Genomic DNA, 136,538 nt, shown 5'->3' with positions numbered 1-136,538 from the left:
CAGGCCCCTTCTTCAGGCAAGATGTAATGTATCAGTGAGTGAATATTAAGCAACGGCTATAGTTCAGTAATCAGTACTGTGGGGATTAACATGATTAACTTCCTAACCAACCCCCAAACTAGGCAGACATTTTCGATCCCCATCCCGCTAAAACAACTAGCCCGCCCGCGCCAGCGCGAAGTCAGGTGAAAAGATGCGAAGGTTTATCTCTACACTAACGAGCGCTGATTTAATCTGCAAATAGTACGTATTCTACTCTCCTCATACCCTGCGGGAAAAAGTAGCCCGTTGCCCAAAGACAGTTTGATTTTGGTTTTACTTATAAAGAACTTTGGCCGTAAGCTCGCGATTTTCTCCAAAACAGTCTTTTGCAGCTTTTTTATCTTCTCAGTTGCTATAGCTAGTTTTTATATTAGCATGTTTTCAGTGGAAATGGACCAGTGGATTTACGGAACCAGTAAAATCTGGGACATAATCAGAAATTTCCTTGTTTTTGATAGAAACTGATACCCGTTTATCAAGGTACCATTAAATTGATTTAAAATACAGTTAAGCCATTACTAGTGTTGCTAATAATTATTATTATATCATTTTTAATTAATAATTCTTATATGATAGCAAAGCCCCATTTTCAACAACCATTCCTTCAGCATACTAATGGTAAACTCCTTTAATTATTCCTGGTTAGTGTTTAAATGTTAATTTGTTATCAGAGAAAGCTTTATTGTCCCTGTGATCTTCACTGCTCTAACTGGGTACAGGGAAGACATGTTTAGTTAAGTGCTGTACGTGAGTTGTCTGCTGTGACTGTGACTCAGTAGCATTAACCAGTGGACCACTGTGTCATCTTGTTTTACCATCCTTATACTGTACTATGATTATTACTATTTTTGGGCAGAGTATGTAATATAGCACTGCTGCTTTCTAACAAAGAGACTGGGGTTGAGGTCCTGGTGCTCCCTGCATATAGTTTGCACGTGTTCTTCATCTCTACATGGGTTTTCTCCAGATGTTCTGTTGTTTTCCCTGCAGTCCAAACACGTGCAGGGTATAAGTGTACAGGCAATGCTAAATTGGCCCTTGATGTGTGTGAGTATGTGTGTTGAGTTAACCCTGCCATGGGTTGGCACCCATTGCTTGTGCCCATTGCTTGTTAGGATAGACTCCAGCTTCCTCCTAACCCCTCAGAAAAAGTGGCTTTAGAAAATGGATGCATGGCTTGATTATTATTCTTCAAACTGATGTATCAGGTCCATACAACACCACCCAGTGCAGTTGGTTTTGCATTTTCTAGCCATACTATATTTGTAATTATTATACAGAGTGCAGTGCTGTCGAGCAGAAGTGTGTTTATTGAGCATGGAATGAACCGACTGCTTATATTCGTACAACTAGAGCACTAGCAGGAGGCACAATGGGTACTGTGCTCTACAGCTTCTGGGGTTCAGGTTCACATTTCATCCCCATCACTACTAGTATGAAGTTTCTGCTCATGTCGGCTTTGCTCCAGGTACTGTGGTTGCCTTCCAGTCATAAAGATGTGCTTCTTATAAGGATTGGTGCCTATAAATTGGCCTAGTTAACAACATTACCACACTTTACTTGCACTTCAGAAAAGGTAAATCACCTAAAGCTAAGCCTGTTTGGGCCTGGCCAGTTGTTGAATGGGAGACCAGCTAGGAAAAGCTTGTTTTGCTGCTGTGGTCTGAATGACCCAGTGCAGGGATGGGGACACTGTGCTGCAAATATGGTGATGTCCTTTGGATGAGACATAAAATGAAGGCCCTGACTCTCTGTGGTCATTAAAGATCCCTGGGTATCCTTTGTAGAGAGCACGGTGTTTCCCAATGTCCTGGCTAAATTGCACACTGGTCATTCTTTTCTCCATAATTATCCCCTACCTCTAATTGGCTAACTATCTCTCGCCCCTTCACCATCGCACTGGCACAAAATGTCTGCTGTTGCATCATCCAGGTGGGAGCTAAAGAATAGTGACACTCACCTACCCTTTAATTTCCTTTAACCAGCAAATAACTCAAGAATGAAAAATATACATGTAGGAGGAGAAAAAAATAAATCAGACTTTCTTCTCACAAGATGAATAAAAGTTTATATATGCATTGTGACAAAAGCAAGTGGTTTACATTTTTTTGGTTCAGTCAACATCAAGTCAACTGTGATTGTTCTTTTTCACCCTGTTTCTTTAGGTCATACCAGGCTGCTTTATTCTCCAGCTCAGTGACATTAATTGAATTCGGTGAAGGTTATTCTTCACTCTATAAACTGTTGATAGGAAGTTGGGGGATCTGCTGGTGTTTGAGCCAGTTTATCCTGCCATACAGGAATGTCAGGCTGAGCAAAACACTTGACACTGCACATTGCATTTTGAGTGGCCTGAAAAAGGCAAAGAGCTGGAAAAGCCAGAAGTGCAGTAGCTGATGGCCTTTTAAAGTGTCATCTTTGAATACGTGCCAAGAATGTGTAGAGACCACAAGCACAGACAGATCAATTCCTCTATGGATTTTTAAATTTTTTTCCTCAATGTGTCATTATTAAATTACATTTACAATATTACAAATTTTATGAGTAAATAAATAAACTGTTACAGCTATTAGCCATCACACACATTTTTAGATAGATAGATAGATAGATAGATAGATAGATAGATAGATAGATAGATAGATAGATAGATAGATAGATAGATTCCATTCCAAGATAGGTCCCTGCCTACCATACTGCTTGAATGCACTATATACCCCAAAAGTATGTGGACCAGCCCACCTCCAAATTATTGGTTCTAGGTGTTTCAGCCACAGCCATTGCTAATAGATGCATAAAGTCAAACACATAGCCATGCAGTATCCATTGCCTATAGAATATGTTGTACTGAAGAGCTCAGTGACATTAACAATGTCATAGGATTGACATCCCTGCCAAAGTTAGAATGTGAAGTTTCTACTCTGCTAGATCTGTAACTGCTATTATTGTGAAGTGGAAATGTATGGCTACCATGAAGTGATAGATCATGCAAGCTCAGAGAGCAGGGTTGTTGAGTACTGAACCAAATATTGTGTAAACCTGCCCATCTGCGGTATCAATCACAACTGAGTTCTAAACTGACTGGCTTCATGGAATGGGTTTCCTTGGCCAAGCAGCTGCACACAAGTCTAAGGTAACTATTGACAGTGCTAAGTGCCGGCTGGAATGATGTAAAGCATGTTACCATTGAAAACGTGTTCTCTCGAGGGATGAATCACACTTCACTATCTGGCAGTATAATGGACAAATCTGGGTTTGGAGGTTGTTAGGAGAACATGGCTTTCTGGACTGCATAGTGCCTGCTTTAAACTTTAGTGGAGGAGGAATAATGGTTTCGGGCTGTCGATCAGGGCTTGGGCTAGTCCCCTTGATTACAGTGAAGGGTACTATTAATGCTACAGCATACAAAGACACTTTATTTATTTTATTTACTAGGGGGCTTTGCCCCCTGCTTGCTCTCCCCACCAAAGGAGTGCGGTCTCGGCAACTCACGTTGTGAAGAGGGGGGCTGAAAACATGCTAAGGAGATTCGCTCCTCCGAAACCCCCTCTTAAATGGTGATACAATGGGAAAGAAATACATTTTTTTACCTCCTCTATGCTTGATCATCTGGCTTGCCGCTGCTGCTTGTGCCATGGTGCGTGACCTGCATGTCACGCAGCACTTCGAACATTTAAAAGCCTATACAGCAGCTGTCCTTTTGTCTCATTGCCTTGTCTCGCGGGACGTTAAATTGTCTCCAAGAAAATCATGTCTCGTCTCCTTCCAAGCCTTCCAAGATTTTTTTTTATAATAGAAAGATTTATTTTAAAATTTTATTTGAAGAAAATAACATTCCACACAATCAAGTCTAACTTACACAATGAAGATAACATTACATATAATTAAGTCGAACTTAACAAAGCAGAATTTAACCCCAACCTGAGAGAAAGAGAGGATAGTCAACAGCAACAGCAAATCTTTAAAAACAACAAATAAGGGAGCAATGTTCTTTTCCCTGATATACAGTAAGTGCTTATTCTAAAATTTTATTAATTAGACCTTGCCATATTTTAAGTATTTTAGACAACTGTGCAATTCCAACTTGTGAGGGTGGCGGGGGGTGGTGTTTAGGTGTTGAGAGTTATGATGATTTCATAGACCTAATGGGTGTTACATTTTATTTATTTTTTGGCGAGTGTGCCAGTGTGTCTCAATATTCTCCAAAACGTCTACCCCTCCAATATATATAACTGTGTAACTATAAAGAAAGAAAAGCAACCACCAAGTGGCCAATATAGACAATAAAAGTGACCTTCAAACAGTCTATGTAGATAACACTGTATTACCCAATATGCTGACATGGAAAAAAGTAACTTCAAACATTAAGGAAAACTAGAAAGAAGCAAAAGATAAAACATCCAAAAGTACATTCATAGTATAATTTAATACAATATGGAATGGTGCAGTGAGTGAGCCTCTGTATTGAATCATGCATCTGCTAGACTCAGAGAATGTTATGCGTTATGGTATGAAAAATACAATATTATAGTCTCAAACACACTTATCTCTGCAGCATTGGGCTCAAGGCACAAAATACCCCTGCCTAGGATGCCAGGTCTATACTATTACTGTGTTCCATTTGAAGTGGGAAGTCATAATTTTTGAGTTCCTAGTTGGAATTTTCAACTGAAATGCCCTCTTAGGTTGGATTATCAAGTTGCAACCTTGGAGCTGGTCTGTCAATTCCAAGTTATTCTGACTTCATATCACTGAGGATGACAATCCAAAATAGCGGCATACTCTGCAAACTTTAGCAAAAGCCATAGTATTAACTGTTTATTAGCACTTCTGTCTATTTGTGTCTCATTAAATAAGTCATACACATAGTACTGTCCAACCTCTATCCGTGGACATGTTGCTACTATGTTTGGATACACAAAATACCGCATAATGCTTTGTTATCTACTGCTATCTATTCAGCTGCTGCAAGAACAACAAAGGTTTTCCCGGACACGTCCATATTAGTTTTATGAATGTTTTACTGGAATGCAGTCAACTTGAGTATTACTTCATCCCCAGCTCCGACATCCAACTTCTAAGGTAAATGGATTGCAGCATATATACACTCTATAATGGGGTGGTATGGTAGAGTAGTTATTAGCACTGGGTTGAGCATTCAAACCCCACTCTGAATCACAGTGTTTGTGGAGTTTGTACATTGTCCCTGTGTCTTTGTGTATTTTCCTAAACATGTGCAACCACGTTAGCATAAGTGGAAATTTTAAATGATCCCAGTATGTGTGAATGCATCCATGAGTAGGCCCAGCAGTAGATTTGTGCCCAGCATATGGATGATACCTGCTTTGTGCAGCCATTAAGTATGTTTAAAACTATTACGCAGTAATAAAATCAAACTATTTTCTAGCCCATTTACTCAGTTAAGAATTGCAGGAAGCCTTTGCTTGTCCATGTAGTGTCAGACTGAAGACAGGAGCAAGTGTTGGATGGGACACCAATTTAGCTCTTTGCCAGTCTCACTCATGCACACCACACTTCCACTCACGCAGAGCCAATTTAAAGCCACTGGCTAAGCTAACTGTCACATCCACCCTTGTCTAGATATGCCCCATTCTGATGGCTGCAGAGAGGGGTACATGAAATTGAAAACCAGAATTCCCAGAGGAAAAACCATGCAGAGTCATGGGGAATAAATACAAACTTCACATGGATAGCAGTCAGGTGCATGATCTAAATTAAATGCGATGTATATACAGGTATAAGGTAGAAGTTCTTACCACTATGCTACCATATGCAGCTCCATATTCCTTTTTAAATATCCATTTACCTGAGTTTGATAACAAGTCTAGTAACTGACTCTGTGGACATCCCAAAAACATACACAGTAGGTTAATTGTTGTTTCTAAATTTGTCTAAAACCAGTGACTTTAGTTTTCTCTGAGTGTGCCCTTCAGTTGACTGATATCCCAGAAACAGAAGAGATTTTAACTCGCTGCAATGCTGTAATGGTAAACAAAAGGTCCACATGATGAACAGATACAGTGGATATCTAATATAATGTAATACAAGTTATCCATCCACCCACTATCTCAGTCTGATTAACCCAGTTATAGGACTAAAAGGCCCGTAGAATGGATAATATAATGCAGTGAATGCAGACAAGGGAGACACACACAGAGTTATCAGTTTAGCCCTGCACAAATGTGTTTAGTGCTTAACCAAAAACAAAGAACCTGAGTGGGCCTAAATAAACGTCCCTACTGTTAAGGCGAAGGAGAATGCCTTGAAAACAACCAATACACAATGAGTCATGTCACGCTTGCCTAGCACCCCTCTCCTCACAGTTTTCCTCTGACCTACACATTGTCCTTTCTTATATCCGACAGACCCCTCATCTAGACCTAGCACAGTGACATTGTGGAGCTGACTGAAGCCTGAAATATCCTTCAAGAAAAGTGCATGAAAAAATATGTCATTCTAAAATAATTGCTAAAACTCCAGGTAGCAAGTCCCACTCTGTCTGTAAAGTGCTTCCAATATTTCAAAACTAAACAAGGAAATCTCCCAAGTATCTCAAATCTTTAGCTATACACACAGGTTCACTACTACCTGAAAACCTGGTAAAGTGCACACAAGGATGCCATCTATTCAGGATACTCACTGGCTACACTCATTACCACTAATTGCTGTAACACTATTGCCAGTCATCAGTTTCCTCTCCGCATCACAGCCCCGTACCATGTTGCACTGATAATCTACAAACTGATCAGTAGGTGCCAGATTCAGCCTGTGAGAAAGAGAAACTCCTTCTCCACCTACCACTTCCCTTAACATGCGCCAGATGGACTGCTCTTTTGTATGGTGTGGGTCAGGGTCAGTTGTTTAGGGTAATGACGCTATGTGGTCGGGTGCCTGACTGGAAATCACACCTTGTTCAGATTATTTGCTGCTTCACGGGCTGCATGCAACATACCCACATTCACTCACACACAGTCAGTTTAAAACTGCAAATAGCCAAATAGGACAGAATTGGGATGTGAGGGAAAATGAGCGGAGCTGAAGAAAAATGGCTTTGGAAAACATGCATATTCTACTCAGGGATTTGATTTAAGGTCCCTGGCACTGAAAGGTCACCATTGAGTCAAACACACACACACACACACACACACACATCTTTCTTGATGTGGTGGGAAATTAGAGTCAAAGCAGAGAGAGTTGAAGTTACTGAAACAAGCCGTTGAATCCATGCACATCACTCTAAAAAATGCAAGGACGTTGAAGTGTTAACTCTGGCAGACACTGTCTATTGTCAGTGGGATTCATGTTAAGTGCTACTGATATGTTAAAAATTCATTTCATAGAACATTCCTGACTCTTATCAGCCCATCTCAGAGAATGAAATTCTTAACCGTACTTCCACATCCTTTCAGCCTCAGTTAAATTGCTGCCATTCTTCTACTGGTGGCTTTCTTGTGAAAACACTGTAACATTGACCATTTCAGCTGTCACAGTAGTGTCACTACTAGTGTCATGGCACTAGTAAACACCAGAAAGGGAGATCCTGTGAATGTTCTATTTCTTTCCTTCCCTATATAGAAACAGACCAGGAATTCATGCTATATACAGGTGACTGACTAAATAGAGGAAATAAGTGAGTAAATTAAGGGTGCAAGTTTTGTTAAAGGCAGGTTTTATCATTAAAGTAATTATGTTTGACATCACAGCTCTGAACAAGCGATCTCAGTGACTTTATGTGAAGGTTAATTTTAGGGAAGTTCTGCATAACTTACTGACATTTCAGGAGAAACAGTGGCTAAGAGGATATTGGCATGGAAGTCAGTTTGGAACAATAGGCAATGAAAGCCAGCATTCCTTGAGTGTGATATTGGTGCTTTGATTGGAAATGCAAAATAAAATAGGCAAGGAACCTTGGATCATTGGACTGCAAACATCAGTCTAAAATGGGAGCATCACATTTCAGGAAGAACTGACTTCAAAGACGGGGTACTACAAGTATGCGTAGGTTAAAGCACATAACCCATAAAACTAAAAGTTAATGTTTGTAGGTAAACTGGGGAAAACAACACAAGTGATTGTCCTGTGAGCTTAGAGGATTCATTCTTCAGCCTTTTTCTCAAGTAGAAGTGAGTCACATACCTAAAGATGTTAATGAGCCAGAAGGCTTGTATACAACAATGATCTCCAAAACTTGCATATGCACAAAAAAAGGCTGTATGTATGCAACTTTCCATGCAACATTTGGAATTTATGAAAGAAAAAAACTTGTTGGGAGAACTTAACAGCAACTCTGACCAATCCATTTGAAACATTTTAGAGAAACAGGGAAATGATGATACCCTCGATTAAACAGTAAAATGCAGCCAGTCCAGCTAAATAATGACCCGTGTAGAATAACTCATTTCACAAGCTGAGATCATAATGTGCATTGATGTGACAAAGATATTAACTCTCAAAAGTAATGAATATGATGTGTAGGCTCTATTTAAGAGCCCTTTTGAGAAGGCCAATGTTGTGTATTTGCACTGTAGATCTATTTTTGATTTTTCACAATTTATATAGACTACCTGTTTTCACTTCTCAGGATTAGAAATCAAACCACAGTAAAAACACAGGCGTGATTCACTCACTGCAAATGGAAGACTAAATATCATATGTCCTAGAGCCTGATCATATCCTAATGATTTGACACAATATGGCTCTTAGGGGCCAGCAGGATTTTTAGTTTTGCCTATAATGATGGCTAGCATATGAGCGAATTAGGCTCTCAAGAGCTATTAGGTTTACCCAACATAGTTGAAAGCACTCAAAGTAAGGGCACCTAGTGAGAATGATGCTGCTTTTGTTAACTGTGAGCAGTGACTTTCCATTAACACACTAGTCATGAGTGATGGCAAAATTAGACTGATAAACACCGTGGCTCGGTGGTCTGAGTCAACCTATGATTAATTTGTTTTGCAGCAAAGTAGCTTTGGCAGACAACTTCCTCCCGGGACTGCTGTACATGGTGGCTAGCTTGTTGGTAAGGTAAATGACTGAACCTGCATTTTATCAAATGGGCTATACTATAAATTGTACCAGCAACCATGTCATTACATGTGCCAGGTGATAGTGGTTACCTGCTCAAATACTGGTGCCTTACACCATTCCTCAACCCCGCGTTTCAGGGCTGTTTCTGAGCACACCATACACGCAAGTGGCAATGTGCCATGTGAGAGGTTGCTCTACCAGCCAATGAATATCTGCAGAATTGTGATTGTGCATATATGAGGTTGATTAACATAGTACATTGTGGATGCGGCCTGGGCACAGACAGGCAGACATGTTAGTTTTCCACCACCACTCGTTTATTTACTATGTCTATTATTTACAAAGTCCTAGTGCACACAAACCCCCAAGTCCTGGCCAACACACAATGCCTCTCTTCGGGCCGCCTCCACTCTCTCTTCTTCTGCCTTGTCCTGCCTCCACCTGACTCCAGCCTCGAATGAAGGGAGATGGCCCCTTTTATTCCACCCCGGATGGGCTCCAGGTGTGTCCCAGCACTCCTCCTTGGACACGCCCCTGTGTGGCGGAAGTGCCGGCTGTACTCCCGGAAGCTCTCCGGGTGTCCCCTCTTCTCTTCCCTCCAGCACTTCCTGGTTTGGCGGAAGTGCTGAGGTCCAGGGCTCCAAAGGCATCGGGGCGCCCCCTGGTGGTGACCACGGGCCCCTACAGGGTTGGGCTTCCAAGCCCTCAACCTGTGGCCCCCAAAGCAACCAGAGTGGCGGCCCCCACGTGATCCCAAATGGCCGCACACCCACTTCCGGTCCCTCAAGGCGTCCCGGCCGGGTCGTCGCCCCTGACATCCCTGACAGCATATATAGTTGTATCCAGATGGCAACTAGTCAGGGTCCTAGGCATGTTCACGCACACACAATACAATTGCATAGGCCAGGTTTTGGAAATCTGATTTTTTTTTTGGTGTACGCATATTTTTTTATGTTTGAATCCACACAAAGTTTTCTAAATGAGACCGCTGGTGATTCTGTTATAGTCTGGGGCACTATCCTGCCATGATTTATTTCTGCTTATACAAACCAGTTCATGTTCATCTAGTAGTGAAGCATTTTCATTTTAATAGTAAAGGTAATGGTCAAATCTTGGTGTAGGATAAAAAGATACAGGTTTATGGGGCATTGTTACTTCTTTTGAACAGTAGGGACCTGTTCCATCGTAATGGGTTACATCTGAACCGAAGGTGCCCCAATATTTTGAGGAAGCTAATGTGTAGGGTACTCAAGGATTGTTAAAAGTAGGGAATGAGAGACAGTGAGTTTAGAGAAATCCGGGCTTAGAATTGTACTTGAGGAGGCAAACAGTGGTATGAAAGCAAATGTGCATAGTAATGTAAATTCTAACCCAAATTTTAAGTGCAAAAGTAAAATGAGTAACCTGTTAAAAATAACTTGCCTTAATCTTGGAAGTATAATAAATAAGTCAAGTGAGCTGGAGTTGTATGTAACTGATCATAATTACAGTATGATAATAAAGCAATAACAGAAAACTGGCTAAAAAGCAAAGATGGGGATGAGTATAACATGGAGGGCTGAACATTTTTAGGAAGGATAGACGGAAAAGAAAAGGAGGGGAGGATTGCTGTATATATCAAACAGAACTTAAACAGAGGTCTTTTTCAGTTAGATGATGAGCCCCATCTTAATGAGGAGGTCTGGATTAATCTGGAAAGCATTAGGGAATGAGGCCTTATTTTAGGTATTTGTTGTAGAACCCCAATGAAGACAGCAATTTCAATGCAATTTCAGCCTTTTTAGTAATACTGTATTAAAAATGCATGTTTACTTTTACAATCAACTCAAGGTTCTTTCCACAGATTAATCTACAAAAATAAAAATACGCCACAGGTTTATTATCATTAATACTGTGATCATTTCTAATAAGTGTAAGTATACCAAACAACCCTTCATTGTTATCAGAAAAAAGGTTTTCACATTAAAATATTTATACATTAAGGTTGACAATAGAACAACCAGATCTAATTAATGTATACTGTATATAAAAATAAATATACAGTGTACAGTGTATCATTTTACCTAGACAACCATTTAGTAAAAACAGTTTGATGTTACTAAAGTTAATGAAAAGATGCAAAAGCAAATAAAATATTCCATAGCCATTTCAGTTGATTTAGGATGTAGATGAAGTTGTTGATTTCAGAATGTGAATGTCTGACCATCTTACACGGAGGAGAGGAAAACAAAAAACTCCAATAGTCATGAGGGTTTTAACTACCCAAATATTAACTAGGATAACCTTGCAAATAGTGGAGTACAAGAGCAGGAGTTTTTATATGTAATCAGTGGCTGTTTTTTACACAGTATGTTAAAGCATCAGTATGGGGGGAAGCCTGTATAGATTTAATATTTTATAATCAGGATTGAATTGTGGGTGAGGACTGAACCAATGGAAATACCAAAAACTGTTAAGATTGACAGATAATCTAGAATACATTGAATCATTAAATTGGGTGTTTGGCAGCATACAGGCTCGGGCAGATTTGTGGCAGATAAAATTTGATGTAAGTAAATGTAAAGTATTACAATTAGGAATTAAAAATGTTAAGTTTGAATACACATTTAGGAGTTCACCTTATGAAAATCAAAAGTACCCCTTATGAAAATTATTTAGGATTAAGAAGGATAACAGAATGTCAGGTCATATAGCGCCCTGATGTGTGGAGTACAAGTCACAGGAGGTTCTGCTCAAACTTTACAACAAACTGGTGAGGCCTCATCTGGAGTTCTGCATGCAGTTTTGGTCTCCAGGCTACAATAAGGACATAGAAGTGCTGGAAAAAGTCCAGAGAAATTTGACTAAGCTGATTCCATGGCTAAAGGGGATAAATTATGAGAAAATATTTAAAGAGCTGAACCTTTTTAATTTAAGCAAAAGTAGATTAAGGGGAGACATGATTAAACTGGGGCAGCACGGTGGCGCAGTGGGTAGCGCTGCTGCCTCGCAGTTAGGAGATCCGGGTTCCCTTCCTGGCTCCTCCCTGCATGGAGTTTGTATGTTCTCTCCGTGTTTGCGTGGGTTTCCTTCGGGTGCTTTGGTTTCCTCCCACAGTCCAAAGGCATGCAGGTTAGGAGCATTGGCGATTCTAAATTGTCCCTAGTCTGTGCTTGGTGTGTGTGTGGTCTGGTGCCCTGCCCAGGGTTTGTTTCCTGCCTTGCGCCCTGTTTTGGCTGGGATTGGCTCCAGCAGACCCCCGTGACCCTGTAGTTAGGATATAGCAGGTTGGATAATGGATGGATGGATGATTCAACTGTTTAAAATTATGAAGGGAATTAGTACAATACTGTTACTTTCAAATGAGTTCAGCAAGAACACAAGGAAGCAATCTGAAACTTGTTAAGGGTAAATTTTGCACAAACATTAGGAGGTTTTTCTTCACACAGAAAATCATAGCCACATGGCATACGTTATCAAGTAGTATGGTAGACAGTAGAACTTTGGAGACCTTCAAAACTAGACTTGATGTGTATGAGGATGTGAAACAGAGAGGGACATCATTCTGATTTCTCGCTAGTGAGAGCCACTTGCTAAGTCAAGGTGAGCTCTTGTTTGAGATTCTATAGTGTTGCCCCCATCAGATTGCCAAATGAAGAAATTTCTCATGAGACAATGGTGCCACAACCCCTCCAATACATTGAGTCAATACCAATGCACACTGAAGATATTCTGGTGGCTTGTCAAGAGAATTTATGTAGGCATGTACTTTATTTTGTCACTTATCTGTGTATCTTTCTCATATCTTACTTGGGAGGTGCAGTCATGTTCCTATTATTAGCTTATATTTAAGGGAGCTTGCTGGCTGTGTTTCCAGCCTTGGCTTTGAGCTCTGTTAAACTAATTAAGCCTAGAAAAGTTAACACATTAATTTTTGCAATTAATGTGGCCAGCTTAATGCTTTAAAAAATATTTGTCGCATCCAGGGCAGCCAACAAGGCGATTGCCTCAAACTGGTGTTCATTGTCTTGATTGATACATTGATGCAGGGGAGCAGGAGGAAATGGGGGTGGCAGGGGGAGTTTGTGGCAGTCCTGGTGCAAAGCTATTAAAAAATCTCAAAGATAAAAATTGCAGTTTTTTTTTTTTCATTTCATGTTTTAGTAAGAACATTGAATCAATGTCATACCACCTAAATGCAAAATAACTTATCTTTGGGTGGCACTAAAACCAAAATAAGTCTTTAGTTCTTCTTGATTTAACCCACCAGTCTGTCAGGTAGCTTGTAGTCCTGAGTGCTCTAATATAATGACAAAATTCTACAAAACAGTAATATAATGATTATCCCTACCCATTATTCCATTTTGCATTATCATCGCTAATTTATGCAAAAAACGCAACATAACCACCCAAGTAACACACCGTATCAGTTGTTAGCTGCTACGGAGAACTTTTTGCATGCTAGAAGCAATGGTGTACAACAGTGTTTTTAAATCTTTTTTCAGTGGTGGCACACTTTCTGTAACCCAAAAAATCCCAAGACACTCCACAATTCTACCAACTTCAAAAACATTAAAAGTCATACACGTGCTAAACTGTCCCAACAGTCTTGACCCCCAGAGACTCTGTCTAAAAAGTCAGTTTGGAGATGGGTGCTCGCAGACACAGCACTTATTGAGCACTCGTATGTGCACTGTAGGCTCCCTCTGCGAGGGTCGTTGGCGAACACACAGTTGGTTCCTGGCAGCTGGAACCCCCGACACTTCTCCCGGCTGCTACAGTGCACTCTAAGTGCTATGTCTGCAAAGCAGGGATTGTGGAGCAGCTTTTATGTCAGCTTCTCCAGGTAGTCCTGTCCTTCTCAGACAGATCTCAACCACCAGAGGAGTGTGTTTCTCTCAGGTCAGGACCAAGAGACACTACACTGTAATTTTTCACAGTGCACCAATTTTCAAGTCGTTGATGTTGATGAACAATTGATGATGGTATCTGTGCAGTTTTAACACAGTTTTAATGTATGCCCATTTAGGTGATGCTTATGCTTTCAGTGAAATCAGTCTTTAGCAGTGCATTTAAAATCTGAAGTCGTTATGATCATTAACTTTTTACTTTGATATGTGTGTGTTTTATATACTACTAGCAAAATACCCGCGCTTCTTAGCGGCGAAGTACTGCATTAAAATTTTTATTAAGAAGAAAATTAAACCTTTTTAAACTGAGGGAAAATATGCCAATAATTATTTGTTAAGGATCTCTTTGTGTGCCACGTTGTCAGTTCGGCCCTCCGGTTGTAACATGACCAAGCTGTGTGCTGAGCTTACTCTTGAGCATGCAACTTACAGTTGGCCATGTGAACAGTAATCTTGTCTCAAATCTCACAGCTTGGATTGCTGCTGTCATAATCGGTTTGAGTTTCATGGTTTGTTTCAATTACGACATTATTTGCAGGATTTGTTGTGTTGAAGTGACATTCGGCATCTGTCAAGCGTTGTAAGCACACAACCAGTTTCATCATAAAATCACATCACTTTTGAGAGTTTAAACATTCATAAACATCAAAGTGTCCACTACTGAAATCGTCACCTGTGAATCTAAGATGTTTAAGAGGCAGTGGCGGTTGTCGAAAGGTGTAAAATATTTGACTATTTCGGTACACTTGAAAGCGACAACCGAACAATTCAGCAGCAGCCATCAACTCACATGCAGAACCATAGGTGAAGGGCTTAAGCATTTCACTCTTCTAGTGCTCCTGTGTAGTATAATTATCTCCTGTACCGTCATCAGTCCAGACCTTGAACCTGTCCCAGTCATTTAATACATAAGACACAATGTTCCTCCGGATATCAAGAGTGAGCCTGATATGGCCGTGCAATATGTAACAAAGAGAATGAAAAGGTAGGTGGTATCTCCGGGCATGGAAACCACTTGGTAAGTGACAGTTCTTTGATCGATAGAATTTCTTGAAGATGGGCCCATAAGTAACAAAGACTGTTGAAAAGTTCAATATGGTGGCCGACAGTGGCATCATACCACCGAAATAAGTACGTACATTGGTTTCAGTTAGTGCAGGGAAGCCACCAACCAAATTTCGAGAAGATGGGGCCATAAATAAGAAAGTTCAACATGGCAGACGTTGTTGACCGTTATGACCATTACGCGTAGAATTTCGAAATGAAACCTGCTTAACTTTTGTAAGTAAGCTGTAAGGAATGAGCCTTGCAAATTTCAGCCTTCTACCTATACGGGAAGTTGGAGAATTAGTGATGTTGGAAAATTCAATATGGCGGCTGACAGTGGCGTCATACCACCGAAATAAGTATGTACATTGGTTTCGGTTAGCTAAGGAAGCCACCTACCAAATTTCGTGAAGATGGGGCGTAAATAAGAAAGTTCAACATGGCGGACGTTGTTGAACGTTATGACCGTTACGCGTAGAATTTCGAAATGAAACCTGCTTAACTTTTGTAAGTAAACTGTAAGGAATGGGCATGCCAAATTTCAGCCTTCTACCTACACGGGAAGTTGAAAAATTAGTGACATGTGGAAAATTCAATATGGCGGCCGACAATGGCGTCATACCACCGAAATAAGTACGTACATCGGTTTTGGTTAGCGCAGGAAAGCCGCCTACCAAATTTCGTGAAGATGGGGCCATAAATAAGAAAGTTCAACATGGCGGAGGTTGTCGACCGTTATCGACCGTTATGACCGTTACTTGTAGAATTTCGAAATGAAACCTGCTTAACTTTTGTAAGTAAGCTGTAAGGAATGAGCCTGCCAAATTTCAGCCTTCTACCTACACGGGAAGTTGGAGAATTAGTGATAAGTGAGTCAGTGAGTGAGTGAGTCAGTCAGTCAGTGAGTCAGTGAGGGCTTTGCCTTTTATTAGTATAGATACCAAGCTGAGAATTGACACAAGAGTTTTTTGTTGTTACTTTTATAGGTGCTTATAATAAATTGGCCTCGTTTTCTTAATACCTTCTTTTCAACTTACCTTTTAGGAGGTCTTTCAAATTCAGGTTGTACTTACTCAAGTAGTATTTTGTTAAAAGTTCAGATTTAAGGTCATTTTTTAAGTTTAGGCTATGCCATTACAATTTTTAACATCCTTCATTTTATTCTACATTTTTTTTGTGATTCAGTGTTTATTTATTTCATGATTTAAGTACTTATTTAATGATTATATGTTTTAATGTTAGATTAATCATGAATAATTGCATAGAATATTGTGATTAATTTCTTTTTTTTTTAATTGATTCCCAGCCCTAAAACTAATTTTTCAACTTCATAGTTCCACTGGTGGAAACGCATTTAAGATGCAATCCAGTATACATACTGTATCATTGCACAAAGGGTTATGAGAGTCTAGAATACATTGCAGAGACATTTAGATGAAGTGGAAGCCTTGATGCCTTTTGGCACATTGCAATTACCTATTATGTGACAAAGCAAGCCTGAAGAACAAAACGGTCTCTGTGCGTTCTTCAGACTTCCGTTCATATGTAAAATCAGGGTTTTGACCTTTGTCTAATTTATCAACCAAGATTTTTGTTAATCCATAGAAAAGCAAATCTATAATGCACCAAGCTTCCCTGTCCAGTCATAATTCCTGGTTGGGCTGGAATGTCAGTCTCTAAATTTGATCCAAGAAAATCCCCAGACAGCTGTAATCCAACAGCGATATGTTTCAAGATATCACAAATATATTTTCAGATATTTCAAGTTGACCCACTCCTTATTTAAAGCAATCTGAAATAAAATATTAGTATTGCTAAATCATTTTATATTAAACTCTCTTTTTCTTCAAGAGAAATTTCTGTCTGTTTTAAGATATTCCAAAATGTATTCTGAATCTTGAAATAATAAAGAAGTCATTTTGAGAGTTCAGAAGTGTATTTGGGGTATCATTAACTGGCATTTTAGAGATACCTTCAACTTTGTTTCCTATTTCTTGAAATGAGTTTTTATGTCATTTTAGGTAAGTTCAGATATCAATATCACTGAAGCTCGTAAAACACACCTCAGCATTCAAACCTCTTGTTAAATCAATACATTTGAAAGAATGATGGACAACAAGCCATTTCTGCCATTGTCAATTAAGTGGCAAGAAACAACCAAAGACTGAACAATGTGAACATATCTGCCCTCACTCCTGACATGGATATGTTTGGGATCGGAAGGGAAGGTAAAGAAAAGCCACACAGGCAGAGAGAGAATATGAAATACCCATACTGGCAGTGACCACACCAGGAATTGAAGCCTGGACCATGAAGTTGTGAGGCAGCCGTGCTAATCCCTGTTAAAACTCTCAATCCCAAGTAATGAAGGCTTTAACCTCTCTGAAACAGAGTCTCTTTATAAGGTGCATGGCATACAGTATCATTTTCTTGGAAGTTACCCCAAGATTGTTAAACTTGTATTTTCATAAAACAAAAACGTAAATTTGTCAGGCATCAGTGTAATGGAAAATATGACTGTGCAGACTCTGATGAGACCTGCTTCCAGCATTTAGCAGTGACTCACTGCACAGAGTAATAATCACTGTGTCTACACACAACTATCATTTTATGAACTTGACTGCTTTTTTGTAAGGTCATATTTTTTTTTACTATATTTAATTTTTTAACTCATGTGTTGGAAGATATTACCATTTACCAGAGAAAATTCTAAAGAATACTTTGTGTAATTAAGTGAAGAACATATGGCACAAACGTCTGCCAAAAATGATGTTCTTGTTATGGCATGATGAATAAGAATGTGCTAGAAAATCCAGGAACTCTCATTTTGTGTCAGCACAATAAGAAAATTGGAATGAATTTTATTGGGTGCATAAAGGAGTATGTCATGCAGATTTTATGTAAGTGCTTCTCAAACCCACTTGGAGTCAGTGCCTATCCTGAGTGCACTGGATGAAAGGCAGGAAACAAGAACATTTATTTATATAGCACATTTGTTGTACAAAGAATGGAGCTCACATTACTTGAGAAAAAAAAACAAATCAAATGAGAATAGGAATGAATGATATATCAAAAACAGCATATAAAAATAAATTAATACAAACTTACATAAAACAAATTTACAAATAAAAGAAAATTTAGAGCCCTTATATACAGATCACTTGTTAGGTCTCTAATGATAACTCTGATTCTATCTATGATCAGATAGCCAGACAGTACAGAAAAAATAACTCCAGGGGCAAGAAGTGGGAGAAGAACACCAAACCTGCAGGTGCTGAAATCCAGAAACAGGCTTAGATGTGGCACCAGTTTTCTGTGTACCAATTTGGATTCACAGAGCAAGTTTAGAGTTGCCAGTTCACCTAACACACACTTCTGTGGGGATAGGAAGGAAAATAGAAATATTTTGAGGAAAGCTTACATAGACACATGGAGAATGTGTAAATCCCATACACACAAGTGGTGTGGTATGGTATCATTACTGGATAGATATTTAAGATTGCAGCATTGGATTTTGGATCATGCTAAAAAGCAAATTAATTTTGTGACTATAGTTAGGGCAAAGAATTAATGGAATACAGAACTTTGTGTGTGCTCCTCAGCTTTGATTTGGTTATCATGTTAGGCTTTGATGGTTCAGTTAAGATTGTCTTCCTGGCTGTTGACAACTGCCCATTTCTGACTATGATTTTATCTTTCTATTTCCTGATCATTTCACTACCAAAATGGTAGAAGCTTATTTAGCAATGCATATGTCATCTGCTAACAAAATGGTGTGACAGCGATGAGCAAAATTGCAGTAAACTATCAAATAAAGATCAATAAAAATAATCATTTTATGAAAAGGATTGAATGTAATATAAAAATGTTCAAAAACCAAAACTAGACCACACAAAACTCTCAAAAACATTGCAGTCCCCCAGATGTTTCCTAATAGTTGAGAGAGCCTTCTGAAGCCCCTTACTCCTGTAATGTTCTGTAGTCATATATGTGCAGACAATGTGTGCCATGACACATCAGGCTGATCCCCAGCGTCAAAAGGACCAACAACTTCACACTTACTATCAAATGCCTTAATACTGACAAAGACATTATCAAATATTTATGATTTGCTATGTAAAAAATCATGAGGTCACCATGGTCCATGCTATCCAGTTTTCACTTCCTTTAGGTTAGTGATACTCAAAGTATTTTGGTCTGAGGACAACTTTGCTAACATCAAATTTAACACTGGGCCACTTGAGTCTGACAGTCACTTATTAGCATAATTGTTACATGACAGATTTATTTATAATGAGGATTTATTTTACAAAAGACATTTATGTGAAAAATACTCAGATTCAAATCCAATGTTGCTGCATTTACATTTCAAACTTCCAGATTTCAGCCTGCAATTCATAATCAACATTGATGGGTGTGTCACTGACAGCATGGACCACTTTGACCAGACATGGCCTCTCCAGACTGACATCAAAGTGAGTTAAGTAGAGAGATTTGAATAGTGACTGAGCTCGGCAGGACTGAAATGAGACTGAGATTAAAGAAGTGTAGAAAACTGGAGAGAGAGAGCGAGAGAGAGAGAGAGAGAGAGAGAGAGGCGAACACAAGAAACAAACAGGTGCAGAACAGAAAGGTTCCTGTTTACTCCTATGAAGCAAAAGTTGTTATTCTCTGAAAGAATGTTAGAAGGTATGCACCATTTTAGCAGTTTTAGACCCAGTTCTAATGTACAGTGGATTCAGTATTCAAATTTCTTCACATTGTATTGTGTTGTAGATTTAATGTTAAATTAATAAATTTGCCATTTTTGTTCATCAGGCTACACTCAACAACCCATAATGACAAGTAAAAACATGTCTTTAGAAAGACCTGCAAATTAGTTAAAAATCAAAAAATCAAATCTCTCATTCACAGAAGTATTGAGACCCTTTGCGGTGGCACTCTTGATTGTGGTCAAGTGCATTCTGTTTGCTTTAATGCTCCTTGAGATGTATTTTGCACTTGATTGAAGTCCAGCTGTACCAAATTAAACTGATTGGACACCATCTAGAAAGACACACACCTGTGTATATGAAGTCCCTCAATTCACAATGCATGTTAGGACAAAAACCAAGCCATGAAGTCCAAGAAACTCTGAGTAGACCTCCACCATCAATAGTGTTGTAAGGCATAGATAAGGACAAGGGGACAAAACCATTTCTAAAGCTTTGAATGTTCCCAGGAGTACTTTGGCCTCAATAATTATGAAATGGAAAATGTTTGGAATCACCAGGGGCCTCATGTATAATGCTGTTCGCAGAACTCACACTATAACATGGCGTAAGCACAAAAGCGGGAATGTGCGCACGCACAGAAAAATCCAGATGCAGGAATCTGTGCGTAAGCAAACTTCCACGTAAATCTCGATCATTGTGAAAAGTAACGCACGTGCACACGCCTGCTGTCCTGCCCCAGCTCCTCCCAGAATTACGAATATGAATATGCAAATCAATATAAATAGCCCTTAAGCTCAGCCTTCTGTGAAAAGACAATGGGAAAAACACGGGGGAAAATATAAGAATTTCAGCGAATACCAAGTGGAGGCAAGGAAAAACATACTATTTGTTGGTTTAAACAGTGGTATAAACAAGAAAAGGAAGCTGATCGAGTGACATAGAGTGTCTGAGAAACTCAAAAGCTCAAGTTTACAAAGTCACACAGTGCCTGAAATAAAAAAGAAGTCACATATCAAAGTCGCCGTGAAAAGGCGAGTCGTAGCCTACCGTCTAAGTGTCATATGAAAGCTTATTAGGGTACAGACAAAAAAAATAATAGGCACACAGTGGGAGAAAAGCACAAAACTTTAATCTCGAAATTTCCACTTTAATCACATAGTTTATTTTGTCATTAAAGTAGAACATCATAAACTTCATCTTAAAATCATTTAATTTACTAGTTTCTCAAATCCCATCGTTACTAAAGTAGCACGTTAAATGCTTTGTTTTGTATTTGATCTTCTATGTGCTCTATGTGTGCGAATCACTACGTGCTTCCGTGCTTTCTCTTCCTCCGACAGGACACAGAGTCCATTACATTCGTAATATTACAGCTCTCTGAATAATTAAAATACTGAGATGTATATGTGATATCTTTTTCATGATGATAGGAATGAAAGCATGTTATTAAACATAGGAACACGGTGGCGCAGTGATTGTTCATGTCTCACGCAAGATGCTTGCTGCACCATGCGCGACCTTCGATGAAATAATTTACTGCAGCAATACTGTCTCTTTCAAATGAACTAACCCCCAATTCCTGTCCTTACTTTTCTTTCTCCAAATACCTAATTGCCACACAATCAGCTCTGTAATAGACGTTAAGCCATCTGTAATCTGGCTTAATCATCTGTAACGATTCTTCAAACATTTTAAGGAACATTGAAATATCTTCTTAGTAGGTGTTTATTTATTCTATCCATCTTTTCCTTCCAGTGTCGTGCCAGCCCAGCAAGAATACAGCAAGAGGGAAGAACAATACGTGAACTAGCTAGCGCTGTGGCACCGTGTCCTCACATGTTTAATTATTAACAATACAGATTATTTAAATGAAGTTAAAGTTTTATTCTCTATAAGATAATCAACATATTTTGCTGAATTTCATCTTAAAAGTGATTTTGTCATCATATGTAAATGCATGCTTTATAAAGTGGCGCAGGTTGTGTAATATTATAACTGTAGTGCAAGTTTACAGTAAGGTAATTGTACTTATAAGTACAAACAGTTCTACAAGGAGCACTTGATGGACTGATTGTGTTTAAAGTTCTTGGGATGAAACTCCTTTTGAACCGCGAGGTCCGTGCAGGAAAGGCTCTGAAGCGTTTTGCTGTGGCTGAGGCAGCGTGTGCTTGATGCTGTATACCGATAATTCTCTTTCCGATCAGCTGCTGCTGTGACTTCACACTCAGATACAAGTTATATAAATACTCCAAGTGGTGCAGTGAGAGTAATATGGAAAAAGATGATCCCCTGTGGCAATCAATAACGGGAGCAACGGAAAAAAAAAAAAAGGTGCAGTGAGAGTAACAACGCTAAAGCAGTTATGGTATTTGGAATACTATGGCTATTCCCTGGACCATTATATTGTTACAGGTTAATTGCAATCAGATGCATTACACTAATAAACAATATGCAGTTAGTTTCAGTGTATTTATAACGCCGCGTCAGGAATGTTGTTCTAAGAAATAAAGGGTAACCCACAAAACATAATATGCAAAATAAATATGTTTAAATAGCATAAAAAGTCAAATAAACAAAACTACATTTAAGCCATAGTTGACACCTGACTGAAAATCAGGACACAACCTTTGAAGTCCTGCCACGAGATAAGTAAACTCTGTTCTTGTGGCCTTTTATGTTAGCCCCTGACAGTCACAATACTGTGTTCAGGGGTGGCTTTTTGTGTAAGACAACCTCTGTCTTGTTCCCTTACTAAAAAAGGCTGCTTTCTGTCTCCCATTTAGTATGTCATCTAGTGGTTTGGAGGTTTTCTGGCCTCCTGTTAGATATCCGTGGTGCCTGTTGTTCTTCTATAGGGGAAGGTTGGTCCCTTTGTTTTCTTGTGATAAACGCCTTGTTGCCACTCCTCAACAGCTTCACTCTCTCTGTACATTGAGGGTCGAGTTCCTCTGGCTTGTAGAGTAATGGGTGAGTCTCTTGAGGTTCTTCATCATGCGCTGCTGTCCTTAAAGGTTATACAACCAGGGTACTACATGGCATGGCCCACTTCCCCTTAGAAGCCACTGCCTGCACTGGCATTAAATGATCTTTCTTTTTACTAGTGTGGTTCTTTCTCTTAACAGGTCTTTTTGTGGCTTTACGATGACTTGCACCACCCTGATGCAGCTTCTTGCCAAACATACGTCTTCATGTATTTCAAAGCTTAGCCTGTAAATTTTAAGTAACACTGAATAAATGTACCATGCTGCTTTTAGCTCTGATTAGCTAGCATGGTTGAGTAGTTTTTACAGTATTAATGTCTTACATCTTTGGTCAACTGTGACCACTCATAACAACCTCTAAACCAGATGGCCACACCTGCTTGTGGAGGCAGGATGAGTAAAGGGCTTGAAAATGTAAGGCTTAGATACCAGGACCCTGCATGACTGTGAGGGCCATGGCTTTGACTTCTTTAAATTCTTTCTTGGGGAATTTTTTGGTACAGAAAGCTGCTTTAGACACTGAGAAAAAAATTTTGTCTCTTTATGTTGTGCATATTCAGCCACTATTCAAACCAAACTTTTCTTGTTCTGACAGAGACTCTCCCAAATAATTTCCTTCACCTACACGAGTCCTGGTAAATATTAGATCACAAAACCACAAAATTCCTCAAAATTATATAGAAGATAGTTAAAACCATGCAGAAAAGTAATGGCTCACATCTTACTTCTTTCTATGGGGTTTGTTTCCAGGTGAGAGGGGCGTCTGCGTGTCCACTTTTCCCATTTGTGTGAAATGTACACTTTAACAACATAATGTCCATGACCCTTGTTCTTGGTGGACAATTATTTTTAAACTAACAGATGGGATTCACCCTACAAGTTATCTTCTTACTTTTAAACGTTTCAGTTATGTCACCTCTTAAGCTCTGTTTATTCAAACTGAAAACATTTAACATCTTTAGTTTTAATTGTAACTTATACCTTACAGTACCAGGATTATTCTAGTCGCTTGTCTCTGGACTTTTTCTAGTGCTGTTACTGTATATGAGTATTCTTATTATACAGAGACCAAAACTGAATGCAATATTGCAGATAAAGCCTCATCATCTTGTTTGGATATGGCTAGACCCCCCTCGCCCCTCAGTTAATCCCCCTCATTGAGTCTAATATAGTAGTGTCTAGATCCCTAACTGTTTTTCCTTTCATTACCATAAAAGTTTATTTATTTATTTAATTTTAAAAACAACATCAAGGCTGACCAAAGTGCTGTACAATAAAAAAAGAAAACCCAACACATCAGACACACAAAACCAAAGGGTAAATGAAACAGAAACACATAAACACATAAGAACTGAAGAGATTCTTAATAAAAAGTATACAGAAAGCCAACATATCATATTGGGTTAAAAGCCAGAGAGTAAAAATGTATTTTTAAATAGGATTTAAAGACAGCTAGCAAAGGAGCCTGCCTAACGTGCAACGGCAAATTGTTCCAGAGTTTTGGGGCTGCAACTGAAAAAGCTCAATCACCTCGGAGTTTGCATTGTGCCTTGGGAACATGTAAAAGCATCTGGTCTGCTGACCTGAGAGAGAGAGACGGTACGTAAGGGTGCAGCATTTCTGACAAATAAAGTGGGGCACAACCATTAAAAGATTTAAAAACAAATACAAAGATCTTAAAATGGATTCCAAAACGAATTGGAAGCCAGTGAAGGGAAGCCAAAATCGGGGTAACATGCTCATGCTTTCTTGTGCCAGTTAAAAATCGAGCAGCAGCGTTTTTTGCACCAGCTCTAGGCAGGCAATGGAGGCCTGGCTAATTCCAAAAAGAAGCGCATTGCAGTAATCTAGACAAGATGTTATAAATGCATGTTATAAAAGCATGTTGCCGCCTCAACTGGAAAAAGCAAGATTTTACCACTGCGTTCACATGGCTATCACGTTTTAAAGTGGAATCCATTTTCACACCTAAACTTGTGATCATGGATTTCTCAAATTGAGCCACAGTGGAAAGATTGATGCAGGGGTTCCCGCTGGTGTTATTGGGTCTAAATAGCATGACTTCTGTCTTGTTCTCATTAAAATTTAGATAGTTTAATGCCATCTAACTCCTTATGTCAATAAGGCAATCAAGCAGGGGCTGGACAGAACATGGACCTTGGCGCTTTAGAGGGAAATAAACCTGACAGTCATCTGCATAAAGATTAAAGGAAATACTGAAAAATAGCGCCGAGTAGCAGCAGGTACAAGGAGAACAGAAAAGGTCCCAGGATGGAGCCTTGTGGTACCCCAAGTAAAATCATCAATGCTGACACAAAAACTTCTATCTGAGAGATAGGTCCTAAACCATTGGAGAGCTAAACCTGTGATGCCCACCCACTGCTTCAGCCTGGAGATGAGGATCTCATGGTCTATCATGTCAAAGGCAGCTGTTAAATCCAGAAGCATAAGTAGTACACAGTCACCAGAGTCCACTGCTAAAACAATATCATTAAACACCCTTAACAGAGAGGACTCAGTGCTGTGGTGAGTTTTAAACCCAGACTGGAACTCTTCCAGAATTGCATGTTCGTTTTAGAAGTACGTAGCAGAATTTAACAGTAGATGATATCACATAATAAGATTTGGATATTTTTAGAGTTCTGAAGACCTCATCCATCAAGCTGCCTCCCCATTTGGCCATTCCACGGCTTAAACGTTGCTCCGATGAAAGGACCCCTCTTTCCCATGATTCCTGTGATCCTCCATCAGGGATGACTTTACCATAGAGCAGGCAAACAACTTGGCAGGTGGGCGTGGCACCAATGCCACATTTGGGTACCGAGAAAGAAACAGAATAGGTGAGGGTTAGTATTCAAATATAATTATCATGTTACTTATGTTTTAGTGCTAATGACTAACAACAGAGATGCAGTATGTACAGTTAATCAGCAGCTCTAGTCAGGATATGCTAAACTGAAGTAGTGAGTCTTCAGCCGGGATTTAAAGGCTGAGACTGAAGGGGCATCTCTTATGGAAGCAGGAAGACCATTCCACAGTTTAGGGGCCCTGTAACTAAAAGCTCGACCTCCCACTGTTATTTTATTAATCCTTGGAATCCTAAGCAGACCGGCATCTTGAGATCTTAATGTGCGCTCAGGTTTGTAAGTCATGATAAGTTCAGACAAGTAAGCCGGACCTTTGCCATTTAATGCTTTATATGTTAAAAGGAGGATTTTGAAATCTGCCCTAAACTTAACTGGGAGCCAGTGTAAAGATTTAAGAACTGGGGTTATGTGTTCATATTTTCTTGTTCTTGTAATAATTCTTGCAGCGCATTTTGGATTAACTGGAGGCTGTATAGAGAACAGTTTGAACAGCCAGTGAACACCGCATTGCAGTAGTCAATCCTACTAGAGATAAATGCATGAATTAATTTCTCACAATCCTGTTTATTTAGAAAGCGCCTTAATTTCCTAACATTTTTAAGATGGAAAAAACATGTTTTGGACAACTTTGTAATATGTGCTTTAAATGACATGCTAGAGTCAAAGATAACTCCTAGATTGCGGGCTGATTCAGTAAAATTAATTGGGATTCCAAGTGAGTTAAATGACACAAAATATTGCTGTGATCAGCGTCATTCCCTCCAACAATTAACATCTCTGTTTTATCTGTATTTAAAGACAAGTAGTTCTCATTCATCCATTCCTTTAATTCACTAACACAACTAATTAAAGACAACATCGGAGAAACTTCATTTGATTTAAATGAAAGGTATAACTGGGTGTCATCTGCATACGAGTGAAAATTAACATTATGTTTCCTAATGAGAGATCCCAGTGGAAGCATGTAAAGTGAAAACAGTAAAGGTCCCAGTACTGAGCCCTGCGAGACACCATATTGAACTTCTGTGTATAATGATGGAGTACTGTCAGCACATTTCTGTACATATTGGAATCGATTTGATAAATAAGAACTGAACCAAGCAGCACGGGCCTGTAAGCCCAACATCGTTTTCTAGCCTGTGCAGTAAAATAGAATGGTCAATGGTGTCAAATGCTGCACTTAAGTCCAACAACATAATTACAGTGGAGTTTCCTTCATCAGAGGATATCAGAATGTCATTTACAACCCGTGTTAGTGCGTTTCTGTACTATGACCAGTGCGAAAGCCAGACTGGAATTTCTCAAATAAATTGTAATGCGTAAGGTGTGACTGAAGCTGACTGGCGACTACTTTTCTAGTATTTTAGAGAGAAATGGTAAATTTGAAATAGGCCTATAGTTATTTAGTATGTGTGGGTCTAGGTCTGACTTTTTAAGTAAAGGTTTAATGACTGACACTTTTAGCGCATCAGGTACTGTGCCATGCAATAATGAACTATTGATAATGGTTAGAATAGGCACTGCAAGAACATCCATTGCACTTTTACTAGTTTTGTTGGCACTGGATCTAGGGAACAAGTAGTGGGCTTCATTTTAGTAATTAAAGTTAAGACTTCCTGGTCAGTTACAGGATTAAAATTACTAAAGTGCTGAATGCAATGTGGCAGGGTCTGCTAAGCTAGTATTTGGTTTGCACTGTGATGCTGAGATCTGGGATCTTATATTTTTAATTTTCTCATTGAAGAAGTTCATAAAGTCTGTACTGCTAATATCTGTTGGTATTTTGCACTGTTGATCTGAATTCCCATTTGTTAATTTAGCCACTGCTCTAAAAGTACCCTAGGACTTTTATTATTGCTATCTATTAATGTAGAATAGTATTCTGAGCGAGCTTTAAAGAGGGCTTTTTTATATTTATTAACACTCTCTGTCCATGCAATTTGAAAGACATGTAGCTTTGTTGTTCTCCATCTGCGCTCCAGTTTTCGACACTCTAATTTAAGAGCTCGAGTATTTTCATTAAACCAGGGAGAGTTTCTATGTGCTTTGATCACTTTTGTTTTTAGGGGAGCCACTGTGTCCAGAGCATCTCTCAAGGTCACATTATAATGCGATATTAGCTGATCTAAATTGTTTTCCACGTTTACATTTGATGTTAACTGATCTAAATGGTTTTCCACAATTACACTCGACTTACTCAAGGTATCTATAAATTTTGAAGCAGAATTACAATCTAGATGTCGCACTGTCTTTGTTTTAATCTGTGAGTGCTTGGCATGGGCAGAACTAAATCAAATGTAATTAAGAAGTGATCGGAAATAACTACATTTAATGGAGTAATATTTAAATTTTGAATTTCAACTTTGTAAGTTATAATTAAATCTAATGTATGGTTATGATTATGAGTTGGACCTTTGACAATCTGACAAAATCCTACTGAATTTAACAAATAAGTAAAACATTTGCTAAAAGTGTCAGTTTCCACATCAATGTGTACATTAAAACCCCCATCAGAACTACGTGATCATAATTTATAGCCAAATCAGACAGAAGGTTGCTAAATTCAGTCATGAACAATGAATATGGCCCTGGTGGTCTGTAGACTAGCACTATAATTGTGTTGGAATCTGTTTTAATATTTAAAATGAATGCCTCAAAGGATGTAAAGTTGCCTAAATTTTTAGGAGTGATTTGCATTTTGTTACAATGAATTATTCCAAGGCCTCCTCCTCGACCAGAATCTCTAGACTTATGAAGGAACAGTATCCATCTGGTGACGCCTCAGCTAGGGAACAGTGTCACATTTACTAAGCCAGGTTTCAGTAAGAAGACACAGATCAGATTTTGTACTTAATATATATCATTTACCAAAACAGCTTTAGTGCCAAGAGAGCGAATGTTCAATAAACAGCATTTAAAACTGCATGGTTCTTTCTGAACTGCCGATATATTTTTGTTTTAATTCGAATTAAATTTCTATTACAGATGCCCCTGGTGGAGAGTCTGGCTTTATCCCTTGGTCTAATTATACACCTTATTTTTTGGTTATCAATTAATTTATGGTTTGTATCAAGACTAAATTTACTGGATGCCCCACAACAGGGATTATGGGTAACAGCTTCAGGAAAATAACAGGTGGGATAAACAACAGCCTGTGATTTAAGATCACATGACTGCGGCCTGGATGGTGCTCTAATCAGTCAACCAGGCAGTTTTGCTGCCATATTTTGGGATAATACATAAGATCCCTCCAGTTAGGATGAAGACCATCTCTTCTGAAAAATCCAGGCCTTTCCCAAAAATCATCCCAATTGTTCACAAATGCTATGCTTTTATTTGCACACCAGGTTTCTAGCCAGCAGTGAAAGGAATGCAATCTGCTATAAATCACATCCCTCTATATAATCTTGGTAAGGGACCAGATACAATTAAATTCCGACATTTTGTTTTAGCTTTGGTGCATAGAGATGAAGTTCGCTTTAATACCTCAGATTGCTGTAAATAAATATCATTAGTGCCGACATGCAGCAATAAGGTAGATACTTCATCGTCGGCAACACGGTCCAATGCGCCTTTATGCCAGAAATCTTGGCCCCTGCAAGGCACTTAACATTAACTGCTGGTTTAACATAGTTTGGAATTCTAACATTCCGCACTATGAAATCGCCAATTATGAGCACTTTATTATTCTCAGTTTCCACAGGCGCTGCGGAGAGCTGAGAATTTGTTCTGGGTCCGAATTGGTGACGTGGGTGCTGGGGGACTAAATTTTGGATTCTTAGACACCCGTCTTACTGTTACCCACTCGCCCTGTGGCTGAATTGGTGCTGCTGATTTCGCCGCACTGACTACAGTGGGACCTGGAGAGACTGAAGCGAATCAGAAGTAGCCGAATTGTCTAAACAAACCGAGTCGATCCAATTTTCGGTTTGCCTAATTGCTATCAGATTCCTAACGCGGTCCTCCAATTTGCGTATTTTCCCGACCAACTCTAAATTAACTAAACATTTTTGGCAGGTGAAGCTATCTGCACTGTCGGCCGGAAAACCTGAGCTGTACATACTGCAGGACACACAACATATAAACGTGCCCTCGATTGGCAGAGAGCAGATAGAACTTACATTAAGTGTTGAAGTCATCTTTGCCGTTTTTATAGGTGCTTCGGCGCTTTCCGTGTTCAGCTGAATCACCGTCGCTTTAAGTTTCCACCACCCGCTGAGCAATCGACTTTAATTTCTCACTACCGGTTATTTTTACTGGTCAGCTGCCGGCTTTACCTCAGGTGAACTTGCTTGGGCATTTGCGAAGGGCTACGTGCCTGTGGGAGACGCTGCTGCTCTGTGCTTCCGCTTGCTAATCCGCTCTCTGCTTCTGCTTGCTGATCCGCTCTCTGCTTCCACTCGCTGAGTGCACCTTGGATCCATCAGGGTATTCTGACTGTCAAGGATTTTTATGATGTCTCCAGGCTCCGGACTTTACAGTCATTGAGGACCAGTTTTAATGTCCCCACCTACTCTTTTTGCTTTTACTTACAACTATGGTCTATTCTTAAGGTGACTGATGTACCACTGTCATTTCCACTTTCTTCTCATCTTCTTCATAAATTTTGCTGCTTCCTTTCCCCTTCCATAAAGCCGGTGCCAGCGCTGTGTGTGTCTCTGTGTAAAGTATCCTACAGGACCCTACCACTATTCTCAACCTGACAGATCACGTTTTCCTGTGTTCCCCTATCTAATCGAAAGCAGAACCTAAATTTTCAACAACCCAGTCAAATATATTGACCGTTTATATCTCACTCCCAGGAAGCATTTTGTCATTGGTCTGACTGTGGGTCCTAACTGTCATCATTGCATGATCAATGCTCCAGGCACATTTTTACACATTCTTAGAATGCCCACCACTTCAAGCTTTCTGGTCTTTTATGTCTATTTTTTGTGTTCCATTCTTTGTACTAATATACCTGTACTGCCTCAAATATTTATTCTGTTAGACCATTCTATTCTCCCTTTTGACTGCTACCCAGCAGAGGTTATTCTGTTTAGGTACAACCACTGTAAAAGCTGCATTAACCTCCTGCTGTAAATCCCCTAAATTCTCCTACTTTTACATTACGGAAATCTTCTTTTTGTAATTTCAACTTGAACTTTCTGCAGCACGGATTAATGGGCCATCATGCTCCAATATTTTTGTTCTTCTTCTTCTTTCAGCTGCTCCCATTAGGGGTTGCCACAGTGGATCATCTTTTTAAATATCTTCCTGTCCTCCTCATTTTGCTCTTTTACCCCCACCACCTTGATGTCTTCTCTCACCACATCCATAAACCTCCTCTTAGGCCTTCATCCTTTCCTATTGCCTGGCAGCTCTATCCTTAACATCCTTTTCCCAATATACCCAGCATCTCTCCTCTGCACATGTCCAAACCAACTCAATCACGCCTCGCTGAGCTGACCCTCTAATGTCCTCATTTCTAATCCTGTCCATCCTTGTCACACATAATTCAAATCTTAGCATCTTTAACTCTGCTACCTCCAGCTGTGTCTCCTGCTTTCTGGTCAGTGCCACCGTCTCCAACCCATATAACATAGCTGGTCTCACTACCATCCTGTAGACCTTCCCTTTCACTTTTGCTGATAACCGTTTGTCACAAATCACTCCTGACACTCTTCTCCACCCATTCCACCCTGCCTGCAATCTCTTTTTCACCTCTCTTCCACAATCCTCATTACTGTTGATCCCAAGTATTTAAACTCCTCCACCTTTGCTAACTCTACTTCCTGCATCCTCACCATTCCACTGACCTCCCTCTCATTTACACACATGTATTCTGTCTTGTTCCTACTGACCTTCATTCCTCTCCTCTCTAGAGCATATCTCCACCTCTCCAGGATCTCCTCAACCTGCTCCCTACTCTCGCTACAGATCACAATGTCATCAGCAAACATCATAGATCATGGGGACTCCTGTCTAATCTCATCTTTCAACCTGTCCATCACCATTGTAAATAAGAAAGGGTTCAGAGCCGTAATGATATAATCCGACCTCCACGTTGAATGCATCTGTCATTCCTACCGTCGACTTTACCTGACTTCCTCATACAATACCACAACTCCTCTCCAGGCACCCTGTCATATGCTTTTTCCAGGTCCACAAAGATACAATGCAACTCTTTCTGGCCTTCTCTATACTTCTCCATCAACATCCTCAGAGCAAACATTGCATCAGTGGTGCTCTTTCTTGGCATGAAACCATACTGCTGCTCACTAATCATCACCTCCCTTCTTAACCTAGCTTCCACTACTCTTTCCCATAACTTCATGCTGTGGTTCATCAGTTTTATCCACCTGTAGTTACTACAGCTCTGAACATACCTGTTATTCTTAAAAATCGATACCAGTACATTTCTTCTCCATTCCTAAGGCATTCTCTCACTTTCCAAAATTCCATTAAACAATCTGGTTAAAAACTCCACTGCCATCTCTCCTAAAAACCTCCATGTTTCCACAGGTGTGTCATCTGGACCAACGGCCTTTCCGTTCTGCATCCTCTTATGGTGATGCAGGTTCGCTTCATGCTCCCATCTGCCTTTTGGGAGCTCTTGAAACTGACACCGTCGGTAATGTCACCGATGAGCTGGACAGTTAGGCACAAACAATGAAGCAATGGGATGGTGCAAAAAGTGGCAAGTGCTTTTATTTTAAAATCAACAAAAATCAAAGTGTCCAAATAAATAAGTGCAGTGCTTTAAAAATCTTGAAATAAATAATCCAATAAAAAGCTGTGAATTGTGGAGGTTAAAAACACGCTAGAGACAAATCCTTTAAAAACAACGAGGTTAAAGGAATGGCTGGAAGCAGTCTTTTTTTAAAACAAATCCTGGTGCCTTTCTACTGGTGACTCCCCTGCTTTTCCCGTCCAGGCTATGCACCAGGGGAGCCACCCTACCTGCAGCTGACCTAATTACTGCCTTCTATCGCTGGTCTGTTCGCCTCGCCAATCAACGGCTCCGGTGGGATTCACCTGACCGTGGTCCCCACTGGGCTCCCCATTGACCAGGGCGCTCACGCTGGGGCTTTTACATCCCAAGTCCTGAATCTCGCTGCCTTCCCAGCCTTATGTGGCGAGCCATCCTCCTTCTGGTCACTCAATAATGCTCAGTGGGAGCGACCACTACCGCCTGCTCCCGGGGTGCCGGCCAAACACCCAGGCTCACTGTTCAGCTGCAGGTGTTCTCTACTACGAGCACCTTCGCTCGTTCATGCACTGGCCTTCATCTCCCTGCTTCCTGCCTTCTCTTCTTCTTAACCTCCATAGTTTTTTTTTCTCTCATTTCTTTTCTTCTTTCTCCTAGCCGCCTCGCACTTCTATTTATTACGGGGACGTGGATTAGGTGTGGCAATTAGCAGCTCCTGGTCCTGGCAACAATTACGGATGGGGACGACTCCTCACCTGTGCACATAAGTCAGGACCGTCCGCATCACGAATCACGCGGGAACCGCTCCGACCACACATACCACGCCCCCTCTCTAAGATGCGAGCATTGCAATTATTTATTTTAAAAGTGGCCTTTTTGACTTGTGGACCCGCAACACCACACCTCTTCATAGCTGTCCTTACTTTCTACTTGCTAATCCATTGCACTTCTTGATTTACTATTTCCACATCATCCAACCTTCTCTCTCTCTCATTCTCTTCATTCATCAGCCTGTCAAAGTACTCTTCCCATCTGCTCAACACTCCTTCCTCGCTTGTGAGTATGTTTCCATCTTTATCCTTTATCACCCTAACCTGCTGCACATTTTTCCCAGCTCGGTCCCTCTGTCTAGCCAATCGGTACAGGTCCTTTTCTCCATCCTTAGTGTCCAACCTCTCATAAAACTCATCATACACCTTTTTTTTAGCCTTCACCACCTCTCTCTTCACCTTGCGCCTTATTTCCTTGTACTCTTGTCTACTTTCTGCATCTCTCTGACCATCCCACTTCTTCTTCGCCATCCTCTTCCTCTGTATACTCTCCTATACTTCCTCATTCCACCACCAGGTTTCCCTTTCCTTCTTCTTCCTCTGTCCAGATGTCTCACCAAGCACCCTTCTTGCTGTCACCCTTACTACTTCTGCTGTAGTTGCCCAGCTGTCTGGTAATTTTCCACTACCACCCAGTGTCTGTCTCACCTTCTCCCTAAACTCAACCTTGCAATGTTCCTTTTTCAATTTCCACCATTTGATCCTTGGCTCTGTCCTCAATCTCCTCCTCTTCTTGATCTCCAACGTCATTCTACAGTCCACCATCCTATGCTGTCTAACTACACTTTCCCCAGCCACCACTTTGCAGTCTTTAATCTCCTTCAGATTGACTCTTCTGCATAGAATATAATCTACCTGTGTGCATCTTCCTCCACTCTTGTAAGTCACACATTGTTCCTCCCTCTTCTTAAAATATGTATTCACCACAGCCATGCCCATCCTTTTCACAAAATCCACTATCATCTGACCTTCCTCATTCCTCTCCTTGACACTATACCTACTCATTGCCTGTTTGTCTCCTCTGTTCCCTTTACCAACATGTCCACTGAAATCCACTCCAATCACCACTTTGTCCCTTGGGTACACTGTCCATCACTTCATCTAACTCACTCCAGAAATCTTCTTTCTCATACATTGCACATCCAACTTGCGGGACATACAGTGGTGTGAAAAACTATTTGCCCCCTTCCTTTATTTCTTATTCTTTTGCATGTTTGTCACACAAAATGTTTCTGATCATCAAACACATTTAACCATTAGTCAAATATAACACAAGTAAACACAAAATGCAGTTTTTAAATGATGATTTTTATTATTTAGGGAGAAAAAAAATCCAAATCTACATGGCCCTGTGTGAAAAAGTAATTGCCCCCTTGTTAAAAATAACCTAACTGTGGTGTATCACACCTGAGTTCAATTTCGTAGCCACCCCCAGGCCTGATTACTGCCACACCTGTTTCAATCAAGAAATCACTTAAATAGGAGCTGCCTGACACAGAGAAGTAGACCAAAAGCACCTCAAAAGCTAGACATCATGCCAAGATCCAAAGAAATTCAGGAACAAATGAGAACAGAAGTAATTGAGATCTATCAGTCTGGTAAAGGTTATAAAGCCATTTCTAAAGCTTTGGGACTCCAGCGAACCACAGTGAGAGCCATTATCCACAAATGGCAAAAACATGGAACAGTGGTGAACCTTCCCAGGAGTGGCCGGCCGACCAAAATTACCCCAAGAGCGCAGAGACGACTCATCCGAGAGGTCACAAAAGACCCCAGGACAACGTCTAAAGAACTGCAGGCCTCACTTGCCTCAAGTAAGGTCAGTGTTCACGACTCCACCATAAGAAAGAGACTGGGCAAAAACGGCCTGCATGGCAGATTTCCAAGACGCAAACCACTGTTAAGCAAAAAGAACATTAGGGCTCGTCTCAATTTTGCTAAGAAACATCTCAATGATTGCCAAGACTTTTGGGAAAATACCTTGTGTACCGATGAGACAAAAGTTGAACGTTTTGGAAGGCAAATGTCCTGTTACATCTGCCGTAAAAGAAACACAGCATTTCAGAAAAAGAACATCATACCAACAGTAAAATATGGTGGTGGTAGTGTGATGGTCTGGGGTTGTTTTGCTGCTTCAGGACCTGGAAGGCTTGCTGTGATAGATGGAACCATGAATTCTACTGTCTACCAAAAAATCCTGAAGGAGAATGTCCGCCATCTGTTCGTCAACTCAAGCTGAAGCGATCTTGGGTGCTGCAACAGGACAATGACCCAAAACACACCAGCAAATCCACCTCTGAATGGCTGAAGAATTACAAAATGAAGACTTTGGAGTGGCCTAGTCAAAGTCCTGACCTGAATCCAATTGAGATGCTATGGCATGACCTTAAAAAGGCGGTTCATGCTAGAAAACCCTCAAATAAAGCTGAATTACAACAATTTTGCAAAGATGAGTGGGCCAAAATTCCTCCAGAGAGCTGTAAAAGACTCATTGCAAGTTATCACAAACACTTGATTGCAGTTATTGCTGCTAAGGGTGGCCCAACCAGTTATTAGGTTCAGGGGGCAATTACTTTTTCACACAGGGCCATGTAGGTTTGGATTTTTTCTCCCTAAATAATAAAACCATCATTTAAAAACTGCATTTTGTGTTTACTTGTGTTATATTTGACTAATGGTTAAATGTGTTTGATGATCAGAAACATTTTGTGTGACAAACATGCAAAAGAATAAGAAATCAGGAAGGGGGCAAATAGTTTTTCACACCACTGTATGCACTGTGGAGCCGACCCGGACACAGACATGCAGACATGTTGTTTTTCAACCACCCAGCACAGCTCGTTGTCTGGACTGAGGCACCGACCTTTTACAGCCCCTGACCCGGAGGTGTTCCTGTTCCAACAGTCCACAGTTCCTTATTTCTTCCGGGTCAGGGCAATCAGTCCTTTACTTCAACCCGGGAGCACGCGTCTCCTTCCGCCACATGACCATGACGTACTCCGGGTCATAAGGCACAAAGAGCCCATAAGCCCCCACAGCGACTCCTGGTGGCCCCCAAGGTATCCAGCAGGGCTGTGTAAAAACACTACATAGTCCATAAGGCCCTGCTGGAACTCGGGGCACGATCTTGCTGTCGGGAGAGCTCCTCCTGGCGGCCTGGGAGTGAGGGCCAGAGCACGAAGCCGGCAGTCCTCCACAGCACTAACAACATTCATCATCACATCTCCAATTTCCAACTTCATAATCATTACTCTGTCTGACACTCTTTTCAATTCCAAAACACTCTTGATATATTGTTCCTTCAGAATAATCCCTACTCCATTTCATTTTTTAGGAGTTTTAAGTGTTCAACAGTATTAGTACGGCATCTCTCTATCAGTAAAATAGTCCAAATTTTGGTGTATAACGCTAAAAGGCCATCTCACAACTTCTTTTATGCTTAGTGCTTGGAATAATAAGCACACCACTATTAAAGAATCTTAAGTTTAATACTATTAGGGCGACATTTGCAAGTTACCATTTTTTAGAAATTTCTCCAGTGTGTGGTATTTCTGAAAAATGCATGTTAATACTTTATATACAGTACGTAATGATTAACTTGCTTAAGCACTCTAGGATAAGTGTTATCTGGTCCTGGCAATCCAGCCGTTTTAATCTTAGATGCACTTCTCTCTGTCTCCCTTCGGTTTCTTTATGATTTACTTCTTAATAATCCCTCTAGCTTCAGTAGGTTATCAACTTCTTCACATGTGAAAACTCCAGTAAACTATGAATTTAGAGAATTTGCTGTTTCTTCCTATATATTTTTTATTTCACTCTTACTGTTTCTAATAAACATTCTTGATTATTTGACAGGTCTTTTCTTTTTTAAATAGTAAAAGAACCTCTTAGGGCCGACTTAGGCATTTCCAGTTTTATTCTGTCATTTTATTCTGCCACCATTTTTACTAGCAGTCCATTGCTTCCCTTGACATGCACTAGGTATTTCCGTTTTTTAACTTTCATTTAAATTGATGATGGGGTCAAAAATTTACTATTATTCTATGATTCTACAGTACAGTGCCAAATCAGAAAAAGCTGGGACAGTATGGAAAATGCAAATTAAAAAAAAGTGATTCTTAAATTTACTTTGACTTTTATTTAATTGCAGAAAGTATGAACCCAAGATATTTCATGTTTTGTCTGGTCAACTTCATTTCATTTTTTAATATACATCCATTCCTGCATTTCATTCATAAAGAATGCTAGCAGTCGCCTCCAGTTCGCCCTCTGGTGGTCGTTCTGAGTATCAACTGGATGATAACATGCACACAACACTGCAAGATCATCCCCCATCCTACCCAGAAGGGGGTGGGTTAGGGCTGATTTCACCCAACAGTATTTTTAGTCGACCAATGAGAAATATGTGTACCAAGTTTCATAAAAATTGCTCCAGCCGTTTGGAAGTGATGCTGGCACATACATACACACACACACATTGACTTTTATATATATAACTAGCAAAATACCCGCGATTCGCAGCGGCAAAGTACTGCCTTAAAATTTTTATTAAGAAGAAAATTAAACCTTTTTAAACTGAGGGAAAATATACCAATAATTATTTGTTGAGCATCTCTTTGTATACCACATTGTGAGTTTGGCCCTCCGGTTGTAATATGACCAAGCTGTGTGCTGAGCTTACTCTTGAGCATGCAACGTACAGCTGGCCATGTGAAAAGTAATCTTGTCTGAAATCTCACAGCTTGGATTGCTGCTGTCATAATCGGTTTGAGTTTCATGGTTTGTTTCAATTACGACAGTATTTGCAGGACTTGTGTTGAAGTGACATTCGGCATCTGTCAAGCGTTGTAAGCATACAACCGGTTTCATCGATAACTTCACATCCAGCTTTTGAGAGTTTAAACATTCATAAACATCAAAGTGTCCACTACTGAAATTGTCACCTGTGAATCTAAGATGTTTAAGAGGCATTGGCGGTTGTCGAAAGGTTTAAAATATTTGGCAATTTCGGTACACTTGAAAGCGACAACCGAACAATTCAACGGGAGCCATTAACTCACATGCAGATGCATAGGTGAAGGGCTTAAGCATGTCACTCTTCTAGTGCTCCTGTGTAGTACAATTATCTCCTGTACCGTCATCAGTCCACACCTTGAACCTGTCCCAGTCATTCAATACATAAGACACAAAGTTCCTCCGGATATCAAGAGTGAGCCTGATATGGCGGTGCAATATATAACAAAGAGAATGGAAAAGGCAGGTGCCATCTCCGGGCATGGAAACCACTCGGTAAGTGACAGGTCTTTGATCGATGGTGATCACCTCGATAGACATGTTAAGGGTAGTACGGCTGGAATGATAAAGGAAATGGGTACCTAAACAATGTAAAGTAAGTCTAAAATACCTACACGATAACTATAATCGTAATAAATGAACAATAATACAGCTGAGAAGCTGTGGATTAAATAAAAAGGCTGTAGTTATCAGCAGGGAGACGTAAATCCTGTGGCGAAGCAAGGAAGGGAATGTAGAGACTGGAGCGACGGACGGCCTTATATAGGCAGGCAGCCAACAACGTGGGAAGCGTTGGGATGGCGGACCCAATGCCGCCTCACACGGTTTCCGAGCTGCAGGCTATGGACGTATATATGTACGTAAGTAGGATTCAGTTAGCGTTGGGAACCTGCGTAGCAAATTTCTTGAAGATGGGCCCATAAGTAACAAAGACCGTTGAAAAGTTCAATATGGCGGCCGACAGTGGCATCATACCACCGAAATAAGTATGTACATTGGTTTCGGTTAGCACAGGGAAGCTGCCTACCAAATTTCGTGAAGATGGGGCCATAAATAAGAAAGTTCAACATGGCGGACGTTGTCGACCGTTATGCATAGAATTTCAAAATGAAACCTGCTTAACTGTTGTAAGTAAGCTGTAAGGAATGAGCCTGCCAAATTTCAGCCTTCTACCTACACATGGAAGTTGGAGAATTAGTGATGAGTCAGTGAGTGAGTTAGTCAGTCAGTGAGGGCTTTGCCTTTTATTAGTATAGATAAATAGATAGATTTTCTTAAACCTTCATGTTTTGTGGTTTTCTTAATGTTTGTTTACTAAATTGCCATTTTGTTTGTGTTTTTTGTCATGACCTTTTGATTCTTTCTGTTGGGAGTACTTTGTGCCTTTTTAGGACTTCTTATTGACAGCACCAAAGGGACACAGCTAATAAATCCTTGTAACCGCTCCTTGTTCATAAGCACACACTGTGTCTTAGCCTAAATGCTTCTGAAAAACCATCTTATTTTTGTAATTATTTTTCCAAATCCACAATCATACACATTCTCCATGAAAAACATGTTTTATTGTAATACCTATCTGTATTGCTTCTCTTAACAGTAGTGCAAAATTCATGAAAATATTTCACATAAATATGTAGGCTTAATTTACATATACAGTAAAGAAATGCCACAATTCACATGTAATAACAGAAACAGACTGCAACTCAGGAAAATGACATTTACTTACAGTTAACAACAAGCAAGATTCCATTTCTTGTTTTATTTATAGATATATATATATATATATATATTAATTCTGTGCAGATAAAGGCCAAAGTTCTGTTACACTACATTCCCCTGCGGTGTTAGAAGAAACTGAATAATAAATAAATAAATAATGTCATATGTAGTGTGTCAGAAAAATAAATTAAATTACAAAGAGCAGCTACAAAAAGATTTTCTGCTTTTCCTGTTGGATTCCTTGTTTCTGCAGGCATCTGTGCAAGACAAGCAAAATCCTTAAAAAAAGGAAAACACAACTTCTTAGAAGTTTTCTTTCATTCAAAATATTGTATTTTTTTTCTACTGTATTACCTTGGAGGTTTTTCATTCAAACTGCGATGCCTGGCCACCCCATACATGCATTGCTAAATAACGAGATGACCTTTGTCGATAGGGTAACATAAAGTTGGTAGGGTCAAACTTCAAAAAACAATACATGGTAACTCACTCAGATAGAATTGGGAATGCTTTATAGTAAGTATTGTAAAAACACTGATTTTCTTTTCTTGAAAATTTGCTTCAAAAAAAAGCAAATTTGCGCAAAACATTCATTTGTGTTATTGGCATTCCAAAACACCTAATTTTAACCTTCACTCAAGTAGATACTAAACTTTTCCTAATAGATGGTGGTACACATCCTTTGGGACATTTGACGGATTGCCCAGATTATTTTCGGGATTGACAATTTTTCTGATGACTGTTAACCCATTAAAAACAAACAAATGAAATCTAAAAACCGTTCTTCACAACTTCCTAGCCAATAATCGGCCATCACCACCATGTCTGTAAAAGCGGAGGTCAGCATGGAGGGATTCTGTATTTGTTTATACCTGTTAGCACCAGAAACAATGTTGTGGTCAAAACATGATAGTCACCTTCCGTGTGTTCACCACTGTTTGCTTTTATCAGGTTAATCGAGTGTAACCACTTCCTCGCTTGTTTTTTTTTCATTACCCTGTCAGGAGGAAGATTCACTTGAATCTGATTGCTACATTGGCAGTGAGTGAGAACAGAGTGTTTGCTATGTTACATTTGATTCAAATATTAAAATCAAAATATCTGAGTTTGAATCTCTAGATCACATATTCAGTTTTTACAGATTAGGGGAAGAAAGCTTAAAGAGGCTGACAGTCCATCAACATGCACACTGACGGGGGGCAGTTTAGAGTTGCCAGTTATCAAATTATGTACAAATTTTGGGCTGTGGGAGTTAGATTTAAGTACCTGAAGGACAATACATGTAGACATGATAGAATGTGCAAGCTCCACACAAGCAACAGTCATGTGTCAGATTCAATTCTGGGACACTAGACTAACAACTGTACAGCCCTTGTCCATGTTCAGAACAGCCTGATCATTTTGATACTTTATGTTCCCACTCTGTTTATGCTTTCTGTATTTTTTTAAGAGTAAAATGTGCATTTTGATACTATTGTAGGAGGCACACTCCTATTTGTATTCAGCAAAGAATCTTTAATTATGTAATCTTTAATTACACTTTTTTATAGCGTCCAGTCCATGTCAGGCTTAACGTTCTTCCTGTTTTGCTGATGTTCTTTTAACCTGGACATTCTTATATTTGGCTGGTGACCCTGTATTACATGTTAGTCAAGATGTGGTCCCTGGCTTATGTTTGTTTTTCTTTTTTTGGATACTTCTGTTGTATTTGAATTATTATTTTCCATTTGTTTTTTTGTTTTTATGCATTTTTTTGTTAATATTGTTATGTTTATTTAATAGATTATTACTTAATGTATTGTGCATTTATGCTGTTTACTGTTGTTCCTTATGTTCTGTGAGTGGAACCCCAAAATGGTCACCATTACATCACTGTTAAAGAATTGCCCTCACCCTTTATATTTCAGGTTGAGGTGTAGGCCTCTCAGAGGATAATTTTTTTTATTAATACAACACAAAATGGCGCAAAGAATTGGACAGGCCTTAAAATAAATGAAAACCTGACCAGGATGTGACTGATCAGCCTCAAACTATAACAGACAGGCTTCAAGGGCCCCACAGGCCCAAAATCGGGCCTAGGATTTTAAACGTTCACAGTACTCAAAATATACAAAAATGAACGTCAATGAAGATGTTAACTATAAACCTCTAGCTAAATCATAAAAAGGGAAAAAATAATCTTTATTAATAAATGATTTATTTATATTAAACAAAGGGAGATCAAAACTGGCAAAAAGAGGTTAAAACTGGCAAATAAGACAAAAAGATACGCCTAAAAAGATAATGCAAAGCAAACAAGCGAAAACCACTAAATCAAAGGCAAAATCCAATAATCAAGAACAAAAATCCACAGTAACCAGAAAATCCAATCCAATATTCATGATATATCTTCATTCCACTCCACTACTGAACCTCTGAGAGACCTACACTTGGTGGCAACTCCTCCACAGAGTGGTGGCCCTTTTGGCGTTCCACCCACAGAACACAAGGAGCATGGCCAAACAGCATAAATACACAATAAATAAATAATAAACAAAAAATAGACATAAATCAAACCACATAAATATAAAATACCTGAAAAAGAATAATTCAAAAACAAAGGAAATAACCAACAAGACAAAAAGCAAACATAAATCAGGGAACAAATCCTGGATGAAACATAAGCCTGCTTTTTGTGCTGAGCTATCTTAATGTGGCCCATCTCATTCACTTCATGAACTACTTCTATGGACATTCAGTGCAGTTTATAATACATCTTTAATGCCACTTGCTTATTTTTAAATGTTTGTTAAAGTAGAAGATGACTGACTGAAAGCCTACCCAAAATTCATATCAGTATATAGACACAGGTCTTTCATTAAAAGAGTAGGAATGCAGTCATCCCATAAGGCTCACAGTGATAACTTGTTTATGTTCTTACAAAATGGCAATCGAGATGAAGGAGATCTCATCAGTGCCCAGTTGACACTGTCCACACCCTCTTTTACAGTGCTCTAGACATGAAAATAAGCTACAGTAATAAATCATTGATTTATCACTTTACTAAAAAGTGCTTGATTAAATAAAATAAATGCTGCATATGCTTAATTGCTTAAAATAGGGTACAGGCCTTGGGAGAGTTAGCTGGGAAGGTCATGGAATCTAGTCTCTGTTTTGAGTTACTTGAACTCCTATTACTTTGGTCTTCTACATTTAAAACTATCTGAAGAGGAGGATGCGATATAAGGCAAAATAAGATATAGAGGGGAATGAGGAGTTACACATCCTGGGCCTGCCAGGCATCAATAAACATCCATTCAATCAAAATATCAGTGAAAGCATATACCGCCTGAAATCACTAGTGTCCAAACCGGTCACACGTGTGCAGCTACATATTGGTTTTTATAGAAATAAATTAGTGATTAAGAAGGACTTCTAGATCTTCGGACCAAGCAGTCACTTTAGTGGTGCACCAATCATAAAATAACATAACACAATAATATACCATGTGCAAATTAAAGTCGTATTAGCTTCAAAGGCTGGCTTGTTTGGTACCCACCCATATTAGCCATAATCGCTAATAAAATGCAGTAGACGATAAATGGAAAAGATTGAAAATCTGTTTTCTCTTTCTTTAACTAGTGGCGTGCATCACACAATACAGTACTTAGATTAAAAAACAAATTCACAAACAAAAAAACATGAAAACGTGAACTGTGTATCAACCCAAAATAAGCTGCTCTTATTTTCCTGAATTAGAGTAAAATGAATGATTTCATTAAATACTGCTGTACCCACACTGCACACTGGTGCTTTTTTCTTTTGTTTGGGTTCATCATTTTATTTGACTTTTTATTAGAAGTCTTAATGTAGACAGAAACTCATCAGGAGCTGCCTAAATGTAATAAAGTCAAATTTCTGGAAATAAAATTTGGTTTGCTTTGCATATCGGTATGCTGAAATGGCAAATTCCACCACAGGAGTAGCGCAGATGGCAGGAGTGAGCATTTAGAAATAGGCAGTATAATGGTCATCGCTCCTGACCTTACACTAACGATGAGCCTTCTGATGTTTTGCCTTCAATAAATTCCTGCAATGACTAAACATTTATTATTTATTTAGTGCTTGGCAGGATATTGGCTATGTTAAAAAAGGCCTATTTAATATTTCCTTCAATGATTGAGCTTATTTAGTGGCACCATCTGTTATTCTTGAATTTAGGAAACACTATCACATTTACAATCATTCACGTATTTAACTTTACAAATATATAAACAGTTTCATTTCTGAATGGAATATCAAAGGGTACAATATCAAATAAATGGGTTTTTGTAGTAGATATACCTTTGTAATAAATGATTAAGTAATCAAGGGGAATTACAATCTTTTTTCATTTTTACTGCTTTTAACTTGTATTTGTGTGTGTGGATTTTTTTCACCATTATTTCAACTTCAGGGTAAAAATTGCAGCACTAGTTTGTCAAGGTTACTGGAGGTTCTTCCAGAATGGGAGGTAGCCCCACCTGCTGGAGAAAAGAAGTACTGCAAAAGTAAATGTGTGCCTAAATGACCAAATGACAGCAAGCATGCAGTGCAGAACCAGTCCAAAGTGACATTCCCAAGCCAACCATTCTTTAACTTAGGCTAAAACTAAGTAAATCTGAACTAGTGTACACATAACTATGATACACATTATGACAAACAGTCTAATGTCTGTGTGAATCTGGGCACCTCTTGCAGTTGTCTCCAGGATTTTGCTTTCCAGAAGCTGGCTTAAATTGTGAGCACATGTTTATACAGAGCAATTCCTTCTTTTTGCCAAACACTGGAATCCAGCAGAGGTAAGGTGAAATATCATTCTTTGTCAAAGGCTGGTTGAAGACACAGAAAGGGTTGGAGATGAGGGAGGAGGAAAGTTTAAAAGTTCAAGAATGGCTACTCCAACGCTGCTCCTCCGGGTAAACATGCAAGAAGCAGCAACCCACTTGTTGGTGCGAGGGTTATATTTTTCAATGGAGTTGAGGCTGGAGCTTCCGTCATTGCCTCCCACGGCATAAAGCCACCCATCCATTGCCACAAGATCGTGTGTACTTCTGCAAAGGAAAGATTAAGATTGTAAATATAAATTGAAATATTAAAAGATTTCTGGATTTAATAGTTAACATATTTTTTGCACAATGCAGACAGGCTTTTGTTTGTTTCTGGGGAGTCAGAATTCCTGGGTTTAGTAACTGACAGGCTAAGTAGGTGTTAAGGAAAAGATCACCAGAGAGTGACAGACAGGAGCAAACAGTAAATGGGTGAGGCAATACCAAGATCTGAAAACAGGCTAGGGTCAAAAGGCCAGGAGAAGAAAGCCAAAAACACAACATCAAAATCATGGAGTCCAAAAACAGGTTGGAAATCATAACATTCTAACACTAACTTGGGTTTCTTTCCCCTAACTAACATTACAAAAGATTTTTGTTTTAAATTTACCGCTCAGATGTCAGGAGCTATGTGCGAGGTTCAGTGAGGAAGGGTTGCACAGCACATTTTACATGGGTCCGTCAGAGATTGCTGTGTGTGTTTTACAGTTTCCTTGTCATATTTCATGTTTTTTTTTCTCTTTTTTTTAACACTTTCATCATCATATAATAGCCTATATATTTACATGGTTTTTATTCACATCACCGTCTTGTCTATTTATTTCTTTGTAAGTCGCCTTGGGTAAAGGAATTGGCTAAATAAGGAATATTAATGAAGGAGCTTTTTTACACAAGGTGAGGTTATAATTATTTGGTTCATGGATGCAAGCAAACAAACAAACAAAAGAATTCCAGCTATACATCAGGTTAGGACAGTACAACTGAGTTGTTGTAGCGTGAGCTTATTCTTTTACAGGTAAGAGTGTACAAATGTCCCAGAGACTATTCTTTTAGTGTGCTGAAGCAGAGTTTACTGTTAAATCGATGGAGCTGGTGGGCAGTTTGTTGGTTACCAAGAGATGAGCTTCCAGGAATATCACCCATTTGTAAAACATGTATCAATGTGTAGACCTCTGATTTAGACCATTGGCATTGTAATGTGTGGAAAATTACAGCTGGATTTGTGCAACTTGAATGAAAGGAATTTAGATATCTTATTTGTATTAGCTTTTCTTAGTAACTATAGCAAAACAACAAACAAGAAAAGTCATAAAAAGTAATAATGTCATCAAACCTTCGTATGTTCATTGGAGCAACACTTTCCCAAGTATTTGTTTTTGGGTTATATCTCTCCACTGAGTTCAGACAGCTTGTCCCATCATTCCCTCCGGCCACATAAAGCATGCCTTCCAAAACGGCTACTCCTGCACTGCTTCTGCGGCTGAGCATGTTAGCAATCGGACTCCATGCATTTGCCTACAGAAGAAAAAGTTAACAAGTTTACTAAAGCCATGAAAATGATGTGGACAATGCTTCTGTATTATTATATTATTTTACTTCAGTCTTAACACTTTAAATTGAAGTAACACAGTTGCATGGTGGTTTTTGTTGTTGGCTCATACTATAGAGTCCTGCATTTGAAACTCTTCCATGCTCTGCCTATTCTCCCAATATCTGTATGTTTTTTCCCTAGATACTCCAGTTTTCCTCACACATCCCAAAGACTCACACCCACAAAACCAACACCATGTGAGCGACTGTGCATGTGAAAATGAAGGACTGGCCTATTGTCCAGGGTTGGTTCCAGTCTTGCCAAAACAGACCAAGATAGAGGATACAGGTTAGAAAATGAAACACTAAGCAGTAAGAAAGAACCAACCCTTGATGAGATGGTGGCATGTTATCATAAAGCATATACACTTGCTTCTTTTACAGTCTAGTTGTTTGTTTTTGTGTGCATCAGGCTTTAAAACTACCAGAAAATAAGGACTACTAGTAAATAAGATTTAATAATTAATTAGAAATAATTGTTTAATCTTATTAAAGTACAAATTTAATGAAGTGCAAGGTTTAAAGGAATACAGAAAATGCATTCATATAACACAGAGCTTTTGAAATGAAAACATGACTGGTGACCAGTAAATAACGAGGAAAGGCATTTCTTCAATTCATAATTTTAGTATTATGTGAATGCATTTCCTGTTTATGATTGCATCAATTTTTACAGAAGTATCTATTTGACAATATTTTGATAAAAGTGTTTTGCATGTTTTGAGGAATGACTTGATAATGGACATCTGAATTATGCAACACAAGTAACGTGACATTTTTTTTTTCATGGACCTTTTTCATATCGTTTGCTGTTGTACAGTATTGGTCCCCATTGGCTTGGATTATTTCATAAATGTATTTCATCTTTGTTCTCAATGAAAACATGAGATTAAAAATTTTTTTTTGTCCTCACTGCAAAACACGTGTGGTAAGTAACGTATAAAAATATATATAACTTTTTGAGCGGAGTATTCCTTTTATTAATGTTAAAAATGACAGAAAGCAAGTGTTGCTAGAGATATCTTCTGATGTCAGCGTTTGTGTTGGACAATAATAAAATATTTAAATTTAAAACACAGTGAAACTGAAAATTTTACCTTATTCATTAAAACTTGATTGTACGACTAAGTTTAATTTACCTGTGGATCATATTTCTCTACTGTTGCAAGGTGGGAAGAGCTATCATATCCTCCAACAGCATAGAGATTTCCATCTGCATAATATTAAAAAAAAAGTGTTAAAATAATCTGTAGGTTTCCCTTCCATTTACTTACAGAAAACACTAGCTAAGTTGACAAATTCTGGTACTCTTCCTCCATAACACTCCGCCCGCGTAGTAGTGAAACAGGACAAACTCCCCTTGGCCTGCTGCATCTCTCTTGGATTTGCGTAAATAAATCAGTACTGCAAGCGAACTATGATACTTAGCGTGATGAGAAAGGTTGCAAAATCAAGCGGAAAGTTCAAGCAAATTGTAGAAAAAAACTCAATCTAAATCCGGTCAGTAGTTGTCTTGTGGAAAGTAGACAGACAGACAGACGTTGGATTTTATATATATGTAGAGATGAAACCCCTCAGTATGTTTCTGATTTTTTCAAGCCTAGTTAGCAATCCAGGTTTAATGTTAGCATTTTAATATTTGGTTTAATTTTCCAAAGCCAGGTTAGTGGCCTAATTTAATTAATGGATTTTAAAAATGTCACTTAAATATACATATTGGTCTTGAGGCATGCACATTTGTTATTGCTACATTTCAGAATTTTAATACTTCTCCATATTGTACATTTCACAGAGTGACATCTTCTCATATATTAAAACGCCTAACGGAAGCACATGACTTGCCAACAACAGCATCTGCTTTATGTAACTTGCATTGGAAGCACGCTGGGCAGCTGGAAGGATAAAGAATTTAGTTGATGTACTAAAGAATGATAAAACAGGATTCACTTCTTTCCTGATAAAAGTAAGTCAACCTTTCTCATCTGAATAAGAACAATATGTACAAAATACTTTCGCTTTTCAGTTAATAAAACTTGTGGTTAAACATATACCTTGTTTACATCAGCAAGGGAACAGGGTAAAATTCAAAAGCTGGCCTCACTGGGGTGATGAATTCTTATATTACATCCATTAAAAATTGTACATCTCTTATTCTATTTAAAGAAAAGTAGCAAATCAGCCAAAAGAATAGCTTTTGAAGTGTCCTGATTTTTTTTGTTTGTTTTACATTTACTGATATTTTATCCCATTCACATGAATAATGTGGTGCAATGACATTTCTTTTATTTGTATTTACAAGCTTGGCTTGCCTGCTGTTTGTCACTTTTAGTCAATAGGTCTTAGTTAAACTTAGTTTACACATTTACACATTATTTATAAAAACACAGGTAAATACAAAATTACAAAATGGCCTTTTTTACTCAATTTGCTAATTCACAGGTCTATTTATAATACTTGCCTAAAGTGGCTACCCGAACATATCTCCTTCTTGTGCTCATGGCTGCTATAGATGTCCAGGTACCTGTTAGAGGATCAAATCTTTCTGCACTGCAAAGACAGAGGGACACAATGCAAGCTGAATTATGAATATAGGCAGCCTAAGAAGCTATTAAAACATCTTTTATGCCCGTTCTCACTGCCATCTACTAATGTTTGGGGGAATCTGTACAAGAGGGTGTGTAACACTCCATAACGTCATTTGACCACCTGTCTTGTTCTGAGGAAAACCTGGACTGAATTTCAGCGGGGACAGCGAGGGCAGTAAGCCTGTATTCACACAGTCTCTCAGTAGTTAGAGAATTAAATGAATCACATCCCACTTGCAGAATTCCGTGGGGTTTCATGAGTATGATGCTTACAAAATAAGCAATGAAAATGGAGGGATGGATACCTGTTTAGGCAGGAGGCTCCATCATAGCCTCCAGCTGCATAGAGGAGGCCATGTAACACTGCCACACCCAAACAGCTGCGTCGAGTTCCCATGGAAACCTCTGGCTGCCACGAATTGGTGACAGGATCATAGGACTCCACAGTAGCCAAATCAGAAGTGCCATCATACCTGAAAATAATTTAAAAAAATAATGACATAACAGCTCTGTTTTCAATTGAATAATGAAACCCCCATGCTACTAATAAAGGGAAAGATGAATAGGGTGAAGAAATATATTTTCTGACACAGCTGCTTTAAACATCTAACTTTAAATAATCTGAACCTGCTGTATTCATTATGGGAGCTTACTTCGGTAGCATCAGGAGAAAGGATTACAGGGACAGGTTGCCAACCCATTGCAAGACCCAACTTTATTCATTTTAAACTTGTAGATCCAAACAAATATGTGAGAATACCTCATATTTTTATGTATTATCTCTCTTATTTGTTTGATTGAGCCTGTTTGTATCTCTCTATTATAAAAAAAAAATCCTGGGAGGGAGACTAGGGAGACAAGACGTGATGTTCTCGGAAGACAATTTGACGTCCCACGAGAGACACTTTAACATCACGCGAGACAAGGCAGTGAGACCACATTTAAAACAAGTTCACGGACATCTTATCAAGCAGTTGTTGGAATGCTTTTGGCAGACAGATATCATGTGCTCCCAGCTCTTAAAAGAACGACAAGCGACAAGCAGAGCATGCAGCTTGCCAGCAGGAAGCCAGCAGATGATCCGAATGCTTCTCCTTGGCATGCGTTCAGCCACATCCCCCTCACCCCCCTCCTTTCACAACGCGAGCGGCAGAGACACGAAGTGGCAAAAGGACAGCTGCTGTACAGGCTTTGAAATGATCGACGCAAAGCACGACAAACAGATCACGCAGAAAGACAGCAGATGATCTGACAGCATATCCTCAGCGTGCGCTCATCCTCCCCGAACCAACAACAACACGAGCAGCATTATACGTCCTGCAAGAAGGATTTAACCACGCCCGGGGCTGAAAATAAAGGACAAGTATTGTTTTTACAAAAGTTTTAAGTTAAAAGTGAAAATAATGCATATTTAACAACGGGATGTGATTGTTCCCGGTTTTACAAACACTCAGTGGCTGGAGAACTTTCGAGTGTCTGAAGAAACATTCATCCACTTATGCAACAAACTGCGTCCAGCGATGGAGAGACGGGACACAAACTTCCGCGTGTGTGTACCTTTAAAGAAAAGAATAACCAGTGACGCAGTAATGACGATTTTCTCCGGCCAATCAGTGACCAGCAGAGTTTACACGTCACGTTTTGGTAACGGTTCGGCGCGCTTGGAACCTCGACTGAGGTGGTGCTAAAAAAAGGTCCAGGTACCAGGTACTGTTCCCAGTGGAAAACCCCCCAAAAGTGAGCTGAACTGAACCGTGTCGTGCTGTACTATGCAGTGGAAAAGCGCCAATAATATGTTTTCACTTTTTTTTGTGGTGGCACCAAAAAAGTACTGTTTTGCTACTCACCTTAGTGAGTTCTCGTACAACTTTATATAGCTTAGTGCCTCACCAAGTCACCAAATCTAGCACTGCAAAATGTTGACTTGCAACTCATTTAATGCTATAAAATAAAAATTCATAACATTTGCAGCATGTTTAATGGGTTTAGTCTGCTTTTTGTTTTCACAAAAAAAAATACTACAAAAATTATTTTTACAGTTTTTTGTGTTGAACAAGAAGAAAAATCAACAGTAACCTCATGTTTCTTTCAAAACACTCATTTGAAGTTCACATGAAAACAATGAAATTGGACAGTTAGATGTCACAAGTGATAGCTCCAAAAATTGCTGTAACATAGAGACACAGCATTAGGAGCAACTGACAATTACATAAGCCCAGAAAAAATGGTAAATGAAAATAAATTAATACAAATGCTTAATAGTTAGTTTGAAGCAATACAGTGTGATACAGTGGTTGATTACTGGACTAAAGAAATGAGGACTATACAATGATATATTGTTTTAGAATGACTGCAGCAACTTCACTTGTATCACTTCATTTCTCTGGAAGTGCTATTCCTGTCAAAAGACAATGTTGTATGGAGCACCTATCGCGGACACAGAGAGACATGCTACTGTGTGGTGAATATGAAACACTGCTGTGAAAATGGGGTTAAAATGTATATCTTTGAGAAATGCCATCACATCATCAAGGCTGAGAATTACACTACAGCAGAGAAGATCAGTGAGATTAGTAATGAAGCAATCTGTGACTATATAATAAAACTATATAATAAAATGCCATCCTTGGCAAACTACAAGACATATACTGCCATTATTTGAAAAAAATAAAGATAATAATATAAGTTACTTCATAATGTTTAGTGAAGTGGGCATTATTACCTATACAGTAGGCATGTTTTATACTTTGATTGTTCAACTCATTGTCTGCGTAATCAGTACATTTTTATGTATTGTTATAAATGTACTTTTAGGTTTTGATCTAGAAATAGAGAAATAGTTAGCCATGTTTTTAGTGTTTATTCCCTCCATTTTAGGTTAGCTAGACTAATTTAGAAATATAAGCTATTTTTGTATTGGCATAATTATTCAAAAATAGTGATTGTACTTGGTCCATTTTGCAAAGGAAAATACTAAAGTAGTTATCATTGATCCAGTTTCAAACATCAGCATATTCCTATATAATTCAGGCATATATACAGTATAATAATCTTTCAATTGTAGAATGGAAGAAAATCAGCTATATTGATAAGTTTAATAGGTTAACAATTCTTGTCACACATAATTATAAAGTTTTGTTCAGACCAGCATTACTTGTTGAAGGTAACATTTAAAAATTGAACTCTTCTTTGGGAGAAAAAAAACAAACCTTTGTCAGTTATGATGGCAAAAGAAATGTCCTTATATTCATCAGGTCATTAGTGACAAAGGTAGTATAAAACTTTTGTATATCAAAAATCAAAAAAGACTTAGAGAAGCAAAAAAATAAAAACTCCTTAATATCACCTTTAATCCACAAATGTGTTTCTTAACAAGTCTTACCCTCCAACAGCATACAGTTTGTTTCCGATGGCAGCTACACCAACCCGAGCTCGCCTTGTAGACATGGATGCCACCATATGCCATCTGTCTGTCCTGGTATCATATGCCTCACAGTCGCCATGAATTGCAAACAGGCTCCCACCACCTGTACAGCAGAATTAGTTTTAAACTGCATGCTTAAGCAGTTAATTGTAAATTCATGAAAGAAGAACAATATAAAAAAGGGCCCATATTACATATTTAAACCTGTAATTTTTTATCATTGTGTTAAAATATAAAAATGCACTGTCCTTACCTACTGCAAATAGCACAGGACTTGCTCCTTCGCACCTCCTGGGCCTGGTACGACTGTTACTCAACACTCCTCTCTGCTCAGGCATCAAATGGTATTTCAGCGCCTCAATTAGCAAGTCTTTGCATTCTGAATGGTGCCGCACAAGTAGCTCAGTGTCCACATTACTCATAAGGAAATCTCTGGTCAGCAAGGGCAACCTTACACACTTCATCAGCTGTGGTAACAAAAGGGCACACCTTGAGTTCAACCTTTTTAAAAAACTTGGTATTTGGTTGGCTTGTTTGTCAACCAGTCACGGCCTGTGATTAGTGGGCAAAGTAAAAAAAAAAATCACACAAACATCAAGCACAGAAAGTAATAGAAGAGAGGGAAAGATCAAATGCAGACTCAAAAGAAGTAAATAAATTTAACCCTGCTTGGCTAATTGTCTGCATTTTACTCATCAAGCAACAGTTAAAAATTAACTGAATAGTAACTTTCTCCAATTAGTGATCCCTTTTGCTTTTGGTATTGAGCAGCTCCAAAATAGATGATTTTTAAGTTCACTGTGGTTTGTTGATTTGTTTGAAAATGTGCAAGCAGTCTGTCATACTTCATTGTTATAATAGAAATTGTTAATAACTACTCTAAAATATTTTCAACAACAAATAAAAGCATGTAGGCAGTCTCTTCTGAAAATATATAGTTTGTTGGGATTACCTGCAAGACCCATCACAGTTTCTGGAGTTACCTTAAAAAGTTATATATGGTAGCTCTGCAAACAATGACCTAGTCAGCTACAGGGAAAGAGGCATCACAGTTTAAAAAAAAGTCAAAATTAGATTAAGGGATAAGGGGTTGATGTTAAAATCCTTATTTTTACATGTAAAGCTTTAAATGACCTGGACCCTATTTACCAATCTTAACTTTTTCATACATACAAACTAGATTATGCCTTAACATTTCAATATGCTGGTCTACTAAAAATTCCAAGGACTAATAACAGAGATGGGTTGAGGTTTTAGCTACATGGACAGACAACAATGGAATGATCTGCCTTCTTGTGTAAGAAATGCCCTTTTGATCTTATCTTTCAAATCTAGGCTGCATACTGTTTTATACTAGTATACTGTACCCCAATTAGAGCTGCCGATTAGCTGTTCTGATTGCATCTGTTTGTTAGCCACTGTATGAAAAAATACTGGAACTATTACACAGTTACTAACCCTTTTGCATACTGTTTCTCTTCTCCATACATTGCTGTGGCACTTGGTGTGCTCTACTGTTGCTTTACTTTCAAGCTGTTTTCTGTGTTTGCATAACGTCACTTGTAATATTTATAGTAATACTTTACCTGTATACATGTAACAGTACCATGAGCCTAGATTCATCGGAAAGCACTATAGAAAAACATAATTCAATTCAATTCAATTTGTCTCAGTTGTCCAATATTTCAAGTTAAGTTTCCAAGCTTGACTCATCAGATAACTGCAAAGACTTTTAAGCTGTCATACTGTGGAGATGGAGGTTCTTGGTCATTCACTCATGATTGAAATCCAAACCAGTGAGCTTCCCTGTACAGTGTTAGAAAGGTCAGCACGAAATGTAGGATTTGTGCACCTTATTTACACAGTAACACCATTTGTACAAGTTTTGGTATTTGTACTCAAAGCTGTCAGATCTATTATAAATGATCTCTACTCAGGTACCTGATTTTTTTATATAGCTTAATATTGTTTGGGCGTGCAACAAGAAGACGCACACTAAGGCATTTCTTCACACCTTGAATAATTCCAAGAAGGGAAAACATATCAAAAATACTGTATGTGTTTATTAATAACAAAGCAACACAGGGAGGGTGAGAGATATGGTGACAATTATTTTTTGTCACACTTTGGGCCTCCTTTTTTCCTGGGATCCTCCAGTTCTTTTTAATCACTAGTCCTTTAATGCTGTATATTTTATTATTCAGGTGTTCTTTTTATTTTATGAGTGTTTTGTATCATTAAATATCTGAGATATCATGCCCATCTCTAAAGACAAAATGTTACTCATTGCTGAAACCCTTCATTGAACCACAATGATATCTATTTTAACATGTCACAGAGCAGCTGCTGCTAAAGACTCCCAAGTTGTTGAAAAAGCTTGGCAGTCATAAGTAATGGAAGCATAACCAGTGTCATATCTGGTGACTGTGGAGGCCACTGCTTTGAGCTGATGTAGCAACTTACTCCTGAAACTGTTCATGTACTATACAAAAAAAAAAAATCCAAATTGATATATTTTCAGAAATATGTATAAAATCAAATGGAATAATTTCAGCAATAATAAGTACATGGGATTTACAGTGTCATGTAACAGGTTAAACTCATTTTTCTGTTCTCTGTCAGTTTGTAGTTTGCAAAATGTTTGTTAGTACAAACCTGATAGTAACAAACAATGCTATCTAGTTTGCTTAAATTTGAATGAAACATGGAAAGATGTTTTGACTTTAAGATCCCCCCCATCACCCTGCTTCATTTCCATTGATATGAGTATTTAGGTGAATAAAGACATTGGTTAATTATATTGTCATCATTTCTCTTACAAGCTTACTTGAAGTTTACCCATCCATCCATTATCAAATTTACGTGACCAAGTTCATGAGCAAGGAGTCTAAAGCCTCTCTGGGGCAAACTGGACACAGCACTAGATGGGTGAGCTTAAGTTTATTTTTTGTTTGAATTAGTCTGGTTAGTCACCTGCAGTGATCCATTCAATAATTAATGTTTGCAGTTTGTTTCATACTATCACTGATACGATTACTATTGCTGCATAACAATAATCCTAACCGTAATCCTGTACTCCACTTGACATTGCATTTTCATTGCTTTAATATTCTTGATATTGGTGATCAATACTAAAGATACTAAAAGACTAATTGAATTCAATACCTGAGTGGTGCCATGTTCTGCAAAATTGTGCTCATTGTCATTTATACTGTAAGTGTTTAAGTATGCACACTGTAAACTGTAAGAAAGTTAAAATGTATTATTCTTTGGTTATAGGATTTGGATCATGTCTGACACAGTAGTAAATAATGAATAATTCCAAAAGAAAACAAGCCCTATGCATAACAAGCTTGGATAGGGTTTAAATCACACCCTCTGGTCACTTCACTAAAAGAACTGGATAGTTTACTGTAGAAGTGACAGTCCTAATAGCACTGAACTCTGTTATCTGTGTACCAACTGCTGTGTTTTACAAACCAAAAAATGACATTAGGACACTAACCCTGGGGACATGCTGCCTCCGGCTGTCAATGTCATGTTTCACCCAGCTCAGCACAGCACGGTACACTTCCTCCTCTGAGGGAACATTGAGGTTGTCACTAGAAATGAGATCAAGTACCTGGAAAACAAGAAAAAATCACTATCATGGACAGCCTGATTGACTGATATTTTATAAAGCATTAGGAAGAAACAGATGTTGTTGACAAGATGCTGAATTTAAACATTTTTGGGACCTAGTGATGTGTAAGCAAAAAGACACTAAGCTTCTTAATACAATAAAGTATAAATAAACATGCAGGTTAAAGGAGGACAAAGTGGAAAACTTCTTGTAACCTTTGTGAGTGTTTTAACAATCCAAGATAAGTCTGAAATGAGACAGCTTAAGGCTGTTACTGGAAAGTGGACGGAAGTGGGAAGAATCTTTGATTCATACAGAATAAGTAATAAAGAATAATTTTGGTATTTTATCAATGTTTGTAAGCATGTATACTTAACCAAATAGATATATTTTGAAACAGAGGATTTCAAAGAATCGCACATTCCCTTGGAGAATTAGAATCCTGGCAACAACAGAGAGTTAAGAACCTTGGTAGTGTCTCCTTATCTTTATCTCATTCTGTTACACACCACTCCCTGATTACAGAATCTGTTCCTTTGTGCATCAGCATAAAATAGAGCATAAATGTCCTTGCTATTGTCAACTATTTTTAAATGAGCTTGTTTCACCTGTTCTTACTGGCAAGTGTATGGTCAACAAAAAAAAATTAAGTGCAGTCCTTTCTTTGGCTTTATGCAGCAATATCTGTTTGCCACAGCGGAGTTTTCTAGTTAACTCTTAGTTGCTGTTTCAGAAACAACCTAATTCCAAAGGAGTCAGTGCTTCCTGTTGGTTGCAAAGGACCAGTCATAAAGTCTAAAAGTGAGAAACTCACTGTTTTCTAGTTTTAGTGTCCCTAAAGGTTACATATAAATACCCCATATAAAAAACTTTTTCAGTGCCAAGAAATACAGCTAATGAAAACTCCCACCACTACATCTCACTATACATACATAAAGGAATTACAGTAATTCTAGACGACATCTCCACAGACCTACCATACAACCTGAGGTTAATTTACTCGTTCAAATCGATATATAATTATATAATTATTAATAAATGTCCTCTTCTAAATTAGCAAAGCCAATCAGTATTATTCCACCCCATACCATCCTGCTTCTCTTACATTCTTCACTCTGAACAAGATTTGTGAGAAAGGTTCTAAAATAAAGTAGTTCATGAGTTTTCCAGAATATGGATTTTCAGTTCTATCTATCTTTCAAAGGTGCTTTAAGATTGTTGATGTTTTATTTTACACCACTCTTAAACTATCATTGAATCACGGTAAACCAAACCCAAAGCAAGCCTCCACCCCTAGTATCAAATTAAATAAATAATGAAGGCTACACTTGTAGCATGTTGACTTCGTTTAGTCTTGGACATAACCTTTAATTGACAAGGGTAAGAGGATGGACAGTCACTTTGTGACAAAGCCTATGTGATGTCAGTTGTAATGGCTGAAAAAAGATCATTGAACAATGAATGTTGTCATCATTTATCAGGAAAAGGTCAAAGTCTTCTAAAACCTTTTCTAGGGAAAAAAGCAAATAAAGCAGAAGACAGAGGTATGTCAAATTATAACGTCATCATAAATATTTGGATTTGCAATGGTAATCGTAAATGAGGACAGGACCAGTAGATAACATTACCTAGTGTTTTAGACCTGATTACATATAATACAACTGAATGTATTCTTAAAATGTTATCAAACTGTAGCAAAAGGCTAATCTATAAGTTAGTAGATTTGTTTTTTTCCAGTTTTATTACAATTGATTCAGAAGGTGGTATTCTACGTTTTTACTAGATGTCTAAATGTTTACAGGGTCTTTATGGTCACGTGTACGTGATAATCAATACACAACAGGTCTCTCCTATCTGGCACTATAATTAGTGAATATAACAACTTTACCTCATAACTATTATCTTTCATATTTGCAAAAATCTCAGAACTCATCTCTTTTTCTTTTACTTTCCATGCATATATCATAGGTACTATATATCTTTGGGCAAATATAAATGAAAGACCTGTGTGTGTATGTGTATGGAGCAATCCACTCTGCTCACGCTCAACCACAGCGACAGGAGTTGGTGTGAATTCTATGGAAGATGTAGAAACTTATACAAGTGTGACTTGCACTTGGTGAGATCGTGTATGCATGCACTTTTACATTTTTTCGGCACTTACATGCACCTCACTTCTCATTCAACCCAAGCAGACAAACTCAGCTTTGTGGTTTGTCAGCGTTTAAGAGGGGGTTTCAGAGGAGCGTCTGCATCTCCTTGGGGTGCGTTCAGCCCCCCTCTTCGCAAAACTAGTGGCAGAGATGTGAAGAGGCTGGTGCGTAGCGCTGGCCCGGGTTGGCAAGTGAAGCGAGCAGGGGGCAAAGCCCCCTAGTGTAATCGTAAATTAAACTCTGGACTCTTGTCAAGTCAAAGTGCTTTCTAAGACTACATAGGATTTAAATGATAAAAACCAAGATGCTAAGACAATAAAAAAATAAAAATAAAAGCATTTATGTCTTCTTCTCCTGGCCTACTACATGCGCAGACAAAGGTGTTTAACAATGTAGTTATTTGTTACCTGCCAAGCAGTCATACTTCAGTGTTTTTAATTTCTCCTCATAAAGGTTATAGCACTAAGGCTTTTGGCCCTCATAGCAACTCTCCTACCCTCTAAAGATGGCTCAACATACTTTACAATATGCATAGGTCATTTTCACCATTCACCATTTTCATTTTGTTGAGCCATATTAAAAATTCTAAGATGCTACCTGGCAAAATGGTCAGTTCTTTGGAAATAACTGCATCTCAACCTGGTCTTCTTTTCTCCTTGCGAGAAATCTGATCCAATTAAATACCACCTATATTTAGAAATGAGTTTCTCATCCGAGAGCCATCTTAAATCAGTCTCTCTTATGTTTAATAAACATTATAGCAAGGACACTGCTTGTAAAGGACAGGTCCTAAGAGAAGAAACAGGCAGTATCATTTGGCAGTGGTTGCTAGGATACCAGTTTCTCCAGCAGCAATGGGGCTGGCCAATTACAGTGGTACAGCTATGAAATAAAAAAATGAAAATACAGCCAAGGAAAAAATATATATAGTTATTTAGCAAATTAGATAAAATACAATGAGGTAAATGTGAGAGACACAAAAAATTGATTTTATATTGTTGGGTATTTTGCTTTATGAATAGCAATATTATATATTCAGTGTTTGTTGAAACCTACAAAGCTTGACAAGATGGCCCAACATCACCTCCCCTACTGAAATTAGAGCATGTCACTACAACTCAATAAGCAAAAGTGTTGATAGAAGGTACTCTTCATGCTAAACTGTGGTTAATTGGAAATTCCTAATTGGTATATTAACTGTACCTTACAATGGAATGGCATCTTGTGCAGGGATGTTTCTTTACCTTATGATCATGATAGGCTCTTACCCCACACAACTCACATTTGGGTGAAGTGATTTGACAACATTTGGTTATGTTACATTAAGATAGATAATTCCTGCATTGGATTACATTGACATATTTTAATTTTTAATTGACCTGGTACAGGTCATGTTTGAAACATGCAGGGGTGACCAGAGCCTCACATCCCCATAGAAGTGGTTCTAACGTCTCTTCTAAAATTCTCTTTTATTCCCAGGCTAGCTGAATGGGTAATCAATCCCACCAATGTGTTTTGGTCCTGTGGGACATACCTTGTACATCCTCTGAGGTAGGCACCTAGGAGACATCCTCACTAGATGCCCAAATCATCTCAACAGCAGTTGTCATTTAACTCCAGTGTCCTCCTAGTAGAATGGAGAGTGAGCCACATAATCCTGGTATTTGTACCAGCAAACTCTTTCCTTTAGTTACTGTCCATAGCTCATAAAAGAGGTTGTTTTTTGCTTGTCTAAGTTCATCTTTGAGAATGCCATGTAATGTCATACTTTCCTTTTTATCCTGGCTTCAGTTTATCAATGATAACAAATTTCACTTGCTGCTGCTGCTATCACTACCACCATTACACATCCACTGCCAGCCTCATGGTTTCCACCATATCTTTGTACTCATATTAGCAGGCAAAAAATAAATTAAGCCAGCAGTTTGTTAAAAAGGAAAATCTGCTACTGGCTAAAAATTGATTTAAGGGAAAACTAAGGACAGATATAGGGAATGTATAGTATTAATCTGAAATTTACTAATATAGTACATAAATCTCTCATCAGAAATATAATGTGGCTGGAAACTTTTTGAAGAATAACACTTTATACAATGCAACATCTAAAGAATGTGAAGGGATGCTTTCACTATTTTTACTTCAGCTTTCTTTTATAATCCACCAAAAACACAAAGTATTAATTCATCCCTATTGTAAGCCCAATTAAATTTCCAGTTCAAAATCTATCATCTGGCAAACAGACTTGAACACCCATCCTTATTTTTATTACTCATTAACCTTATTTTATAACTCATTAACAAATGACTAAAAAGTAATCCAAACAGGGATCCAGATGTTATTTAAATAACAATGCAATTCTACACTGAACACCCCAAAGAGGCTGAGTTATAAATTACATCAATACTAAGAACACCGTGGAGTACTGTATTTTGTATTGTTTAGAAATTGAACAATAAAAAGTGGTAAAGAACAGAAGAGACCATTGAACGGAAACATGAAAAGTTGTGTTTTTTGTGTTTAGAGAGAAAGAAAAAATGACAAGGCATTGGCAAAGCAGGAAGAAACTGCTAGTCTTTCAACAACAAAGGGAAAACTCACTTTTTACTCCATGTGGTGTGTGACATGCTGACTTTGAAGAAGTCATTTTTATGGCTGAAGAAATTTCTTCATTACAAAATGACACAAATCATGTCAGAAATGTAAAAAATGGAAAAAAAAGGAAAGGGGTGTGAATATGCTTACAAATACATATTGAACCTTATATGGATCTGTTTCTACAGGCCATAAAGGCTGTACACTCAACTTGTACACTACATACAAAATGTCTTTTCTCATTAAAAAATGGTGCTGGATTTACAAGCGTGGCCCTAAACTTAATTTTTCTGTTGTTATTTAGTGCACTGGTTTAATGCAGGGTCATTTAATTACAATTCAGTTGGGCAAGACTTTCAAACTAAGAAATTTGGTTGCGCCAGTCATTTTCAATGGCTGGTAAGCAGCAGGTGATCATTTTTAAACCAACATTTTTATTTATTAATTAAGTTTATTTATTAATTGTATACCTTTTAAATCTGGTCACGTCTGACACCAGCACATCAACAAGTATACAAAAAAAATAAATAAAAAAGCTATACCTGAACATAATCTGAGGTAGTAGCAATACTTTTTTCCCACTTTTACAATAAAAAAAAAAATTAAACATTTTAGTCATATCTGAACTAGCTACATCTCAAAGTGCATAAAAAGAAAATAGTGCCTAGTATTAGCAATAATATTTGTTTCCCTTTGAAATAAAATTAAAATTTTGGTCACATATGACCCAGACACATCATGAAGTACTTTTGACAGAATAAAAAAGAACTATCAATGCTATCAAAGCTATCAGTGCACAAACTCATAACAAGTGACAACAGTGACTAACAAACATGAATACAACATCACTGTCCACTGGGGGAATATAGGTTTGTTTTAAATCACCACATGTGTGATTAGCAGTGCCTCTTTTTGTAAACAAAAAGGTGGCAGTACACATACGTTGCGTCTGGATCAAATCTGAGGTACTATGAAGATATATAGAGGCAGAGAATCCAAACGCCACATGTTTTGTTCATTTGGTGAGAAAACATAATGTTTAAAATTTGAAATTGACAAATAGTCAAGTTTTAAAAAATAATAGTAATAATTCTTTATATAGCGCTTTACTCACTACTCATACTGCTTTGCAAACTCAGTGCAGGGAGGACCCAGGACATGAACCCATGATCACTTTACTGCAAGGCAGTGGCACTGTCATTACGCTACCTGTGTAGGCGTATTGTACTGCATAATATTGTGCTTGATATCTTAAAATTACAAACTATAATTTCCAAAATCAAAGAACATTAATTAATTTGATTGAGTTTTAAAGAGAATTCCAAACTTTTTGTGTGCAAAGTCTTTATCAAATGCATTCTGTTTAATTTATTCTTTGTTGTGAGTGTCAATGACTAATCATCGTCCTTGTAATAGCCACAAATTCCCTGTATTGAAGCATGAGAGTGGAGGGTCAACCAAGAGTATAAAGAGAAGTGCAGAGACAGTACTTATTACTAATGAGGCTCTCATTGGAGTAACAATTAGATTCATCTGCGAAAAACCATATTTGCACTTACTTGAAACTGGAATATAACTAAGACTCAGTACACAATTGATTATAGAATCGTTTAATATGTAGTTGATGTAACAACCAAGTATTGCGACCGAGGTACTACCACAAAAAAAAAAAATCACTATATCATAGACTACTATAACCATTTCCAGACACACAATAATGTGCTGCATTGTGGGTGGAATTTTGCTAGGCTACGAGAAGTGTTACATTCATAGTCTGTACTGCTGTAGGAATTTATGTAAGAATTTCTGAAGGCTCACAAAATGTGTTTTTATCGCTTTTTCTGATGGGACCACGGGCTGGGCAAGTGGGCCACCCAGAAGTTGATTCTGGGCCACATGTGGCCTGTGGACTGCCATTTGAATAGGCTGGGTTTAAGGTTTTGTAAATAATATCATAATTTTATGCAATTGTCCCTAAGAATCACAATAATAATAAACAGTTGCAAACACAATGCAATATAGTATAAATAATATAAATAATTTATGATAGGTATCATGCACTGGATGACCTTGTATTTTATGCTATTAGGTTGGACATAAAATATGGGCTGAGTAGATTGGTTTGATTGATTGATAGATGGGACTTCTGTCTACTGCGAATGGCCACAAGATGCCAGGACCCTTAACTGACCAGCCGCCTTGCTACACCTATCTCCATTAGTGTATATGACGGCCATTCTTCGACACCAACTACAGTGTTCTACACACTCTTTAAGGACATTTCCTGCCTGAAAGGCAATGACCACAGGACAATTGCTTTACTAAATGTTTAAATAAAACAGGCAAATAATCATACTCAGACTATATTGGTCCTGATCATGTTTCAGAAACACAGAGGACTCCAACACAAAAAGGTAAGAGTTATGGTGATGGGAACCTTTTAAAAATTAGTTAATGATTAAAGTTGTGTTTCTCAGGAGTCAGTACTGGAGCTGCTCCTCTTTTTTGATATACATACATTATCTAGATAAGAATATAAAAACAAGCTGGATAAGTCTGCAGATGATACCAGACAAGGTGTTAGAGCAGATTAAGCTGTTGAATCAGCTAAATTGGTACAGATGGGCTTGGACAGCATTATAGGTTTGGGCACATTTTTTGGCAGATAACATTTAATTAAGTGAATGCAAAGTATTACACATATTAAGTAGAAATATTATATTTGAATATACAGTGGAGGGTTTGAAACTTGAGACTACACTTAATGGCAGGGGTTCCCCAACGAAAGAGGAAGGCAGCATTGAGATTTGCCAGAACTGAGCAAGGTAAATTTTCTGACTTTATCGTTTTGCAATTGGTATCTTGCAATATGCTGTCATTTGTAAGGTATTTATTAGTTAGTGTTCTATGTTTTGAAAAGAATCAAGCATTGTGCACACAATTGTCCTTTGTGAATGAGCCACAGACATGCACATTCTCGAGGGTTCCTTGCTACTGAACAAAGTGTAAAGACAAAGAACTTTTTTAAGAGAATGGAATTTTGGACTTTTCATTGATCTGTAGAGAAGGACAAGGTCTAGTATTGATTTCCTTGTAAGCCCTGATCAGGAAACATCACTGCTATCAAGGTTTGATAAGGGGGACCGAACTGGATGCAATACCTGCTGCTTACACTCAGCCTATCTCTTCTGTTGTTGCTCCTTGCAGTAGTGCAGCAAATTTAACTGTGCAACATATCTGTTTTTGTACTGCAGTGCAGGTTTTTACGGGGAACAAATTTTGTAGACTGTGTTTCATTGCTCAGTGGAGTACTAGCACCCATTGTAACACGGGAGTTTCCAATTCCTCACCCTCTTTGATTGTTGATCATGTGTCATTTCCTCATGGCACTTCGCGGGATACCCCAACCCCTGGATTGTCAATCAAATGTCTAAGTTTCATGGGGGACACATTTACAAGAGTATGAGATTTATAAAGGTAAATTGCTCAATTTATATTTAAATTTTATGCACTGAGTTAAAAGCTTATTTGTTCACCCGCATTCCTGTATGTGGTTGAATTTGTGGTTCATCATCTTCAAATGTGATATTACTTTTGTAGGGGGTGCAAACATATATCAAACATTTTCTAGGGATGCGGGGATAGAAAAGGTTGGGAACCACTGATTTATGAGAAGGACCTAGGAGTCATGCACTTATCACTGTCTACATCCAGACAGTTTACAAAAGCAATCAAGATAGTTGTGAAGGAAGTCAAGTCAATGGAGGTTATGCTTAAGTTATGCAACACTATAGTGAGGCCTCACCTTGAGAAGTGCGTGTTTTTTGGTCTCCATATTACAAAAAAACAAAAAAAAAAACAGCAGCATTAGAGAAAGACTACAGAAGAGCGACTATGCCGGTTCTGGTACTGAAAGGTATGTGCTATGAGGAGATATTGAAGGAGTGATTAACAGGTGACATTACTAAAGTTTTTAAAATTATAAGAGAAATAAATACAGTGGATTCAGTATGTTACTTTAAAATAAATTCAAGAACACTGGGACACAGCTGGAAACTTGTTAAGGGCAGATTTCACAAAAAAGTATTAGAAAGATTTTCTTTTATGCAAAAAACCGCAGACAAATGGAATAAATTGCCAAGTAGTGTAGTGGATAGCAGGACTTTGGGTACCTTCAGATCTTGACTTATTTATTTATTTATTTATTTTAGACAATATAAGTGACTAGGATGGACAAGCTTGCTGGACTCAATGGCCTGTTCACATCACAATTGTTTTAATGTACAGATGACATATTATACCATACATCCACACATCAGTTCATTTGACAATTTTTATTCTCTCATGATCAGGTCAGTGCCACTAAATTGCTATTTAAAGATCAGTGTTATGGATTTTTGAAAAGTGTAAGATGTGTGCATAACAGTTTATATTAAATTGGTTTATTATTTAACCAAGAAAACAGAAAACATTAAATTTGAGTAACATGTAACAGCAACCCCGTGAAAGCAATTTGCATTAATTAGATTCCAATAACAAAAGAATTGGTCTGCATTTTGTGTATCCAATAATTTTTTATTCAATAAAACGTCTGCAGATTAAAAATATCTAACTCCATCAGAAATCAAAATAACTAATCCAAAAATATAAAAAAGCACTGAAATGTCTGCATTAAACCTGGCATACTGTCTCAAACACATATTCACACACACTCAAACATACTGCACAACTGATCAATTAAAGGCACTGAGCCTCTGACCTCAATGTCAGGCTGTCCGACAATGAGAAATGTTTCTTCTTGTTTAAAGGGTTTGGCTTTTCATTTCTGTTGTGTGCTGCAGTTTCTTTATTAGATTCTCTTGTGCATGAAAAAGCCAAGTGATAAATGTAAAACTGACTAAAGCATGAAAGCGCACTGATGACATATTTAGATAATCTTATAAAAAAAAGAGACAATACCACAAACCATAACTGAATGTTTAGTCAGACGATCAATGCACAAGGCTAAGCCTTATATTTTAACTGAATAAAGATAAAGACATTGCAGCTAAGAAGAAAAGATTCTATAAGGCTTTAAAGTAACTAAAGCTACTTTGCAAAAGCACGCAGTGGAAGTGTTTGCTCTAAAAAGTACAATCTAATTTACTTGCTGATCTCATAGAAAATCACTCACAACTGCAATAAATTCCCTCTTGCCTGTTTCAGAGGTAGCAGCATGAACTCTTCCGTCTTGGAGACTTCCACAAAATGCTGAAGGACGTATTTGTGTGCTGACTTCAGCAAATCACTGCAGGAATGGGTGTCTGCAAATCCCCGGATACCAAGGCAGTTAGATGGATCAAGCTGGCTGAGCAGAAACTTGCAGCAAGCATCCCGAACCCCATTGAGCTGCAGTAAGCTGGCTGCAGGTAGGAGAGTCTGTAGAGAACGAATACTGTCATACACATTGTTAGTGCACATCATTTAGGCATGGTACAAAACATTTAAACATTTTTGAATGGGGGTGGGTAGTGCAGGGATCGGAGCCTATTCTGGCAGCATCAGGCAAAAAAATGTGTCAAAAACAAACACTGTAAAAGTAAAATAGTGTACCATTTGGTTAATAGTGTGTAGTAAAGTTTTCATACAGTGACCATACAGAGCTTTAAAGTGACTTAAGTTATGGAAAGTTTGGCAACACATATATGTACAATGAGTGAACATGTTCCCTTGTGTGAGAAATAAGGCATCTGCAATGGCTCTTATTTATGTATTTCATCTGCAAAGCACATAACGTTTTTACTAAAAGTTTAATACTTGTTATCATGTTCCATATTCTTTCCATAACATGTGTATGTGATTTGCATTTCCGATTAAAACTGGCTACCTTTTGTGTATATATAAGTATTTGGCCAAATAGGCTTGGCTGAGTCAGGATATGACAAGAATTTTGGCCCACAAGAAATGTATTAGTACTGGTAAAGGAAAAAAAAAATAGTAACCGGTATGGGAAAATGAAAATCACAAACAGATTGACAAAATATGGCTCACCATTTCATCCCTAGCCCTCATGAGGTCCAGTATCCCTTAGCCAAGAAAAAAATCTCTGCTCTAAGTTTCATCATGTCTGCTGTTAATCATGACCTTCTCATGAAGACAAACATAAAAATTCTGTGTTATTTAATTCAAAAGTCATTCTTATATTAGCTTACTAAAAGGCAGAAAGAAATAAGACACACGAGGTATTTTAATGGCAATAGAGAAACTCACCTCCCAGCACTTTGTCCAACAGGCACAGACAGGGGTAGATGACATTATAATCAACATGATCCACAAAGCCTGCTCTCACCAAAACAGAACTGGCAATATAGGCTCTAGGACTTTGTGTGAGAGATGATGGTCAAGAACACAAGGGCAACGCAGGGAACTTCCCTGTCTCCCTTCCATGTAATTTTTTTGTACAGAAGAAAGGTCAGAGCTGACTATACTTCCTTAGAAGGTTGGCGTCCTTCAACATCTGCAATAAGATGCTGCAGATGTTCTACCAGATGGTTGTGGTGAGTGCCCTCTTTTACGTGTGCTGGGGAGGCAGCATAAAGATGAAGGACGCCTCACACCTGGACAAACTTTTTAGGAAGGCAGGCTCTATTGTAGGAATGAAGCTGGACCGTTTAACATCTGTGGCAGAGCGACGGGCATTAAGCAAACTCCTGTCAATCATGGAGAATCCACTGCATCCACTGAACAGTGTCATCTCCAGGCAGAGGAGTAGCTTCAGTGACAGACTTTTGTCACTGTCCTGCTCCACTGACAGACTGAGGAGATCGTTCCTCCCCCACACTATGTGACTCCTTAATTCCACTTGGGGTAAACACTAACATTATTTAAAGTTATTGTCTGTTTTTACATGCATTTTTATTACTCTTTAATTTAATTTTTTTTTATATCAATATTCTGCTGGTAGATTATGTGAATTTCCCCTTGGGATTAATAAAGTATGTATGTATGTATGTATTTATGTATGTTTCTATCTATCTATCTATCTTATCTACCTCAAATAAAACTCCTATTTATGCAAGCTTCAGAAGTTCTCAAACATCTTCACCATTGTAGCCATCATTGACAATGGAGTTGAGAAGTAGTACAGAAATCTGACTGAATGTTTTGCAATGGAGTGATGGGGCAACAATTTTCATCTAAAATTGCTAAGAGAAAGGAACTGGCGGTACATCTTTAGTGCTCCATGGAGCCCATGAGATCAATCACCATGATGGGGAAGGAGGTGGAGGTGAAGCAGCTCAATAAATACTTGTGGGTTTATCTGAACAGTAGACTGGACAGGACAGAGAACACAGACACATGTTAACATGTTCTTCTATTTGACAGAGCTCAGAAGCTCACATCCCTTAATGTATTTGACAAGGTACTGAAGATGTGCTATTAGCCGATAGAGGCAACTGCTAGAGCAGCACCAGCTGTGGAGTTTTGGTCACCTGTATACACAGGAAAGCCAGCTGTATTATTATATCTGGATGTTATTATAAATGTCCTGTAATTTTGAATATTATTAGGGAGGTACCATGGCACAGTGAATAGTGTTGCACATGGACAGTATGATCCAGTTGGGGTATTTCCTATATGGAGTTTACAATGCCCTTCCTGTGTTTTTGTAGTTTTTCTCTATGGGATCTTGTTTCACTCCACGATGCTATTAGAAAGCCAACACTAAATCTGCTCAGTGAAAGTTACTTTGTGATTGTGCCCTGTGATGCACTGGTTGCCTGTTTCCAGGTGGTTCTTGCCTTGCATATGTTGCTGTCAAAATGGGCTCTCATCCCACACTAAAAACAGCAGGTTCTGAATATATGTACAGGTTTAAAGGAGATGAAAAATGCACTATGAAAGAGAAGAGAACTTGACTAACATGTTTTAGTTCAGCACACTAATTCATTGGCATAGCTTCAGTTTTGAGGCCCATAGGTATATTAAAATTCAACAGACCTGGACGTTTCCCTCTCCAACTACAATTTCTGCAGTGTAGGCATATTGCACCAACTGTTCCAAGGCCTGAGGGTCGATATCATGCAAAGTCACATGTGTCTGTCGACTTTCTGACATTTCATCTGTATAGTAAAAAAATGAAAGTGTAAACATCATAGCACTAATGTCATTTTACAAGATCAGATCATAAACTGATAGTAAGCCCTTCTTTGGCTAAAACAAAATTGCATTTTTTCACTTTATATTTGAAAGTGATTTTTTTGTAAATTGGTATAAGGATTTCATGATACTTTATAAAATGTTGCTCAGTTATGTTACACATCTTTGTATGTACATTCTGACAGACAATTCCAAGTTGGGGTGGAAAAAGGGGACAAAAAGTATTATCAAGATTAACAAAATTATTTTGGACAATAACAATAATGACTGAAATATGCAGTAAATAACACTTTATGTACATTTGAAAGAAAGTTTTCAATTAAAACACAATGCAAAAGAGTGCACAAAGAAATATATGTTTAACCAAGGCATGATGTTTCATTTTAAAGAATAAATGAAAATAAATACACTAAGTGACTGGACTGGACATACTTTAATGGTGGTACATTTCAGTGTCGATTGATAACCTTTGGTACAGGCCTGTGGAGGTCTGAGCACCATGATGCGCTTAACATTCGATTGACAGGTGTAGGGAGGTTGAATAATTGTAGAGCTGCTGGCAGGCTTGAAAACACTACCTGTATGGAAACTATAAAAATTGAGATGTGCTGGTACTTCATACTGGTGTGTACCAGTTCACTTCAAGCATTGAATACTGATATGATTAAATAAGGTAATATCAAAAGTTTTGTGATATGTATATGTTTGCATCTTTATTCACATCAAAGTTTAAATTAACATTTCCTGTAAACATCTTCCATGTGCCATTTGGATGGTTACTAATAAAATGTCATATATTTAGTAGATGGTCACTACCGGTGGCGCCATGACAAGGTGCTCAAGGCAGTTGCTGAAAGCTTGGCTTCAGCTATCAACACAAGCAAACTCCTCCATGGCTCAAAGAAGGCAGTTACCTTTGTTAAAGCGGGAGAGCAATCCCAGGCAAAGGCAGTAATAACAGGCCTCTTCCACACAGCCTCTGACTGGCAGCTGCAGGCTGACTTGGGAAAGCAACAAATTGTAACAACATCATTCCAGCCAGACATGATCATTACCTTTGAGGCCTCAAAACAGCTGATCGTGCTGGAACTGACAGTGCCCTGGGAAGAGCATATTGAGGAAGCTAACGAGAGGAAATGTGCCAAGTACCAGGAGCTGGTCGAGAAGTCCAGGGACAGAGGCTTGAGGGTACTCTATGAGCCCATAGAAGCTGGCTGCAGAGGATGTCCAGGATGCTCACTCTGCAGAGTCCTCACACGGCTGGGCATAACAGGAGCAGCCAGAAAGAGGGCCATTAAATTCCCAACTGAAGCCGCAGAGAAAGCCTGAAGGTGGCTTTGGATAAAGAGGGCTGATCTGTGGATTGCTACTGGGATGCAAGTTGGGGATTGATCAACCGCGGCTGGGTCGCCTGAGTGAGGGTGTATGATGTTGCAAGACCCGAAACACCCAATGACCTCAGGATACATCACTGATGATGTGTTCCAGTGCATCCAAGTGATGTTTCTTATATAGTAGACAGACAGATAGCTACATAGATATAAATCAATGCAAAATCTACTTTGCCCATTTTCAGAACTACTATAGGTAAAACCAAATGATTTTAACAAGCAGAAGAATAAGCTGCATGACTTAAATAATTTTAAGCTTTGAATATGTACGCTTTTGAGTCTTTAAGAATATTTTTACCAGTTTCTGCCTAAACCTGTTCTAGTGATTTGTATGAGTAAATTATTACTTTGAAATGCTCTGTGCGAATGACCTAATGTGTTCCCTAAGTTATTGTATAAAGATTTGTGTGCTGGTTAACTTTGTAGCATATACTCTAAGGCAGTGCTTCTCAAGTTTCATTGCAGGTTTTTGTTCCAGTCAGTTTCACATTTAATAAGTTAATTGATCTCCAGTAGATCATAGTAGTGTTAGATTAACATTAATTAAAAAAAATTGGAAATGTTTTTATTTTGCAATAACTTTAAATGCTTAACTCTCCTTTGTTGTATTTGTTTTAATTTACCTATTTGCTATTGACATTGATCACTTAAATGTATCCTAATATAATAACAATGAATAAGGAGTGGAGCAGACAGATCATAACACCAAGGATATTCCACCTGTGTTATTTTTATAAAGCTACAGCTCAACCTTTATGTGATCAAAGTCAACACAAATATTTTGTAACCTGTACATTGATTAGTAGGACACTATGCAATGGTAGAATCATCTAAAAAGAGCATCATTGAAAGGAAAAAGGTTGTAGAAAAACCACAACTTTAAATTAATTTAAATATTGGGATTATTTTCAATTGTTAACATTGAGAGATGCTGTTTGCTTGCTGCAGTATCTGTTTATAAGTAAAATCATTAGCCATTTGGATTTCTGTTTTTTTTTTTGCTAATCACTCAAAATGGTTGATTTTCAGAAAATTTTGCATTTGCCTTGCAATTGTTACAACTTAAATATAGGCTTTATGGTGAATCGGGGAAAGGGCCTCCAAAAACCAGCATTGATGGTGTGGACTACAATTCCTATCAGACAGTAGGAGTATGCTATGGCTGATGGAGGATATTGTTGCCACCATATAGAATATTCTGTTGGCCAAAGTGTGATCTTAAAGACTACAGGTATGTACTCCATTTTAATCTCAACTACTCTGGATAAAAGTGTTATTGTCTTGATGGATTAGAGCTTTTGTTTAAGAGGATGTCTTTTTGTCCCATTGTAGGTTGTGTCTGGCCATGCATAATTTCAGAAAGTTTTACCCTGTTCATTTATACAAGTAGGTACTTCGACTAGTAAACTATAAGTTAGGAAACTCAGGTCTCTAAAGCATCACTTTTGCACTACTGTCAAAGGGCAAACTATGCTGCCATTCATAACAGACACAAAAGTGAAAAGTGTCCTAACATATTTTTAAAACTTTTGGATTATTTTTTTTTTTTGCATCAGGATATTTGAGCATATAAAATGTCTTCTGGGAAGGGTGCTACTGAACTTATGTAGAACCAGGATATTTGAGCATATAAAATGTCTTCTGGGAAGGGTGCTACTGGACTTATGTAGAACCTTGTTTAGACTTACAGGCACATACACCAATAGGAGTCCTGCAGAACCTCACTTAATATTTTAAAGTGCAGAGATTAATTTTGTTGCTGCAGGAGGGAGTTAAGTGCAGTCTGTGCTTAAGTGGGCAGGTCGAAATCTTCATAATACTAGCAAAAGTGGAATAAAAAAAAAACAGTCCTTTGGAGCACCCTAAAACAATGGTCCCCTAAAAGACTTTGCTAAAAATGACCCACCAGATGTTTATAGTAATCAAGAAGTTTAAAATTCAAACAACTATTGACCATTGACAGATAACTATTGTTATTGCCTGGTTTTATTAACAGTTTTATTGTTGCAGTATTAAATCCTTTTCATGTCATAAATTTTTCATTGTGCACAAATATTAAGGGTCATGCAAAATTGTAATATGTATTTTATGTATTTGATAAACTCTGCTGCAATTGTTAATATATACACCTAGATTAGACACACATCTGAATCTAAACACATTTTAAGTGAATCAAATAATTAAGAATGCATTACTGATTACTTGATTAATGTGATAATTCAATCACGTACTGAAATGCTACTTTTGCAATATCCGCTGTAAAGGTGGTAGAGAGTAAAATACTGTAGTGTACATAACAAAAAATAACCAAAATGGACAAGTCAAACAAGACAGTCATTTGGTAATGAGTGATAACAATAATATAATATTCTTACCTTACAAAGTGCATATAATATATAGGTAGCACTGAAAAGTGTATGGCCTCTTAATTTCACACTACCATTACCTGAGACAATTAGGTGAAAAGTGAACAACTGGCAATAGTGCTGGGCGGTATGGCCAAAATTCTATATCACGGTATTTTTCAAAATTATAACGGTTTCACGGTATTCTACAGTATTTTTTTCCCATGCATGAGTGGATGTTAACCACATTTACCACTGCAAATTCTGCAGTAGACTGGCTAAGAGTAACCTATTCCACTGTCATGAGAATTGTACATTGTACAAAAAAACATTTTAATGTGCACACAAGTGTAAATACAGGTTTGCATGGCCCCATAAAGTGATAGTTTTCAAGGGGGTGGCACTAATGAAGAGAAGTAATCACATTGCATGAAAATTGCAGTCAAAATATAGAACCTATTTATTGAACAAATTTTGCAAACAACTTAAACTATAATTTTGACAAGATATTGTCAACCATTCAAATATGTTGTCAAAATTATAGTTAATGGGGAGGGTTACGTCAGGAAGGGCATCCGGTGTAAAATTTTGCCAAATCTATATGCAGACAATAATACAAATTTCCATACCGGATTGGTCGAGCCCCAGGTTAACAACGACCGCCACCAGTACTGTTGGTCAAGAGGGTGCTGGCGGAAATTGGGCTAATGTTGCCCGAAGAAGAAGAAGGAGAAGAAGAGGGGGGAGACGTGTCCAAAGGCAGGAGGAGAGGAGGAAAGTAAAGCGAGTGGAACTGACGGTAGGAACTTTGAATGTGGACAGTATGACTGGTAAGGGAAGAGAGTTAGCCGATATGATGGAGAGAAGGAAGGTTGATATATTGTGTGTGCAAGAGACTAAATGGAAGGGGAGTAAGGCCAGGTGGATCGGAGGTGGATTCAAATTGTTCTATCATGGTATGGATGGGAGGAGAAATGGAGTAGGGGTTATTCTGAAGGAACAGCACGTCAAGAGTGTTTTGGAGGTGAAAAGAGTGTCAGACGGAGTAATGATTATGAAGCTGGAAATTGGAGGTATGATGATGAATGTTGTTAGTGCATATGCCCCGCAAGTTGAGTGTGTAATGGGTGAGAAAGAAGATTTTTGGAGGGAGTTGGATGAAGGGCTGAACAGTGTACACAAGGGACAGAAAGTAGTGATTGGAGCGGATTTCAATGGACATGTTGGCGAAGGGAACAGATGAAATGAGGAGGCGATGGGTAGGTATTGTGTCAAGGAGAGGAATGAAGAAGGTCAGAGGATAGTGGATTTTGCCAAAAGGATGGACATGGCTCTGGTGAATACGTATTTTAAGAAGAGGGAGGAATATAGGGTGACGTACAAGAGTGGAGGAAGATTCACACAGGTAGATTACATCCTATGCAGAAGAGTCAATCTGAAGGAGATTGAAGACTGCAAAGTGGTGGCAGGGGAAAGTGTAGTTAAGCAGCATAGGATGGTGGTCTGTAGGATGACGCTGGAGATCAAGAAGAGGAAGAGAGTGAGGGCAGAGCCAAGGATCAAATGGTGGAATTTGAAAAAGGAAGGTTGAGTTTAGGGAGGAGGTGAGACAGGCACTGGGTGGCAGTAAAGAGTTACCAGACAGCTGGGCAACTACAGCAGATGTAGTAAGGGTGACAGCAAGAAGGGTGCTTGGCCTGATATCTGGAAAGAGGAAGGAGGAAAAGGAAACATGGTGGTGGAATGAGGAAATACAGGAGAGTATACAGAGGAAGAGGATGACAAAAAAGAAGTGGGATAGTCAGAGAGATGCAGAAAGTAGACTAGAGTACAAGGAGATAAGGCGCAAGGTAAAGAGAGAGGTGTCAAAGTCTAAAGAAAAGGTGTATGAGAGGTTGGACACTAAGGAGGGAGAAAAGGACCTGTACCGATTGGCTAGACAGAGGGACCTAGCTGGGAAAGATGTGTAGCAGGTTAGGGTGATAAAGGATAAAGATGGAAATGTACTCACAAGCGAGGAGAGTGTGTTAAGCAGATGGAAAGAGTACTTTGAGAGGCTGCTGATGAATGAAGAGAACGAGAGAGAGAAGAAGTTGGATGATGTGGAGATATTGAATGAGGAAGTGCAATGGATTAGCAAGGAGGAAGTAAGGACAGCTATGAAGAGGATGAAAAATGGAAAGGCCGTTGGTCCAGATGACATACCTATGGAAGCATGGAGGTGTTTAGGAGAGATGGCAGTGGAGTTTTTAACCAGATTGTGTAATTGAATCTTGGAAAGTGAGAGGATGCCTGAGGAGTGGAGAAGAAGTGTACTGGTGCCGATATTTAAGAATAAGGGGGATGTGCAGGACTGCAGTAACTACAGGAGAATAAAATTGATGAGCCACAGCATGAAGTTATGGGAAATAGTAGTGAAAGCTAAGTTAAAAAGTGAGGTGATGATTAGTGAGCAGCAGTATGGTTTCATGCCAAGAAAGAGCACCATCTGAGGATGTTTATGTAGATGTTTAGAGAAGGCCAGAAGGAGTTGCATTGTATCTTTGTGGACCTGGAGAAAGCATATGACAGGGTGCCTCGAGAGGAACTATGGTATTGTATGAGGAAGTCGGGAGTGGCAGAAAAGTACGTAAGAGTTGTGCAGGATATGTACGAGGGAAGTGTGACAGTGGTGAGGTCTGGGTAGGAGTGACGGATGCATTCATGTTGGAGGTGGGATTACATCAGGGATCAGCTCTAAACCTTTTCTTATTTGCAGTGGTGATGGACAGGTTGACAGACGAGATTAGAGAGGAGTCCCCGTGGACTATGATGTTTGCTGATGACATTGTGATCTGTAGCGATAGTACGGAGCAGGTTGAGGAGACCCTGGAGAGGTGGAGATATGCTCTAGAGAGGAGAGGAATGAAGGTCAGTAGGAACAAGACAGAATACATGTGTGTAAATGAGAGGGAGGTCAGTGGAATGGTGAGGATTCAGGGAGTAGAGTTGGTGAAGGTGGATGAGTTTAAATACTTGGGATCAACAGTACAGAGTAATGGGGATTGTGGAAGAGAGGTGAAGAAGAGAGTGCAGGCAGGGTGGAATGGGGGAAGAAGAGTGTCAGGAGTAATTTGTGACAGACGGGTATCAGCAGGAGTGAAAGGGATGGTCTACAAGACGGTAGTGAGACCACCTGTGTTATATGGGTTGGAGACGGTGGCACTGACCAGAAAGCAGGAGACACAGCTGGAGGTGGCAGAGTTAAAGATGCTAAGATTTGCATTGGGTGTGCCGAGGATGAATAGGATTGGAAATGAGTACATTAGAGGGTCAGCTCAAATTGGACATTTGGGAGACAAAGTCAGAGAGGTGAGATTACGTTGGTTTGGACATGTGCAGAGAAGAGATACTGGGTATATTGGGAGAAGGATGCTAAGGATGGAGCTGCCAGGGAAGAGGAAAGGAGGAAGGCCTAAGCGAAGGTTTATGGATGTGCTGAGAGAGGACATGCAGGTGATGGGTGTAACAGAACAAGATGCAGAGGACAGAAAGATATGGAAGATGATCCGCTGTGGCAACCCATAATGGGAGTAGCCGAAAGAAGAAGAAGAAGATTGTCAACCATCCAAAAAGGCATTTCGACTTAGTAAAATATCCAGAGGTGCACAACTTTAGCTCGACAGCATTTGTAGTAAATAGTTGTTTGGTCCACATCCGACCTTTTAAAACCAAAATATCTCCAGACAACAGACACGGCTCCTTTTTTCAGCAAAAGTTCTTCTGTGTCATCATGTTCAACTTTATCATCTGCTACAGCTTCAGTTTCAGAATGTTCTCTGTCCATTTTCACCACACAATACCTCCACTAACACATGTACTCTGTTGCATGCATGTTTAGCGGTGTAGCAGTGAAAAAGGTCCCCTCTTAAACAGTTTCCCGCTGCGTCACGTTCTGAATATTGTTTAGGCTATTTAAACCAGTATTGCAGTATAAGAAAAATCCATATCACAACAAAAATAAAAAACGTTTTTTGGTATGAAACGGTATACTTCCCAGCACTAACTGGCACTGCTTGTTTTTAGGCCTTACAATGAGAAACAAATAAAAAAGTAACATATCTAAAATGAAATCTAAATACGTACTTGTAAACATTGCATGGAAGTAAGGACTGCAGGATGCCAGCACCACTTTGTGAGCCTTAATCTCTTTGGTTCCCACGTGGAGAACAATATCACATAGCAGTCCACGTTGCCTCATTCTGTTCATGGACACAAATGAGTCATGGTAATGCCGCTTGGAATTATGAGAGATACTGTGGCCATCCCTGTTGAGGAGCTGCATTCCACCCTCCATCATAGGAGACCACTCTGGAACTTTGTCTTTGCCAGCTCTTGCTCTCTGTAGCTGTAAAATTAACAAATATAAAAGTTATCAGTGAAGAGAATACCCATCAGAAGAATAAATAGAAAAATATAAAGACTATACTATAATATAGGCAAGAATAGTAAATAAACCATTTTTTATACTCTCAATTATCTCTTTACCATAGAATCTAAATTACTTAAATAAAAAATTAAGCTCTTATGTACAAAATAGTCCAGATTTTTAACTCAACCTGTCTCTAGAATTATGTGTCTTTGCAGTATGGAAATTGGCTGCAACGAGAGTACAATGCCAACATTACTAGAAGGAAGGAGAAATTACTTAAAGTTTAAAAAATTACACAAATGCTCTATTATGACACTATACAAATATAATTTGTTTTTGTTTTTAACCTTTGCTGAAAAAGTGCTTAGCACCTAGTCAGAAACTTGAAATTTAGCAAGGCTTTAAAATCGAGGGATTTCAACCCCAGCTCCTGGAGGGCCACAGCGACTGCACAGTTTTAGTCCAGCCAAATGTTTTAATAGAAGACAATTTTTGTTGCAAATAAAATGTTTGTTTGATTGAATTTTAGTCCAGAGTTTATTTTCTTATGAGAGCTAAATTAAAAACCACAGAGAGTTGCTACTGGACAGTGTTATTTTTTTGATAGAGATTTAAAATTATGTCAGAAATCAAGCAATTAATAGGTATTTTGTATTTTTGGTGACATAAATTGAAGAAAAGTCTTGGAACTAAAGAAAAACACAGTTACAAGTAAAATACCATCAAGAAAAACTATCTTTAAAATATTTGTGGCTGATTAGTTAGTAAACCCGTCTCAGAGTTCAAAAGTCTAAGGTTCAAGTTGCAGGCTGTTCACTGTTCATTTTGTTACTTGGCTTTACTCCCAAATGTGCATTTTAGATTGACTGGAGAATACAAAGTGGTCAGGTCTGAGTAAGTATGCCTTAGGGTGGACTTGGGCGCCATTCAGGCTTGATTTTTGCCTTGTACCCAGCTCTGATCACTCACAGCTCTGTATTAGAATAAACAGGTTCAAAAAATAAATAAATAACCTCTGGCAATGGCTACAATATTCATTTTCATTGTAATGGGTTAAGTAACAATATAAGCTTAAATGATAGCAAAATTAAAAACTTCATACATCATAAAAAGTATTAATTATTAGTATAATGAAAAATCAATTTTAATTCCTGTACAGGAACTTTCATTATGGAATTTTCCCAATGGCAATATGAAGTCATCATGAATGATATTAGAAATACACAAGACAAAAAGCAATAGTAAAATGAGAGGGCGCACATGTGGGGAATGATGCCAAGTACTAGAAATGGTGTGTTTATTAAAAAGGAGGGAGGGAAGCATGAGAGAAAAAAAAGACAAACAGAAACCCGCAGCTTCTATGGGTCTACCTGAACAGGATTTGAACCTCTCTGTACCAGGTGTGGTGGAACACCTACTTGTTCACTGTGGAAGACTGTGTAGCACCCTGCATCCCAGGTTAATTTCTTGATACCAAATGCCCATTGGGCATGCCCACAGAAACACTCATCAGGAGGAATGGTAAACAGAGGATCCTGCCTGTTCACCTGACTTTTTTTTTTTTCATATTGGCCTTTGGTATTTTGATTTTCTGCTCTTTTTGGTTTTAGAACCCTGCCTGTCCCTGACTTCACTACTTTCTTATTTCCTCGTCTGCTTGTTGTTTTATTCTGTCTTTTTCAATCACTGGCAGAGCTTTCTGCAGGGAAACCCATGTGCTAAACACACTGGATGTTTATGTTTTAAACCAATAACAGATGTCCATAAGTTTTATGCCTTGGAATGCAGCTTATTTTAATGTAAAAATGATCAAATTTTAATTTTTTTGGTAGTCTCTAGTAAGAAGAAAAATCTTGAGCACTTTGAACTCTCCTGAGTAGGCCTTCAGTAATGATAGGCACCTGCCATTCAGATACAGTAGTGAAGGTTTTTTGGGAGAGGAAGATTTTCTATTATATAATATAGTATTCTCATCATTCAATCATAGTCTCCATCTTCTCCAGTGGAATTTCCAGCTGCACCCATGACAAAGATATAAGCCTTTCAAAGTAGTTATAATTGGTTACCTATCACTGTATGCCCAACCCACCTAATCTGGTTGCCATAGACCCAGAACAGCAGTGGCTGTGCTCCAAGGTATTCTTGGACTGTAGATCTCCTCCTATTACCAACAGCGACTAGATGTTGAAAGGCTGACTAACCAATGATATTTTGATTTGTAATGCATGATATTTTCAGCACTTTTCTCACTTTTACTTTTGCATTGTAAAACATGTCAAATGTTGCTGCTTTTCCATAGTGAACACAAATGTTGAGAATGTTGCAACACAATCACTTAAATCTATGTTATCAAAATAAGAGGTCTCCATAACTAAACTTTTGTTGATAACTTCTCAATATTTCCATTTTCAAAACTTTATTTTAATAAAATGTTATACAGTACAACAGAGGCAGCTATCTGAGGCATTATGGGGACTAGGTAAGTGTTTTCAAAGGCTAGCCATTACAGCCGCTATAAAATAAGGCTAACTTTAAGTCAAAAAGCATTATTATTGGAACTGTCTTTTTCAGTGTTGATGATACAAATGTGCATTTTAATGTAGTCAGCATTATAGCCGAAAAGTCAAAAATGTGAAAAATGCACTTGCATGTATAAACTATAAAAGGCATCCCAACCAACCACACTGCCACAAGTCACCTAACGAAACATTAAGCCACTCTTATGGTCGACAGGAAAAAGCAAACCAAAAAGGCTATTAAGAAAATTATTTCATGGTTGGCAGAGTAAGTCAAGGATTTTCCATAATCAGAGTTCACTGCCAGGTGTTGGACAAAATACCAAAATAACAAAGATAAAACCAAGCAAACCTGCATGAAATGAGAGGTCAAAAAATATTTCTGAAAAAAACAAAAAAATAAGAAAGTCTGAAACCTGGTCTAAAGACTTGTCCCTGCCTTTCTATCTAGAATTTTAGAATCAAATCCAAAAGTTTGGATACATAACAATACAGGGCGCCATCTTGGTGATTACATTATATGTATTACCCTCATGACTCACGCCCCAAGCCCACATGACCTGCAACTAATGTCATTATTATAAACAACATGGCAGTGTCCTGACTCAGAATTCAATTTAGAACTTCAAACCCTCTTTCTCTGCCCCATCTTAACCTTAATATTTAACCATTTGGTGAAGGGTGGAGAGACGCTAGGGCTACTATCCTCAATGGTACATTTATATGTTAATTTTTGGTAGCTCTTCTATTTAAGGAACTGGACTGAGCAAGGCATTGTCGTTATTCAATATATTTTTGAAGAGACTGGCTTTTGGATGTTTCGTTTTATAAGATCATGTTGTGATGCTACTGCCTATTTCTTTTTTTTCTCTATTTCTACTCAGAGTTTCTGTAATTACCTTGTTCCCAACACTTTCCCTGCATCCACATTTTAAAGTATAGAAATTAATTACTTCTTTCAAAAACCCTGTTGCCTTAGTCCTTAAGCTCTTGTGAAGGATACCTTTCAACATCCAGGCTTTTCCCATATAACCAGTTTGGAACAAGAATCTAGCCTTGACTCCCACTTTGCAATCATCTAGTTTTTTTAGAAATATTTCAGTCTCCTGCCTAAATCCAAACTGATGGGTTATACAATTTAAATTTGTTCACACTACTTGCAAATGTGCTATTATTGGCCAGCTTAAGCCCAGATCCTCACTGTTGCCTTTGTCAAACTGGAGCAGTAGGCATCTTTTCACACACGTTTGGAATGCTTGATTGCAGCAGATTTCTGGTCTACTGTTGCCTACTTACTTTCTTCACATGTTCCTTTTAACATTCCTTTATTCCCACAAATGTTTTTGTTATTTTGTTCCTTTCATATATAACTCTACACATATTTTAAAGTCCTTTGTATTTCTTAGGACTTGAATATCACTATTTGGATATTATTTGAATTTATCTTAAAATATTATTAAAAGGCAAATGCTGTCATTAGATTGGTAAAATAACTGTCATTTATTTTACCTTACACTGATTTTGGTACTGTTTTACACCAGATACTGTATGCTGCATACTTCTTTATTTTGCATGCATTTTGCACATTAGTTTAATGATGTTTTTAGAATTTTTAACTGTTAGTTGCTATGCTCAGTTATAAAATAAAAAGATTTTTCTTATACACAGCTCTGCCTTTCTGGTAAACTAACAATACATTTTAAATCTTCTACAGCACTCTATAAATATTGTTTTGCTCCTGATCCTGTTCCATTTCATTCTTGAAGCTGAGATCCCTGATTTGCTACCATTTTATATTCAAAATGTTATTTTAGCAAATACAAGCTATCTCATTAAACATAATGGGAAAAGCTGCCATGTTTTTGATTTTCCTTTTATTATTATAATTGCTTTTAAAACCAATTTTAAAGAGCATTTTAAATTTCAGGAAAACATAGCACTTTCAGCCAACATACTGTATGTGCTTTGGAGGCTGCTGCCTTGACACAAAATTCAGAAAATACAGGTTAGGTCAGGTCAGGTTGGGAAGCATATACTGGTACAGTGTGTTGCCACACCCATCACATGACAAAACAGCTCGGGGTCCCTGTCGGCAACCCCCCCCAAGGCAAACAAGCAGTCCAGTCACCCCCTGTAAATTACCGCAACTAGGTGTTAAGTAAGCATCCCCTTGGCCTGGTCCACCTGCTTGAGTCCTCAACAATGAGGATCCTGTGAGCCAGATCACACTCTGGGAATCATGCCACATGGCCGTAGTGCCATAACTGATGCTCCCTCACAATGCAGGTAATGTGTCTCATTCGGGACTCCGTGAGCAACCATTCATTCAACACAAAGTCAAATCAGCGGTACCCAAAGATTCACAGTACCAAAGGAGTCTAGTCTTCGTCTCAGGTCACTGGATAGCGTCCAGGTCTCGCAACCATATAGCAAAACAGGAAGTACCAGGACTCTAAAGACTTGGACCTTTGATATTTTGCAAAGATATCGGGAGCACCAAACACTCCTTTCCAGCGACCACATGACCCCCCATGCTCTCCCAGTTCGTCTACTGAATTCATAGAAAGAGTCACCAGAGACATGAATGTCACTGCCGAGAAGTCATTAGAGGCCTAGATCTTGGTTTTCACCCAGGACACCTGCAAGTCCAGAGACTCAGACTCCTTGCTCAGTCTCTCGAGAGCTCCAGTCAGAGCCTCCATTGACTCTGCGAAGATCACAGCATCGTCGGCAAAGTCAAGATAAGTGAATCTTTCTTCACTAACGGATGCCTCACAGCCATTGGACCCCACAACCCTGCCCAACACCCAATCCATGAAAGCACTGAACAGAGTCAACTGGGAGAAACGCAGAGGTTCTGCCTCTGCTGTCACTGCATTCACAGTACCAGTTTACAGGCCGGCCGTGATTTCCAGCAGCTTTGGGAGGATCCTGCAGTGTCTCAAGATGTTACACAGGGTACCTTGATGAACTGAATTGAACGTTTTATGAAAATCGACAAAGGCTGCAAAGAAACTTTGCTGGTATTCGTGTTTGTGTTCCATAACAACCCTCAGTGCCATTAATATAGTCAAAGGTAGACTACTTAGGCGGAACCTATTGAGGATGAACCTAGCAAGGACCTTACCCGGCACTGATAGCAGTGTTATCTCCCAGTAGTTGCCGCAATCCAGGAGATCACCCTTCCCTTTCCAGTTAGCGACTACAAGTCCTGTTTTCCAGTCATCTGGGATGACGCCTGTCTCCCAACTGGAAGCAAAGACAGGCTGCAATGCAAGGAGCCAGCCTTACCACCAGCTTGGAGAAGTTCACCCTGGACACTACAGATCCCTGTAGCCTTCCCTACCTTCATCTGGTTCACCACTTGTGCAATCTCAGTGAGACTGGGTAGTTCACAGCTAATTGGAGGATCAGCCTGAAGAACCATGGGGCCAAAGATGCCCAATGTCCTTGCTAGATGATCATCTTTAAACAGCTGCTCAAAGTAGCCAGTCCAGCAGGTTATTCAAAAGGACCGTTCCATCACCTGCCTTGACTGAGACTCTCCAAGGAACAGATTCGGATGTGCATAATGCTTCAATTCATGCATAAGTGGGACGTGGGTCACTAGACCGTAGATGGTGTGTCATCTGCTCACAGATTCCTTTAACAAACAACACCTTATCTGCCCTCCGTGTACTCACAGCTGTCCTTCTCAGTTCCCAGTTCAGACTGGTGTTGCCATCAAGCTGTGTGCTGCCACTCCTCTCAATGATATCCAGGGTGTCCTGCGAAACTAAACACCTCCTTCTGAGCACACTGGTAACATCAACACAACACAAAAAGTGTTGTTACAGAAGGTCTACCACATCACATTAGGATCTGCAGTCTCACCCAAGTCTGTAAATTTCTCACACAAACTGCATGCAGACTCATTAGAAACAGCCTGATCTTCGAGTCTGGCCAGGTCTAGGCTTATTCTCCTAGTAGCAACAACAAGTCTGTGGTCAGAATTCAGAAACTGGGCACTTCTGTAGACCCTGCAGTTTTGTAACAGCCTCCGTCTGCCCATGAGGATGTGATCAATCTCCTTCACTACACCACCAGTGCTGGAGTACCAAGTCCAAAGATGCGGTTCATTGTGCTGGAAACAGGATCCAGCGATTTGCAGCCCCTGACCTTTTGCAAAGTTAAGGAACATAGACCCACTTTCACTGCGGTCGCCAGACCCATGGGGACCTACAGAATCCTCATAGCTAGCTTTGTCAATGCCAGTGCTCATACTGAAATCACCCATGACCACAGGAGTGTCACCTCACAGGCACCAATCAACCACTGAGAAAATCTGCAAATAAAATGTCTCCCTCACTATGGACGGAGCATACACTGAGACAAGAGACAAGGCACAAAAAAAGTGCCTTAATCTGAGTCTCATAATACGCTCATTGAAAGAAGTGACATTGGACACCATTGGAAGTGGCCAAGCTGCCACAGCAACAGCTACTCCCTGAGTATGACAGCCATCAGAGCGACTAGACCAATAAAAGATACAGTATATCCACCTACAGAGGTCTGGCCAATCCCAGATCTGTACACCTCAGAGAGTGCCACCACTGCAATGCAGAATTTACAAAGCTTCTCTGATGGCAGAGGAAGATGATAATCATGCCGAAGACATTAGACTTTCCACGTGCCTAGCAGGATGAACCGCTTCACACCAGTTCCGATCTCCAACAGGCCTGACCCCATTGGCTCTTTTGACACCTAAGGTCATTCCCCCATCCCTTTCATAATACAGGTAGCTTTCCTATGGGCAGCTGCAGCACAGCTACTCCTCCAGGGAGCAGAAAGGAGTCCTGTCTGTCGTTTTGGACCTGTGTGGATTTTTTTTTACGGTGGCTGGAGTGCTAATCCTGCCACCAACCCTTAAGCTTTCCCTGCAAGTTGGAAGACCATTTGCAGAGCGAATACAGTTTAACGTCATACCCAGGACAAAAATGCAGGTGTAATGAAAAATAAATATTAATGTTACATGTGTTGAATTTTTGCTGAATTTATAAAGGGGGAAAAGAATCCTATTTAGTTTTTTAAATTATAACCCATGCCTCTTATAAATTGTTTTAATATTGTGTTGCATATTATTTGTTTACTTAGTAGAAGAATATTTAAATGCTGTTAATGAAAGTTTTTGCCAAATAAAAATAAAAGGAAGAAATACTTAAAGGTAGTTACAATGTCACATTTAGTAGAATAAGTGGATAGGAGTGGCGAGCTTTGTTGGGCTGAATGGCCTGTTCTCGTCTAGAGTGTTCTAATGTTCTAAAGATTCAGTAACTCTATTTGTGAAACACAAATAGATTTTCTGTGCCTTGACTTGTATAAAACATAGATGGGCACTGGCTTCACGTCTTTTGCACCCAAGGACTGGAAAGTGTGAAAGAAAAATTAACTGCTTGCAAGCTACTTAGGGTTAATAGCTGACAAAGCCATTTTGCTATAACTGCAGGTTATTCATACAGGCGTCTGTCATAAGACTGGATGCAGTAGGCGGACCGAGGACAATTTCCAGTTTCTTTAGGAATGTGTCTATTGGACACAGGAAAGATGACCTTTCCTTCTTTAGGGTCTATCTGACAAGTGATAAAAAATAAAAACAGATGGCCCATTAGTGTAATAAAATAAAATGCTTAAGTTAATGATATTATGTTTTTTGATAAATAAGGAGAAGGGGGAGGAAGGGTAAATTATAAAAAGGCAACTGAAAAATGGAACTATGCTCCTCTGCCTTGTAATGTAGAATCCATGTACTCATCTGTGACTGAATAAATTTCCTGTCTTCCTCGGGGGGTTTCTTCCACAAAAGTCACATGGCAGGCTAAAGCAACTAATGTGTTTAAGTAATCCAGAGCCATTTTGTATTGGTTTCATATATGCATTACAGGTATGTAAAGCGTCCTAGTTTCACTTTTGTCTTTGATTTTGTCACTTTTCATGCGTAGAAACACCAAGGCAAAACATTACAAAATGGCCATGAGTCAAAAATGTACTGAGAAAGTTTAAAAAATAAATTATAAACAATTACATTTCAAAACTTGCTTGAATTAATAGATAATAACTAAAATCAAATCTAATTCTTTACACAGGCATGCATTCTTGACAAACTCCTCCATTCATGTGTTGCATGAGGGAGAATATGTTGACCCCAGCACAGACTAACCTGCCATTGGGAGTAGCGTCCAGTCACAGCAGGCATAGTGTCACAGGGATGACTGTCTGTGTGCGTTGACAGTGGAGGAGAAGCATGTGGTCAGCTCTGTAGAGCCAAGAATGGAAGTGCAAAGGGTAACTACCAGCAGACATAAACAAACCCTGCTAAGCTGCTGGCCATTTATTAAGAGTGGCAAATTTCTGACAAAGAAAGTCATAGCTAATGTTTCATCATAACTGGCAATGTACAGTGGCAGCTACCAGTCCCAGCAAATGACTGTTGGGCGGAACAGTACTTTGGTAGTATGAAGGTGACAGAGAGTTAGCTGAAAGTGAATAGGTGCAGAAAAACGGCTGCAATGAAATTCTTGTGCTCTGGTCACAGTTGTGTCTCATCTATATAGTGGAAGCTGTATGGGAAGGAAGGTAGCTGGAATTGTCAACCCCAGGTTTAACAATGGCACACTAACAATTGGCAGTTTGTTTTGACAGTACTGTATAAGGGAAGTAAAAATGGTTAGCACTGTAGAGCCAAGGGTCGGGGCAAGTTTCACAGGATTTCTCTTCTTGATGCTGTATTAAAGCTGGTGAATAAATTTATGTTACCCATATGTAAGATTAACGGAAAACAATAGTTAGAAGCAAATACACTCATCTGACCCTAAATTACATGCTTGCTCGCTGTTCTATAGTGACCTGTAAGCAATACTAAAATAATTGAAGCTATTTTTAACACTCTAACCTCATGAACATATTAACAGCATTTACATGCTTCAGTCAAAACATTTTTCACTGATATCTCTATTAATTGACGGTGACATCTGCTCATTAGACATTCAACCAAAAGTTTAAAACAAATATTAGTGTATGACAATAAAAATGTGCAGTAACAAAAAACTCCACTTCCACTCATGTCCACCTGTTTCATTTTGACTAAGATAATCTGAATCTATGAAAATTAACAAAGAACTTACTACTAAAACTTAGAACACTAAAATCAAATGCTCTGGAGAATTCAACTGCATTCCATGCTGAATTAAAACCTATAATGTGTTAAGACCTTCTGATGTCAGTCTCCTAACCACCCCCATGTCCCACTGGACAGAAACCATTGTCCAATTATTTGCATTTCTCTACTTTTTTACTGATATTGCATTAAATTGCCATCGGAGTTGGTATTTGATAAAGCTGTGTTTTTTGATAAAGTTTTTGGATAAAATTACTATTTTACAATGAAAAGAATTAACATCCTAACATCTTTTCAAAATATTTGTATTAACTATTAACTTTACATCCTCTGAGAGAACACATCAAAATAATATAACAAGACTGAGAAATTACATTTTGAGTTGGACTGGGTTTGGAACATTCTGAGAGTGCTGAAATATATAGTCCTTTATCTAAAAACAACTCACAGATCACTATTTTGTTGTACAGAGAACATTGTGTTCTATCTGAACCCCTACACAATCTTGTCCTTCAGTACCCATTTTCACCAAAAACTGATTAAAAAGGTTACAAAAAATCTGTACAGAGCTCCCACAGCCTTGGATAATAGACTGTTGCTTGCCATAGTGTTTTTCTATAATCAATTTGTAAAATGAACTCTCAGCACTACGTTCTTAGTCTCAGAATGTGTGTTGAGGGCAGGCAAGCATGTACTCTTTGTGTCACGTGGAACAAACAACCTTTATTACTGATTATTGTATTAGACTATTGCCCCTTTACTATTGGGTATTATTGCATCAAAAACTACACAGTTCCTGAGAGAAGAAACTTTACATGTTCATTATATAAACAGTGTGTATGAATGTTTCCATGTGTGCATATTTATGTATTTACTTATTTATTTGTGTGTATACAGTATGTTTGTTTGCCCTTTTTCTTTATTTTCATTAATCAAAAATGGATTTTCATCACATAGGTGACCCAAACCTTTATTTTGTCCTGTTCCTTATTCTTACAATATATACAGTACAGAGTATATAGGTATACAACTATTAAAAAAATAACCAAATGGCCAAACTTGCCACTCCTGTTAACTTTCCATACAGTACCGGCTCAATCAGGAAGCACACTGTCACAAAAACGGAGGTGAGCTTGTCTGTACTAGAAAGTCATTTTGTCAATTTTCACGGTAACAAAACTTTTTGTGTTTTCTTTTTGACTCCTATTTTTGATTTACGATTTTGCTTTGTCATTTAGTGAATTCTTTTTTTTTTTCCATTTTATTGATTTTATTGAAATCGCACAACATTCCATACAAATAGATCAATTTTACAAGAATAGGATTGAGAACAAATCAACCCCCACCCCTGAGAAAGAGAGCATGGGCAGCAGAATAAAACTTAAACCTAGTAAAAATAGGTAAATAGATAAATTAATCTATACTAATAAAAGGCAAAGCCCTCACTGACTCACTCACTCACTGACTCACTTATCACTAATTCTCCAACTTCCCGTGTAGGTAGAAGGCTGAAATTTGGCAGGCTCATTCCTTACAGCTTACTTACAAAAGTTGGGCAGATTTCATTTAGAAATTCTACGCCTAATGGTCATAACTGGAAGCTATTTTTCTGCATACGGTGTAATGGAGTTCAGCTGGAAAGCCGTGGGGGGGCGGAGTTTCTTCTGACATCATCACGCCTCCCACGTAATCACGTGAACTGACTGTCAACGCACTATGTAGAAAACCAGGAAGAGCTCCAAAATGCGCTGAAGAAAACATGCAGTATATAATTGAGAAGGCAGCGAAACAATAAGAAGCGAGCGAGTGACATATACACTGAATCCTCCAGGCACTACTTACAAAAGGTTACATTGACAATCGCACAGATGAGAAGCTTCGATGCATGTGCTCCTTAACGCATTAAAAAAAGGTTACATTGGGGAACCTGTGTCAATGCATGATTTCCTGGTACACTGATTACATTGATCAGCGCTTCCCAAAACCTGACGGTCATAACTAGAACCTTCTTTCCTATACAGTACTGTATACGGCCATAGCGGGCAGCTCGCTCACCGTGGGAGGCGTGGCGGCTGAAGGAATGTGCTTAGCATATTCATAAGTAAGGCTACTGCGCAACTCAGCACGCCTCGACAATCGCACAGATGAGAAGCTTCGATGCATGTGCTCCATAACGCATTAAAAAAAATAATGCATTTAATCACAGTTTTAATTCCAAGCAAAGGGGAACTTGTGTCAATGCATGATTTCCTGGTACACCGATTACATTAATCAGCGCTTCCCAAAACCTGAGTATATAAAGACGGTGTTGGAATATTTCGGAATATATAATATAAGTGCTGGATAGTCAAAACTTAAATATATAAAGTCAGCGTCGGAATATATAAAGTCAGCGCTGGAATATATAAAGTCAAATCTTCAATATATAAAGTCAGCGTCGGAATATATTGTCATGCTTGGGTCACAGATTTGCACAGAGACACAGGAGATCGTAGAAACAAGAAGGATTTTTATTCACAGACTGCAAACACATCAGCTTAAACGTGCTCCATGACAAGTCAGAGATGACAGTTCCGCTAGGAGCAGAGAGAGACAGATAAAAGCAAGCAAACCATCAATTTTCAACTGACAGGCGCTGCACAAGGCTTTTAAGTTAGCGGAGTATCACGCGAGGTTTGCATTACGCGTTATAGCGCAAGTGAGAAAGTAAGGAGCAAGCGCTGGAATAAAATCCACAAATTAATACACAAGCTGTCTCTACAGTTTCTCCACACTGAATCCTCCAGGCACTACTTACAAAGGGTTACATTGACAATCGCACAGATGAGAAGCTTCGATGCATGTGCTCCTTAACGCATTAAAAAAAATTATGCATTTAATCACAGTTTCAATTCCAAGCAAAGAGGAACTTGTGTCAATGCATGATTTCCTGGTACACTGATTACATCGATCAGCGCTTCCCAAAACCTGAGTACTGTATATAAAGACGGTCTTGGAATATTTCGGAATATATAATGTAAGCGCTGGATAGTCAAAACTTTATGCAAAGATGCCTACATTTAACTTACATTCCTACCAAAGACATTTCTATCGACTAAATAAAAATTCCTTCTATTTAAAATTTAAATAGAACTTGGAACAGATGTTCATAATATCCACGCAGACTTGCACGTGAGAGCGGGAGTCATCCGTTTTAAATAAATTAAGATTTTGTACAAATAATGTTTTTCATTTTTCTTCTTTGTTGGATTCTGGCACCCCCAGCAACAGTTGCTCATATAGCAAAGTGTAAAATGTTATATATAATTTTATTTTTTTTTGTTATGGACTTCCCCAAAACTGTTGATCCCTGTAAATAGTTTATAGTATAACAACACTATAATCTGTTGTAGCACGAGCGTTAATTAGCGTCACACCTCATAACCTGCGTGTACCACGTTTTTGGCTCTAACGCTAGAAGTGCGGTGGATGCTGTGGGGGTAAGTTCTGGTTTCTGTTTCTTTCCCGATATTTTTTTTTTCATTTACTTTGTGTTAATAATTTATAATCGATTTAATTTATTACTTAATAGGCAGGGGAAAGAAGACATGTATGTGACGCTCTATTTCTTTCTTTTTGTTTTGCAAAGATATGCTATATAAATATATATATATTTTTTCTTTTCATTTGTTAAGAATAGATATGACAACAACACTCATATCAATGACAAAACAATTACATTAACAATCATGTTATGTTTTTTTTTTAATTTTTCCTTTTCTGTTTCATAACTTCTTTTACACACTACTTCTCTGCTGCGAAGCGCGGGTATTCTGCTAGTAAGTGAATATAGATAAATGGAGAAGAAAAAAAAGGAATAGGGGAATCTGCTTCCTCAGTGCTTTAAAAGCGTATTCTAAAATGTTATTGATTAGATCCTGCCAGGTTTTGAAAAACTTCCGCATAGATCCTCTATGTAAGAATTAGATTTTTTCCAATTTCAAATAGTATATAATATCAGTTACCCACTGACTTAAAAGGGGAGAGTTAGGATTCTTCCAGTTGAACAAGATAAGTCTGCATGCCAATAATGTAGTAAAGGCAATCCCAGTTTGTTTGTCCTTCTCCACTTTAAGCTCATCTGGAAGTACACCAAACACAGCTGTTAATGGGTTGGAGGGATTGTGACACCAAGGCTGTCTGAAAGGCATTTAAAAATTTGGGTTCAGAATGATGTCAATTTGATACAGGCCCAAAACATGTGACCCAGTGAAGCTGGAACTTGATTGCAGCGTTTGCAGGTTGGATCTTACCCTGGAAACATTTTGGACAATTTTAAGTGAGACAGATGTGCTCGATATATAATTTTGAATTGAATAATTGTATGCTTTGCGCATATGGAGTGCGAATGAATTCTCTGCATTGCTACCTTCCACTCCTTTTCTGATATGTTGAGGGAGAGATCCTTTTCCCATTGTCCTCTTGGATCTTTGAAAGGAAGGGACTGTAAAATGGTTTTATATTTTGCAGAGATGCTGTCTAAGTCCTTGAAACTGATCGATATTTTTTCCAGCATAGAGGGAGGTGGGAGGTGAAGAAAATTGGGCAGGTTCTGTTTAACAAAGTTTCCAATTTGAAGATAGTGCAAGAAATGTGTTGCTGGAAAGTTAAATTTAGAATATAATTGTTCGTAGGATGCAAAGACGTTGTCTATGTACAGATCTCCAAGTGATTTAATCCCCAATGTTTTCTAGACATTAAAAACTGCATTTGTTTGCGAGGGTTGAAAAAGGTGGTTCAAGTGCAGAGGTGCCACTGATAAAAGATTTTCTATCTTAAAATGCTTCCTACACTGGTTCCATATTCTGAGTGAGTGAAGCACAATTAGGTTATTACTACTGTATATTGGTGATAATTTGCATTTATTGGTGCCCAAAGCAAGGAATATAAAGAGGAACTGCAGGATTTTATTTCCATTGCAGTCCAAGCCTGTATATGTTCATCTATTTGTGTCAATGTCCAGGTTTTTATATGTTGTATGTTTGCTGCCCAGTAGTAAAATTGAAAGTTAGGTAGAGCCATGCCACCTTCTGCCTTTGGCCTTTGTAGGGCCGCTCTTTGGATATGTGGATGTTTTGAATTCCAAATAAATGTGGTTATGGTTGAATCTAATTTCTTAAAGAACAATTTATTGATGTATATTGGTCATTTAGTGAACTCTGTCTTTCTTGTTCAGACCTTTGTTTATGACTTTGTTTTTGGTTTTTATCTTCTAATTTATCAATTTTGCTCTCTATTTTGTCTCTGCAATTAAGAGGCAGTAGAGATTTAAATCTTTTTCATGGTCCACATGTATTTAATATATCATAGGATGCCTTAGAGGAGAGAAAAGGCAAGTAGACCTAGGATATCAGAACTGATACTTATTGTTGGATTTGTGACAATTATAACTGACCATGGACCCCAAGAGGTTTATTTTACCCAATAATACTGCTGAATAAGCTTTTTTTGTCTTTCTTTGTTGTCAAGTGGCCATCATGTCTGTTATAATGTTGTTTTATTTAAAATTGTCATTCTCTGTTTTAATATGTGTTGAATGCAAATTGTGCGTTGACGTACGTAGCCACTGATAATACTACTGCTGCTACTACTGGTTGGTTTAGCAACTGGGAATGTGCTGGATATGTGGATTTGTGTAGATACGCTGAGCCTTGACTCAGTGAACAGCATTATAAAAAATAAATTTAACTGAATAAAAGGAACAAGACAGAATACATGTGTGTAAATGAGAGGGAGGTCAGTGGAATGGTGAGGAGACAAAGAGTAGAGTTGGTGAAGGTGGATGAGTTTAAATACTTTGGATCAACAGTACAGAGTAATGGGGATTGTGGAAGAGAGTTGAAGAAGAGAGTGCAGGTAGAGTGGAATGGGTGGAGAAGAGTGTCAGGAGTTATTTGTGACAGACGGGTATCAGCAAGAGTGAAAGGGAAGGTCTACAGGACGGTAGTGAGACCAGCTATGTTATATGGATTGTAGACGGTGGCAATGACCAGAAAGCAGGAGACACAGCTGGAGGTGACAGAGTTACAGATGCTAAGATTTGCACCGAGTGTGACGAAGATGGATAGGATTACAAATGAGGACATAAGAGGGTCAGCTCAAGTTGGATGGTTGGGAGACAAATTCAGAGAGGCAAGATTGTGTTGGTTTGGATATGTGCAGAGGAGAGATGCTGAGTATATTGGGAGAAGGATGTTAAGGATAGAGCTGCCAGGCAAGAGGAAAAGAGGAAGGTCTAAAAGGAGGTGTATGGATGTGGTGACAGAGGACATGCAGGTGATGGGTGTAACAGAGCAAGATGACAAGGACAGAAAGATATGGAAGAAGATGATCCACTGTGGCAACCCCTAACGGGAGTAGCTGTTAGAAGAACAAAAAGAAGAAGAAGAAGAAATTTAACTGAATAAATAACAAGGTCCATATTTGTGCACCAGGTTTTACAATCAAACCTGACAGCAATTAAAAATTGACCATTTTATCCACTTATTTAATTACTAAACTTGACTGCTTCTCTGTCATGTTTACAGACAGTTAGAGTATATCCCAAGAGCAATGGATGCAATGCAAAACCTTACCCTATATGGAATGTAAGAACATCACACATGACACTTACATTCACAAAGCCACAATCAAGCTGACAGCATGTCCCAGAAATGTAAGAGAAAAATAAGAACAAAAGAGGAACATGCAAAATTCATACAGAAGACAAGTCCATGTCACCAGTTCATTGTGATATAAGCACCCATCAACCCATTTTCTAACTTTTGTTATCATATTCAGGGTCAATGAATTGGGAGTGTAATGTGGAAATCATATCTGGACGGGGAACCACTAGTCAGTGAAAGAGGTTTACAGCAGCAGACACATACATTTAGAAACAATAACAGAAGGCCAGGATAATGATATAAATAATACACAGGAAAACAACACAGTTTTGTTGAAAGGAAAATTAGTGAAAATACGAGAGACTTGTCAACAGATAAATACAAATACATACTGTAACTATAACTGCCAGATAAAGAAAGGCAAGAATAAGTTTAGCTAGCTTCCCAAAAGCCATGGTCAACTGCAGGCTACATGTGGGAAGAGGGGCCGAAAAGGTGCAAAATATGAATAGAGATGCAGGAAAACAGTTTTTAAAGGGCAATCGTGACACCTGCCATGGGCCCAAGAGCAAATTATTTAAACGGCCTATACCACCACAAGCACAAAATAACACAGATTACCCTGTAGATGTGTTGTTGGAAAGCACCATGGGATGGAGCAGAATAGAAATGCACTACATAAAAAGGAGCATACTTGTTTGTGATGGGGGAATTGAGGCTGAGATCAGATTATTAGATTTTTGGGGTTCTTCTGCTTTAATACCCTCCCTTTTTCTTAAACTGACATTTTTATTCCTGTTATATCAGCTGGTGAGCAATCAAGGTATTACACCAGGCATTTACTATACATAAATAAATACATCATCATGCAAGGATCTATTAAACTGAAATTGCATTTAATGTCAAAACCAGTGAAACTCTGAAATATAAATTCCTAAGGGAAATTCTAGCTTATGTGAAAGCATTTGCTGATGTTACTGCCTGCTAAAAATGAACATTTTAAGAGCTTTCAGTACACTTTGAGGATTAAGAAGTTCAAAACAGAAGATCATCTTATTTGCTATTTTTATCAAGTCTGTTTTGTTTTGACATTGTCACAGTATTTCACTCTCTTAATGGTAGCTTGCACAGACAGTAAGCACTCACCAGCTGTTTCGAGCTGTTGATAAGTTTTCCATTAATCTGCTTTAATGTGTGCTGTGTAGCATACAGGCACCCCTCCCTGCTCCTCGTTGACATGCCGCACTAATTCAGACTCACAGCTGATTTTTATGTTCCCATGGACTGAAAAGATAAGACATATCAAACAATATCCATAACTATCAAAAATACTGTTGACATGTGTTATTTTACTGCTAACTGACTTTAAATGAGAATTCTAGTACAAAAGAAATCCCTGAAAACTGAGACTGTTTTATGTTATAATTTTGTGTTATGAGTTGTGATGAGTTTAAAATACAATATGATGAACAGTAAATTTGAATTTCACAGCACAAGGTACCAAAATCCAAAAAAACAAACTCTTTGCAACTCTTTCATCCTTTAAAATGAAAAAAAGAAAAATTACATTTGGTAACAAAGCAGTTTTTACAGAAATATTCACTAAATTACAGTCACTAACTACTTTATGCTGCAATTTGTTTTGCAAGCCATATAATCGGAATCAATTATCAATGTTACATAATTAACACAATTTCATTAGTCACTGTTTCATACAGAACCAAAGTCTGAAACTACAGCCTTTGGGTAGAAGGAAAAAATCAGTCTTGAATGGGACACTACTCCATTGATACAGTGATATTGATGGGAATTGAATAAGATTGTTACGGGACAATACAGAGGAATATGCCCAGTAATAGGTAAGTGTCAGAAACCAGTAAAGCAAACAAGAAAGTTCTCGAAGGTTTGCCAAAATTAATTTTTTTCCTTCCTTTCTTCATTTTCCTTACGATCTAACTATTATAAAATGTGTACAGTATGGTGGTGTCTCACAGTTCCAGGAGAAAGAGTTGGAATCCTAACTGTCTCACTGTCAGCACTCTAAAAAATAAAGGTGCCAAAGTGGTTCACAAGAGCAGGGCCACAGATAGATAGATAGATAGATAGATAGATAGATAGATAGATAGATAGATAGATAGATAGATAGATAGATAGATAGATAGATAGATAGATAGATAGATAGATAGATAGATAGATAGATAGATAGATAGATAGATAGATAGATAGATAGATAGATAGATAGATAGATACTTTATTAATCCCAAGGGGAAATTCACATAATCCAGCAGCAGTATACTGATACAAAAAACAATATTAGGCGAACCATTTGTGGTTTCCAAAATAATGGTCCATATGAAGGTTCCAGAAAGAACCTTCATATATTTAGATATATAACATGTTCCATAAATAGCCATTAATAGATGGCAAAATAATTGTGTAAATCCAATGGCTTCCTTATTTTAAAAGGACAATTGCTTCGAACAATAGCACAGGCTATGTTTAGTTTTTTTATGTTAGTATCCTACTAGGTACACTAATATAAAGATTTTTGCTTTGTCCACATATTAGGAACCTTTTTCAAAGCAGAAAGGACCATTTTTATTGCAAAGAATTATTTACCAAATCGAGAAAGTTCTTGGTCAAGCTGAGGTTCTATGAGGAGCCACACCACCAAGTAAAGTGTTGTTTTACAACCAATATTATGTGTATGGAGCCTGCTAATTTTCACCATGGGTCTTGCTCCAAATATGCTGCTTTTCCTCTATAAGTCTACTGTAATGAAGGATAATAATTCCTAATAAGTGATTATGGTAGTGTGCAGTACTGTGCCACGTCATAGGTAGAAACTATTCCCGGTTGGAGTGCCAGTCAGATTCAGTCAAAGTAGATTCATGTACCCTGTAATCTGTAATAAACTCACTGCTTTTTTATAATAGATTCAAAAATGGAAAGACATATTGACATAGACATATTAATGACAGTTAATCTTAATCGAGATGAGAAGAGAAAATGATTGATAATGGTTTAAACATTAGTTGTCAAAATATATATTGTGATGGGAGAACCACTGTGTGACACCATCACCTGGAACAAAGCACCAAAAACAAAGTTCTTTATCAAAATACAGGGCTATTAAACACTAAGCATGGATGATTAGAAGGAGTTTATACAATAACTCTCCTTAATACCTTTAACCTCTTTGTCAAGATACCTGATCACACTACCTTCCTGCGAATCACCAGACCTCCAAGCTCAAAGGCTTTCTGGCCAAGAATTGCCATATGCATCCATCTGAGCCAATTCCAGGGTGAGAAATGATTCCCAAAAAGTCGTATGTCCTTCCTTATAGAGTGCACTCCTGCAACACCAGGTCTTCTTGCACTGATCATTCCTATTAAACAGGTAGGCCCCATTTCTACAGGACTATCTCTGCATTGCTATCTAAGCATATGGGCCTTTTCTCACCATCTTCCATATAATTCACTATCTACAGAATAATAATTTCTATGGTATATCAAGGAAACAATATCCATTAATGGAGTCCACTCCTTGCTATATTTATATTGCCCATGGCATCTTTTTAAATTGTACTTAGTGCTCTTTTTTCCTTGGCACTGTCTTCCCATCACCTAGTTGCAAATGTGCATTTTGTGGTATACAGTTACTCAAAATCACAAATATTTAAGGGTACATTTACTGTTTTATAAGCATAATACTGTAAGACTACCATTTGTTGGTTATCATCTCTGAAGAATTAGTTGTGTGTTGCCTCACCTGGGTTGGCAAATGAAAGCAGATTTTATTGGGAGAAGAACAGAACATAAAAAGAAACCCATTTTGTGCAGAGAGAGGAGGCTTCTACCCATGGCGGGGCTATACAGTTTTGATCTTTTGCAGATTCTTTTTATATAATACAGAGATCAAGTCTTTACAGAAGTTTGAAATAAGACCAAAAATCTCAATAAAGCTATAAAGCAAATGTAAAATGAATGAATGAATCTGTTAATTTTTTACATTTAAGATTTCTCATTTAAAGATTTACCAATGTTGTTTCTTGTCCTAGAGTGTATATAAACACAGGGAACTCCATTTTCTGTATTACATCTTGCCTGAAGAAGGGACCTGAGTTGCCTCGAAAGCTTGCATATTGTAATCTTTTTAGTTAGCCAATAAAAGGTGTCATTTTGCTTGGCTTTTCTCTACATTCATAATGGCTAACATGGTACAACACCCTAGTACTACAAAGCATATGATGAAACACACTTTTTATATTTGACAAATGCATTGCCTATTATTTTACTAAATATAAAGCACTAGTGACATCTCACCTGAAGGACTATGTGCAGTATTGGTCTCCGTATTATTAAAAAAGAAATAGCAGTGGTTGGGAATACCGTTTTCAAATCAAAGTTATTTCTTCCACAGTAATGGTATACATTAAAGAAATGCTACATACAAAAATAACAATTTCTTATCTGTTACTTGATGTATGTTGTTTGCAGTAATGGTCAAGAAAAATGGTTAATCTCATTTTTTTTTGTTGAACTGAAATAACAAAATTGCTGATAGAACAGGAATCAATTCAGACCAACACAGAACAAAAGCAAACAATATGAAAATGCCCATTAAAAATATCCAATTACTCCTGTTACATCTAATTATAGGCTCTAAACACATTTACTTTAGGTAAAATGTTAAACCATTTCTGAAGCACAATGGGAAAGCCATAAATGCAGTACTTCTGGGATTTTCACAAGAGTTTGTGAAACTGTAGTGGTGAATTGTTTGTTCAAGTGTCTTGATAATGTTTTCACATGCCTTTCTTTAACTGTATTTTTACACATTTATCACAACATTCTCCACAATCAGGGCATTTACATGCACACACCTAGCCATGATAAGGAAACAGCCAGGTTTCTTAAGAATATACATTTACATGAGCAAGTAATCTTCTACAGTTCTTGTTTGTCAAAACACTCCGACATCATTAAAATGTGTAAAAAAAAAGGAGTGAAATGTCGTCATCGGTCACTATGAAACAGAAAACAAGTGTGAAACCTGTACTAATAGTACTGTGTTTTAAAATTAAATTGATCCCTTCATGTGCAGTGAAGTAAAAAAATATCCATCCCCATTTTACATCTCTGACCTGAGCCCCAAAGATTTATGGTATGAACACTGGACACTGCTCCACTTAGTCATATTGTTTCAAAATAACTATTGCAAACATCTTGATTAAAAGTAAAATTACATATTTTTAATGTTTCTGTTACTGGTTTGCATGCAGCACACTCTTTTCTATTTGGCTGTATAACTGAGCTTTGCAATTGACCCAGTATGTGTGCTTCTTCCCTTACATCCAGTGTTGCTGCAATAGTAATAATAGACATTATTACTTCAATAAAATAAGTATTGTACATGACACGTTACTTTAAGAAGTAATCAAATTACAGAATGCATATTACGTTTAATGCATTATTGATCCTGAGATTGTGCTGATGAAATTAGCACTGTACATTCAGTTTTCAACATAAATCTAACCATTTTTGAAATAGTGAGACAGATTATTTCACCCAGGAGAAGGAATGATGCGATCGCCCAAGCAGTTGCCACGGGAAATGGATCTTCATAGACACTTCTACATGGGGCTGCTAAATGCTAAATGCTAGAGTAAAGCTCTTTAGCATTGACACCATGATGTTACTTGTATCCGAAATTATGCTATTTCCACTCCCCATAAAAATGAGATAAACCATTTTTCTTTGCCATAACTAATAAAAATACAGAGTAAGTAAGAGATCTTAAAAAAATATCTTATTTGGTTTTAGTACTATATTCCCTCTAAGTTATATGGGTCATGGGTGCATACGTTTTTTTGGGCACTGCACAGCACTTATGAACTTCCGCACAGCGGTTATCATGCTGATCACTCCCCCACCCTTCCAACAGTTTGGAAGTGCTACACATCTGCCACTACCAAAATTCCATGGGGAACACATGTCACTTATGTGTTACTGCTTCCCCGACAATCTGTACTCTACATAGGAACCCCCTACAACCTGTTCTTGTAGTGTGCAATGCACAGCAAAATGGTAAGTACCCACATTCATGTAAAACAGCTACAGGAAGCTGTGTTTTTATATTTGCAATGGTGCCCTGTGGATTTCATTTTAAATTGCTGGGACTGGCTTGGAAAAAATGCTCACCTAAAACACAATTTTTGTGACAAATTAATGTATGCCATGATGATAAAAAATGAAACTTTTTACTTTAAAATGCCAAACTTGGCCTTCATTAAAAACTCCCCAAAACAGGCATAGATAGCTACAGTATGAAACTACAAAGTGACAGAACAAGACAAAAGGAAGTTCTTTTTGAGACATCTTGAAATACCTGTCAGATATCTGAAAAAGGTCAAGAACCTGTTTAGAGACAAATAAGTAAACTTCATTTCAGATATCCCAAAATGCCTACAGACATATTTTAAGATATCTCGAAATGTATTTGAGAAATCTCAAAATGGATGGGCGCTTATTTCAAGATATGGGTTTCAGATATCTTAAAATGCATTTCTGATAAGTTAAAATAAACAGAGTATCATTTCAAGATATCTTAAAACCTATGCTATCTTGAAATGTACATATTTCCAAATATTTGTAATTACTTTTGAGATATTTTGAATTCATTTTGGGATACTTCTGAATGTTGTTTCAGCTTGTCATATCTCACATACATAAATACAGAAAGAGAGAAAAAGAATGTCATGATTTGGTATGATTCTGGGTCTTCAAAGGCCACCAATGTTTATTTGCCTCATTATGTCTGCTTCCAGCATTGTTAAGGGTGTGGCTTCTGCAGTCAAGACTCATGCGTAATCAATGTGACAGGATAAAGGACAGTTATGAGTGGAAATCCTTATCAGATCTGCGAATACCAAATCTGTGAAGTATTCAAAGTGTATCTTTATGCTATATTTTTGCATGTACTTTGTGCTTTGACCCTCTTATACTCTCCATTATTGTCTCTCATATTGGGCTTCAGTTTTGTTTTGCTTGGTCTCTTACGTGTATCTCCCAGCTTTTGCTAAAAATTCATCTGCCAGTTTACTGACAGAACACCAGATAACAGGTGCTACAATGCTAAAAAAATATTCACTGAGTTACATAACAACACTTTAGTATTATGAAAATTTCTCTACTGACTTTAATGAAGTAAACCAGCCCTGGGCATAATATCTTTGGTTTCTAATGGTATAAATATTATACACAGGTACTGGTTCAAACTCTATTACCGAATAAAAAAAAAATACTGTTGTGATGAATTATCCCCTTGAATTATCATCATAGAAAACAATTGATACTAATGAGATTTGCATCCCAAATTCCTGTTCACAGCAGCAATCCAAGAATCCAACAGAAACATTGTTTATCTCGAGAGAGAGAGTTCATCTTGCAACAAGTGTAACTTTATTGCGAATCTGAGGAACAGCACCGTACACGAGAATATTTACAAATTATGTCAACATAACTAGAAAAAGTATCCACAGACTGGGAATCCACCTCCACAACATCACACCAAATGTTATTGTTTCTGAATACACTCATACATACACTGAGTGGCCACTTTATTAGGTACATCTATAGAATTCTGTATATTACCCCCTTTTGACTCAGACTAAATTCTTCATTCTACATTAAACAAGATGCGAAAATATCCCATACAAATTTTAGTCCATGCTGAATCCACAGTATTGTGCACTTCAAGTAGATTTATCATCCACTGATTCGTGTAGTAATCCTTATTTGTCACTTTGTCTCAAAGGTGCTTTGCTCTCCTGGACTGGTCACTAGGGTAAACTGAAGTCACTGTTATGTTTGTGGAACCAGGTTGAGATGATGTATGCTTAACTTGATGCATTATGCTGCTTGAAATATGAATTTGCGAAGAGGTAGACTGTGGCCATAAGAGTATGTGTGTAGTGAGCACCAATATTTCGGTATTGTACAGTCCCTGACAAAAGTCTTGTCGGATGTGTACAAATTGACATGAAGTGCTACTAAAATATATTTCTAATCAAGATTTTGTTACAAGAAATGGGTCATTTCAATCCCATCAGCTTTTGGAATAATGTTTCAGTGCAAAACGAAACTGACAAAAAGTATTCTAATATTCACAGCTTGGTAAAGCCCATTGAGTCCATTTTTGGCAAGACATAAGTGTTGTCGCCTTGTCATATGAGCTTCACCTGTGACTAATAATGGATCAATTAGGTCTCAGGTGTGTATAAAAAGAACCCCAGTACACTAGACCTTCACATCAACTGCAACTAGACTAAGATTCACCCTGAGACTAAAGTGTTGATTATCAAGAGGCTGAAGACTAAATCCACTGCTGATGTGGCAAACACCTTCAATGTGTCTCAGCGTCAAGTTCAGAGGATAAAAAAAAGATTTGAAGAGACTGGAGACGTTTTTGACAAGCCCAGGTCAGGAAGACCCCGCAAGACAACTGCTCGAGAGGACCGTTTGTTTGCTCGAAAATCCAAGGCCAGCCCATTTTCCACTGCAGCAGAGCTCCACGAGACCTGGTCACCTGAAGTCCCTGTGTCAACCAGAACAGTTTGTCGGATTCTGTCTCGAAATGGCCTCCATGGTCGAATCAGTGCCCATAAGCCAGCACTAAACAAAAGACAATTGAAAAACCGTGTGGCATTTGCCAAGGCCCACAGCCTGCTAAAAGGATGGACGCTGGAAAAGCGGCAGAAGGTGGATTTTTCAGATGAATCTTCTGTTGAATTACACCACAGTCACCGCAAATATTGCAGGAGACCTACTGGAACCCGCATGGAGCCGAGATTTACCCAGAAAACAGTGAAGTTTGGTGGAGGCAAAATCATGGTCTGGGGTTACATCCAGTATGGGGGTATGCGAGGGATCTGCACGGTGGTAGGCAACATCAATAGTCTAAAATACCAAGAAATCTTAGCTACCTCTTATATTCCCAACCATAAAAAAGGCCAAATTCTGCAGCAGGATGGTGCTCCATCGCATACTTCCATCTCCACATCAAAGTTCCTTAAAGCGAAGAAGATCAAGATGCTCCAGGATTGGCCAGCCCAGTCACCAGACATGTGAACTCTGGGAGGCATGCAAGACTGTTTTCTTTGCTATTCCTGATGACTTCATTAATAAATTGTATGAATCCTTGCCAAACCGCATGGATGCTGTCCTTCAAGCTCATGGAAGTCATACAAGATATTCAATTTGGATCTCACAGAACCACTACTTAATTTGCTGACATATTTTTGGATTTGCAGTAAAGTTGTTCATTTTCTGTATAGGCGACAAAACTTTTGTCTTGCCCAAATTTGACCTTTCTGTCTTGATTAAATGATAAATCTTTTTTCAGTGAAACTAATTTATTTCAGTGCATTAAACATCATTTGGGAGGGCTTTAGCTTTTCATATGAGCTATTTCTAACACCAGTTGATTAATTAAAAGTCAGGTTAATAGCAGGAGTTTCTACAAAATAGAGAAGCGACAAGACTTTTGTCAGGGACTGTATGGCAACACACTGTAAATTAACCATGCCACAGGAAATATTAAGATTTACCAGATCAGGTAACACTTTTCTAATTTTCAGCTGTCTATTTTTGTTGATCACTTGGTCTCCACTTTAGAGTCTAGTGTGTTCCATGTTCATTGATGCCCTTCCGCAGACCACTGTCCTAAAGAGCAGTTATTTAAGATTTTGTGGCCTCTTTGTCTGCTTGAATAAGTCTGGCAATTCTTCATTGACCTCTCCCAATTAGTGAGGAAATTTTGTCTACAGAACGGCTCACTGAATGTTTATGTTTATGGCCTCATTCCCTGTAAACGAGGGCTTGGTGTATGAAAATCTCAGAAAGGCAGCAGGTTTTGAGATGAGTAAACATCTACAATTATCACCAAAGATCATACCATTGCCAAAGTCAGTTAGATAACATGTCTTCATTCTAATGCTTGACCTAACAACATCTAACGTTTTGACCAAGTCTACTATATATTCTTTAAATACTGACTGTTGCAACTACATTATTGACTGCATTAATAACATTAACAAGAAGTTATACTGTATCTATTAATGTGACCACTGTGTTTGTGTATACATCACTCTCACATATAGTTAATGCAATTCACAGTCATGGGGGACCAGAGCCTAACCCTGCAGCACTGGCTTAAGGCAGGAACCATCGATAGATAGATAGATAGATAGATAGATTAAATCAGCTGAAATACTAAGGAACACAAACTTGCAAACCTAATATGATCAAGTCAAACTACGTACAGTTAAAGGGTATTCAGATATAGCATAACACAGGACAGTTATACAAATATAACATAACTAGTTTAAAACCTCAAGTGGTTAACAACAATCATGAATCTATGCAGAAATCGACAAAAAAAACTGAGACTTCACGGTAAGAAATCTGAAGCCACTAGAAGCCTCTTTTAAGTTGGAGCTTTGATGGACTCTCTAATATTATGCACTGCAGAACTTGAAGATAAGGTGACATACACAAACAACAGAGAATACCATCTTGAATCTCCATGCACAACCTAAAGCAAAAGACCAGTCATTAAAAAATATTTAGGACACCACAACATAACGACTGTGCAAGCAGTGAAGGAGGAGGGGAGAGAAACCTAACAACATTTATGTCTCTGTTTTTTCGAAATTGTGCTAGAAAATACTGACAGTGATAATCCCGAGATAGACCAGGCTATTACATCTCCTGCTCTAAAGCCAGGACAGGAGGAAGGTCACATTCACTAGCTTCGCTGACTTGTTCACTCCCAAGGTAAAGACTTCTTCACTTCACTAATATATAAAGTCAAAAAGAATTTACAGACTATATCACAATTTAAATATCCATAATAAACTTTTATCTTTTGTTCATGTAAAATTAAAATCATGACAACTTACGTGAGTCCCTTTTTCACCTTAAATAGACTGTTATATTTTACAATATTCATGTAAAAAAACAAATGAATCTTTTCTTGGAGAGAAATTACTAAAAATAAAAAATGTCCAAAGCCTTGGCTGCATAAGTGTGTTTACCCTCTATAATGGAGTTTGTAACTGTGTTTACATTTTACCAGTCCCACTCCAGATCACTTGCGTTTACCTGACATCAAATAAATTGATTCTTATTGGTTCTTAACATAATAATATGTTTTTGAAGCATCTGTGGTTATCCATCCATCTTCTAAACCTCCTATATCCTGAGCAGGGTCACAGATAAACTGAAGCCTATCCCAGCAAGCACAAGGTACAAGTCAAGTACAATTCCTGGACAGGGCACCAATTCATTACACTTCATGAACACACAGATACACACACACACACTAGGCCAATTTAGCATTGTCATTATAAACAACTTGCATGTCTTTGGACAGTGGGAGGAAACTGTTGTAGACATGGGGAGAACATGCAAACACCACAGTGGGAGGACCCAAGAAGTGAATCCCGGCTACCTTGTTGCAAGACAGCAACACTACCACTGCACTACCATGATGCCTGCATTCTTGGTTGTCCAGATTAGAAATAGCAGATCTGGCCATCCCTACAAAATCAACGACAAAGGAAGGAGAAAGCTCTGTACAGAAGCTAGCTAGTTATCAGAAAGAATTTTCAATGAATAAGTTTAGGTATTTTTGAAGTGAGTTTTGTCTTCACAATCATGGTAAACATTAATTGGCACTGGAGACTTGCGTTTTAAGAGAAATGTGGTTTATTATTAAAAAAAATGCTTTCACTTGTGGCTTATGACGATGGTCTATGGGGCGTAAGAGCAAATAATAAACAGAAGACTTAAAACTTACCAAAAATGTTCACTTTTTGACCACAGAATGTTTCTGTGTAATGATTAACATTTTTAAATGCACCACTTAGTAGAAGTGTGTATCCAAATTAATTTTTAATTTTTCTGAGACTCCAACCTTTTTGAATAGTTCTGGTCGCTTTCTCACTTGTTTCGTTGCCTATTTGGCTTTAATAATTTCTTTCAGTTTAATCTTGGAAAATGTCTCCACAACCTAATGACTGATGATGGCCAGAAAATCATCTTGATCAGAAACATTAGCAGCAGCGTATGTCATGCCTGTGTTTTCCAGCAGAGGTAGCAATTAAGTCCACCTCTTGACAGCAAAATCATTCATTCTCAGTAGTCATTATTTTACATTTTCCACATATGCCCCACCAGATATCTGTCGTCATGTGCCTCAGTCAATGAGAGGACATCATTCAGTCTATCAAAGTTGTTTGTTTAGCTAATACCTAAGTTGTTCCAATATCAAATCCAGATACTTCTTTCTGCTTCAACCACATGTCTGTGTACTTTTTCCGGATTCCCACAACACTTTGCATAAAGAAGAGCTAACAGTCTTCACTCCTAAATACACTTATCATTAATTCCCACTGGTTGTACTGAGTATGTAATTCACCATTTAATTAAAAGAATTCCGCTGGATTTACTTTATTGATGGCTTTAAGAATTTTGAAGACCTCAATTAGGTCCCCATGCAGCTTCCTCTGCTTGAGACTAAACAGGTTTCATTTTCCCATTTAAGGTGGGTTTATTAATCTTCTTGGATGCAGCAGCATGTTCCTTAGCTCTTCTGAAAGTTCCATGTGTTGATGCAGAGCTGGCATATAGATGTTTCAGCTTTTCAACAGTGTCCAGTTAATGTGTTTATATTTAATCTAAGTGCTACATTAAAGGGGTCAATGGAAACTACAGACACACCGTTTTTCATTTTACTGTCATATCCTAAGTGTGTATATTTTTTACTTTTTAGCTGAAAGCCGAAACAGCTGATGTTAATCAGCTACAAACATATTGCTTTACTTTTTCATATTCTGTTCTGTCACTTACAATTTGAACCATATCTTCTTCCATACTAACTGTTGTCTACCTGAAAACTGTCCCACAACAGTCACAGTCAACCGAGAAATGAGCACATACTGGGTATGTATTTATTCAAGAGGAAACAGTGCCAGGAATCTGTGGCAAAATGTAATTACCCTAATCTGTCTGTTGTTGCCATTACCATACCTCAGAGGGCATGTTTTCTGAAAGTGGAACATTTATGTCTTAGCAATGGACATATTTAGTTATTCTTTAGACTTTTTGTTTCATGCTTGTTCTGGTGTGCCATAGGCTGCTAATAGTGGCTAAGGAAAAGGTTTTATTTTTTAATTTACAAATAATGATTCACTTAACAATACAAGATTGCAGGGAAAATAAATTAACACTATGATTGCCAAAAAAAAACTGACTTCAAAAATACAGAATGTATTCTTTAAAATAATAGAAAGAATTTATTAGAGTAACTGAACCATGAGATATGGTGCCAGAACAGAAGCTATTTCTCACAAAAAGAAAATCTAAGCCTATATAAAGCTTACAGGAAGGCGCCACCAATCACTCAGAATTATGAGGGAAAATGTCTCATACTCTGATGAGCCCTTGATAAAATGTGTTGTCCTTAATTACAACAGAAATATTTGTTGCACAATCAACAGCTCGCTACCCAACTAGCACAGTACCTACTGCCCAAAATGTTGGGGGGAATCATAATATTGGGATGGTTCTATTCAGCAAGTATAAATTGGAGTAGAAAATGAATAGTTTCAAACATAAAAACAATCCATATGCATTAACAAAAAGAATCAAGCCTAAAGTATAAACAATATGATTAATTAAATTGTATCTTCAAAATGTGCATTAACTTACATATGGTTATAACGGAAAGTCAAGCACAATGACACCTTGACTGTTCAGTACATTCATAATGGCTAACACAGTACAACACCCTAGTACTACATATGGTTATAACCAAATTCTTCACTATTTTACAGTGTAGTTACAAAAGTAATTGAACAAAGATTGAAGATTAAAAATAAAACAGAAGGTCCTGACTCAAAGAGCTAATCTCTAATTCAAGGCTATGCTGAGTATGCATACAGCACACACAAAAATGTAGTTTGCACACTAAGAATAAAATGTTGACAGTTTTAGTGTATTCACTTTAGTTTAATAAACTAATGTGATATACATAAAGACGCAAGGATACACTCACACCTGCACCAAACCATTTTAAAATCAACAGACAATGTATAAGCACACCTTTGGATATCATGGGAAAATTGAAGTTCTGAGATGGAAAACTACATAAACACAGGGAGTGAAAGCTCAGTTCAAAAAAAGATAATTCATATATATATAAATGAATTATCTTTTATTTTTATATATATACTGTATATATACTGTATATATATGATTATATTTTGATTAAATTAAAAAAACATAGCCTTGACTGGATAGGCGATTTGCAAATTTGAAAACGTGTAAAGGTGGAGATAGAGTGAGGGACTAATCACTACAAATAAACTGAAGCAAAGTGGCAAGAAATGGAAATGAGGTAAAAGTTATTGTTCTGAAGAAAGTAAGAAAAAGGGCTCCAAGATATTTTATTGCCATTCTATTTGGAACTAATAGCTAAGAAGTTTGTTTTTAGGCATGCATAGATCAGGCAGCAGTCTTGTAGCAATAGAAGAATTCTTACTTGCATTTTCATCCAACATGGAACACGTAAACACATAACAGACTAATATACCCAATTGACTTAAAAATCTAACTAATATTCAGTGCTGTCAGGACAAACACGCCAGACTACTCAGTAATGCTGATTAGCCCGTCTGAACATTTTAGACAAGTCGTAGTGTTTTAGTGCTGGTCCTTTTTTTGGACCCAGCGCTTCTTTATAAAACCTCTAATAAATGCTTAACTTCTAGAATTCTTCCTCTAGACCTTTTATGAATACTAAATAGATATTATTTTATACTAAATCAAAGCTGAGGTTCGAATGCCTCTTTGTTCAGTTTTATAGCGGTTTTCTTATATTTTAATGGATTCCACCATGTTTTATTATACTACAAATCCTCATGTTGCATAGTTTACTTTCTTTTTCAATATCAGCTGTTTTCAAACTTCATAAGTCTATTTATATTGTATAGTTTTCTATAATTTCACTAGTCTTTTAATTTTATTTAAATAAAGGGAATGATTAACAGATCATTAGAGCATTAAACAAGTATGATGAGTTACAGACCAGGCAGCCCAACAAGCTCATCCATCCTATTCACTGAGATTGTCCAAAATAACAACAAGTCGAGATTTAAAGGTCCCTAAAGTTGTGCTCTCCACCACACAACTTGGTTATTTATTCCATGTGTCTCTGGTTCTTTTCATGAAGTAAAGCTTTCTACCATTTGCACGAAATCTGTCTTTAGAAATGTTTAACACCCTTGTGCTCTAGTTGCATAAAGTATTTTACAGTAACAACTATAGGATCTACTGTACTAATTCCTTTCACAATTTCAAACACTTCTGTCATGTCACCTGTTAATCTCCATTTGCTTAAACTGAAACAGTTTAACTCCTCCAATCTCTCCTTACAACTCATACCACCTCTCAGTCCTGGAATCAGCCTAGACTCTCTTCTCTGCACTCTCTCTGTTGCTGCTATGTCTTTTTGTAACATGAAGATCAAACTTGTACACAGTATTCCACATGAGGCCCACTAGTGCATTGTATAATTTAAGAATAGCCTCTCATGACTTATACTCCCCACATCATGATATACAGTATAACCCCACATCCTATGAGCTTTCTTGATCTTTTCTGTATACTAGATATAGACAGTGATCAACAACAACAACAACATTTATTTATATAGCACATTTTCATACAAACAGTAGCTCAAAGTGCTTTACATATTAAAGAATAGAAAAATGAAAGACACAATTATAAAACAAAATAAATCAACATTAACATCGAATAAGAGTAAGGTTCAATGGCCAGGGGGGACAGAAAAACAAAAACTCCAGACGGCTGAAGAAAAAATAAAATCTGTAGGGATTCCAGACCATGAGACCGCCCAGTCCCCTCTGGGCATAAATGATGAATCTACTATGACTCCTAGGTCATTAACGTGTACTTTCAAGTTTCAGATCTACCATTGTGCATTTAAATCTAACATTTCTACTTACTACATGCAATACTTTAAATTTACTTATATTAAATTTAATCTTTCCAAGCCAGCATGCTGTTCAAGTTCCTGTGTAACAATTTAACTGATTCTGCATTATCTGATATTCTACCTAATTTGGTGACATCTGCAAATTTAACCAGCTTATTGATTATATTCCTGGCTGGACTGTTTATTACTAGATTAGTTACCACAAGTTGTATGAGGACAGTGTAAACACCTTGAAATATTTAGAAGTCAGTACTATTCTCGGACTGCATAATATCTGTAATGAATCTGCATGTTCTCCTATATTTGTATGAAGATTTTCCCACCAGTAAAGGGTATACAATATGGTTAATAGAAAACCCTAAAATGGCTTTGTATATGGAAGTTTGGGAATGCAAACAAGCATATCCTACAATGAAGTAGTGTCACATCCATTGGGCATTCCTGACTTGAACTCTTCACTTCCTCCAACTTTTCATTGAATAAATGGGTTCAAAATGTAACAGAACTCATCAAAATGTCACTTGAGATACTAGGCATTGAAAAAGTATGTCTTCTCATAGCATCCTCAAGTAATCAGTTTAAGTTTGTCTACTTGCATAAAAGCAAGCAGACAGCTGTACATCAAGGGCTTGTATACCAAATCTTACATCCCTGGCACAAAGAAAGTGAATTTTTCCAGTAAAAAGTTCATTCAGCATACATTACTACTGTACCATATCCATCAGATAAAATATGTCCTCAACCCGTATAATGAATAGCCCCTTTCGTCTAAAGTGAATGAATTCGGTTGCCATCATTTCAGTTCGTACTTTACACAAATGGATGCCACATGTATCCCGATATGATCCCTATAATTTTTTCTATAAGGAGAGACACGCCTGTTCTTCAAAGATACCTTGTCTGACTCTTTCACATAAATGTCTGCAAAATTAAAAAAATAAAATAAGGATCAACAACTGTAATAACGAAAAATATATTAAGAAGAGGTTCCGCCGTCTGACCAGGAAAAAAGTTATCGGTTCAACAGAATCTTTTTATTTACTTACATACATATGTCAGTAGTGTTTGGCCATTGCTTGAAAAATTGATCCCTTCGATTGCGGCGATGGTCCCCTCTACGAGACTCGCGATTCAGCAGGAAGGCAGCGCGCAGACTCCACTCTGTGCCATCATAAATAATTTGCCGGGGCTTCCTTTTTATAGATCGCTATGCAGGGTGGCTAACACACAATATTCCTTGAGATCAGTGACTGTCGAGGCCAATCATACAAGCACGACTCCATCCTCCGTATCCTAGGCAGACAAAACGATGTTGTCGGTCAAGAGCTTAATTTGACGCAAACACTAAAGCAGTGGAAGTGTCTTGTTCTATTTAAGGAGGCGTTCGCGAGCCGGTAGAGTTGTGGATAATCTGCTATTAAAATCCACTTGAGTTAACACACATGCCTTTCAGTCATACCGATCTACCGTGTCACGAGAAGATCGTGATGTTGGGGAGTCGTACTCGTGAGAGGCGGGGCGGGTCAATGGACCCGAGCCACCTTAAATTCGCCTTGGAGAGTGCGCCGCACGGTCTGCGGAGACAGAATAGCTTTTCCGCAGACCCGCTTTCCATATCAGTCATCCAACATCTAGTTATTATCAGCCACTTATTTTTAGTTTAAAAATAAGAAGACGAATTTATTAAATGTACCAAACAATCATCAATTTATGTGTTCTTCCTGGCATACCTTACATGGTTAAATGCTATAAAGTATGATTTCATTATTTAAGTCCAACAGTACCCAGATCTTATGCAGATTTTTGTAGTATGATGGTGCTCAGCTTTATTTATTTTGATCATTTTCGTGACATTAAAAACCACCACCAATACACGTATTGTTCGTCTGTTAAATATGTAAACGGATGAGATGACATTTCTGAAACTCCTGCGCTTCTGGGTTGTTTTACATCCTAGGAGGCCGAAAGGGACCTTTATTTTAGTGTATACATTGCGTCACAATAGCATTTACAGAACAGTACATGCAGATGTGCTTACCCCACTTACCCAGATTAGATTTTGTCGCAGGGTAGGGCAGGATTGGCAGGCAGGCGCGGGACGTTTCTGTGCGATTCAGTCCGAACAAGGGGGTGGGGATTAAAAACGGCGACAAATGAGGCTAGCGTTTTGCATTTACCTTTTCGTTTAAGGGGTTCTGTCTTTTTTATAAACGAGTGGTTAATCGTTTCGCTAGCTCCAAAACACGGCTTCTTCCTGTCTTCTGGAGCACAAGCACTAAAGCTGGATCGGGAACGCGCCGCTGGTTGCCGTGACCCGCCCGCGTGCACTGCGCTGGGCCCCGTGGATGCGACTGTTTCTGTCGTTCTGTATTCTTGATATTTTCCTTTTTCTTCCAGCATAATTTCATGTTTTAAATGTGGAACATTAAAGGTGTAATCCGTTCTTAAAACGGAAACGGCAACCATTCTTTAATCCTAAATATTCCCACAAAAAAATAAATGCGATCAACATAACATAACCAAGGTGCAGCAAATGTGAATATCCATACGCCGCAGCTAATATTAAAAGTGTTCAACTAGTTAAAGCTTAACCAGAGACACATACCAGTCCCTAAATATAGCCAGACAGAGCACTAAAACTGAAATCAGAATTAACTTTAATGTATCCAAAAAAGTAAGAGCTGTAATGCCATGCGATGTGGATACGTATAATGCCGCCTCTGGCGCTGCTACTGTTCAGGCAGTTAAGTCTGGAGAAAATAATTTTGAAAGTCAACTTTGGCTCTTTTCAGTAACCCAGCACAAAATATAATCATTAGCAGTCTATTAAGTTATGATGACAAATGAACATAACCATGCAATACTTTTTCACTAATTCCAGGGGGAGCTGCACATCCCTACATTGGGCTTTAGGAGAGGAGAGGCGAGAGAAAGGGTTTTGTGCTGGTATTGTGTACTGTGCTGTGTGGTTTCCACAACATATACTGTATACATATATATGTATATACACAAAAATATACACAACCAATCAAAAATATTAACACTCATTTTCATATTTAAGACAGAAATTGATACTTTTTTAAGGGGAAGATCCAGATGTACAACTGCATAAGAGGATAAGTACATCATAACACTTAGTTTGAGAAACTAACACCTTACAGGTCCTCAGTTAGCTTCTTCCTTATACACATGCCAAATACCCCCTTTTTCTGGGCATTATTTGCTTATGGATTAAATGAACATCTTTTCTTTCTTAGGTCTCAGCCATTACAGTGACCCTAGACAGGCTCTCATTAATCTGTACCTACATTTTACATTCCTTTTCGTCCAATGTAACTTACAAACAAGTAGTGCATTAGAACAAAGACAAATACAACAATGCATGAGCGAACTAAATTAAAACATTAGTATTTCTAACTTTTCAGATGATTAAAAAACTTTTTGCAACCTATAGCTTATAGTAAATCTCAATAATTCCAATTGTGGTGAAGAAAGCCTTTTACCTCTCCAGCCCATGATGAGGTTAACCCAATTACCAAGCTGTAGTGTCCTTTTTGTAGGTTATAAATTGTACATCCTTCCCTAAAGGTCATGCTTTTCTCTTTTGGTTCTATTTAGGCCAGGCTGTGCCTTTTATTACTTATAACTTTCAAGTCCAAATGTCATCATACACAACTAAAAATGGATATGGCTTCCAAAATCATTGCCCAGATTCTTGGGAGATATTTTTCAATGATGTGGAGTTTGTTTTTGGCCTATCTTTAATGAGGCCTCACACTACTCTGTGTTAGTTTTATTCATTTTTTTTTTACATTTTATTCAGTGCCAAACTTTTTCTGGGTTTTAGAAAATTTTAGTCTTCTCATCACATAGCAGACCAGAGGAAAACACTTAGACTAACTTGCATGTAACATTGACACTTTTCGATAATATGGATCCATTATCTATCTCCTAAGCTGTTTTTATATTTGTTAATTTAAATTTTAATAATAAGTATTTCCTCCTCAAAAATTCTCATTTCTGCGGTGGGCTGGCGCCCTGCCTGGGATTGGTTCCTGCCTTGCGCCCTGTGTTGGCTGGGATTGGCTCCAGCAGACCCCCTGTGACCCTGTGTTAGGAAATAGCTGGTTGGATGATGAATGAATGAAATTCTCATTTTCAACATTACCAAAATACAGTACACTTAAAATTTAACCAATATGTCCTGCTGTGAACAGTGAATATGTTAATGTTACACTTCTTTTTGTATTAAGTTTGAAAAGATCAGTATAATGTATTACCATACATAATTAAAGTGGCGCAATACAACATTAATTCTTAAATCACTGTAATGTATAATAGGAGAAGATAAAGTTAGTAATACATTCTTTCACTCATAAACCCAAATATTAGTTGCAGAGTGTTGGTGTCTAGTCCAGAAACACTGGGTGCCATGTAGGAAACAACGGAAGGCTGGAGGCCAGCCCATCATATGCACATATTCAAAGTTTACATGTGGCCAGTTTGGAATCGCCAGTTAATCTAAAATGGACATCTTTGGGGATGTGATGAGAAAACTCTCGAAGCCACGGGGAGAATGTGCACCTAGACAAGGACCAGGCATGGTCAAACCCAGGCACTGGACACATGAGGCAGTAAGTAGCGCTAAAGCAAAACAATTGGTTTATACAACTGAATTGATCTAAAAATATAAAAATATATTTAGTGCCAGTGCAAATCTACTACCTTTTTTCTTTAGCATTTCATACTGATAGGAGGCAGGATCAAGACGAGTCTTGCTATTCTCACACTGTTATAACAAACAGATAAATTGGAAGTAACACATTAATACAACAATATTGCCTGAATTTTAAAATGCAAACAACAAACAGTACTACTGTCTGTAGTATTAAAAACATTTATGAGACAAACTTTTGCAAACATCTCATTTATAAGGAATATTTCAAACACAGGCAGGAGCCAGGTGTTGAAATGTAAAAATGTTCTAAGTTATTGACACAGGCCCTAGTACATGTGTTGATGAGTCCATATGTCAAAAAAGAATAACTTTATTTGTAAATACTAAAACAAGGTGTATTTTTCTGTTATATCGATTAACTACCAAGTGTCTGGTACTGCTTTCTATTGCCCTGACATTCCCTGAAAGTATTTCAGCATCTGTAAAAAATGTTAAAATGTTTAGTCCTTGTTCTTTATTGAAGAACAAAACTTGTGATTAATATAGCTTAATAGATGAGGGTGTTTTTATTATTACTTAGCCATAATAAGTACTACTTTAGCCAAGCCAACTTACAACATTTGAGATACAACAGGTTACATTTCTTTTGTTTTTCCAGTTGGTCACAGGCAGGTGAAGTGACTTGCTCATCGTCACAACAGTATCAGTAGTGGGATTTGAACACGAACCTCTGTGTCTGAAGTCAAAAGCCTTAACCACTATGGCACAGTGCCTGTCATTTCTATTAAATGATTGCCCACACACACTGACTCAAATTTGGAGGCTCCTGAATTCAAGCTGCACCACAAAAAGGTATAGTTTCTAATCTATAAATCCACAGGTATTCTTTAGTTTGCAATTTGTACCAATGAAGTTTTACTAAATGCATAGCTTATTGCATGTGTATATGACTCCAGCCCATTAATTCCTTACAATAGGCTTTTCTTTGTTATAAAAGGTGTTTATTTTTGTAGTGTGCTGTATTCAAATGTATGGTGGCGTCAGTTGAGTTTCTATTTCAAATCTTTATGTAATGGTACATTACAATTGGACAATATAGAAGCCAAATAGCTTTTCAGTTTTAGGAAATGCTTCAGGTTCAAGTTTTGTAATACTTTGTTTCACAACTATACATATGTGTACAATTAATTCGGTTAGTTTCCATAAATGAAAATGTCACTTTCTGGAAGCTATTGGCTAATTGCACATCAGTTTCTGTTGTAGTAAGTTTTGTAGCACTTGTTCCCAAACAGTCCCTGAGATTAATAATTACTCGACTATGCTGTCCTCTTTTGTAGGTTGCTTTGGATAAAAGCATCTGGTAAGTGAGTAAATATACAGTAAATGTAATTGTAAGTATACAATGGATCATACAGCATATAAGCTAATTTCTCATCAACAGTTCTTTTTAGTCACAGTACTGAACAGTGCTTTTGTAATATCTCGAATAAGTTAGTAGTTAGATAGTATTTTAAAAGATAGAGGACCATGAGATGAATGTGAGACAAGATATGTGCCAGTTTTGGTAATTGCAGCTCAGAACCTGTTCTCTAAAACCAAAACTAATCCCAGGAATCAACATCAGGGAGAACAAAGTAAAAGTAAAAAAGCCAAGAATCAAAATCATCTTTTGTCAGAACCAAAATGCAATAAAAAATGAATTGTTAATAAATAAGAGCAAGGATTATGGTAACTAGGAAATAATCAAGTGAAAACTCTTTTGAACAGTACTTCAAGGGTTTGGTTTATCTTTCAAACTTGGATAAAATATGGCTGATCAAGCCAACCTTTAATCCTTTGGTCTAATGAGGTTCAGGGTCACAAGCTCTGTGAGCACACCCCCATGTAGCTAGGGAATGCATTGTAGAAACCGAATCCGAATTTTCTTTCTCTGCCCGGGAAAAATATAAACAATCTTTAAACTTTGTTAAGGTCCCTGAAACACAATAACAAACCTCACATTTTGAATCTTGTCATCTCAAAACCCTATAATTGATACACAGTAAGCCAGTTAGAATTGGCATAATCCATTTTTAAATATCAGAGATTATCTGTTTCCAGTCTCAGACCTAGAAGACCAACTGTGGCTGCAGGCTTTTGTTTCAACCAGTTTCACAATCATTCATTTATTGTAAACTTGAGTTGATATTATTGTATTTAGCTCTTTTTTTCTTCACTTATTCTTCATTAAGAATAGAAAAGTAGAGTGATACTTACATTCATATGAAATTTAGAGATTTGTAGTTTTTCTGTTGCTTTAAGTTCTTTATTTTTGTGTTCTTATTACTTCAACTTGTTTCTCTGGAATTAATTGCATGCTAATAAATTGGGTAAAATGACTCACTGTTTATGGTACTGGTTAGAAGAAAAAACCTGCAGTTATGGAGTGTCCCCCAGCTGGGACTGGAAGCCATTCATACAGAATATATGACTCAAAGATTCTCGTTTTTGTGTATTTGTACATCATCTGGCCTGTTGTGCTTAAGACCTACTGTATTTCCTATAAAGTATTCCATTTACAACTATTGTCAAAGCTCTTTTATGGTGTCTTTCTGTGCTCAATTCATATAGATTAACAATCTTGGCTTGTGAAGGAAACCCTTGTTTCATTCCTGCCTTCTGTCATACTAACATGAATCCTGTGTTTTAAATATGTATTTCAGTCTTATGACTTCCTTGTTTCAGCAATCCAATCAGTGTTATATGATTGCTATCCCCTTTATAGTGCCTGTATGCTAATGATAGTTAGCTTCTAATTGGGGTTATATTTTTGCTGTTCTTTGAGAGCTTATGATGGTTTAGTAATTTTAGATATAAGATAAAATACATTTGTAAAACACAATACATGTTAATCTTACACAGGCATCATTTAAACTGAATGGCTAACACTCTGCAATAGAGGAGTGTTGAAGGCACAGGAACTTACCTAAATTGCCACAAAATGCCTTCTGTTTGAATAGGAGAGCCAATACTTTGTATTAATAACATGCTTTTTTACCTTTATTTTCAATATGAAAGTTTTTTGAAATACCTGTTATGTGTAGTAACTATCATGAGGATTTGTGAGTTAGTAATGATCAGTATAGTATAAAGGGTGGAACAATAGAGCATACATGCAGCCAAACGAAATGCACTTCAACATCTTCAGTGAACATAACCTAGAAAATTTGTCATTATTCAGCACATAAAATGCTGAGCATGTGAAATTCATAGATTACTTGTCAATGCTGCAAACTGCCATAATGAAAAATTAATCTGCAGCAATGCAATAAAACATTATTGGGCATTATTTTACATACATTTACAATATAAAAGTATATTTTAAAAACTGTGCTATAATACGACTCACTTAAATGTTAAGATAATTAACTGGTCCGTTCATAAAACAGCATCAAAATTATTCATTTCATATATATATATTTTCTTTCTGTAGTTAAGCTGGTTTGAAATTTCACTTTAATGAATCTATCCATTTTAATTGAATTAAAATGTATTATTTTATGGACACCCCTTGATTTAATTTTTAGTCACATATGACTAACAAGTTATTTAAGATTTTTAATATATTTTTAGCCACCCTAATGCCACACAGTCCTTGGCATGTTACAAAAACCTTGGCTTGGGTGGGAAAGTGATTTGACAGAAATTACATTGACGGTAGAGTGGAATCAAGCCTATACAATCTTAAAGTGAAACATATCATTCATTAATGTTCATTTTTCAATTCAGAAAATCCTAACTATGGTGAAACCTTACACATGTGAAGTACTGTAAATGTGTGTTTGTCTATTGGAGAATCGAACCTTCAATCTTTCTTAGAAGAGCCCAACACTTTATCCACAGAGCCAATATTGCCAACTCACTTAAAAGAGTATTTTGTCAAAGTGTACATAAATGATGAAAAATTGGCAACATTAAAAAAAATAATTTGTGTACATTCGTCCCAAACTATTGACCATTTGATTGAACATCCAACACGTTAACCACTTGACCAATGCTGCTTAACTGTTTATTGAAGTAATTTGACAAAACTTCAATATCAATTAATCAAAATGATTTTTTTAAAGTAATTTGTCTGAATTGGTCTTGAACTTTCGACCATTTGATCGAAAGTTCTACACGCTAACAACTTGACAAACACCGCTAATTCATATTTATGTGTGCTGGCTAAAAGCACTATATTGATGCGTATTTGCTAAAAGTATAATATATGGAAATGAGAAATTTAAATTTGATGTAATTAACATACAGATCCCGGATCAAAACTGATGAAATATTGCATTGTCACTGGAGATTTGAAGGAAATTGGTCCAGTAAAAGTGGGTAAAAAATTGATTGCAAAATTTGACCCAGAAAAACAGAGAGGGGAAGATGAATAACAAAATCTTATAAAATAATAATAATAATAATATTAATAATAATAATAAAATGCCCTTCTCTCATGAGTGGTGCATATTTCTGTTTGAACACTAGGTGTCACCAAAAATGAGCAGTGTTTTTAATATTAGATTTAATATGTGACCATGTTTATTTTTGTAATGCTGTAATATAAATTTGTTTTTATAATGCAGGCATTCTTAGTGCTGACATCTTCCAGCTTGAATAAACATGATAGTGTAAGGAAAGATATGGAAAGTCATGTTGCACTTGAAAACATTTTTGACAAATTTCACCTTGCTTTACTTTTAAGATGTATTGTAGTGCATGTGAACAGCTTTGAGCATTAAAGCATTTTGGAATTGTGAAAATTGGCATCCATCATAGGTAATTAGATGATTTCATCATAGGTAAAATCAGAAGCAAGTCTTACTGTATAGTCAGCAATTCCAAGTGATGTGCACTTAACTGTAGTAAGAAATATGAGTACAGTGAAATTCTGATTTACATGTACTCGGCTAAACAACATGCAACACATTGTCACTCTACAGCACCATGATCAGTGAGTAGTAGGTGTTGTGATTTTGTTTTGTTCTTACTATTTCAAGCCTTTGCTTAAAATTTTTCTGCCCTTTAATCATAACTTATTAAGGTTTCAACTATGAGGATTCCAAATATTTATGTATTTTTTTGTATTACAAACTTATTTAACATTGTTATAAATAGTTTGGACCATTCTGATACTACTGTATTGCGTTTGCTATTTTGTGAGCCTGTCATTAAGACAAATCCTCTTGGATCCTGAGGGCATCTTAGAGGCCACAACCTGTCATCAAGTACTGACAAGTTAGAAGGTCAACACTGGCAGCCATTTTCCAGCCAAGTTTACAGATAACTTCCTAAGACTAGTGTGATTCTTTCTTTCCTTTTTCTCAGACATGTGACTTTTTGGCAGGATTTTTTTTACCACAATTTTCAGATTTTGTTTTTTGGTTTGTTGAAAGTGCATGTTGATGTTTGGACCTAATCTCTGTGCATATCTTTGACTCATATTATTTTGAGGTCCTCGTCTTTCAAATAGTACTCTCTCTGCATTTAAAATAGTACAACCTTACCTCGAAACTTCTGTCTTTCTTACCTGAAAAACTTAAGAGCAATATATTACTGCATGCATGTGCTTATTTGCACACATAATTTCCTCCCCATCATAAAGCTGAGCATATTAAGTTTATCACATTTTCATTATTATAACCCTATGAATCTAAGAAGAAAATATGAATTGTTATGGTAACTTATAGAATATATGAGTTTGGTTCATGTTATTAAAAATGCACTCCATTTTCATTACATTTCTTAAGACTTTCCTTCATCTGTTGTTTAAACGATTTTTTTCCTTGATCAAAGATGACATTGTTATATCTTAGCCAGGGTTCCTCTACTACCTGGGGTACAAAGTCTTGTTTTATGTCTTTCTTGTTCAATCTTGAGTCATAGAGGTATGTTACTGTTACTTTTGTTTATTGCCTGCTTTATTTTCTAGTGGACATTTTCGGACTTAAGTACTCTGGGTCTCCCATTCATAACAGATGTAAGCAAAATTCTGTCCTGATCACAATATAGTAAATCACCAATTTATCCTAGAGGGAAAGCTAAGCTACTACTGGGCACCCCAACTTACTGTACACCTGCCAGTTCACCTAATAGCCTCCCTCATGTGTGGGGTAGAAGGTCCCTAAAAAGCATGCACAGAACAGAGAAAGCAACACAAAGAAACTGGGATTTCAGCTCTTTGAAGAAGCATTGCCACCCGCTACTTCATTTTGCTGGCCCTTTTAAGACTCTTCTTAATTAACTGACTAAAAAAATGTTTCTTTAAATGATTCAAATTAAGAAGGAATAGATTGTGTGCAAATAACAGTACATATTATAAAGGGATAGTTCATTCACTGTGATGATACTGCTAATCAAACATAAACTTTGACTTATGTACATATTAAAATCAATTTTGGAAGTCAAACACATGAACTGATAACAACATAAGAACAAAACATTAAAATTTACCAAACCATAAACAAACTGACTTTGCAAACAAAGGTGGAAACTTTGTTTATTCGATAGGAATAAAGCTACTAATGATCCTGCTGCAACCTCTAACCAGTCACTTGAAAGCATCAGTCTTCTTTTTCCCGTCATGTAGCATGGTGAGATGAAGATCAGTCAGGACACGTGACATACTGTAGTAGAGAATGAACTCTCACATGCAGCTGAAGATGCACCCATCACCAATGTAATTACATACATCGCATGAAGTTTAGGAAATAGTTCATTATAGACCTGTATATGTTGGCACATAGTTGAAAGGCTTACATAATTGTCAGGGGAGAACTTCTTTAGCAAACATGGCTTTTGCTAGTGGAATTTCATGTTGCAGACTATTGGTTGAAGCACCCATATCAGTGAGGACGGGAAACAAAAATGTCAAATCTAGAAAAGAATTTGACTGAGGAAGAAAACAATTTACAGCTCTCATCAGGTAAAGATTTTTCTTTGAAAATCTATTTTCCATTTCTTCAATAACTCTGTCCAGAATGTTCAAAAGGGATTTCCTCAAAGACTGGCTGGGAGTGCTTAAAGAATCTGAGTCAGTCTGTGACCAAGAGTGGAGAGAACAATGCTGTCTGTAAGCAGTTTGGTTATAGTTCTCTTTCTCTTTGCAGTAGGGGGTATCTACTGATATTTCAAAATCATCCCATGAACCATCTCCTCAGATATTTTTCAGTGCTTCCAGAGAAGCACTGATGACCTCCCCAGCATGACACACATACAAAAGAATACAATAAAATTTATTTTGTATTGCCCAAAATCACACAAGAAGTGCCGCAATGGGCTTTAACAGGCCCTGCCAGCTTGACGGCCCCCCAGGCTTTAGTCTCTAAGAAGACAAGGAAAAACTCCCAAAAAACCATTGTAGGGAAAAAATGGAAGAAACCTTGTCTTCAAGACAAGTTTTTCAAGGAATTTTCCAATCTCAAAAAAATAATGCTTCCTCAATTCTACTAAAAGCCCTGCTGCCTCTGTACAAATAGCCATTGTATCCCCACTGTCTTCAGAAACCTCAGACAAAATGTTCAGGATGGACTCCGGATTCTCAACATGGCATTGTATCACTTCATAGTGACTTGTCCATCTGACTTCCAGTAGCCTTTTAAGCGAGGGAGTATTATAATTCCAGGCTACATAATAATGATGAAATAAAAAAAGAACAGAGTGACCCAGAGTGGTCAAAAACATTTTTTGCACATGCCTCGCCCTGAACTGCATGAACCACTGCTAAGTGCAGTTTATGGTTATAGTAGTGCACATATGGAATGTGTCTACTAAGCTTTGTTGCAACAATGCCTGCACCCCACCCTTGTTCCCACTCATGACTAATGGCCCATCATAACGTTGGCTGATTATATTATCAGGCATGTAACCCTCAGTGGACAGGTATTTCTATGGTTATATATTTTCAGCATCTAGCTAAGTCAATTCCAGTAAACCAATGAAATGATCCTCTAGAACAGTTTCACACACACCATATCATTATTGACAGATTATGTTACATCCATCTTGAGTCTCATCACTTCTGATACAAAATCCAGGAATGTCTGCCATTTCATATTTCTCTTTTCACTTCATGCAAAACTAAACTGGCAAGACTGCCAATAATCTCATTTTGAATGTTTTTTGATGTATACTTTGCATTTTGAAGAATGCTTTTTGCTATTTCAGTACACTTGGAACCCTGCAACAATGTATATTCATATAAATTAATGAAAAGACTGGCAGGAATGTCTTCATCATTACTTTAATGACACTGGATGGATTCTGTGCTCCCATGAAAAGAAAGCTCATCCACACAGAAAGAACTGCACCACTTCCCCAATGCTTTTAACGTAGTATCAATTTTTTTTGACCTGTGTTTATTTCAGTAAACACAATATACAGTAGTTTCACCAGTTATTTGTGTGTATTTAATTTCTGCCCATTTCTTTGCTTCATTTAAATGGCATTGACTAAATGCGTGCTTTTGGAATCCCCTTTTCTAGCGTGGGTTTCCAATTAGTACATCTTGTCTTGGTGAACACCACATCTCTGTCAGTCATGCCAGCAAACAAAGGGAAACAAAAGCATGTATCGAGTTTGACTGATATTCCAACCACAGCCATGATTGGTACCAGCTCAGATTAAAAGCACGAGACTTCTGACTAAGCATTTGTTTAGGAAAGACTTTTAGTATAGGTTGAGATGGTTCGCTGTTATTCAGATCACTTAGATAATGCTCAGCCAAAAGAACTACACCGCTACCTGTACTGTGCTGGTGCGAAATTGGCGGGGAAGGTGTAACATTACTGATTGAACTGCCCACTTGATCTGAAGGCATTGGTCTCTAAGTCTGTAACTTAGAGCAAATAGCAGCACTGCCCAAATTGCTAGCTTTGATTTGGGAACCAAAAATCTCTGCATGGTGTTAATGGCTTCTTTAAACCTAGAATGGCGTCTAACCAGGTAATTTTGTTTAAACTGAGCGCAGGTATCAACTTTTGTAGATGTGTAATTTTAAATACTTAAGTGTTCAGTAGTGTCATAGTGAGGTTAGAAGCTAATAATAACATTTAAACTTAAAGTAATTATCTTTATTCAGTCCAACACTAAAACGAACTACAGCAACAATAACAGAAATTTTTATAAAAATGCTTTATTAAGAATGCACAGATATTCTCCTCCAAGTAACAGGCTCCCACAAATGCTCTGCAACATGACATTGGAGTGTTAAGGCAGCACCCTATTTAATCTGTTCAGTCAGCAAATCAGATATTAGGAAATTGTGACATGAGCAGAGAATGTAAATGTAACTGGCATTTTCAAATGGCCCAGAAGATAATTGACCAATTGGGTGGGCATTGCCCAACCCTGCCCTTTTCTAGATCTGGCCGTGGTTCAGTGTCAGCCAATAACAACAGAAAATACCACACATCAGTAAGTAGTGGAATGGCTCTAGAAATATGGAAACAACTTTAATGCACAAGAAAGTGCAGCTATGTCTTATGGACCTTGGGTCCCATACTGATGAGAAGAAATTAGGTTCATTGCTACGTTTACAGTACCTACATTACTATGGAGGGATCTAGAAGCAGTGGTACTATTGTGTTCTTTAACGTAAGTAGTCTTAAATAAAGGCTTTAGATTAAAAAATCGGAAAGTCAAACGCGACTACATGTTCTCGAAAAAACATAGTATAATAATAAATAAAGAATGAAATTATGCGAAAAACAGCAATCTGGAGATATGAATTATACTGACATTAAAAAATCTATAATACTAAGAATCTAAAACGTTTCACTTTTAACTGAGGAACGATCCACGCATCTCACGGCATTTTCCCAGAAGACCTGATTTTAGATAGCCGCCCCTCTGCTTTCACTGCTTACCCTACCTCTTGAATTTCGTGTCGCCACTGTCACCATCAAACAGCAAATCATTCGTTTTGCTCCCGCCCATGTAGCGATGCATTGTGGGGAAGGAAACTTACCCACGTGGGACAACGAGCATGGCGACTACCGGCGGAAGGTGAGGTATTTAAAACTGAATATGTAAGCTGTTAGTAGGTAGCAGTGTTTTATTATAACACGTCGGCAATGTTGTAGTGAACAAACGCATATTCGTGGTTTGCATATACCGTAAGGGTGAAACAAATAAGTAGCTACGTTGCTGATTAGCGTTAAATATACATATTTCTTGCTACGTGTGTCATACTGGCAGCTTCATGTCTATCCACGTGTTGTTCCTAGAGCAGTGCCGTTGTTCCGGATTAAAGACAAAAATTAAACAAAGGGAGAGGATCCGTGTAGTGTAGCAAATGGCATTCGTTTTACCAGTAATATTGAAGCTTTGCGCTTGCTCGATTGTATTGTATCAATCTGCTTTACTGGTTTCACAATAGTTTCCAGTATAAATAGATACACATATATACGAACATGGTTTCTTGGTAGTTAACACCTTTTCATTTACCAATCCCGCTGTGCAGTAAGTATTGAGCACAAGGGAAGGACAGGCCCCGGACGGGACGCCAATGTATATGGTAACATAAGACACTCGAGACAAATATCCCAAGCCGGGACAACTGCGAGTCGGAAATCTGAGCACCACGAAAAAACGCCGATCAAGTGTCCGCACAGTGACTCTGCCCACTAAGTGCATTATTGATTTAATAAGAAAGACAGTCCCAACAACTGTTGCATTCATCCTTAAGTGAAAATATGTTCAGAAGACTCTTATCACTGTGAATATTGCGTGTACAAACTCATTTACAGTAGGCAGTTTTGGCAGGTCCTGCGAAAATTATCAGCCCAAAGACGGTTCAAAACCAGACTGTCCGCACTATAAACAAGCCCAATAAATGCTGTACTTTTTTTTTTTTTTTGACCATAATATAATCGCATAAAGGGAACAAGATGTACATAGAAAATCCCATAACACAATGGATGTTCAAACCAGTCTCGCCAAAACATAGAGTTGATTTAACATTGGCAACCTCACTGTGTGGTACACAAATTGCATGGTGGAATTCTCTGCCTGTGCGAGGATCCCCATTGTGCACACACATTAGTATATGATATTTTAAGGTATTGATTTTTAGTGGGTGGCGCATTGGTAGCGCTGCTGCCTCGCAGTTAGGAGACCCGGGTTTGCTTCCCGGGTCCTCCCTGCCTGGAGATTGCATGTTTTCCCAGTGTCTGTTTGGGTTTCCTCTGGGTGCTCCGGTTTCCTCTCACAGTCCAAAGACATGCAGGTTGGGTGGATTGGCGATCCTAAATTGTCCCTAGTGTGTGCTTGGTGTGTGGGTGTGTGTCCTGCAGTGGGCTGGTGCCCTGCCCTGGGTTTTCCTGCCTTGCGCCCTGTGTTGGGTGGGATTGGCTCCAGCAGACCCCCGTAACCCTGTAGTTAGGATATAGCAGGTTGATGGATGGATATTCATTTTTAAAATCTTTTATTTCTTTTTTAATAATCCCAAGATACAGCCAGATGCCAGTCCTTCTTCCTTTTTAGTCTCCTTTTCTGATTGTTTTGTTGTTTTCTTTCCATTTTGGTCAAATCTCATATTTACTAGTGATGTTACGATTGATCATCTAGCATTTTATTTTTCCCAAATAACTTGATTGGTAAATTAGCTAAACTGAAAAAGTGATTTTTTTTTCTCAAAACCTGTTTTTATAAGCCTTACCATAACTTAGTTGTATTGCTTCTTTACAAAAGCTATTACAGCATTTGAGGAATTGCACATGTCATTTTGTTGCCAAACTTCTAGAAACAGCCAACAGTCAGACATTATGAGTTAGTGAGGGAAGGTATATGGGCTTTTACATTAAAGAAAGTGTATAAATAAATTGAGAAAAGGGAATCTGAGGAGTCATGCTGTACATGGCGAGGAACTGTAGGGTCTGTAACAAAACAGACATGTCTTCAGCAGAAATTCGAATAAGTTCAGAATTTCATTTTGTCCTGTAATTAAATGGACACCCTTGTCCAAGTGTGGACAGTGATCGAGCTTATCTTTAGTACAGCAGGTCACATTTTTAATTAGAGAATGATTAGAAAAAGAATTTGCCCTTGCTGCTTAGTAAACAATAGGCTTTTTGTCTTAAGAGCCAATTGGATGTGTTTTACATGTAAACTAGTTAAGCTTGTTAGCCTTGTATCTTCTTGATAAACATGAACATTTAATTAGAATTGTGACTTGTAATTATAAAAAGATTTGTATTATGGATAAATATATTTGTACATGTTTTATTAGTTTAAAAAATGTTTAATGATGGGTTTTTTTCATTTTAGTTTTTCTTATGGTTACTGCACAATAAGCCTACATAATTTCTGTTTAATTTGTAAAAAATAAACAGGTAACACATTCATTTAAATATTTCATCACAAAAATAATTTCCTCTATTCTAGAGGGAAAAAAAAGAAAATGAGAAAGTTGTCCATTTTTGTAAATTAAAAATACAACAGTGTCCTTACTAGAAATACACATACCAGCCTTTTTTTACAACTTTTTCTTTTTTGTAGCCCTTCCTGTATGTCCTTTACATTGAGTACCAGTCAGCTTTTTCCCTCTACTATAACTAAAAGCAGGGCCGGCCCTAACCATTTTGGAGCCTTACTCAAGGTTTGGCTGTGGGGCCTGACTAACACAATATAGACATGTTTTGTGATATTTACATGTTTCATCAAGATAGTCCACCTTTAAGGTGCAGCTTAAAAGAAGCTGTATAGCTTTTGCAGATGTCCAAACAAGGTAGTGGCATCTCTTATGCTTCTGATTCCATCTTCTACCACAAAATTTAGGGTGTGTGCGCAAAGAAAGCTTTGGAATTTTTTTGAAGCACTCTGGCCTGTACACCTTTTATCTTTTCCCTTCATGTTCGCTCAGTTATCATATGATTGCCCTCAAAAGGATTGTTTAGTTCCTCAAGTTTGTTCAGAGCAAGAGAAGCCAACATTTCCTCTGTTGTTTCTGTTGCTGGAAAGAATCCCATAAAGTAGTCTTTAATGATGGGTACGCCTTCCATTGTGACAATTCTTATAATTAGTGTTGTTTGCTCCTCATAGCTGACATCAGGTATACAATCCAAAATAATGGTGTAATATTTGGACTTCTTGAGGTCATTCACTATATGCTCAATTACCTTGCCCTGTGTTGTTCCTTGCACGTGGTGACTTGTCCCCCGTGGATATTTCTGAATGATTATTTAAATTATTTGCAGATCAGTTCTCTTTCATGCAAAGTGAAATGCTTCTTTTCTTGTGGAGTATTCTGTGATGTAAAGAAATCCCTCTTGTATGGATTCCCTAACAAAATAATTTCAATTGTTAGCAACTACAAAGAGATATTATTAATCTGGTCCCACATTTCTAAGTATGCATGCTTAATATTTCATTGCAGTGTCTTCTTTCAGATAGGTAAACATGTGCCACTAGATGTCAATCAGATATCACTAATGAAAGGTGCCGCCCAAATAAGATGCCTGACGAAATGTCACTCTAAAAGAGTGAACCAACTGGACACTTCTTAGCTAAGTATAACCAGTGTTTTTGTTCCCCCCCACATGTGACACCTTGTTGTCTAAATGCAAGCAAGTGGCATTCAGTAAAGAATAAAAAAATGGAATATGGCTTTAGTGGTCCCCAACCCGGATGTCGGAGTCGATTGCCTAGGTCACTTAAGCCATGGGCAGGCCATGACCACAGCTATCAGAAGTGACTTTACTGTAGAGGTGTCACTTCATCAAAGTGAGCTCTGATAGTCTTCCAACACCCATTTCAGAAAACCTACTCATTCTTCTTTCCCATTGTGGCCTGGCCACCATTGCAGGGTAAGAAAGTGTGATGGACTGCTCTGGCAGATTCTTCCCCTGGTCCCAGATAAGTCACGCTGTGGTCTTAATTTACTCACACCAAGGTTATTATAGTTTTGCCTTTTTATATTAGTTTTTATTTCTATATTTTTTCTGACCTTACTTGGAAATTCAGTTTAGTTTTAGTTTTCCTTCATTGTGTATTTTTAGTTTTAGTTTAGTTTTTATTTCACAAAGGTATTTCTATTTTATTTTTATATATATTAGTTTCAGTTTTAGTAATTATGGCATGCAGCTCCAATGGAGTTACTTTTGTGTCACAATTGGACAGAACTGCACACTTAACAGATTTGGATATGAATTTAATGTTAGAGGAAGCTTACTACACTGCTTGGTTTACTGTCTGGTTTTGTTTTTGTCTAATAAAAACAAACATAATCAAAATTAGACACTGAATATGAACAATTTTACACAATTTTATAATTTTTTAAATATTTTCTCATGAAAATCACAAGGGCTTAGGAAGAACAGGACTCTTAGGCTTGAGTCAGTGTGCAGACCCCACCTAGCTGCATTGAGGGAAACAAAGAACAACAAGCATGTAGTGTCAAGGTTAGGGGTGGTGAGTCTTGAATAGCCCACCATAAGAACAGTAAACCCATAATGAGCAGAGCAAGAGCAGGTAATAAAAGTATGGACAGGCACAAAACAACAGAGACAGTGTCTGAGATTAAGAAAACATGTACTGTACTGTATATTGTCTAAACCTGTTTATCCAGGGTAGGATTGCAAAACTTACAAGGGTTAAAGACTAACAGCAAGAATATTCATTCAAAAACTAAAACTAAAAATATTTTAGTAAATTATTTTATTTCAGTTAGTCTTTCCAGCTACTTTAATAGTTTCATTTAGTTTTAGTTTTTAATTTTGGTTTTGTTAATTATTTTATTTCAGTTTACGAAAATGTTTTTTTAATAATAGTTTCAGTTTTAATTTTAGTTTTTGTTAACTATAATAACCTTGACTCACACCGTCTAATGGAATTTATAACAGGGAGCATGCCTTGTGTAGTCTATGCTGAATCAGGGCGAAGGATACAACAAAGCTGTTGGCTGGGGACAAACTGCTTTCAATATTTTCTATTATTGGTTTAATTCTGCTGTTTCTGTATTAAGTGCTGAAATAAACTGGATATGCTGCTAATCTTAACTGCTATTGTCAAACTTCTTTTTTCAATAGTTTTTTGACATTCTACCTTTTATATTTAGATAATTTCCAGACAATTAACTTTGTATCAAGCTCTGTATTAAGAGACGTGCTGCTCCTCATATTTTTTGCATTCATATGTTTACACTATTTGAAGTTCAGTGATTACAAATATTATTTTTGATCCTTTACTAGGGATCTAGCCTCCTATATACCTTTATAAGAGGGTGAAAATGACATATTTCTATTACAATCAAGAATATTTAGATTTTAAGCATTTTAAACTAAAAAACACATTTTAAAATTTCAAATATCTGACACAACTATTCTTATTTATTATGTACTTCTACCTCATGAAGTAAATCATTACATTTCTTAAATGTTGATGAGCCACAGTATAAAGTTATGGGAAAGAGTAGTGGAAGCTTGGTTAAGAAGAGAGGTGATGATTAGTGAGCAGCAGTATAGTTTCTTGCTGGGAAAGAGCACCACAGATTCAATGTTTGCTCTGAGGCTGTTGATGGAGAAGTTTAGAGAAGGCCAGAAGGAGTTTTATTGTGGAGTTAAAGAAAGCATATGACATTGTGCCTAGAGAGGTGGTACTGTATGAGGAAGTCGAGAGTGATAGAAAAGTATGTAAGAGTGGTACAGGATATGTATGAGGGAATTGTGACCGCGGTAAGGTCTGCGGTGATGGATTCATTCAAGGTAGAGGTGGAATTACATCAGGGATCGGCTCCGAGCCATTTCTTATTTGCATTGGTAATGGACAGGTTGACACACAAGATTAGACAGGAGTCCCTATGAACTATGATGTTTGCGGATGACATTGTGATCTGTAACAAGAGTAGGGAGCTGGTCAAGGAGACCCTGGAAAGCTGAAGATATGCTATAACGAGGACATGAATGAAGGTCAGTAGGAACAAGACAGAATACATGTGTATGAATGAGAGGGAGGTCGTAGGAATGGTGAGAATGCAGGGAAGTGAGTTTAAATACTTGGGATCAACATTACAGAGTAACAAGGAATGTGGAAGAGAGGTAAAGAAGAGTGTAGTCAGGGTGGAGTGGGTGGAGAAGTGTCAGGAGTGTTTGTGACAAATGGGTACCAGCAAGAGTGAAAAGGAAGGTCTACAAGATGGTAGTGAGACCAGCTATGCTATATGGGTTAGAGATGGTGGCACTGACCCAAAAACAGGAGACTGAGCTGGAGGTGGCAGAATTAAAGATTTGCATTGGATGTGATGGACAGGATTAGAAATGAGTACATTAGAGGGTCCGCTCTGTCTGGAAGGTTGGGCAGCAAAGTCAGAAAGGCGAGATTGCATTGGTTTCGACATGTGCGGAGGAGAGATGTTGGGTATATTGGGAGAAGGATGATCATGATGGAGTTACTAGGCAAGAGGAAAAGAGGAAGGCCTGAGAGAAGGTGTATGGATGCGGTGAGAGAGGACATGCAGGTGGCGGGTGTAACGGAGCAAGATGCACAGGGCAGGAAGATATGGAAAAAGGTGATCCACTTTGGGAACCTCTAGTGGGAGCAGCCGAATGAAGAGGAAAATCAATAAAGAAATAAACATTATAACAAACAACATCAGCCACCCTCCTCAAATCCACATCAGAATTACTAAAAAGAAAGAAAACTTCCAATTTGGCTAAAGATGAAAAGAGCAGTCACAGTTATGTTGCCACTATCCCCATATTTTACCATGTAGATGGTGTTACGTGGCTGATGTACCATCTCAGAAGACTTTCTGCCACATCTTTGGAATATCTTAAAAGTGATGTTTTACAAATTTTTGGTGTTTACCCCACTGAGGCTTTAATTACAGCCACTGACTTCCGCACCTCAGTTATAATGACAATTGGCCTCACAGTAGCCTTTCTGACAAGTGTGAATCTTTAGCAGTAGACTTCAGAGAGATAATCTGATAGAGGCAGTGCAGCTGTTTCAGATTTATTCCAGTTGCATATGATGGACTATACTGAGCTTCAGGGTATGTTTAGTGCCTTTGAGACAGTTTTGTACTGTTCCCAGGATGTACTTCTCTAAGATTATTTTCCTGACATGCTGCTTTAAATGCTGTTTTGTTTCATTTTGATTTGATTTGTTTAAACTGTCTTCACCGTAATGTTTGTCCTCAGGTATATTGGTGGTGAGTGGTGGTTTTAGGCAGTGGTTGATTTTCAGAAAATAACTAGCAGATGATCCACTTATTTCCTACACAGTTGCAAATCAACAACACATTTGGTGGGTTGGCAAAGTACAGGTAGTCCCCAGGTTACGGACATCCGACTTACGAACGGGCCGCAGCTGTGACGCTGCGCCTCAGTAACTGCTGCTCTGTCATCTTCGGCCTGGAGACGCTGCAAGCAGTGGCTGGACAGATGCTGGAGGGGGGCGATATCGCTGCCCACGCAGTGTAGTGTCCCTCAGGCGGTTCCTGGCGGCAAGCGGTTTCACTGCCAGCCCACCACACATGGCTGCCCTATTCGTTCTCAGTGGGTGGTTGGTAATGCTGCAAGCGGTGACCCGGTTGTGGCTGAACAGAGGCCATTAAGGGTAAACGGGGCAGCGGAGGGTAGCATTGTGTGCATCGGATGGCTGCCTATTGAATGAGGGTGATTCACTACCCGCCTTTGGCCGCACCGTGTTCGTTCTCGTTGGGCAGATGCTGCAGGCAGCATACTGTAGTGGAGTTGACTGTGAAGTTGGCTGGTGATGAACCGCCCGTCAATATCCCCATTCATTCTCAATAGCAAGCCTACTTGTACTATTACGTACATAGCAGGAAGTTGTCTCTTGTCAACACGTCTGATGTACTGACGACGGGTGCCTTCCTGCTGTGATAGCATGCACAGTGCTGTGCAGAAGAGCTCATCTTACTCTTTTGTCTTCGCCCTTCAACAATGTCTCTGAAAAACAAATCTGATGCAAGTGCTGGTGATACAGTAAATAAGAAAAAAACCATCACCATTGAAAATAAAGTGGAAATAATAAAAAGGTCAGAGAGAGGTGAAACTCCATTCATTGGCAGAGCACTTGGTTACAGTCGGTCAACAATAGCATTTATTAAATTTATGTATCTGTTCTGACTTACAAATTTAACTTAAGTACAAACCTACAGTCCCTATCTCATACGTAACCGGGGGACTGCTTGTAATATGCTGTACCTGGGCAAAGTTAGCCTTACATTTACAAACAGTGTGAATGCAGTCATGTGCTTACTTAAGTCTCCATTTGGAAGCAGCTATTTATCTGTATGTCAGTTACAAAGGGTGCAGGTCATTGCTATCAAGGATCTGGGAATCTTGTGTGGTTCACTGGCACGCATACTTTAACTTCCAGTGTGGAGTAGCACAAACTTGTCTTTGTCTCTCGGTGGCTGCATATAGTTTCTGTGTAAGGCAGTGTTTCTCAACCACTAGATAGTGCCGTTGGTGGTTCATGTCTAGGTTGTGTTGGATTGCCTAAGTGATCTGCAGCACTGTGCAGTATGTTTCCCAATTTCTAAGTGAGCATGTTTCACTAAGGGGGGTCTCCTGACTGTGCTTGTATCACCAAAAGGATGGTTTACAATTGCATCAAGTGGGTCTTTGATAAATTTTTAAGGGCAAAATGGGGGTTTGGGATAATAAAGGTTGACAAACACTTTTATATAAGGAAGTTAGTTTGGGCTGAATACATAAGAATTAGCCACAGTGGCAATCAAAACCTTAAAGGGTCCTCTAGGAGCCAGAAAACATGGGAGACCCTGTGAAATAATAATTAAAGATTAATTTCTGTGGCTGGTTTTGTCAGTTTCTAAAACATTATTACCCTATTGTTTTCTTACAACACTCGGCCTTAGGTATGATATGACATATGACTACTTTTTAAATCTCACAATGTAGATTTTTTTCCTTGGTGGCAAACTGTTTAAATTTTCAGTTTGTTTCTTTTGGTTTGGCATGTTGTAGGCCAGCTGGAAAGAAATATACTCTAATAAATTGTAATATGTTGAAAGTTTAGAATCTGAGATAATAAAATGTAGAAGTACATGTTACATGACAAGCGCCTGAACGTGTTCTGTAAAGGGGATGTATTAAGTGGAATCAGATTGACTTTATTTTACTGCTGCCTCTTTCAGGAAGCTGGAGGATTTAAGTGTTGATGAATTTCTTGCCTCTGGCTTTGATTCGGATTGTGATGATTCAGAAGATGCCGCACCTGTCAAGAATGCTAAACAGAAAGAGAAAAAAACAGACCAAATTTCTAAAAAGTACGTATCTCAAACAATACATACATGTTTTAATGTGTACAGTTATGAACAAAATAATGTTTTGTATTGAAACATTGATGTAAGGCTTGTAACAGTTCTCTTGTTTAATTAAACTTTAATTAAAGCAATGTCACACCTGTTTCATTTTTCAATTTAAACAGAAATATGAAGAAAGGCAAGGCCACAGAACACAAGTTACAGCTGTCCAGACTGAAAGACAAAGACCCAGAGTTCTACAAGTTTTTAGAGGACAATGATAGAACATTACTGAATTTTGATGATACAGATAGCTCAGAAGATGAAGATAGTCAGTTACACAAACTGCCAAGCTTTTTGGAGGTAGATGTTTATTATTTAAAGCAGCCCTTCTTGGGAAATCTTGTGTTTGTGATTCTGCCACCTATTGTTCCTGTCTGGGTATTTTTCAAAATTAATATGAGAAACTCTAATGTTAATAGTCCTCTATTTAATTGAAATATTGATTTTTGTGGACTGTAGTTTTTTATTCATTTTGCAAACTTGTTTGTACCGATGTGAGCAGTTGTGTACAAAGAATTAATTTAAATGTGTGGTGATGTCCCATTATTAGATATTTTAAATTTCATTCAGCCTGTGAGTTGTGCAAATATAATTCTACTTTTTTAATTGATCATATTTAAATTTGTATAAAAATGGCATGTTGCATTGATAGATGACATTAAATGAGCCATTTTATGGACTTAATTTTTTATTTTGTCTTGCTGGCAGGATGCAAGTGATGATGAAGAGGAGGAAGAAAAGTTATCTAGAAAAACAACTAAATCTAAAGATTTTATTAAGGTGACAGAGAAGATGGTAGATCAGTGGAAACAGATGATGGAGGTATGCATATAGAATTTTTAATATTTAATTGTAATTGGTACAATATGCTAACATTCAGGGTTTTTTTCTTCTCTTCCACATGACACTTCTCTGCTATTCTTTTTTCCACTGTCTGACTGTTGGTAATGTGGCATTGTGTCTTTGAGACAGATGCTGTATTTATGACCATATTGTTACTAAACATTATGTAGATGAAAATAATTAGCAGGAATTTAAGACAAGTCTATTTTATCCCCAATCAGTATTTCCAGTAATTATAAATATTAAATGAGATGATCCTGATAGATTGTCAGTGGATTTTATTAAGTTAATAATATTCAAGACTTCTTTACAGTTAGTCCACTAAATATATGTACATTAACAATATTGGAGGAATAATGAGAAAAGTAAATCTTTTGTGAAGGCATTGATTATATCATTCATACTAGCATTGTAACATTTATTGTTTTCTTCAAGTTACAGTTCCAGACAGTGGATGCATGGTGTGTTTTGCATTTGCTTTCTGAAAATTTGTGTGAAGACATGTTAGAAATAATTTTCAAAACAGACAAGATGGACTCAGTGTGGAGCAGTGCATAAGACTAAATGAGAGTAGCCCATATAAGCAACATAAATAAGTGAACAGTCGTGTTGCCATTTATAAAAATAAAAAATATTGCAGTCAAAAATAAATGATACTATAAGTAAAGTGTAGACAAAATAATTGCAAGATAGGTTTTTATAGTATGATTACATTTTTCAGAATGAGGTTATAATGCTCTTTTAAATTTTATGTAAGTGATCCGCATAAGAATAAGAATGTAACTAATATGTTAGTTGAGTTTACAGATGATGCTAAACTAGAGAGTTTGGCACATTACTTAATCACCAAAATAATTACAGGGTGAGCTGAACAAAATTCTGTGTTGGAAAGATATCTGGGAAATGTGATAAAAATCTTCATTTGCAATATACAAAGGTGTCTAAAACTTCAAAGTGCACCTTAATAAAAGGACTTGATAGACACATTGGACTCCATATGTTCACAAGCATATAGAAGTGATATAGAAAGTTAATACATCTCTGGGGGAATAACAGAGACAAAGGTGATTATTAGAGAAGGACTTGAACAGAAAATATTACTGTATCAGGACTATATGGTACGTACAGTATATCAGACCCACAGTCTTCTGTCTGCATTTAGTCATGAAACATGTTAGGACTTCATAAGATCACTGGATTCAAACTTAATTTGAATAATATTATTTATTCCCCAAAGTGAATTCTGTAGGAGATCTTAGCAAATTTGATAATACAAACAAAATAGGTATCCCAACAGTTTAAGTATCTTGGGGTAACCATCACTATTACAGTCAATCCTTCAACATTCGCGTGTTTAACTTTTGCAACTTCAAGCATGAATTTTTCCTTTCGCAGTGGCAACTGTGCAATGTGCACAAGTTTGGGGATGAGCTAGTTTCCTACTAGGCATTTTACCAGTCTTGTTCACCCTACTGTTCCAAAGAGCTCATGTGCATTCACTGCACATTTTCATCATTTTTCAGGGCAGAATGAAGCCTTATGTTGAAATTATGTCCACAAAGCGTGGTGCAAGTCCTTCAGGCTCTAAGTCTCAGTAATGTGGCTTACTTAGAAAATAACGGTTTTAAATCAACTTCTACCGAAATGTCAGCAGTTGCTGTTGGATGACAGTTTGTTATTGAATTGAAGATTCGCTACATCTGTAAAAAAAAAAAGGCTAAAAGCATTTGAAAAAGTGTTTGTGAATCCCCTCCTGAAAGTGTTAAACCTACCTTTTAAGTGTGTAATGAGGAAACTGAAAAAATGAAAAGCGACTTTTTGTGGTTAAATGGAGATAGTGGAAGAATGAAAAAATGTCGTCATTTGAAGGTGCACTAAATTTATGAGCATGTAATGGAGGCCAATAATATGTGAAGCCTTTTGTGGCTAGTCAAAGGTGGCTTTATCACTTTAAGGTATGGTATGGTTTAAAAAAATGTTAAAATTTGTGGTGAAGCTGGTTCAGCTGCTGTAGTGGCTGCGGCCAAGATCAAATTTAACAACAATCAAAAGTTTTGAATCAGAAGATCGTAAAACCGTTCACGGAAATCACCATGATGGATTTCTAGAAATTCGTCCTTGTGCTTCAAGTCATTGACTACATTAATGTAGCCTAGGGAAATGTTTCACACGCTAGGCTACCTTGAACAACTGAATAGTCTGGCCTGCTTGTATCCAGGATTTTGAAGGCTTTAGAGATGTTAATGAAGCCGTGAGACAAAATGTTGAAGCAATCATGTGTCCAGTGCACACAATCAGAGGTAAAGAGTTCAGGGATATGGGAGAGTGGATATCCTACAGGAGCAACCACAGGAGCTGACAAAAGAGGAGTTAAATACGTGTGCCACTCAATTTCCAAGCTTGAAGGGTGGCTTAGCATAATGAACCAGCAGGCTAGAGACATTAAGACTTCTGATCCCATTGGTAATGGATCCCTTAAGAATCTCAAATGGCGCTTGAAGCAGACATTGCTGATGGATTGTTTCAACCCAGTGTGCCCTTCACGATCTCCAACTCCATCCAACAGCCGTGAAGAACATAC

The 136,538-nt window shown here is 37.9% G+C and overlaps 2 protein-coding genes across 7 annotated transcripts in view; one reads left to right on the top strand and one right to left on the bottom strand.

Annotated features, from left to right (window-relative positions):
• Positions 1–42,202: 42,202 nt before the first annotated feature.
• klhl17 (kelch-like family member 17) lies at positions 42,203–111,404 on the bottom strand. 6 transcript variants are annotated; one of them, XM_039755556.1, is made up of 14 exons: positions 111,157–111,404; positions 110,165–110,411; positions 94,179–94,316; positions 76,434–76,695; positions 68,414–68,535; positions 65,630–65,851; positions 55,572–55,688; positions 52,320–52,533; positions 52,025–52,169; positions 48,948–49,115; positions 48,516–48,604; positions 47,197–47,270; positions 45,801–45,982; positions 42,203–44,692 (listed from the first exon to the last, which is right to left on the bottom strand). In XM_039755556.1, the coding sequence occupies exons 3-14, from the start codon at positions 94,269–94,271 to the stop codon at positions 44,464–44,466; spliced, it is 1,917 nt and encodes a 638-aa protein (XP_039611490.1). In that variant the 5' UTR covers positions 94,272–94,316; positions 110,165–110,411; positions 111,157–111,404; the 3' UTR covers positions 42,203–44,463. The 6 variants fall into 6 exon arrangements, with proteins under 6 accessions (XP_039611490.1, XP_039611489.1, XP_039611492.1 ...); XM_039755555.1 differs by having other exon boundaries at positions 111,166–111,404; XM_039755558.1 differs by lacking the exon at positions 94,179–94,316 and having other exon boundaries at positions 111,166–111,404.
• Positions 111,405–123,725: 12,321 nt separating this feature from the next.
• noc2l (NOC2-like nucleolar associated transcriptional repressor) overlaps positions 123,726–136,538 on the top strand; it is a 103,835-nt gene continuing 91,022 nt past the window's right edge. Inside the window, exons 1-4 of the mRNA XM_039755554.1 lie at positions 123,726–123,825; positions 132,944–133,075; positions 133,237–133,414; positions 133,823–133,936. Of these exons, the coding sequence (XP_039611488.1) occupies positions 123,806–123,825; positions 132,944–133,075; positions 133,237–133,414; positions 133,823–133,936 (444 nt within the window). The 5' untranslated portion in view covers positions 123,726–123,805. The remainder of the gene's footprint in view (positions 123,826–132,943; positions 133,076–133,236; positions 133,415–133,822; positions 133,937–136,538) is intronic.

The sequence above is a fragment of the Polypterus senegalus genome, chromosome 6, assembly GCF_016835505.1.
Source record: "Polypterus senegalus isolate Bchr_013 chromosome 6, ASM1683550v1, whole genome shotgun sequence".
In the NCBI taxonomy this organism is placed as follows: domain Eukaryota; kingdom Metazoa; phylum Chordata; class Cladistia; order Polypteriformes; family Polypteridae; genus Polypterus; species Polypterus senegalus.
The sequence above is the reverse complement of the archived record's forward strand: the minus strand, read 5'-3'. Positions and strand labels throughout refer to the sequence as shown.

Excerpts from the sequence above, each read along its gene's own strand:
- klhl17 (XM_039755556.1), bottom strand. The coding sequence starts at position 94,271 with ATGTCAACGAGGAGCAGGGAGGGGTGCCTGTATGCTACACAGCACACA. Across the intron at positions 65,852-68,413 it reads TTGGAGAGGGAAACGTCCAG|ACTCTCCTACCTGCAGCCAG; the intron begins GTCTGTTGAATT and ends CGTTCTCTACAG. Across the intron at positions 55,689-65,629 it reads TGCTGCTACCTCTGAAACAG|GTACTTGATCTCATTTCTAG; the intron begins GCAAGAGGGAAT and ends CTTGTTTTCCAG.